Source organism: Marmota monax, unplaced genomic scaffold, assembly GCF_021218885.2.
Source record: "Marmota monax isolate L192 unplaced genomic scaffold, Marmota_monax_Labrador192_F-V1.1 WCK01_AAM20220418_F8-fsc00014, whole genome shotgun sequence".
Lineage (NCBI taxonomy): Eukaryota > Metazoa > Chordata > Mammalia > Rodentia > Sciuridae > Marmota > Marmota monax.
Window position 1 is genome coordinate 12379424 of NW_026695222.1, and position 142930 is coordinate 12522353.

Below are 142930 nucleotides of genomic sequence, written 5' to 3' on the forward strand. Positions count from 1 at the left end.
CTCGGCGCAGTGGCCCCTGCGTGGACGAGGGAAGGCCCCTGCCCAGTGCAGGGTCCTGCCACCTGCTGAAGCTGTGGAGGCTGGGGCCTGGGACACAGAGCCCCAGCCCACTCCAGCCCACCCCGGCCTCTCCCTTGGGACTGGGGACTCTTCCTCCCTGTGCAGCTGTTCCTTCCGCCCGCGGCCTCTTCCCTTCCTCCCCATCTTGGCCCTGCTAGTCTCCCCAGGCCTTTATCTCTGCCCTCAGCTGCTCCAGGGAGGAGCGGGTGTTCCGTTCCCCTCTCCTCCCTGCCTTCCTGGCCTGGGCCCTGCGCCTCCCTCGGGCTCAGCACCCATCCCACCTCTCCCCGGACCCCTCAGCCACTTCCTGGAGGGCTGGGAGGAACAGAGGTCACGCAGGAGTGGCCAGGGGAGCCCAGGGTCCCTCTTCCCAGCCTCCAACTTGCTTTATGTCCATGGCTTCACTCAGAGGCCAGCCTGGGAAGAGGCCGTTTGAGCTCCAGACCCAGCTCTGGCCCCCGCTGGCTGTGAAGTCTTTAGCAAGTCCCAAGACCTCTCTGAACCTCAGTTTCCTCATCTGAGAAACGAAGGTCATGGCAGCACCTACGTGGAGGGATCCTGAAGGAGTGAAAGAAAGCAGAGAACCTGTCTTAGCACGGGACGCAAGGCCACGAGGTGGGAGGGCTTGGAAACTGCCAAGTCCTGGGCCACCCTTGGCAGTGTCTCTGGGCCACGTTCCTGGCACAGCGAGCCTGGAATCTGAGGGATTCCTAGGCTGACTCGGACATTGCCTGCCGTCACCATCCTTAACATGACACGATCGTTAACAAACTCAGGGTCCAGAAAGGCCAGTGGAGGTCAGCTCCTGGAAGCACTCTGGAATGGCACCCCTCCAGCTGGGCCCACTGCCCCCAGGGGCCGCAGGATAATCCAGACACAGAGTTGTCCTCGTTCCGTTTCCCACATCTGGAAGCTGGAGCCCAAAGAGCTTCAGGTGGCCTGACTCTAAAGCTGAAGCTCTGTCCCTGTCCCTGGCCGGCAGACTGCAGTCCCTCTCCTGCCTTCCACACCTGCTCCCACCGGGGCACACGTGGGAACTCTTTGCCCCCCCTCCTGCTGAGCAACCCCCTCCCCGGGTTTCCCGGGCACTTTCTCCTCCTCCCAGGACGCCTTGTCCAGGCTGGGGACAAACAGATCGGTGGCTCTTTCCCTCCTGACTGCAGAACAGAAGAGGCAGGGGAGAGGCTCTGGTCCCTCTTCATGGGCATCACCAGCAGCTACTGAGCGGGAGGGGCTCTTACCCCCACTTAAGCTCTGCCTAGGGCCTCCGAGCTAGGGTCTCCCCTGAGCTAGAGGGGAGACCAAGGTCTGCCCAACTCCAAAATTTGTGACTTCGACCTTGGAATAGGTGGGTGACACTGGGCAGATATTTCTCAGCTCCATCGCCTCTTCTCTAAAATGGAGATAGTAATAGTTCATGGAAATTGTGGGGATTAAATTGAACAAGTTTAAAAAGTGCACAGAGCCAGGCTCCCTGCAGCACTCCCAGGAGGCTGGGTCAGGAGGATTGCAAGTTTGAGGCCAGCGTAGAATACCCTGAGTTCTGACCCCAGTACTGAAAAACAAAACAAAACAAAACAAAAAAACTATGTGTATAGATATATATGTGTGTGTGTGCATAAAGATTATATATATATTCCCAAGAGCTCCAGGTGTGGTGGCTCACACCTGTAATCCCAGCAGCTCGGGAGGCTGAGGCAGGGGAATCCCAATTTCAAAGCCAGCCTCAGCAACTTAGCAAGGCGCTAAGCAACTCGGCAAGAACCTGTCTCAAAATAAGACATGAAAAGGGCTGGGGGTGTGGCTCAGTGGTTAAGTGCCCTGGGATCAATCCCTGATACCAAAATTAGTCCACAGAGCTGCCTTGGGCACATGGGCGTGATACCACTGAGGCATGGGGGGCTCTGGGGTCAGGCAGATCTGGGTCAAGTGCCAGCTGTACCCTTTGGCAATTGGAGACAATGATTATCCTTCTCTGAGCTTCATTAGACCCGTTGAAAAACAGGAATAATTATCCAACCTCACTAAGATGGCCCTAGAGCCAACAATTTTTTTGTGGGGTGGGGGATTTACTGGGGATTGAACCCAGGGACCCAGGGGTACTTAACCACTGAGACACATCCTCAGTCATTCATATATATATATATATATATATATATATATATATATATATTTTTTTTTTTTTTTTTTTTTTTTTTTTTAATTCTAGAGACAGGGTCTCGCTGAGTTGTTCAGGGCCTCTGAGTTGCTGAGGCTGACCTTGAACTCGTGACTCTCCAGCCTCAGTCTCCCGAGCTGCTGGGATTACAGGAATGTGCCAATGCACCTGGCTCCAATGCATCATTTTTTAAAATTAAAAAATATGATCCTCCCGCAAATAAAAAGTGAACATGGGCTGAGATCACAGGCAGGGCATCGGCAGGGAGGTGAAGCTGCTTCAAGAAGCAGAGAAGGCAGCGGGGCCCAGGGGTAGAGCGCTGGCCTGGCCCACGAGGCCCTGGATTCGATCCTCAGCACCGCATGTAAATAAATAAATAAAAGATCCACTGACAACTAATATATATATATATCAAAGAGAGAATCTGAAATGTTAATAGACAGTGAAAGAAAGAATGCTAAAATAAGATCATGAGACCAGGTGATGTCCCACAGAACAAAAAAACGGTCATCTTTGTGGTGACCTTTCCACTGGACAAAGATCATTGGTAACTTAAATAGACAAGTGGACTTCTTCAAGAGTGGGCCCTGATAAAGACGAAAATGGTAAGTCAACAAAAGATCTCTTCAGTGCTAGTCAATCCCCAGGGAGCTCAGTAGCCCTAGGGTGGCCCTGGGACAACGCTCCGGCTGACACCAGCCCTTCTTTTGCACTATTTTCAAGTTTGGGACTTGTTTTTCTCTTTTATTTTTATTTTAATATATTTTTTAGTTGTAGTTGGACACAGTACCTTTATTTCATTTATTTTTATGTGGCGCTGAGGATCGAACCCAGTGCCTCACCCATGCTAGGGGAGCACTGGACCACTGAGCCACACCCCTCAGCCCTATTCTATATTTTATTTCAAGACAGGGTCTCACTGAGTTGCTTAGCACCTCACTGTTGCTGAGGCTGGCTTTGAACTCGCGATCCCCCTGCCTCAGCCTCCCTAGGCGCTGGGATCACAGACATGGGCCACTGCGCCCAGCCGGGACTAGTTTTTTCTTTACCTGAGAATGCAGTAGTGGAGGGCGAAGGGATTTATAAATTTTAAAGTACCAAATCGTCTTTGCTTAGTTGTTTATACGGGGTTTTTGTCCACTAACTCCAGGACTCTGAGGGAGTCCCACTGTCCAAATGAGGTGGCAGTCACCTAGGAAGCCTTACTGGATATAAAGGGTTTGCAGACATGGTCTCATCTGGATTTCCTCTGGACCCCTCTGGGCCCCTGGGCAGGGCATGGGCGAAGGGATGCTGAGCGTCACGTGGTCTGTGGGCACCTTGTCCGTGGAGTCCTTTCTCACTCTCCGGCTCTCTGGGAGAACCTGGGAAAGTATTTTTCATATGCAACCAGTATTTCCTGGGATCCTGCTTGATGCCAGGCACTGTCCTGGCACTTAGGGTGAAGCAGAAAATAAGACGGACTGGGTCCCTGCCCTCAAAGATTAAGAATCCAGACAGTAGACAGGCAACTAACCAAGATAGGAAATAAATAATTACAGACTGCCATAAGCCACTATAAGGAAAGAGACAGTGATTAACAGGAGGGAGAGCTTCCCAGAGGGTTGCCAGGGAAGCCTCTTTGATGAGGAGACACTGAAGTTGGGATTTGAGGAGCAAGAGGAGAGGGCCAATGGAAAAGTTGGGGGAAAGCCATCCCAGGCAGGACACATCATGTGCAAAGGTCCTGGGACAGAAAAGGCTTCAAGGAACAGAGAAAGTCCATAGTCATTGTTTAGACAGTGGAAGAAGATAAGGTGGGAGAAGATGTCAGGGCCTGTATTGTGGTGGGTGCGGACAGACCACCTGGTAAGAGACCTGGGTTTCATTTTGAATGTAACTGGCAGGATAACGGTATAATGTTTGTGTCAGACACCTCCAATATGGTGACATGGGGAGGTCTCCTGGTTTCTACCTCAGGGTTCCAAGCAGAGATTCTCAAAGTGGGGGTGCCTGAACCAGAAGCACGGCCTTGCCTGGTACTTGTTAGAAATGCAAATTGTTGGACCACCCCAGAGCTACCCATCAGATGCTCTAGACCTGGGGTCCAGTCTTAAGGAGACCTGCAGGAATCAATCCACGAGTTAGAAACATGACCCAGAGTCTCCACCTGGTGGTAATTCATGGGCACTACCGCATAGTCAGTGCGTTCCCTGCTAACCCCGGGGAAATAGGACACTTGCTGATCAAACTATTGCAGACCCCAATCATGCACAGCAGGGCAGCTTTGGAATATGCCCAGCCCCTTCACTCACTCGCAAAAGCACTCAGCATAGCAGGGCTTCCACTCTGAATGACGCCCAAATGCCTTACACAGTCTGGCCTTTCCTAATCCCTCTGTCCTCACTTCCTCCTCTTTCTCTCTTCCTACTAGCCACATTGGCCTCCACACTACTTCCCCTTTGAAAAAAATTTTTGAGGGCTGGGGCTGTAGCACAGTGGCAGAGCGCTTGCCTCGCATGCATGACGCCCTGGGTTCAATCGTCAGCATGACATGAAAATAAGCAAATAAAATAAAGGCAATCTGTCCATCGACAACTACAAAAGGTATTAAAATTTTTTTTTTTTTTTGATACTGGGGATTGAACCCAGGGGTGCTTTACCACTAAGCCACATCCCCAGCCCTTTAAGTTTTTTTTTTTTTTTTTTTTTTTTTGAGACAAGGTCTAGCTAAATTGCTTAGGGCCTCACTAATTTGCTGAGGCTGGCTTTGAGGTTGGGATCCTTCTGCCTCAGCCTCCCGAGTTGCTGGGATGATAGGCATGAGCCCCCCGCTCCTGGTCTGACATTAACTTACGCAGTTGATTTTTGTCTTCCTCATGAAACCAGGAGCTCAAATGAGGCAGAGCTGTTAGTCTGTCCCCCTCACCCCGCACTGTTGTATCCCCAGTACAAACACAGGTGCTCAATAAATGTTAGAGTCTGTAAACAAGTCAGGATGGCGCCTGGAAAATGTTAGAGTCTGTAAACAAGTCTGGATGGCGCCTGGCAAAATGCCAGAGGGAGTGGTTTGTGAAGTAACACCAGCGAGCCATGAAGTGTGGAGATTCCTGATTGGTTGACTGATGTATCTAGTTTATGCTAATTAGATAAGCTGTGTGGAATGTATAAATACCGCTCCTGTCCTGCAATAAAGGGCTCCCACTCCTGCTGTATCAATGTACACAAGTTGTACGTCACCCCCCCGGGTTATTTTGCTGCAGCCGGACTGCGGCAAATAAATATTTATTAAATGAATAAATAGACTCCATGAGGCAGGCGTTAACACCCTTCCTCCACCAACAGGGAGAATGACGCTTGGCAAAGTGACGTGACTCACTCAGAGTCACCCAGTGCATAGATGGCCGGGATCTAGATTGGAGGTGGGATTTCTGGAAACAAGTGTGAACTGTGTCCATGGTGCACCTTGAGATTCCTGAGGCTGGGGGCACTTTTCAATCAGGACATTGTGTCTCCAACACTAAAGATCAGCAGTGGCTGAGGGTTCTTAAGAATGTTCCTCATGCTTAGAGGGACAGAGGGCGAAGACAGACATCCTCCTGGGTAGCACCCCTGGGCATGCGGGGTGGTCCCCAGAGACGGGGGTACCCTGGGCATTCAGCAGGAGTCCTGCCCCCACCATGTTCAAGTCTCCCCTTGGTTCACGCAGGTGACAACCCGGTTTTTAAGGATTGGAGCCTCAGACCAATGGTTATTTTCCATGTAAACACAATGTGCAGGAATTTGGTTTCATTTTTGAGGGTTTGGGGGTGTTTCGTTTTGCCTTGTTGGAGACAGAGTCTCGCTATGTTGCCCAGGGTGACTCCCCTGGACCTTCCAATCCTCCTGCCTCAGGATCCCAAGAAGCCAGGATTGCAGGTGTGCATCACCCCATGTTTGGGTTTTTTTTTTCCCCCACTTTTAGTTACAATGCTTTTATTTTATTTTTTTATGTGGTGCTGAGAATCCAGCCCAGGGCCTCACACATGCTAGGCAAGTGCTTCACGACTGAGCCACCACCCCAGCCCAACAATAGGTTTTGTTTCCAATCTTTAATTGACTTTTATCTTTTAAAGAAGTTTTAGATATACAGAAAAATGGCACAGACACTAGCAGAGCGTTCCCTTAAATCTTCTCTCCCCAATACGCGATTTCTCTTACTGTTGACATCTTGCCTGAGTGTGGCCACTTGATCCACTTGAGGAGCCAGCACCTCTGTGCCATTAACTCACGCCCACAGTTTACATCGGGGTTGACTCTTCGGATTGTAAGGTCCTGTGGGTTTTGATGAACTAATATTCCGTATCGACCATTTCAGAATCAGAAGGAAGAAGGTCACTGCCCTAAAAGAGCCCAGTGCTCCCCCTCGTCCTCCCCTCCCTCCCCTCTGCCTGAGCTCTGGCAACCACTGATCTTTTCATTATCTGAAGCACTGCCCTCTCCAGCACGATGTGTCTTGGCTCGGTTTTAGTACACAGTGACTCTGCCAGGACAGCGACCTGTGCACAAATTGGTGTCTTCGTCCATTCGGGTTGTTGTAAGAAACTACCTCAGGCTGGGCGCAGTGGCACACGCCTGTCATCCCAGTGGCTCGGGAGGCTGACACAGGAGGATTGCAAGATCAAAGCCAGCCTCAGCAATTTAGTGAGACCCTAAGCAACTCAGTGAGACCCTGTCTCTAAACAAAATAGAAAATAGGGCTGGGATGTGGCTCAGTGGTTGAGTGCCCCTGAGTTCAATCCCTGGTACCCGCCCCCCAAATAAGGAAATAAATTACCCAGACAAGGTGGCCTACAAAGTGCAGACACTTATTTCTTGCAGATCTGGAGGCTGGGAGGTCCAAGTATCGGCTTCCAGATTCACAGGTGGCTTCTCTGTGTCCTCACATGGTGGAAGGGGCTGGGAAGCTCTCTGGGGCCTCTTTCATATGAGTATAAATCCCATTCATAAGGTCCCCACCCTTGTCACCAGTCACCTCCCACAGGTGCCCCTCTTAATACCAGCCCCTGGGGGATGCATTTTGACACTTGGATTTGGGAGAGACAGGAAAATTCGGTCAATAGCAGTTGGGAACAAACAAGGCTTGCATGTGGCTCAGACTTTACCTAGAACCGTTCCCGTCTTGGACCACTGCAGGCCCACGGTCACAGTGCTCGGTTTGCCACGGTGGCACTCCAGAGCCACACCCTCTGCACTATTTAGTGCTGTTTTTTACATATGCGCCAGAACACTCGTACATTAATTTATTCTAAACTACTTCCATTTCCTTTTCTCCTGAATCACAATCAAGGCGCTGTTTATGTGGAGGCCATGTGTGTCAGCAGGTCATGTTGCTCACGAATTTCATTTTAGAAAAGCAAAGAAGCATTGCAGCCACCGTTACAGGAAGCACTGGGTCTGTGGGGTTTCAGCCCGCAGTCAGACCGCGTGACCACACAACGGCTGCAGGTGCTCACGGGATCAGTAAGTGACTTGCACGCAGGAGTCAGTGCCACGTGGGGCCAGAACCAAAGACAGCCCCAAGGGGAGGAAGTAACTGGGGGGAAAGTGGAAGGCAGAGGAGATCCCTGATGGGATCCATTCACCAGCCAACGTGAGGCCACCTGCGCCAGTCACCAAGCTACATGCTGGGGACAGCCAGTGGACGTCAGGCTGGCCAGAGGACAAGCTTTGAGCCACTCTGCCCCGACTCAGAGCCCAACTCTATACCCTAGCTGTGCAAGCTTCTATAAGCCACTAAACCTCTCTGAATGTCTCTTCCTCCCCACTTCCAGCCTTGAGAATTAAAGCCATTTTTTTCCTGGACACACTGGGGACTCCTTCTCCTCTCTGGCTGAAACTCAACGGTTGATGCCTGCGCTCTGTGCTTGTCCCCCCCCCCTCGGCAGTGGCACGTGGCTGGAGGAAAACACCACCATGTGGCCGGGTCTCACTTCATGTACAGGAAGGCTGGCCTCGAGGGTTCCTTTGGTCCCTCTGTTTTCCCCAAGCAATTCCTTCCCATCTTCTCACACCTCCTTCACCTTCTCTGCCGTCCTGCACCCAGATGAAAAGCTGCCTGTTCCTCGGCGGAGCTGCCGCAACCCGAGAGCCTGTCTCCCAGCTCCGCCACACAGCACCCACCCAGCACGATCCTCTGCCCTCCCTTCTGTGACCGCGATGAACCACCTGCACTCCAAGGTTGACTTCCCACAACACGAGTACTCTAGGGTCCCTCCTCTCCCCTGGGGACGTCTTTCTAGCCACTCTCTCTCTCTCTCTTTTGCGCCATCAATTTCCTAATCTGCTGAATCATTCTCATCAGCACAAAAAGGCACTAATATTTCTAAATTTAAAAAATGACTCTGGGTTTGTGGCTCAGCGGTAGAGCGCTCTCCTAGCGCATGTGAGACCCTGGGCTGGATCCTCAGCACCACATTAAAAAATAAATTAAAAAATTAAAGGTATTGACAACTACAACTGAAAAAATAAAAAATAAATATTAGAAAATATTAGGAAAAAACTACTCTTGGGCCAGTTGCAGTGGTGCACACCTATAATCCCGGCAGCTCAGGAGGCTGAGGCTGGAGGATCGAAAGTTCAAAGCCAGCCTCAGCAACTCAGCAAGACCCTGTCTCTAAATAAAAAATCAAAAGGGCCAGGGACGTGGCTCCGTGGTTAAGCACCCCTGGGTTCAATCCTCAGTATGAAAACGAGAAGCAGAAAACTTCTCCTGGCCGCACTTTGCTCTCCATGTGCCAGGCCACCCTCCGTCCTGCCACAAAATCCCTTAAAATCTTCTCTGAACTCACTGCCACATTGTCTCAACTCCCAGCCCTTCCATTCTTTGTAGACTTGACTTTGACAAAAGGTCATCCACAGAAAATTTTTGAAATGGTACAAAGAATACTCAAATACCCAAGATTTATTGTTTCCCCCTGAACTTGAACTTTCTACAGTAAGGGGCAAATATAATGTCCTATTATCTGTAAAAACCAATGGTTATTTCCTAAAATCAAGGTCATTCCCTTATAGTAACCAAAACCAGGAAGTTTTATATTGATGCAAAACTATTATCTATCTAACCAGTAGACCCTATTCGGATTTCACCAGTTGTCTCATTAACATCTTTTATAACAAGTGGGAGTGATATTTTTTACTGGTGTACAGCCTTACATTAGTTGTTTCCCTTTAGCCCCCTTAAAAGAACTGTCCCTTAGTCTTTGTATTTCATGAGTTCAGTATATCTGTGTGTGTGTGTGTGTGTGTGTGTGTGTGTGTTAGTACAGGGATTGAACCCAGGAGTGCTTAACCATTGAGCTACATCCCCAGCCATTTTTTTTTTAATTTTTAATTTTGAGACAGGGTCTCACTAAGTTACTGAAGCTGGCCTCAAACTCATGATCCTCCCGCCTCAGCCTCTGAGTCACTAGGATTATAGGTGTGCACCACGGTGCCCAGTGAGCTCAATATGTTTAATAAGCACAGGCCAGTGATTTTGCAGAAACATCCGCCACTTACGGTTGGTCTAATGCTTCCTCATGAGTCACTTAGACATTTTCCACAGAAACACTGACATGATGGCAAGTCCCACTCAGCGAGCGCCTCATCCCAGGGGACATGCCAAGTGGATTTGCCCCACTCTGGGTCGTGTCCACTATGGCCACTTGGGTGCTGTGTGTGCTGGGCTTCTCCGCTGTCAAGTTTCTATTTTAACCCTTGTGACGAGTAAGTGTCTTGGGGAGAGATGCTCTAAGACTCTGCAGATGTCCTGTCCTGTTTCTCATCAAACTTTAATCCCCTCTGCAGCATCCATTAGTGAATCTCTTCTGAAACAATTAGTACCGTGGTGGTTGCCAAGCGGTAATTGTGTAACTCCTACTCTTCTGCATTTTGTATTTCACTTTCTATTCTTTAAAAAAGAGTCTATCCTGCCTTTCTCTCCTTTCTTCCATGCTTTTTAATTTTGTCTGCCCTCACTCTTTGTGTGTGTGTGTGTGTGTGTGCAGTACTGGGGATTGAAGTCAGGTTGCTCTACCACGGAGCCACATCCTCAGCCCTTTTTATGTTTTTATTTTGAGACAGGATCTCGATAAGGTGCTGTAGCTTATCGAAATGTAGCAGCAATCCTCCTGCCTCAGCCTCCTGAGTCACTGAAATTACAGATGTGTGTACTGCCCCCACCTCCATTTCTTACTCTCTTATGCTGAGAGCCATAGCCAAGTAGGAATGATGCATGGCATTTTGGGTTGACCCCTGCTCAGGGATTAGGGTGGCTCTGGGTTTAGGGTGGATCCAGCTGGGAATAGGGCGGCTGGAGGCAGTGTATTCGCAGGTAGTGTGAGTAGAGTGTCGGTGAGAGTTCGGGAATAAAGAGTTCCTGTTTGAATCTACAAGGCCTTTGTGGTGGTTCGGTTATTTTGTGCCCAGCCAGACTGTGGCACTCTTAATTCAATCGCAATCAGATTTTACTCCCGCCAGTCCACACACACCCTTTCCTGTCGAGGTAGCAGTGCATGTACTTTGCTACATCAATTCTCGGTTCTCATCTTCCTCCACCTTTCAGCAGCATCTGACACAGGGGACCTGTCCCTGCTCCTGGAGATGCTTTCTCTACTGGTTTCAGGACACGTGCTGGCTGCTCCTTCTCAGGCGCATTTGCTGCTGCCTTGTCTCCTAATGGTGCTGCCCCAGGGCTGGCCCCTCATCTCTGCCTGGACTCGCGCCCTTGCTGGCCTCCCGCAATCTCCTGGCTTTAAAAGCCATCTCTACGTTGATGACCCTTAATTAGCTGCTCTGACTGCTGTAGCAACATGCCATAGACCGAGGGGCTTAGACATCAGAAATTTATTTTCTCACAGGTCTGGAGAGTTCAAGATCAAGGTGCAGGGCAGGCTCCTAGAGACGCCTCTCTTCTCAGCCTCTGAATAGCTCCCTGCCCCCAAGCTGTCTTCACCAGCCTTTCCCTGGCTTGCACGAGGGCAGACAGTGAGTCCCAGTGGATTAGCACCCCACACCATAACTTCATTGAACTTTCTACCTCCTGTCTCCAAATACAGTCACATTGGGGGCTAAAACCGCAACATACGAATGGGCGGTGGGCATGATCCAGTATGTGACAATGTCCAAAGTCGGGTCTCTGGCCTGGGCCTCTCTCCTGGGCTGTCATACACCTAACTTCTGTCCAGGGCCAGCACCTGGCAGCCTGATGGTCACCTCAAATTTAACAAGTCCCAGGTAGAAGTGCTAAGTCTTCTCCCCGACTCCTGACCTGAAACTCCTGACCTGAAACGTTCCCTTCCTATAGTTCCCATCACTTATCGGCAAATTCCTTCTGCCAGGTCCTCAGGCCAAAAACTTTGGAACAATTCTAAATTCTTTTCTTCTCTCAAATACCTTATGCCCGACCTCTAGCAAATCCTCCTGGCTTTACTTCTGATATAACCCTAGAGTCTAACTTAGGTTAAAACCTTCACCATCCTTTGTCCAGATTACGGCAGTAGCCTCTTTCCTGGTCTCCCTGCTTTTGTCCTGTCCCCATCCATGTATTCTATCTTCAGTCCCTGGATAGATCCTATAAAAATGCAAACAAACAAACAAACAAACGGGCCCTGCCCTGCCTCTGGTCAAAACCCTCCCAGCCGCCCAGATCTTTCCATCTCACTCAGGACAGAAGCCAGAAACTCTACAATGGCTACAGGCTGTGCACGAGCCAGCCCCTATGTGTCTTGGGGACATTGCCTTCTTCTTGCTCACTTAGCCACCTCCTCTTCAGTCCTTCCTTAAACCCCTCAGGCGTGTCCCACTTCCTGAAGACCCTGTCTTTGCCCATCCTCTGTCCCCCGGCCTGGGACAATCTTCTCCCACAGACCCCCAGGGCTCCCTGCCTCCCCCTCCCAGGCCTTTGTTCACGCTCCTCCCGCCCAGTGAGGCTTCACTACTGACCCCTGGAAGCTGCCGGGAGCACACACCTCCGCCCCATTTCCCCCATGGTGCTCATCAGCGCCTGAGATCTAGGAGGATAGGGGTTTTGTGTTTCCGCAGTTGTGCCCCCACTAATAACAACTCTCACGGAGCGTACTTTTGCTGTGTGCCGGAATATCTTAAAGAGATTTACTGTGTTCATTCATCAATCCTGACGAAAGCACTAAGAGGTGAGAGTAGCATTTAGTTATTGCTATAACCACGTTGCATATCTGCACCCCTCCCCGCCCCCCCCAAAAAAAAACAGCTCTGTGCAGAGGCAAATGTTGATCTCTCCCTGTCCCACCTCTGTCCTTTGGGTTTGGCTCTGCCGGGGTTGGCTCCAACTCAGGTCTCTTCCCTGTGTCTTCTATTCTTCTTGGACAAGCCTATCTAATGCTGGGGGGTAGATAGAAGTCACTGCTTCCTGAAACTGAGACGGAGCATTCTCTCCCTACCTGTTTAGTTTCCTGCCATTTAAAAGAGATGAAATTCAAGAAAAACTACAGCTTATATTTTAATACAGACCACACACTAAAATACAAAACTACAAGACTCTTATCTCAGACCTGCCCACAGCACCTTCGATTGGTACTCTATTTCAAAAGATATGGTGCCCCAAGGATGGACTCCTTCACGGCAAAGGAGGAGATTCCGTGGACAGCAACTGGAAACACGAGAGGCCTCGTTAGGCTAGGCTAGGACTTAAACATGGCCACTTCCACCTACATTCTGCTGGCCAGAGGGACTCACACGGCCAAGCCTAATATCAATGGGCAGGGAAGTAGCAACCACCCGTGCTTAGGGGCCTCAGTAGGCACCACTAAGGCATCTGATTTGCCTCCACATGTGTAATGCTATTTCTTCCTTCCTTCCTTCCTTTACTTTTCCCCCTCTCCCTCCCTCCCCGTCCCCCCACTCTGTTTTTCTCTCTTTTCATGGTGGGGATTGAACTTAAGCCTCAAGAATGTAAGGCAGTGCTCCTTCACTAAGCCACATCCCCAACCCCGCTTTCAAATTTCTTTTTAACAGATGAGGAAACTGAGGCTCAGAGAGGTCAAATAACTTCTGCAAGTTTGTACTGCTCCTAAGTAACGGCTGGAATCCAACCAAGCTGGAGTCTCCCTATAAACGCCCCGTTCACCAGGCCAAAGGGTTTGGGCCTTCTCTGCAGGCAACACAATGCCAAGAAGGGCACAGGGTAGGAAGTCAACTTTCTTCCAGTGGCCGCCAGCCTGTGGGATGCACTGGGGAGAGGGGAGGAGCTCACTGGGGAGAGGAGAGGAACTCACTGGGGAGAGGGGAGGAGCCCCGAGGTAGTCGCGAAAGTTCCCGGCCAGAAATTGATAAGGAGTGGAGCTGGGTGGTGCCAAAAGAAAAGAAACAAATAAATAAAAGTAAAAAACAAATAGAAAATGACAGAGACAAGGGACAAGGTGAAGGACATTTTAAAAACACTTTTATCTTCATGGAGTGTTAAAATAAAAAGTCATGTTTGCTATAAAAAATTCAAGCAATGCAAATGGATGCGTTGAAAGAAAAAGTTCCCTCCTCTTCCCCCTCTTCAAAGATAAGCTCCATCAACAGTTTGTGGTAAATTCTTCCTGAATCTTATCTAAAACTCTAGAACACAGATACATCGACTCATTTCTTTTCTTCTTTTTTTAATATTTATTTTTTAGTTGGACACATCTTTATGTTTTATTCATTTTTATGTGGTGCTGAGGATCAATCCCAGGGCCTTGCATATGCTAGGCAAGAGCTCTACCGCTGAGCCCCAGCCCCAGCCCTCTACTCATTTCTTAATGTGTTTCAACCAACCAAACTACTGTCTTGTTTCTTGCTTTTGGTTATGCCACAGTGTGTCCGAGACATCATTCCATGGCAGGACCTACTGCTGTCCTCATCTCTATTTTTTATTTTTGGTACTGGGGATTGAACTCAGGGGCACTTAACCACTGAGCCACTTCCTCAGCCCTTTTTTGTATTTTATTTAGAGACAGGTCTTGCTGAGTTGCTGAAGGCCTTGCTAAGTCGCTGAGCCTGGCTTTGAACTTGAAATCCTCCTGCCTCAGTCTCCTGAGTCCCTGGGATTACAGTCATGGATCAGGGCACCTGGTTTCTTACTCTTTTTAAAGGCTTTGTCACTTGCTAACTGTATGACTTTGAGAAAGTCATTTAAACTCTCTTAAGACTTGGTATGCTTAATCTTTAAAATGGGGATAAAATGTACTTACTTCAACAGGGCTGTTGTGAGGATTAAATATGTTAATACATTGAAGGTATCTTATACAGTGGCTGACACACATTAACTGCTCAAAAACATTAGCCTGCTGGGGACAGTAATGCATACCTGTAATCCCAGCGGCTCGGGAGGCTGAGGCAGGAGGATCACTAGTTCAAAGCCAGCCTAAGCAAAAAGCAAGGCACTAAGCAACTTAATAAGACCCTGTCTCTAAATAAAATACAAAAGGGGCTGGGGATGTGGTTCAGTGGTTGAGTGCCCCTGAGTTCGATCCTCGATACCAAAAATATATATACATATTTTTTTGTATATATGAGCTCTCCTTGCTGGGAATAGCTCCATGTTTAGCTGTACCATGATTTACATAACCAGTTCCATAACTATGATTACTTAATGTGAGATAATGTTTACAAATATGGCCACAAAAATTCCATCCTTTCTGGTACATGTGACTCTGTGAGATGACTTTGATGTTTTCTTCATCAAGAGATATTATCTATTTCTAGTCTTCTTGAATCTGAGCTGGCCAGTCTCCTGTGACTGGCTTTGATCAATAAAATGCAGTAAAGGTGATGCTGGAGCACTTGTAAGCCTGTGTCTTGAGAGGCCTTGCTGCTTTTCTCCTTTTCCTTTTGGAGTCCATCGTGTAAGGAAGCTCAAGCTGGTTGACTGAAGAAGCCACCTGGAGGAGAGCCAAGGCGCTCCAGCCGCCAGCCCCAGCTGTACTTGTCAACAAGGCCACACAGGACAGGTCAGGTTACTGACCTGCCACCTAACTGCGAATGCAGGAACAACCTCCTCCAGATGTGTAGAACAGAAAAGAGCCTTCCTGGCCAACGTGTCCAAGCTGCAAATGCACACAAACACAATAAATGGTTGTCACTGGAAGCCACTTTGTGGAGTGACCTGTTAAACAGCAACAGAACGCTGATACACTTAGGTTGTTAGTGCAGTGATTGAGACTCTAATGGCCCAGGTTGGAATGCAGGCTCCATCTCTGCTATGTGACCATGGGCATGGCCTGTAGCGTTGCTAAACCTGTTTACTCACTGGTACCATAGGGTGCTTTGGGTTCCAATCTCATCAAATTGCTGTGAGGATTCAGTGAGATAAAGACTGGGTGTGTGTGTGGTACAGGGCCAGTCCTCCCAACGTCTTCACAACTGCTGCTGCAGTTATTGTTGTTTAAGGAAGACTAACCTGGAGGGTCAGGGAGAGTGAGTGTTAAGGGTAAGTATTCAATCCATGAGGTGGACACTGGGGACTGAGAGCCTCTTGGGACCAGAAACCCATGCTAGAGTAGTCTAGGAAGTGGCAGCAGTTGGGCAGCAACTGTGTTCTGCGTGAGTATGAAGGGATGTACACATATGTACAGGTGAGTTCTCTGAATGAGGTCATGGGTTAAGGTCAGAACGAGGAAGAAGAATGGACGCTGTAAGGGAACTTGAGACTACTGGAAAGGCATGAGGGTTAAGCTGAGGGAAGACTTCACTCAGATGAAAGCCCAGCTTCCTGACCATGACCTGAATGCCCTGGCCACCTCTCCTTCATATTCCCTATCCTTCTCCTTACTTACAGTGCTTCAGTCACCATGGCCCCCTTCAAACTTAGCAAGCTGTCTCCTACCTTGGGACTTTTATACTTATTATTCGCTTCCCCAAGAGAGCCCCTGAGCCACTCAAGCAAGAGTACTCTATTTCAGATGACTTCTCTGTTTCCTTCACCCTGCGTACAGCTATCTGAAGCTTTTAGTCTATTTCACAGCTACTTACTTTCTTCCTTCCTTGCATTTATTGCTACCTGAAATTATTGTGTTGATTCATCTGTTTACCTGTGCACTATTTCTCACTTTAGCAGGTGAGGAACTGGTATCTGTCTTGCTCATACCACATCTCTAGCACCTAGCTCCTAGCACAGTGTCTGGCAAGCAATCAACGACTGTGAGTTAAACAAACATGAATAAAAGTGGGGAAAAGGAAGCCATACTCCAAGAGGTAAGAGGATGGGCAGTCATTTCCTGGAAGAGGGTTTCACAGAAAACGTGGAATCACCTTGTATAACGTCTTCATTCCACAGGAAGGGAAACTGAGGCTCAGGGAAGAGGGATGGCTGGCTTTCAGGCCCCTAGAGAACAAATTTCTACAGAAACTGAGACATTTGGGATTAAATGTCACAGACCTGAGTGGTGGATGACGTCCAGAAAAGGTCAAGGCCACCCCTCTGAGGTCATCACTGTAGGTCTGTAAGCCACCACCATTCTCATTCTGTCTCCTTGAGATCAGAGGTGCCAGTCAGCTGAAAATCTGAAAGGCGAGCTGGGGAGGGTAGAGAGGCCCATTCCCGGAACAGGCATTTTATATTCTGAGGTAGCTGGGGATAATGGCTCTTACAGAAATAACCCAGCCTCTTCGCCCTCCTTCCAGCTCTCACACCTCTGCCCTCCCAAAGGTGAGGCTAACACTTGAATTCCTCTCAGCAACACTTACAGCTTTCACAGGGCCTGCAGGGAACAGGGTGATCATCAGAACCATCCCTGTCCACTGGGGGCTCACAATCTGTTGGAGGGAGCAGAGTAGGAACTTCAAGCTGCCAAGTGATGGTGCTTGGGTTTGGGGGAGCTCACGAGAGAGATCCCCAGAGGAAAAGCGCCCTGAAATAGATGAACATACAAAAATTACCCAGTCCATGAGGTAAGAGTAACAGAAGTAACTGCCAGTGGAAAGGGTGGGAAGCAACATAGCCAAGTTCGAGGAACTGTTTGCAGTTTCAGTGAGTGGAAGCATGAGGGATTTGAGAGGGGGGCCGCTGAAGAGGAGAAAAGAAAGGAGTTTGAGCAAATGTGGAGGGTCTTGAATGTCAAGCAAGAGTTCGGTGTAGGTGTACAGAGAGAGCCACCAGAAATTTTTGACCAATGGACCAAGATCAGGTTTGCATAGTAGAAAGTGCCCTGTTTTAGAAAGGTGGCCAGGGCCTGAGAATACGGGTAGGGTGCGGTTGGGGGGCAGATGGAAAGGTAGGACACCCTATGGGATTCTGGATGGGCAGCTCGAGGTAGGATCCCTATTGGAGGAATGAATTGAGCCTGGGTCTCTACAGGGCTACTATACTCTACCGGCCTCCTGCGCCATGCCCATCCTGACACCCAACTTTCGCCCTTCGTTTCAAACTCCAAGTCGGAGCAGAAAAAAAAAGCTCTGCTGGAACCCTAATCCTAGACGTGAGGTCCGAGCAGGAGACTTCAGCTCCCAGGATGCTTCGTTCTCCAGCTCTGCAGATCGCGCAGGCTTCTTTTCCAGAAAGGAGGGGCGACTCGTAGGCTGGTGGGACTCGCCGGCTGGGCAAAGTGCACGAAACCTGGGGACCGCCATCTTCACTGGGAACAGACCAATCGCACACGGAGTGGGAAGTTCGTGCTCCTCTCTCTCGTCATTTAGTATGGATACTGAAATAAAATGCGTCTAGTCATTGGAAGCCTCGTTATTATGAGTTACACCGAGAATTCATCCCATTTTGCGCCTCAGTCTGGAACGGCACCCCCAGGAACACAATAGGACAGCCCAGCATGGCCGCACTCAGCCGGATTCCATTGAGGGCGGAGTCGGAAGCGGTCCCGCCCCGCCTCCCAGCAGGAGGGGGCTTCCGCTTCCGGCAGCGGAGGCTGCAGCCTCGCTCTGGTCCCTGCGGCTGGCGGCCGAGCCGTGTGTCTCCTCCTCCGCCGCCGCCATATTGTCTGTGTGAGGAGAGGGGAGAGCGGCCGCTCCCGCTGCCGCTTCCACCACAGGTACCGCGGGAGCCACCAGGCGAGGTCGCTGGGGGTTGGGGGTGGGCCCAGGATGGGGCAGCGGGGCGCGGCCGCCTCCCACGCTTCCAGCTGACTCCCGAGTAGCCCCGTCGCCTTCCCCTGCCCCCCCTCCACACACACACCAGCCGAGGCCCCTGCAGTCTATAGGGGAGGCCCGGGGCCACCCCCAGGGCTGGAAAGCGAGGCTTGGGCTCAGAGGCGGATGTGAGGGTGGGAAATCGTTGTCGGACTCCAGTTTTTTGCAAGAGAGGGGTGCTGGACTGGGCGGAGGCTAGGGGGCAACTTGGAGGTGGGGTCGCGGGGGTGGGGAAGGGAGCTTGAGGGGTGGGGCCACGGGGGGATGGTGGGGGAGGGTGTCGAGGGAGTGGTGCCTGCTGGGTAGGGTGGCGTAAAGCCTCCGGGGAGAGGGGCAGCTGGAGTTAGGGCCTTCCTAGGGTCCCTCTGGGTGGAGCTGAGCTTCCCACCTGCAAACTGGGTGCGAGGTGGAGGGGTCCCTGGGCGGGCCTCCTGGGGAGAAAGGGAGATGGAGCCGTGAAGTGGAGCAGAACGGGTGGAGTTGGGGTTAAGGGCTACTTGCCAGCCTGGGGGGAAATGAGAGTTATGTAGAACGAAGGGTTGGCTAAGAGTTACCTGTGTTGGTGACCTTTTGAGTCAGTAGGACTTTTAAATTTTGTTTCTTGTTTATTGCAGTGTTGGACCATATCTAGGCTAGGCAGGTGATGGGTGGAGCTTCTGTAGTTTGTTTTGGGGAAGCAAAGTCAAGAGTCAGGGGAATTGCTTTGTGGCTTTTGCTTTTGTGGCAAGGGAAAAGGTTCTGAAAAGGAGGTGACAAGTTATTTGGGAAGACCTGATTACCTTTTAAGTGCTAAATTGTATGAGAAGGGAACTTGGGGGGAGGAAATGAAAATAAAATTAGGAAGGGAAGATTTTTTTTCTTTTCCCCCAAGAGCTGAAGGCCTCATTCCATTTAAGGAGTGCAGTATAGGCCAGTGCTTAAGAACTAGACTTCTAGTTTCCAAATATCAGGGCCTCTGTAAGCCTCAGTTTTCCTGTCTGTGAAATGTGGATGATACATCCTAGCTTAAATTTATGGCAAGGAAATAAATTAGATAATTTGTATCAAGTGCTTACCACAGTGCCTGGAAGGCAATAAGAACTCAACAGTTCTTACAGGACACTGTTATTAAAGGGCGTACCTGGTATATTTGGGGTGTCTCCTGTCTAGATAAAGTTTATTCAGAAATCTGACTTCAGAAATTATCTTTGTAGTTACTGTGAATCAGTTGACCTAACTGGCTTCATAGACTTGGGGCTGAAGTTCCCGGACCAATACTGGTTCTTTTCCATATCCTTTGGAAAAGTTCACCTGCTTAAGTCTTACCAGAGCAGGTTTGTCCTTCTATGACTTAGAGATATTTGACTTTCATTTGTTATTGGAGGAGGGTATGTGATTTGAAGAAAGAAGATTGGATGTTTATTTAGATTGGTTTTATCATTTGGTTACAGAGTTCAGTTACCTCATGACAACTTTTCTTTAAAAACTAGAACAACAGGGCTGGGGATATGGCTCAAGTGGTAGCACGCTCGCCTGGCATGCATGAGACACTGGGTTCATTCCTCAGCGCCACATAAAAATAAAATAAAGATATTGTGTCCACCTAAAGCTAAAAATAAATATTTGGAAAAAAAAACTAGAACAACAAAGCACATATGCCTAATTAATTAATTATTTTTTTAATGGAGAACAAGAAAAGCAGAGTACATATTTAAGGGGGAACATGGGTCAGTTTCTGAATTATTGTGGGATTGCCATGTTGTTCGAGGATGAAACAGGTGCAACTTCTTTTCCACAAGGTGCTTTTAGTTTTCCTGTTGCTTACACGCACGCACACACACACACAAACACACTCTTCCAGGATGAGACTTCGCTTTTATTTAAATATCTTTAAATGTATACCTTTACATCACATATGCTTAAAAGGGTATTTTGTTTTGTGGTGCTGGGGTTCAAATCCTGGGCTTCAATCATGCTAGACAAATGCACTGCCACTGAACCATATCCCCAGCCCTGAGATTTTCTTTAGAAAGTGAGTTTAAAGACTTACATCGGGTTTCGGTTTATAGTTGGCAGAAATGACACCCTCACCCTGCACGATGTCCATACTTTAGTCCCCAGAATCTGTAAATAAGTTATGTTACAAGGCAGAAAGGACTTTGAAAATGTAACTAAAGAATCTTAATAGGACCTCACAGTGGTGGCACACACCTGTAGTACCAACTACTGTGCAGCCTGAGTCAAGTGGATTGCAAGTTCAAGATCAGCCTGGGCAACTTTGTGAGGCCCTGTATGAAAATTTTTAAAAAGTGGGATTGGGCCTGAGATTGTAACTCAGTGGTAGAGCACTTGTCTGGCATGTGTGAAGAGGTTCACTCCCCAGTACTGCAAAAATAAACAAATAAGAATCTTAAAATAGGGATATTATTCTGGATTTTCTGGGTAGGCCCTGTCTAATCACATGAATCCTTTAAGGCTCAAAGAACTTTCTCCAGCTGGATCAGACAAACATAAGGGAAATCTAGAAATTTAAAGCATGAGAGGAACTGTATTTGCTATTGTTAGATAGAGTCACATGGAAAGCATAAGAAGGAATGTGGGCAGCCTCTAGTATCAGCCAGTGAGGAAATGGAAACCTCAGTCCTACAACCCTGGGAACTGAATTCGGCCAACAACCTAATGAAGTGAGAAGTGTATTCTTCCCCAGAGTTTCCAGCAAGGAACAGCTTTGCACACACCTTGATTTTGGCCTCAGAACTCTAAGCAAAAGATCTAGAAAAACCTACCCAATTTACAACCTGCAAAATATGTGAATTAATAAAATTGTGAGATTTTAAATCACTACCTTTGGGATAATTTGTTATAAAAATAATAGCACACTAGTATAGATTTTTGTTATTGGGAATGGGGTACTATTACCTAAAAGTGAAGTTGATTGTGGGTGAAGTCTGGAAGAATTTTGAGGATCATGGTAGAAAAGACTTAGAACAGACTGTTGGTAGTAATTTGAATGTTAATGACTGCTGGTGAGGGCTCAGATAGAAGTGAGGTACCTGTTGTTGGAAACTGGCAGAAAGGCGGTCCTTTGTATTTACAGAGTGGCAAATAAGCTTAGTAAAATTGTATCCTGTGGTTATACGGAAGATATAATTTGTTAGAAATAAACCAGATATATAGCTGAGAAGATTGTCAAGCAGAATATTGAAGGTGCAGGTTTATTTGTGGATGTCTAAGAGAGTAAACCTTGTGAAATTCATGTAAAGCCCCCTAGATTCTTGATAATTTTATGCCAGCAGAAACAATGCTGTCTTCAATCAAAAGAGATGGAAATTAAATAGGATTGGTAGACCCCTCCCAAATTCTGACAGGAAGAAAGTGGAGAAAACTATTCACATACTTGCAAGTGAATGCTGCTTTTTCATAAAAAAAGAAGGGTGACTCAGAGGTGGAACCAGGAGCCCAGAGGGGCGGAGCTAAAAGGCTCAGAGGATTTTTCCCAGGATATAAAATAGAATTAATTTTAAAATGACTTTGCCAGTTTTTTTAAATGCTTTATTGTAGATGGACACAATACCTGTATTTTTATTTATTTTTATGTGGTGCTGAGGATTGAACCCAGTGCCTTACATGTGCAAGGCAAGTGCTCCACCATTGAGCTACAACCCAGCTCTGAAAATGACTTTGAATGTGTGGCTCTCTTTCCCCTTAAATTTTCTTCAGTTGAACTAGAATGCCTGTGAGGTTATTCTATACCTGTCTCATTATAGTATGTTGGAAATAGATAACCTTTAAAAAAATAATGGCCCAGGTATTGTGCTTAATTTTATTATATGCAGAATGTCCTATACCTGAATTAAAGGATGAGAATTGGGACTGTCTGAATTGATAAGCTTTAGATGAGATTTTGGGACTTTGAGTTGATGCTGTAGTGATATGAGACCTTTGGGAAGCTTGGGATGGGATGAATGTATTGCATTTGGGAGAGATTTGAATCTTTGGATGTCAGAGGGTAGATGGTGGTAGGCATTATGCCTCCACACCAACTCCCATCCCTTTGTTTTAATCTCTGGAATCTGAGCATGTTATGTAGCAGAAGGAACTTTACGGGACCTTTAAGCTTAAGGATCATAAAATTGGAAGATTATCTTGGATTTTCTTAGTGGGTCTAGTCTAATCACGTGAGCTCTTAAAAGCAGATAACTTTTTCTAGCTGGAGTCAGAGAAATAGACAGAAGTTAGAAATTTGAAGCGTGAGGAAGACTCAACCTGCCCTTGTTGGAGGGGGCTACATGAAAAGTATACAAAATGCAGCAGTCTCTAGTAGCAAAGGTCAGTCCCATTTGACAGCCGCAGAGAAATGGGGACCTCAGTCCTTCAACCACAAGGAAGTAAATTCAGCCAACAACCTGAATGAGCAGGACAGAGTGTCCAATGATGACTGTAACTGGTGAAAACCCTGGTTTGGGGGCTTTCAGAACCCTAAACAGAGGACCCACCTAAGCCCACCTAACTCTGGCTCTAGAAACTGAGATAATAAGTTTGCGATGTTTTGTTTGTGGTAATTAGTTACAGCAACAATAGAAAACTAATACAGGGCCAGGCATGGTGTGCATACCTGTAATCCCAGTGATTCTGAAAGCTGAAGACAACAAATTGAAGGTAGCTTCAGCAATTTAGCAATATCCTGTCTCAAAAAGATCTAGGGATGTAACTCAGTGATAGACTGTCCTAGGGTTCAGTCTAGGGTTCAGTCTCTGCTACCACCAAAAAGGGTAAAAAGAGCTAATGCAGGGTTTTGTGGGTTTTATTTTAGAATTTTAGAATCCAGAGCACTTTGGTCTGAAAGTCATCACAGAGTATAATGCCAGCAGTGCATGAGGCTGAGGCAGGAGTATCCCGAGTTAAACACCAGCCTCAGCAACTTAGCATGGCCCTGTCTCAAAAAAAAATTGTAGGGGGGGAACTGGGGATGTGGCTTAGTGGTTAAATGCCTCTGAATTCACTCCCCAGAACCACAAAAAAAAAAAAAAAAAAGACTTCACAGAAAAATGGTGTTGAATAAGGCCTCTTCCTTAATGTTTAAATATTCCATTACTAGATTCAGTTTGAAGGAGATAGATGACTAGATTGGTAAATATAGATTCTAGAACTCTGGCCCATTTTGGTAGGATTTTTATAAATTGGTGATTTTTCCATGTCTGTAATAAACTTATTGTCTAAACAGCATAATTACTTCCTTAAATTTTGTTACTTGGTTAAATAGTAGGTTTATATGACCTAATGATGCATTTTTAGAGGACATGGAAATGGGTAATATGTTTTTAAGAATTAATAGCCAGTTATACATTGATCTATATGTTGTATTTTCCACCCTACCCCAGCTTGATGTTGTAAGACCTTTTCTCCCTATCACTGTCATTTGGGGTTAAAAGTCAGATTTAGGAAGCATAACTACATAATGGAGCTTCTAGATTTTTTTGTCCTATTTAATTTTTAGCACTGGGGATTGAATGTGGGGATGCTTTACCACTGAGCTACATCCCCAGGCCATTTTATTTTGAATCAGGTTCTAAGTTGCTGAGGGTCTTGCTAAATTGCGTAGGCTGTCCTAGAACTTGCTGTCCTCCCATAGACTGCTCAGTTGCTGGGATTATAGGCACATACCACCATGCCTGGCTGAGTTTCTTTTAAGAAAAATCTTTTGTTTTTGTTCTTTAATAGTATCCTGTTAATTAAATTCATAAAATGTGGTCTAACTAGACCTTAGAGCGAGGAGGAAATGAGATTATAGGCGTGCACTACCATGCCTGGTTCACTTTTCAGAAGCATTACTTAAGACTAGTTACTTTCTCTGTCTTTTTCTTAATAGGGTCATCGTAAGGATTAATGGAGATTATATATATATATAAACACATTTAATATGTTACCTAACACATAAGTGTCTCCAAAATATTAACTGTGTATAACATTTATGATAGCTGTTTTGACAACTGTACAGCAATTTTTTCATAAATATTACAATTTGTATGAGTTCAGAAACTGATGTGATTTACCATTGAATGAAGTAAGGGCTTTGCATTTTCAGGTAATAATAAATAATGCTTATAATACTTGATTTAATGAGAAACTGGATTTGATCCTTGGTCTGTCACAGTTTACTGGGTGACCTGGGCCAAGTTTGTTTCATAGGAGTATTATTGTGTTCTTACATCTAAATTTCTTTGGGCTCCTAAGATGAATAATTTCAAAAGTAGCATATAATTTAGTTATTTTTTAATAGAAATCTAGGCCAGCCAGCTTTTCAAATGAAGAAATTCCCCTAGGATTATTAAGGAAAAGTGGCTGCTGTCATTGTAACAAAGGATATATTTGCCTTGGGTTAAAGACAATGGGTAGTTTTCTTGTGTGTGCTTTTTGTGTGCTTCGGAGTAGAATTCAGCAGACTTAGTATACACACAGTCACATGTAGTATACCTTTTTTTTTTTTTTTTTAAATGGGAATCAAGGATTGAGCCTTTTAAAAGTTTAGGGTAAAATAATTCACAGTATTACAAGATAAAGCTTAGGAGTGGCATTTTCTGGGTCCTACAAATTCTGTATCTTCAGCCTTAGACATAAAAAAACCTACTTAGCAACAGTTGCTATCATGGGAAAGCTTTTTTTTTTTTTTTTAACATTAGTGATGATAATATTGTCTTGCATAGAAAATGTTATCTAAAATGAGGGTTTTGTGTTTAAATAACCAGGTTTAGGTTAATCTTTATAATTTTGTATGTTTATCATCTTAAATGCCCTTTATATTGGCTGTTCTTTTTACACTTTCTGCTCTTGTGGGTTTTTCTGACAAGATTTTTATTAGCTTAAACATTTTAGTTTGCTTGGAATAGCGAACACTTGGAATTTTTCTGAAGTTATGACTAATGTTCTAATGGGCATTTCTCAATTTAGCTATCTCTCTAATGTTCTAAATTTTAAGAAAACCACCCTGTTATAAATGAATGGGTAAATTATTTTCTAAAACAAATTGCGTCGTTGTCAGAAAGTACAAAATAGCCATTGTTGGCTATTGGATTTATAACCAGTCAAAAGATGTTCATTCAGCAGGTCCTAAATGCCTGCTGCATTTCTTGCAGGTACTGTGCAAAAGATCTCCAGATTGTCCCTGCCCTCAAACTCACAGTTGACATTTTGTCAGATATATTTTGCCACCACCTAGTGACATTTGAAGGTGTTGTCTCAATGAAAACTCCTATTTACTTTGTCTTGGCTATACTTTCTAAAACAGCTACAGAAATGAAGGGGTGAGGATGGGAATGGGATCAGGAATTAGTTGAGATGGCCAGTGGGTAGTAGAAGGCAGTGGGATAGTGGGAAAGATTCGGGAGTTGGGGGAAGCTCACTCAACCTCTCAAGCGTGGTTTCTCATCTCTGCCTCAGTAACTTATATTCAGTTTCTTCATCTATAAAATGGGGTTTAGTGTTTCGTACCTCAGGATTCTTAATGAAGATTAATAATAAAAGCACCATCTAATATTATCATCTCAGGATTACTGTGAGGATTAAAGGAGATAATTTATAAAATGCCTGACCCAATTAGTATTTGTTCTTTCCCTTCCCTGTCAATGAAGACACTGTTTATTGCTGAGGCTGCTCTTTATTTTCATTTTCTGCTACCAAGCATTCTTAGTTTTAATGAGACTTTTGACTTGTACTTCCTGTTTCTGGTGTGGCCTGCTAGGTGGGTGAGGTACTTAATTGCTGATTAGGGGTGGATCTGTATGTAATTCAAGACCAGTGTAGATTGCTTTAGTTACTCAGGTACTGTGTATATTGCCAGAGGGTATATTGATTTGATGAGTCTAGGATCCTCTTGATTCTAAATAGACAAGTTTTTGTCTCAAATTCAGGATTAAGTTCTAGGTTTGCTCTATAGATGTGGGGTCAGAAATTATTTTCTGTAGTACTTTAGTCTGATTTGGGAATTGTTTGAATATCATGTGATAGGAATATGTTTGCAGGAGGACTTCTTCCTGCATTAACATCTTCTCTTAAGTCCTGCTCACTCAGATAATCCACTTAGTTTAGTTTGCTCTGGTTGCTGTCAGTTTTTTTCTGTGTGTGTGTGTGTGTGTGTGTGTGTTGGTAGTGGTGATTAAACCCAGGGACTCTGCTAAGCATGTGCCACAATCCTAGCCTTGCTCTGTATTTTTAAGTTATAAATTCCTTGGAGTAGGAATTTACCTTTATTAGTACTTATAAAGTGTGTATTTATGATCATATTGAATAACTATAAATGACCATTTGTACTGGAGTTGTTCTCCCATCCTTTTTTAAAAAAATAAAACAGACTTTATTGTCTGGCATTTAAAATAGTAAGTATTCAAAAGTGCATTTTTCTATATAATTTATTGTGAGATTATCATTGTCAAATAAAATGCTTTCATCATTTGCTTGTATTTATCTGTGCCTGACCAGTTCATTTTTCCTTCCAAAATGTTGCATGCCACACTTAAGGCCATGAAGAATTTTCAGAAACTGCAACTAAGGACTTCACCATATACCTGTAGCTACTTATATGCTCTTGCTACATGTAGTGTTTTTTTTTTTTTTTTTTCACAACCTATCTCTTGACAGTTTTTGGGAAACTTTTACCAGGATGACTTTCATACATCTTAAAAACTCATAGGATTTGTTGCACCTTAAAGAAGTCAACACCAAGGCCCATAGATCCTGCCAGCTAGCTAGTATGGGGAGGGCATATCTTGTGCCCCTTCCTCTTTCCCTGTTCCCCTTGGCAGTCTCACAGAAAAGCTTTTCTATCTTTTATTTTATACAACTGTGGCCTGGTGACCAGCTTATAGTGTTGGATTTAGTAGAAAGAACCTGTTTGGGTCTTGAGTTCAGAATCGACCTAGGTTCAAATCTCACATCATCGGTTAGTGATCCTGTGGTTTGGGGCAGGTTTTTCAGCCTTTGAACTTGTTGACTTCTAAAATGTAAGTATGTGCTGTGTGCAGTGGCACTCATCTGTAATCCCAGCACATCAAGAGGCTGAGGAGGAGGATCTCAAGTACAAAGCAAAAGTGAGGAGCTAAACAACTCAGTGAGACCCTGTCTATATAAAGTACCAAATAAGACTAGGGATGTGCCTCAGTGGTCGAGTGTCCCTAAGTTGAATCCCCGGTATCTCCAAAAAATAAAAAATAGAATGGAAGTATGCCTCTCATCTGGTTGTAAGAGTCATTCATATGGTAGCAGTGATTATTAAAGATAAATCCTGGATTACGCTTTTGATTACTCTAGGTCTGAAAGTTCTTTTGGTTCCATTGGTTTGGGCCATTGGAATAGTTTCACATTATGACTTTTTTTGCTTGTGTTGCCTGATCAAAAGGTACAGTATGCAGATGATGATTTCTGTCATTTATTATATTTTGTATTATAGAAGACAACGCTAACTTCAAATTTTAGGATAGAACTGTGTTAACCAAATCAAACTGCTTGGTAATGCCTCACTTCATTGGAAAACCTTCCATTGTTGCTGTGTCATCTATGTAACATCGATACTTTGATCCTTTGATCCTTCTGACTTAAAAGTAGAGAAATGAAATTTTCACACAGAGAGCCCAGACACTTAACGTTTTTTGTTTTGCCTTACCTCTTGGTTTATATTAGAAATATTGTATGTATTGGCTTTTAAAATAAGACTTTTGTATACTTCATAGGTAGGAATAAAAATAGAAGCCCCAGTGATATGAAGGATCATAATGTCTTAAAAGTTAAGTATCCTGCAGGTTCACATAAGCAGAAATGTCATAAATTCAGGATTTATTATGGATATTTATATTCCAAATTTCAAAGAGCTTAATAGAACCATGGGGGAAAAAAACCTTATTATCTTGACTTTGAACAGGTTGTTTTCTTAATTCAGTGTGCGCCTGTAGTCTTGGAATTTGAAGGCTAAAAGAGTCAGGAAATTGTCAGGGAGCTAGTTATTAACCTCTGGAGATATATTTTTATTCTCAATTTATAAATCAAAGCAAAACTTTTCTCTTTACATGGCATTAGTTTGATATGTGAGGGAAAATGCTATTGGCCATGATTACCAATAGCATTAAACATCTCAGCTTAAATTAAGACAGGAAAAGAGAATCAGTATTAATTGGAGGAGCATATCTGGCAAGGTGGCCTGCAACTCTGGAGTCTGGGTCAGGAAGATTGCAAATTCAAGCCAGCCTGGGCAACTTAGTGGAACCCTATCTTGAAATAGAATTTGAAAATAAGGATCGTGGCCAGGTGCCGTGGCACACACCTTGTAATTCCAGCAATTTGGGAGGCTGAGACAGCAGGATCACAAGTTTGAGACCAGCCGCAGCAATTTAGTGAGGTCTTAAGCAATGTAGGGAGACCCTGTCTCAAAAAATAAAAAGGGCTAGGGATGTGGCTCAGTGGTAAGGCACCTTTGGACTAAATCCCCTGTACCCGCCAATAAAATAAAGTAAGGGTTGGGGATGCAGCTCAATGATAAGAGTGCTTGGCTGGTGTGCATGAGGCACTGGGTTTGATGCACGGTACCATAAAAAAAAATTAAGTGGGAGGGGGAAAACTTCATTTACTCATGTATATTTTTAATTGTAAGGTTTGTTTGTTTATTTATTTTGTAGTGCTGGGGTTTGAACCCAGGGCTTTGTGCATGCAAGGCAAGCACTCTACCAACTGAGCTATATCCCCAGCCCCACGTTTTATCCTATTTACTTTTATCCTATTTACATTATCTTATTTACTTTTTACTTACAAGCTATGGTTTGGAGGTCTACTTTGTGATTGATGTTTTGTTTTTGTGCTGGTGACCTTCCAGACCTTCTGGACTATACTTGGAAGTGTAGAAGGTGATTGCATGTGTGTTGAAATAAAGGTGATTATGAAATAGTGTTCTTAACCTCTTCTGCATGGGTTTTGACTATTCAGGTTAGGATCTCCACAAGTTATATAAATCAGAATTTCTTAACCAGTATACTTTAAATGAGTTTGAAATGAAATGAGATGCTGGTCCTTTAAGACCTGGTCATTTGTGTGAGGTACAGTGTAGCCACATGATCTAGATCCAGAATATTCTTGATCATTTACTCCAGTGTCCATACAAACAGTAATTTTTTTTTCTCTATATCATGACCTTTTTAAAAGGCTGAAAGCACTGATTTAGAAGGTTCAGTAATTGGGTGTCTTAACAGTTTTTAAGATTCAAGGGATCACTAATCTGAATCTTGGCTTCAGGTTTAGAAAAGACCATTTTCAGGTATCTCTCTAACTCTGAAATAATTCTTTTTTTCACAAATGATTCAAGGAATTTTTTTTTTTTAAGATTAAATGATTTAATGTTGGTCACTTGTGAAGAAATTCAAGTGTTTGTTGTTGTTTTGTTGTATGAGGGATTGAACCCAGGGGTGCTCTACGACTGAGTTGCGCCCCACTCCTTTTTATTGTTTAATTTTGAGACAGGATCTCACTAAATTGGCCATGCTGGCCTCAAAACTTGTGATCCGGTCTGGGGATATAGCTCAGTTGGTAGAGTGCTTGCCTTACATGCACAAGGCCCTGGATTCAATCCCCAGCACCACCAAGAAAAAAAAAAAAAGAGAAAAAACCTGTGATCCTTCTGCCTCAGCACTCCAGATCCCTGTAAAGGCGTGTATCACTATGGCCAGCTCAAGTTCGTATTTTCTTAAGCAGTACTGTGAGGCAAAATAAAGTTAGCTTCTGTAAAACTTGTCCTCACCTGACTCTAAATGCCACTGTATCTTTCCTGAAGCTGACATTTTGTTAATCATTCATCAAGCTTGGGTCTGGCACTGGAATATAACTTGAAGCCTACGCTACTTTGTCTTTTCTTCCCTTGGGAAAGGATGAGATGTACTTACTTTGAGCGACTTAATTTTAAAAAATATTTTATGTATATCATCAAGTTAACCTTTTAAAATGGATCTTTTACAATGTTAAAAATGTGCATTTCCTGCCTGGGGGTGTAGCTTAGCACATGATTAGCATGTGCAAGGCCCTGGGTTTAATTCCTAGCAACACACACACACACAAAAGCTGATTAAAATGTGCATTTCCTGTTTGTCTAAGTGGGTAATTCTTTTTCTTTTTTTAATGGTTTACAGATTCCTCTAAGCCTGTAATAAATTTTTCCTCAAAATATACGTGCACATGCACTTTGTATACATTTTCAGGGAGTTTATGGCCTCTGATCTTATTGATGAACTTCATTTTCAGTGCCATATCTTGTAGTCCAGACAATTATTTCACCTTTTCATTACTTTTTAAATTTATTTATAAATTTATATATATATAGTATAGAGCAAAGATTGAAGCTCAAGTGTCTTCAAGAATCAGTCCAGTAAGATAAATGAATAGAGTTGTCCAGGTTTACTAACAGCATCTCCAGTGGGTGGGTTTTAAAAGAGCCTGTTGTTAGGGGCTGGAGTTGTGGCTGTATGATAGAGCGCTTGCTAGCACGTGTGAGGCACTAGGTTTAGTCTTCAAAATATGTTTTTTTGGTTGGGGATGTGGCTCAAGCGGTAACGCGCTCGCCTGGCATGCGTGCGGCCCGGGTTCGATCCTCAGCACCACATACAAACAAAAGATGTTGTGTCCGCTGAAAACTAAAAAAATAAATATTAAAAAAAAAATTCTCTCTCTCTGTCTCTCACTCTCTCTTTAAAAAAAAATATGTTTTTTAAAAAAATGCCTATTGTTGAATAGGCAAATCTCAGCAGATATGATTTTTGTCAGTGCAGGAGGGAAGAATTCATTATTGCTAGACAGGTAGACCTCCCCACCTTTCACCTTCTTTCCTTCTTTTGACAAACTAAAAAATAAACTAAACTGTTACTTTTTTAATACTTATGAAAAAAAAATAATATATAATTCAACTGAACAGGTTATTCATTTTTAAAAAACATGAAAAACTCTTACACAAATATTTAATAGCAATATTATTCATAGTTATTATAAACAAACATAGTTAATATAAACATTATTCATAAGCAAAATGTGATTTACCCATATAGGATTCAGCCATAAAAAGGAATGGACCACTGATAAAATGAAAGAGGTCAGACGCATAGATTTGGGGCTTGCTGGTTTAAAGGTGGTAAGTCTAAAGAGGGACTGACATAGGGATTCATATGGTATATTTAGCTTTAAAAGCTAGCTCACTGTTTGCTGCCCCAGTACCACCCTATTTTCTATCTTTGGCAAGTTAATACAACCCACTCTGTTAGCCCACGTATTGATCACCTGCAGGGAGAATGGCTGTCTTCTGTGTAACCTACCTCCTGGACAGTAAAGGAATGAGATGGTGTTAATTCTGCCGCAGTCTGGCTGGGCACAAAATAACCGAGCTGCCACACAGCCTTGTAGGTTCAAAACAGGAACTCCACACTCCAACCGGAAATCCTTCCTCCCGCACTTCCCCAACCAATGGGAATCCCCTCAAGAACTCCAAAGTAGCAGGTGGAGGCGGACAGCAGGGGTCTAATATACAATTGAATACACAGCTTAACATAACCATCATCATCTCAATGGCTTGCTGGGGTCACCTCTCAACCACTCTAGCAAAAATGCCATGCGACATTCTAGCTGGGCTGTGGCTCTCAGCAAATTCCTTTGTTCCCAGTTTTCTCACTAATTATATAGGTTAAATGACATACTTAAGGTAATATCCAGGGACAATTCAAGCTTTTCATTTGCTTGTCAGTTTTTTCTTCTGTGTCCCATTGAGTGTCAGAGAGTTGTTCATAATATCCTTTCACTAGCTACCAGACCTACAGTGATGTATCCTTTACTGTTCTCTTTAAAAATTTTTTATTTTTATTTTTTATTCTTTTCCTTCTTGATATTGAATGTTTTTGCTAATTTGTTGTCAGTCACACTAGCAGTTTTTTTTTTTTTTTTTTTTTTTAATTTTTTATTGTGGGTTGTTCAAAACATTACAAATTTCTTGACATATCATATTCCACACTTTGATTCTAGTGGGTTATGAACTCCCACCTTCACCCCATACATAGATTGCAGATTCACATCAGTTACACATCCATTGATTTACAGATTGCCATACTAGTGTCTGTTGTGCTCCGCTGCCTTTCCCATCATCCACCCTCCCCCCTCCCCACCTCTCCCCTCCCCTCCCCTCCTCTCTCTCTACCCCCTCCACTGTATAACCCTGAGGGTCCCCTTCCATTACCGTGCAATTTACCTTCTCTCTCCCTTTCCCTCCCACCTCTCATCCCTGTTAAATGTTAATCTTCTTCTCCTGTTCTTCGTCCCTACTCTGTTCTTAGTTACTTTCCTTATATCAAAGAAGACATTTGGCATTTGTTTTTTAGGGATTGGCTAGCTTCACTTAGCATAATCTGCTCTAATGCCATCCATTTCCCTGTAAATTCTATGATTTTGTCATTTTTTAATGCAGAGTAATACTCCATTGTGTATAAATGCCACATTTTTTTTATCCATTCGTCTATTGAAGGGCATCTAGGTTGGTTCCACAGTCTTGCTATTGTGAACTGTGCTGCTATGAACATCGATGTAGCAGTGTCCCTGTAGCATGCTCTTTTTAGGTCTTTAGGGAATAGACCAAGAAGGGGAATAGCTGGGTCAAATGGTGGCTCCATTCCCAGCTTTCCAAGAAATCTCCATACTGCTTTCCAAATTGGCTGCACCAATCTGCAGTCCCACCAGCAATGTACAAGTGTACCCTTTTCCCCACATCCTCGCCAGCACTTGTTGTTGTTTGACTTCCTAATGGCTGCCAATCTTACTGGAGTGAGATGGTATCTTAGGGTGGTTTTGATTTGCATTTCTCTGACAGCTAGAGATGTTGAGCATTTTTTCATGTACTTGTTGATTGACTGTATGTCCTCCTCTGTGAAGTGTCTGTTCAGGTCCTTGGCCCATTTGTTGATTGGGTTGTTTGTTCTCTTATTGTCTAATTTTTTGAGTTCTTTGTATACTCTGGATATTAGGGCTCTATCTGAAGTGTGAGGAGTAAAGATTTGTTCCCAGGATGTAGGCTCCCTATTTACCTCTCTTATTGTTTCTTTTGCTGAGAAAAAACTTCTTAGTTTGAGTAAGTCCCATTTGTTGATTCTAGTTATTAACTTTTGTGCTATGGGTGTCCTATTGAGGAATTTGGAGCCCGACCCCACTGACTGTAGATCGTAGCCAACTTTTTCTTCTATCAGACGGCGCGTCTCTGATTTGATATCAAGTTCCTTGATCCATTTTGAATTCACTTTTGTGCATGGCGAGAGAAAGGGATTCAGTTTCATTTTGTTGCATATGGATTTCCAGTTTTCCCAGCACCATTTGTTGAAGATGCTATCCTTCCTCCATTGCATGCTTTTAGCCCCTTTATCAAATATAAGATAGTTGTAGTTTTGTGTATTGGTTTCTGTGTCCTCTATTCTGTACCATTGGTCCCCACGCCTGTTTTGGTACCAGTACCATGCTGTTTTTGTTACTATTGCTCTGTAGTATAGTTTGAAGTCTGGTATCGCTATACCGCCTGATTCACACTTCTTGCTTAGCATTGTTTTTGCTATTCTGGGTCTTTTATTTTTCCATATGAATTTCATGATTGCTTTCTCTATTTCTACAAGAAATGCCATTGGGATTTTGATTGGCATTGCATTAAACCTATAGAGAACTTTTGGTAATATCGCCATTTTGATGATGTTAGTTCTGCCTATCCATGAACAGGGTATATTTTTCCATCTTCTAAGATCTTCTTCTATTTCTCTCTTTAGGGTTCTGTAGTTTTCATTGTATAAGTCTTTCACCTCTTTTGTTAGGTTGATTCCCAAGTATTTTATTTTTTTTGAAGATATTTTGAATGGAGTGGTTGTCCTCATTTCCATTTCAGAGGATTTGTCGCTGATATACAGGAATGCCTTTGATTTATGCGTGTTGATTTTAAATCCTGCCACTTTGCTGAATTCATTTATTAGCTCTAATAGTTTCTTTGTAGAGCCTTTTGGGTCTGCTAGATATAGAATCATATCATCTGCAAATAGTGATAATTTAATTTCTTCTTTTCCTATTTTTCTGCCTTTAATTTCTTTCGTCTGTCTAATTGCTCTGGCCAGTGTTTCGAGAACTATGTTGAAGAGAAGTGGAGAGAGAGGGCATCCCTGTCTTGTTCCAGATTTTAGAGGGAATGCCTTCAGTTTTTCTCCATTCAGAATAATGCTAGCCTGAGGCTTAGCATAGATTGCTTTTACAATATTGAGGTATGTTCCTGTTATCCCTAGTTTTTCTAGAGTTTTGAACATAAAGGGATGCTGTACTTTGTCAAATGCTTTTTCCGCATCTATCGAGATGATCATATGGTTCTTATTTTTAAGTCTATTGATGTGGTGAATAACATTTATTGATTTCCGTATATTGAACCAGCCTTGCATCCCAGGGATGAATCCTACTTGATCATGGTGTACAATTTTTTTTATATGTTTTTGTATCCGATTCGCCAGAATTTTATTGAGGATTTTTGCATCTAGGTTCATTAGAGATATTGGTCTGTAGTTTTCTTTCTTTGAAGTGTCTTTGTCTGGTTTAGGTATCAGGGTGATGTTGGCCTCATAGAATGAATTTGGAAGTTCTCCCTCCTTTTCTATTTCCTGAAGTAGCTTGAAAAGTATTGGTATTAGTTCTTCTTTAAAGGTTTTGTAAAATTCTGCTGTATACCCATCGGGACCTGGGCTTTTCTTAGTTGGTAGTCTTTTGATGGTTTCTTCTATCTCCTCAATTGATATTGGTCTGTTTAGGTTGTCTATATCCTCCTGACTCAATCTGGGCAGATCATATGACTTAAGAAATTTATCTATGCCTTCACTATCTTCTAATTTATTGGAGTATAAGGATTCAAAATAGTTTTTGATTATCTTCTGTATTTCTGAAGTGTCTGTTGTGATATTGCCTTTTTCATCCCGTATGCTAGTAATTTGAGTTCTCTCTCTTCTTCTCTTCACTAGCATCGCTAAGGGTCTGTCGATTTTGTTTATTTTTTCAAAGAACCAACTTTTAGTTTTGTCAATTTTTTCAATTGTTTCTTTTGTTTCGATTTCATTAATTTCAGCTCTGATTTTAATTATTTCTTGCCTTCTACTTCTTTTGCTGTTGTTTTGCTCTTCTTTTTCAAGGATTTTGAGATGAAGTATGAGATCATTTATTTGTTGGTTTTTTCTTTTTTTAAGGAATGAACTCCAAGCAATGAATTTTCCTCTTAGAACTGCTTTTAATGTGTCCCATAGATTCCGATATGTTGTGTCTGTGTTTTCATTTATCTCTAAGAATTTTTTAATTTCCTCCTTGATGTCTTCTATAACCCATTGATCATTCAGTAACCTATTGTTCATTCTCCAATTGATGTATGCTTTTTCCTTCCTTCTTTTATCGTTGATTTTCAGTTTCATTCCATTATGATCAGATAAGATGCATGGTAATATCTCTACTCCTTTATATTGTCTAAGAGTTGCCCTGTGACATAATATATGATCTATTTTTGAGAAGGATCCATGTGCTGCTGAGAAAAAAGTGTAACTGCTTGATGTTGGGTGGTATACTCTATATATGTCAATTAGGTCTAGGTTATTAATAGTGTTATTGAGTTCTATAGTTTCCTTATTCAACTTTTGTTTGGAAGATCTGTCCAGTGGCGAGAGAGGTGTGTTGAAGTCTCCCATGATTATGGTGTGGTGGTCTATTAGACTCTTGAACTTGAGAAGAGTTTGTTTGACGAACATAGCTGCACCATTGTTTGGGGCATAAATATTTATGATTGTTATGTCTTGTTGGTGTATGGTTCCCTTAAGCAGTATGTAGTGTCCCTCTTTATCTCTTTTGATTAACTTTGGCTTGAAATCTATTTTATTTGATATGAGTATGGACACGCCTGCTTGTTTCCGAAGTCCATATGAGTGATATGATTTTTCCCAACCTTTCACCTTCAGCCTATGTATGTCTTTTCCTATCAAATGCGTCTCCTGTAGGCAGCATATTGTTGGGTCTTGTTTTGTGATCCATTCTACTAGCCTGTGTCTCTTAATTGGTGAGTTTAAGCCATTAACATTTAGGGTTATTATTGAGATATGGGTTGTTCTTCCAGCCATATTTGTTTATTTCTGTTACTAAACATTGTTTGTTTTCCTCTTTGATTGTTTCCCCCCCCCCTTTACTGTCCTACCTCCCACTGTTGGTTTTCATTGTTATTTTCCATTTCCTCTTCCTGTAATACTTTGGCTAGGATGTTTTGAAGAGATGGTTTTCTAGCTGCGAATTCTTTAAACTTTTGTTTATCGTGGAAGGTTTTAATTTCATTCTCCATCCTGAAGCTTAATTTCGCTGGATACACAATTCTTGGTTGGAACCCATTATCTTTCAGTGTTTGAAATATGTTATTCCAGGATCTTCTAGCTTTCAGAGTCTGTGTTGAAAGATCAGCTGTTATCCTGATTGGCTTGCCCCTAAATGTAATCTGCTTCCTTTCTCTTGTAGCTTTTAAAATTCTCTCCTTATTCTGTATGTTGGGCATCTTCATTATAATGTGTCTAGGTGTGGATCTCTTATGATTTTGCACATTCGGCGTCCTGTAGGCTTCTAGGATTTGGGATTCTGTCTCATTCTTCAAGTCTGGGAAGTTTTCTTGTATTATTTCATGGAATAGACTGCTCATTCCTTTGGTTTGGAGCTCTGTACCTTCCTGTATCCCAATGACTCTTAAGTTTGGTCTCTTAATGTTATCCCATATTTCTTGGATGTTCTGCTCATGGTTTCTTAACAGTCTTGCTGAGCTGTCTATGTTCTTTTCCAGTTGAAATACTTTGTCTTCATTGTCTGATGTTCTATCTTCTAAGTGTTCTACTCTGTTGGTAGTATTCTCCATTGAGTTTTTAAGTTGGTTTATTGCTTCCTGCATTTCTAGGATTTCTGATTGCTTGTTTTTTATAACCTCTATCTCCCTGTATAGTTGATCCTTTGCTTCCTGGATTTGTTTGCGTAATTCGTTGTCGAAGTGATCTTTCATTGTCTGATTTTGCTGTTTAATGTCTTCCTTGATACTCCAGATCATCTGAAGCATGTATATCCTGAATTCTTTATCTGACATTCCATCTGCTGCAGCTGTTACCTCTTCTAAAGTTGCGTTGACCTGCATTGCTTGTGGTCCTTTCTTTCCTTGTCTTTTCATACTGCTTGCGTATCTTTCCTGCAGGTGCGGGCGGCGGCTCTGCTCTCTCCTTATTCCAATTGGGGTGTCGTGGCTACCACGCCGGCAGGTCACTGGGCCTGTTCTGGGAGCTGGTGGCGGCTCTGTTCTGCCCCTACTCCAATTGGGGTGACGTGTCTGTCGTACCAGCAGGCCACTGGGCCTGTCCTGCTGGTCGGTCGCAGATCTGCCCACCTTTCGGGCACGAGTGGAGGCTCTGCTTTGCCCCTACTCCAATTGGGGTGTCGTGACTACCCCACCTGCAGGATGCTGGGTCTGTTCCTGGCAAGGGAGGCGACTCTGCTCTGTCACTACTCCAATTAGGGTGGTATTTGTACCCCGCCGGCAGGCTCCTGGGCCTGATCCGCAGGTCTGTTGTAGGTCTGCCTACCTTGAAGGCGCGGGCGGCGGATCTGCCCTGCCCCTCCTACCACGCCTGCGGACCCCTGGGCCTGATCTGCAGGTTGATCACTGGTCTGCTCACCCTGCGGGCACGGGTGGCGGTTCCGCTCCACCCCCACTCCAATTGGGGTCACGTGACCACCACACTGGCAGGGCCTGATCCGGGCGTGGGATAAGGATCTGCTCTGCCCCTACTCGAGTTGGGGTGACGTGTGTACCACACTGGCAGGCCACTGGGCCTGACCCGCCAGGCTGTCACAGGTCTGTTTACCTTGCAAGCGCGAAGGGCGGCTCTGCCCTGCCCCTCCTACCACGCCCATGTACTACTGGGTCGTGGGTCTGCCCACCTGGCGGGTTTGGGTGGCGGCTCCGCTCCGCCCCCTCTCCAATTGGGGTCACGCGGTCACCACGCTGGCGAGCCGCTGGGCCTGCTCCGGGGGCTGGCGGCGGCCCGGCTCCTTCCCTCCGGCTCGAGGACAAATTGAGGAGACTCGGGTGACTGAGCCTCACCCCCCTTACCAGGAGACCAACTGCTTATGTCACCGCTGGTATTGATGAAGATCTCTCCTCCACCGCTTTCTGCTGACATCAGATCTCTGCCATGTTGGTATCCTATGCGAATGGCAGCATTTCGTTCCCCTTGCCAGGCAACCCAAGCAATGGGTGAGTCCTGACCTGCCCTCAGCAGGACCCGGACCGAGACACAGTTTCCGCGGGCTCCCAGCCCCGGTCCAGGGAAGTTCCGGGAGCCGGAACTCGGCCGCTCCGTGCTCGGTGTAAGCTCCTATAAGTGTAGGCTCCAAGAAGCAGCCCCCGCGGGCTCAGTTCCGGGAGCCGGAATTCGGCCGCCTAGTGTTTGGTGTATGCTCTGATAGTAGCAGGGTCCAAGAAGCAGCCTCCGCAGGCTCCGCAGCCCGGAGCCAGGGCGGTTCCGGGACGGCTCCGGGAGCCGGGACTCGGCCGCCCCGCGCTCCGTGTTCACTCCGATAAGATCAGATTTTAAGAAGCCCCCAGGCGCTGAACCCTAGCAATCTGTCTGCAAGCCGCAGGCGAATTGCAGCCTGAAATTACCTGTTCTATGGCTGAATGAGCTGCGGTCAGTCAAAAACAGGTGTGGTGACGTCAGTTTACCAACATGGTGGCTGCTGGCCTCCTCTGTGGTCTGACCGGTGTGGAGAACCGAGATGGACCGCTTCCTTCCCCGTCTCGAACCCAGAATTCAGCCCTGAGTGCGGTGCTTGCGCGTCTGGCAGAAACTGCAGCGCTGTAACCCTGCGTCTCTATCCCAGCGCGCCTTGCAGACTCCAGCCACGGGGCGATTCGCTGAATAAGCAGTTTTACCCTCCGTGCGACAAACCTCTCGCGTTTGAGTCCCCGTAGCCGATCCTCATGCGATGGAAATCCTTCCTCCAGGTTCCGGCGCACCCCACTATTGCTGGAAATTCCCAACAAGATATCCTTCAGCCGTCCTGACTTGTCACACTCCCACACAGTGAAGCAGCACACGGGGGTAATGCACTCCCCTCGCCGCCATCTTCCCTCCTCCACACTAGCAGTTTTTAAAATCAAGTTTTTTGTGTCTTTTCAAAAAAATATTTATCTTTGTTGATCCTCTTTGTTTTCTTATTTCTGCTTTTAGTTTTTCTTCCAAGTTTCTTTGGGTTTATTTTATTTGTTTTTAAGTTTGAGATGTGTTAACTTCTTAATTTCTAGTATGTTATTTTTTTCAATGTATTTTTCTTGTTTGTTTTGAGATGGGTTCTCACCATATTGCCCAGGTTAATTTCAAACTCAGTGAGCTCAAATGATCCTCCCACCTCACAGACTCATGAGGCATGTACCACGGTTCCTGCTTTGACATGAGTCTTTTAGAAAGCTTATGGTTGAATTTTTTTCTTTTTGAAAATTTGTTTTTCATATTAATGTACAGTAAAATATACTCCTTGTGTGTATCATTATGAATTTTAACACACATAGATTTAGATAACTGCCTTCACAACCAGGACACAGAACAATTATGTCTTATCACCTTCTGCATGTTAACTTTGGTAGTCAGTCACACCTATTCTTTCACCACTAGTAATCTCTGGTAACTAGTTTTCTGTTATGGTTTTATCTTCTCAAGAATGTCACACAGTGGTATTCCTTGGTTCAGTATCTTGCCTTTGAGATTCATTATATTAACGTTTCTGTCAGTGGTTGGTTCCCCCCCCCCTTTTTTTGCCGAGTATTATTCCATTATATGGATGGATCAGTTTAGCCATCCATCTTTTCTTTTTAATTTTTTTTTTAAGTAATAGATGGACACAATACCTTTATTTTGTTTGCTTATTCTTATGTGGTGCTGAGGATTGAACCCAGTACGAGGTAAGCGCTCTACCTCTGAGCCACAACCCCAGCCCTAGCCATCCATATCTTGGAAGTATATTTTGGTTTTCACTCTTTGTTGATGATGTATAGAATTGCTATAAACATGTATATGGGCTTTTGTAAATATAAATTTTTATTTCTTTGTGGTAAAATTAATTATGGGTGGGATTGCTGGGTCATGTGAAAAGTATGAGTTTAACTTTTTAAGAAACTGCCAAACTGTTTTCTAGAATGGTGTAATAGAGTTATCTAGAGACACAAAACCAATAGGAAATGTATACATATGTATGTATGATAAAAGGGCCTTTCTTAGAGCGGCTTAAATGATGAGACAGATGCTGGATAGTTCCATAATGACTGTCTGCATGTGGAGAGCCGGAGGACCAACTTTGCTCAGCCCAAGAAATTGGAGCCTCAGAAAAAGAGGCACCAATGACATAGCCCCAGTCTGAGACTGGAGGCCTGAAAATTCTTTGGAGAATAGCTGGTGAATGTTCGTGGGACTAGTGAAGAAGCTGCAGTCTGCTGTCCATGGGCATTGGCAGAAGCACTAGATGTACCTGCTCAAGAAGAATCCAGCTTTCACCTGCTTTTTGTTCCATCTGGCCCCCAGCCTACTGGACAATGCCACCCACATTTAGGGTGGGTCTGCCCCCTTCATTTACTGTCCCACATGCCCCTCTGGAAACGTCTTCATAGACACCCAGAAGTCTCTCAACCCTAGGGGTGTCTCAGTCCTATCAAATTGATAGGCCAGATTTAACTATCACAAATAGCTATACTATTTTGTATTCCTACCAGCAATGTATGAGTTTCAGTTGCTCTAATCTTTTCTAGCACCTCATATTATCAGTATTTAACTTGTACTGTTGAAATAATTTTAGATTTAAGAATAGTTGCAGAGATAAAATTTTTATATACCCTTTGTCTAATTTCCCTATTGTTAACTTCTTACATAGTCATGGTACGTGGTTAAAACTAAGAAATTAACATTGGTGCAATGCTAATGACTAAATTGTAGAATTTAATTGGGTTTTAACCAGTTATGTCATTTTTCTGTTTAAGTGTTTCATTCAGTATACCACATTGCAATAAGTTGTCATGTCTCTAAAAATGTCATATCGTCCATTCTGTGATTTTTATGACTTTTAAACTTTTGAAGACAATTGGTAAGATTTTGTGACTATCCTTTAATTTACGTTTGACTGGTGCCTTCTCAAACAGATTGTATTTATGAATTTTTGAGAATACTACAACAGAGGTGAAATGCCCTTCTCATCACATATCAGGTATATTATGTTAGTGTGACTTTTGGTATTTCAGTAATGTCTCCACCATGAGTTATTTCTTCCTTTTCACACTTACTCATTAGAAGGTGGTTACTAAGTTCAGCCCACCTTTGAAAGGGAGGAAAATTAAACTCCATCTCCTCAAGGGAGGCATATCAAATAATTTGTGGGCATACATTAAGACCATCATAGTAATTAATAACTATCCTGGAGAATATGCTTTGAGTATCTGCATATAATCCTGTTTTTCGAAAAAGCTTTACTCACTAATTTTGTATCTGTCAGTGGATCTTACCTACAGCAATTACTGATCTCATATTTCTTTGTTTCTACATGTTATTTGGAATTCTTACAAAAGGAAGGTTTTTAAAAATTTAGTCATTTATATAGTATGGATATTTGCTTTGTTGTTTGGGGTTACAATCCATTACTGTCATTTGTTTTTGTTCACGTTGTTCCCTCCTTGGACGTTGGCATGCTTTCAGATTGACTCTCGTATCCTTTGACAACAAGATTTGCCAGGCTATCTTGTATTTTTCCTGCCTCGATCTTAGAATCAGCCATTTCTTCAAAGAGTCCTTTTCCCTTTTATTGGAGTATTATATTTATAAGCCGAACTCTGGGCACAAGTATTCTTTTTGCTACTCAGTGTCACTACTTTTATGTCCTCCCAGCAGACAGGGCTAGGAATTTGGGTCCAGTAATGTCCATTTTGTGGCGTGCAATACTATGAATTTTTACAAAATCACCTCTAGAGTATAGTACTAAATAGAACTTGCCATGATTAAACACTCATTGTTTTCTATCTCTGTTTTTGTTTTTGTTTTTTCTGGACTCATAAATGAAAGTATACAATATGTAAAAACAAAATACATGTAAAATTTATCCACATTGCCTGGCAGTGGCACACGCCTATAATCCCAGCAGCTCAGGAGGCTGAGGCAGGAAGATCACAAGTTTGAGGCCAGCCTCACCAATTTAGTGAGGCCCTAAGCAGCTTAGCTATATCCAGTCTCAGAATTAAAAAAGCGGGGTGGGCTGGGGATGTGGCTCAGTAGTTAAGTGCCTCTGGGTTCAATACCCAGTACATATATCTTTTTGTGAAGTGTCTGTCTGTGTCTTTTGCCCATTTTTTAATTTGGTTATTGGTGGTGGGTTTTTTGTTTGTGTTTGTATTGGGGATTAAACCTTGAGGTGCTTAACCACTGAGTACCTCCCCAGCTGTTTTTGTGTATTAGATAAAGGGTCTTGCCCAGTTGCTTAGGGGTTTGGGGGCCTCTCTAAATTGCTGAAGCTGGCTTTGAACTTATGATCCTTCTGCCTCAGCCTCCTGAGCCATGGGGATTACAGGTGTGTGCCATGTACCTAACTTTCTTGAGTTTTTTATTTGTCAAATATGATTTGCAAATATTTTCTCCTTGTCTCTCTGTCAAAAATCAGTAGCTCTATTTGTGTGAATATGTTTCTATTTTTCATTCTGTTTCATTGATCTTTTGTATCCCTTTGCCAGTCCCACAATGTACTGATAGCTGTAAATTAGTAGTAAGTCTTACAATAAGACAGTGTGATGCTTGTAGACTTATTATCCTTTTTCAAAGTTGATTTGATAAGTCTAGTTCATTTGGTTTGTGTTTTTTCTTTTTCTTCTTTTTTGAAATGAGACCTCATAGTATTGTCCAGGACTGCCTTTGAACTTCTGGGCTTTGTTGATTTCTTCCTCGTCACCCTCCCAAGTAACTAGAACTATAGTGTGTGCCCCCACCCCTGGCTGGATTTTTAATCTAGACTGATAGTCTTTGTCTTTTACCTGGGTGATTTATTTCATTTATATTTTATTAGTCATAATTCAGTTTAAACCCCCCAACCTCAGATTCTTGTCTTCTGGATTTATTTATTTATTTTTATTTTTTGGTACCAGGGATGAACTCAGAGGCACTTAAACACTAAGCCACATCCATAGCCCTTTTTATTCTTTATTTTGAGACAGGGTCTTGCTACATTACTGAGGCTGGCTTTGAACTTTGGATATTCCTGCCTCAGCCTCCTCAGCTGCTGGAATTATAGGTATGTGCCACTGTGCCTGACTATTCTGAAGTTTTTTTGAAAAAAAAGTACCTTGCCATTCTTTTGTATTTTTTTTTTCTTTCTAGTTTGGAAATGTATGCTATTTGTGTTCTGTAATTATTGTAGATATTAAAACTTTGTAGCCATGACTTATTAGCATGCATTATTACTTGATAACTTTATCCTCTTTATTTTTCTTTTTGGTACTGGGAATTGAACCCAGGGGTGCTTAACCACTGAGGCACATCTCCATCCCTTTTTATATTTTATTTAGATACAGGGTCTTGCTGAGTTGCTTAGAGCTTTACTAAGTTGCTGAGGCTGGCTTTGAACTTCTGATCCTCCTGCCTCAGCCTCCTGAGCTGCTAGGATTACAGGTGTGTGCCACTGTGCCTGACTTTAGCCTCTTTTTATTTTATTTATTTTAAAATTTATTTTATTTTTTAAACATTTGTTTATGTATCTTTAGTTTTAGGTGGACACATTATTTTGTGTTTAGGCGGTGCTGAGGATCGAACACAGTGCCTCATGCATGCTAGGCGAGCGCTCTACCACTGAGCCACAACCCCAGCCCCTAGCCTCTTTTTTAGATAATAAAAATACCTAGAACTTAATGTGCCATTTTATCAGTATATATGCTTTTGTTGTTGGGTATTTTTATTATTTATTTTGTGATACTAGGGATTGAATCCAGTGAGATCCTCGTGCCTTAGCTTCCCAGATAGTTTGGGTTATAGTTGTGTGCCACTGTGCTCACTTTAAATCTGTTTTCTGTTTTTTATTTTAACTTTTTTAACAGTACTGGGGATTGAACCCAGGGCCTTGCACATGCTAGACAAGCATTCTACCACTAAGCTACATCCCCAAATCTTTTTTTTTTTAAGTTCTACAAATATTGTTATTCTTTTATGTATAGTCTTCCATAAACCTTCCACTTTTTTGCTCTTTGTTTTCTCTTTCAGCTCAAATCTTCCAAATGGGATTCTTTATCCTTAGATATTGCTTGATGATAAAATGTTATTTTTATAGTAGTAGAATTTTAATTTTGGATTTTTCTTCTTCAGCACACTGCAAATGTATAACTATCTTGAATTCATTGGCAATTTTGGAATATAAGCTGTTCTCACGTTATTCAGATGAAATCATCCCTGCTTGTTTTCAGATTTCTCTTTTGACTTTGTTTTTTCTATATCAAACCCTTTTACCAAATTATTTCTCACTTTTCCATAGTTTTGACTTTTGCTAATTTTTATCCTGTTTTTCTTTGATCACTTTTCTTTTCAGCTTTATTGATTTTATTATTGCAATATATTTCATTTGTTAATGTCAGTCATCTCTGGGGGGGTGGTTCCTATTGTCTCTTCTGCCAGTTCTTTTGGGATATTCAATTCCTAGTTATGTTTTATTATAAATTGGACAGCACTTTTTTTTTTTTGGTCAGGCATCCAGAGAACACTTTACAAGCGTAAGATATTCTCTCCAATAGAACTTTAATTCCTCTGTGGATCTTCCACTCAGCACTACACTAAGGGTGTAGCTAGCTCTCTGAAGTCCCTGGTACCTTTGGGAAAGGTCTCCTATTAGACTTCTCACATTGTGAAGACTCTTGACTGTGACTTAAATCAGAACAAAATTCTGCTTCTTGGGGATCAACAAAGGTCCTTTGGACTTCCTTGATTTGCTTCTCTAGGTTCTCATTTTCTTACCTTTGGCTATAATTGCTCCTCTTTCTTATTTACGAATGAAAGAGCATGCCTGTGCACATTATCTTTAGTTGTTCTCAGTGGAATGGTGGATCCAAATAACCTAGTTCACCATTAATGAGAAAAAGAAAATTGCCTGGAAAAAAATCTTGGTTTCTTACTTTGGAAACCAAGAAGCTCTAACCAAATTTTTAGAGATCATCTTTACACCTTTAGCTACTTGCCTTTCTAGGCATTTTGTTTTGTGACCTGTGCAGTAAAACTGATTTGTGTGGGGAATGAATGGATAAAGGAAGAAAAAGAATTGCAATGACTGTGAATTAATGATTTTGTTTGTTTTAAACACAAATGGTCTTGGTTGAATGTGGTAGACTAATAGTCTCCAAATCAGATACAAAGTTTTTGCTTATCTGATGAGCTTCTTATAGGGAATAACACAATACGCTAGCCTTTGGTCATTTTAGGAGACAAACTGTAGCTCTTTAAAATTCTTAATTTGCTTAAAAGTTTTTTTTTGTTTGTTTGTTTGTTTGTTTTTTAACAATTTTTAGTGTTTTTCATCTGAGTGCTTCCTATGCATCCTTTAAAACTTAAGCTTAGATGTTATTTTTTCCCTAATAACTTTTCTTCAAAACATTTTAGGTACTTTGTAAATATTCATTGAATGAATATTAAGTAGAGCACCAAGAGTTAATTCTTTAAAAAAAATTTTTTTAGTTGTTTATCTATCTATTTATTTTGTGGTGCTGAGAATGGAACATACGAGGCAAGCGCTCTACCACTGAGGTACAACCCAGCTCCGAGTTAATTGATTCAAGCACTAATTACTTTAGATTATAATGACTAGTTTTGTTTGTTTGAGGACTGAGATACTTTCTCTCTGCTCTCCAGGGTCCAGTCAGGCACTCATTTTCTGAACATAGTAAATGTTCAATAAATGCTTATTACTAAATGGCATTCTGCTATTAAATTTGAAAGGAAAAGAAAATCAGAAATTAAAGGCAACTATGAATATTTACAACATGTAATTCAATATTAGTTACTTATGCTTTTGTGTGTTTAGTTAGCCTTCTATTCATTGCCACTTTTGTAAAGGAGAAAAGGCAAGTTTGTTCCCCAGATTTTGTTCACCTCTTACCAGTTCATGCTATCTGCTTGTTAGAAGAACAGTTCATTCTCTGCAGCAGGGCTTAAAAGGTGTTTTCCTCATTGGGCTACCTTTTGTCTAAACAAGTAGTCCTAAATCATGTCATCTGTGTAGTCTGAGCACATTCCTCATTGTTTACTACAGAAATCATTATCCTGTCTGGGTGATTATGAGATTTGTTCATTCAGTGTGGATGATCTAAGGATAGGAACAGTTATTTAGTTTTGCTTTTGATGTAGGCTATATAAACACTAGGGTTTGAAAGAATTAATGAAGGTGGGTGTTATGTTGCATGCTTGTAATCCCACCTAATTCAGGAGGCTGAAGTAGGATAGCAAGTTCGAGTCAAGCTGGGCAATTTAGCAAGACCCTATCTCAAAATAAATAATGAAAAAGACTGAGGATGTAGGTCAGTGAAAGAGGTCCCCTGGGATCGATCTTCCGTCCACCCAAATACACGGAAATTCGTCAGTAAAAACAAAGTAGCAGAAGTGGCCAGATGCTGTGTGTGGCACATGCCTGCAATCCCAGCAATTTGGAAGGCTCAAGCAGGAGAATCACAAGTTCAAAGCCAGCCTCAGCAACTTAGCAAGCCCCTGTCTCAAAAAATAAAAGGGGCTGGGGAATGGCAACCCTGGTTCAATCCTGGTTACCCCCCCCCACCACCAAAAACAAAACAAAACACCAATAATGACTAATTGGACTTGTGTAATAATTGTCTGTCACTGGACAATTAATAAGTCTCTGGTTTTCTTTTTAGTTGCCAAATTGGGGGAAACCAGAGCCACAAAGACTGGTTAAGGACAAGAAGAGTTTACATTGAAATTGAGTCTACAGTTGATGATGTCAGTAAATTTAGGATTTTGGCAATGCATAATTTAGCTTTGTGGTTTAATGGAGTTTTAGTTATATTTTACTAAATAATAGTTTTGCAGATCCATGTCATTGGCTTTGGTATTGTGTGACTTTAGTAAGGGAAAATTTGTTGACAAAATACTCTACATTGAGCAAACAAGACTTAGCCATGTCTTCAAAGTCCACCTGTTTTAGTCAGCTTTTTTGCTGTGACTAAAGGACCAAACCAGAACAATTATAGGAGAAGAAAAGTTTATATGAGGGCCGTCAGTTTCAAAGATCTTAGTCCATAAGAAGGCTGGCTCCAGAGGGAAGCAGCTAACATAATGGAGATCAGGAAGCAGAGAGACTCTACTCTCCCGATCCACAATATGCCCCAAAGCCACGCCCCCAATTCCCACCTCCTCCAGCTATACCCTACCATTTCATTTACCACTCAATTAATCCCTATCAGGGCAATTAATTGCCTATTAATCCCTATCAGGGGATTAATTTACTGATTGGGTTAAGGCTCTCACAACCCAATCATTTCTCCTCTGAACCTTATTGCATTGTCTCACACATGAGCTTTTGGGGGATACCTCACATCCAAACCATAACACAACCTGAGGGCTTTGAGATATATAGTGGTCTTAAATTGTCAGCTACTAGAAATATACTTCCTTTTATGTAGCAGTGGGGAGTCAAGTAAGGTAATTTAAAATGAGAATAATAGGAAAGAATACTTTTTCTGTAGTTTGGATTTTTAAGGTACATTTGTATTATGAACAAGGGATTGGAGAATTGACCTTCCTGTTATCCTGTACTCAGTTACCTTTTCCTAATTTCCAAATAAACTACTGTCAAAGTTACTAAAATAAAATTTCTCCAATAGTTTCTTAATTTGAATTATTTTGGGGAGAGAAAAACAAATCTTAATTGTTTATAGAAGAAGTTATAGTATAGAGAGAGACTTATAGAAGAAGTTATAGTATAGAGAGAAAGAAAGCAGAAGGATCAATTAACTTAAGAACTTATGGCTCCATGGTAGAGTACTTGCATAACATGTGTGAGGCACTGGGTTCGATTCTCAGCACCACGTTAAAAAAATGAATAAAAAATAAAGGTTCATTCACAACCAAAAAAATTTATTGAAAAAGAAGAAGAACTTATGGCTCAATTTTTTTTCCAGTTTTCCTGATTTTGCACCAGATAACCTGAAGTGTTTAGGGACGCCTTATACTTTGATTGATGGCTGCTTCATTTTGTTTTATTTAAAAAATATAAGACCAGGACCTAGATGCCCTTCAATAGATGAATGCATTTAAAAAAAAATGTGGCATATATATACACAATGGAATATTACTCAGCAATAAAAGAGAATAAAATCATGACATTTGCAGGTAAATGGATGAAGTTAGAGAAGATAATGCTAAGTGAAGTTTGCCAATCCCCAAAAACCAAATGCCGAATGTTTTCTCTGATATAAGTAGACTGATTCATAGTGGGGTAGGGAGAGGGAGCATGGAAGGAATAGAGGAACTCTATATGGGGCAGAGGGGTGGGAGGGTAAGGGAGGAGGCATGGGGTTATAAATGATGGTGCAATGTGATGATCATCATTATCCAAAGTACATGTATGAAGACATGAATTGATGTGAATATATTTTGTATACAACCAGAGGTATGAACAATTGTGCTCTATATGTGTAATTGTAATGCATTCTGCTGTCATATATAAATTTTTAAAAATAATTAAAAAAGGAAAGAAAAAATATACATATAAGACCAGGCTGGGGATATGGCTTAACAGTAGTGAACGTTCCTAGTATGCAGAAGGCCATGGATTCCACCGTGGTACAACCAAAAAACAAAAAGATAGATTGATCGGTCTTCCCATTAGCCAGGTGGTTTTGGTGCAGTCCTGTAATCCCGGCTACTTGGGAGGCTGAGTTAGGGGGAACATAATACAAAATGCAAAACCATGGGCTAGGTGCTATGAATTTTAAAGGTGATATTGGACGATGGAGTCTTGATTTTGGAAAGTTAAGATCCAATAATGAAATTAAGATTTGAAGACTCTTATGTGGTAAAAAGCATCTAACTTGGCTTGAATATCAACTCCATCTGTACTGGGTATTCTTGATCAAGCTGCTGAATTTTCTTGGGTTGTTTTCTTATTTGTACATTAGGGAAAGTAATGCTGCTTCATAGAATCATTGAGAGGATTAGGTGTTTAAAGCTAAGAAACTCTTAGCTCCAGATTTATAATATCTAACTATGTTCAGAATATCTTTTGAACATCACAAAGCCATTTTTACATTAAGACCAAAACTGTCTTGTGAGTTACTTTCCAGAATTTTTTGTCTCCACGAATGGCACCAATAATCTGTTAAGCCAGAAATCTGAGTGGCTTTCCACCTTTCAAACACATTTTCCAATCTACTCAGGGTGATTGAGTTTACACTACAAATTCTGTTTTACTGATTCTTCACTTGTCTCCATTGCTGCCATCTTAGGTAAAGCTGCCATCATTCTCTCACATAGGCCACTGTAATAGCCTTCTGTCTTCCTAAGTCCTGCACCATACCCAGCCCGAGGAAAGTTTTTTTTTGTTTGTTTGTTTTTTTTTTTGGTTGTTGTTTTTTCAATACCTATAGGTCACTTTTCTGCTTAAATTTTTTTCAGTGAATTTCCATTTTTCTGAGTCCACAGATAAATCTTAAGTAAGTCTAAATTTTCTCACACCTGATTTGCCTTGCTCATTCATTATTACAGTTAGCCCTCTGTATCTATGGATTTTGCATCTGTAGATTCAACAAGTCAAGGATTTAAAAATACAGTATTCAGGGCTGGGATTCTGGCTCAGTGGTAGAGCACTTTCGTAGCATGGGCGGGACCCGGGTTCGATTCTCAGCACCACATAAAAATAAAAGGCATTGTGTTGTGTCCATCTACACCTAAAAAATAAATATTTAAAAAGATACAATATTCGGAAAGATAAGTTGCATCTTACTGAATATGTGCAGACTTTTTTCTTTTTCCCTAAACAAGAAGGTGTAACAACTATTTATGTAGCATTTACATTGCATTAGGTATCATACATATTATACATTGCAGCATAAATAAGGTAGACCTAATTAAAAGCATTCAGGAGGCTGTGCATAGATTATATGCAAATGCAGTGTCATTTTAGATAAGAAATTTGAGCATTTGTGGATTTTGGTGTCTGCAGGGCATTCTGGAACCAATCCCTTGAAGAAACTCAAGGACAGCTGTATTCCTAAATCCTAGCATAGTGCTTTTCATAGTAGATGTTTATGTATTTATGGGATGGACAAAGGCTCTTTTGAATGTTTGAAAGAACCAAACTAGTAATTTAAGAAATTTAGGCTGTTCTTGTTTTCCTTTCTGTTCGGCTGCATATGAAATATACAAACACTTTACATAGGAGCAAATGAAATACTATATCTGAATAAAATAATGTTTGTTTTTGATGACATAACCTGTTTTTTGCCATCCCTTTCTTTTTCTTTTTTTTTTTTTTTAAGTTGTAGACACAATATTTTTGTTTGTTTTTATTTTTATGTGATGCCGGGGTTGAACCCGGTGCCTCATGCATGCTAGGAAGTGCTCTACCACTGAGCCACAACCCTGCCCCCCCAACACTATCCTTTTCTTAGCCTTGTATTTCCACTTACCTGAAATTGCAGAGCCACGTTTCAGGAATCCTGTTTTATCCCCCCCCCCCCCCGCCCATATAATTAATGAAGGCCAACCATTTGAAATTCATGTGAGTATCTTTTACTGAAAGCACATTATTTAGTTTTCATAAAACTAAAGAGAAGCATCTCTTTGGGATACTACAAATCAGTAGCTAGTCAGCCTCCCAATGGAGAATCAAATCCACCAGTTCATAAATTAGGTCCCAGTTAATGAAACCCAGAGCTGCACAGGTCATTCAGAATAGTACTTGAGAATCTCAAGAGGTTCATTAGTAATTAGTCATACTGTGCTCTTCACAGAGAATGTCAAGGCCTAAAGAGTGCTGTGGAAGACTGGGTGGTAAGATTGCAATAGAAGCATGGACTAGTGAATAGATATTGAGGAATAGTTCCACTTATTTTTGTGAAGTCATGTTTGGCCACAATTTACCCTTCACAAGGGTAAATTTTGTACTTTTTTGTATTTTAAAGAAAACAAAAGGGACTGGGATTGTGGCGCAGTGGTAGAGCGCTCACCTAGCATGGGTGGGACGCGGATTCTCAGCACCACATAAAAATAAAGGCATTGTGTTGTGTCCATCTACACCTAAAAATAAATATTTAAAAAAAAAAATGAAGATAAGTTCTTTATTAGTTTTCACTAAAGAGCTATGTCATGGTAATCATTTAATGTTAGTATTGTTTCTAAGCCCTTTCTGGAAGATTATCTCACTTGCTCTTCCCTTTACTCCATAAGCGCAGTTAGGTGAAAACTAGAACTCCAGTGCAGGTTCTTACCACTTAGGGAACACTACTTGTTCTAATCGTTCTAATGCATGTAGTCGCAGTTACTAAATTGATGGTGTTTTATAATTTCTTTCTTTTCGTTTTGGTACCAGGGAGTGAACCCCAGGGGTGCTAAATCACTGAAATATATCCCTAGCCTTTTTTGTTTTTTGGAGACAAGATCTCACTAAGTTGCTGAGGCTGACTTTGAACTGATGATCCTCTTGCATCAGCCTCCAAAGCCATTAGGATTACAGATGTGCGCGCGCCACTGTGCCCATTGGCTTTACAACTTCTTAAGCGCTTAGAAAAGGGGTTTTGAGAGCCACAAATGAAGGGTGTCTTATTGGTTTAAAAAATAACAAGCATCTGGCATGCAGGCCTGTAAATCAGCTACTCCCAGAGGCTGAGGTAGGAAGATCTCAAATTCAAGGCTCCCCTGGGCAACTTAGTCTCTGCCTCAAAACAAAAAAAGATTGGGGTTATAGCTTAGTGGTTGAGCACGTAGCCTAGCTTATGTGAAGCCCAGGATTCAGTCACCAGTACCATAAAACAAAAACAAAAGTGCAGGAGAGTAGAGTGTCTTATAAAGATATTTAGATATCTGTTCATTTAATGCTGCTTTATTATTTTGGCTGTTTTACTAAGCACACACACATATCTTACCTGTTTTCCTGATGTCTTCTGCCTGCTGTCAATGTAGGCATAGTAGTTATCCTATAATTCAGATGATATGTCTTTGGGACATATAAGAAAATATAAGATAAGCAGATACAATAAGAAAAGTATCTGCTTTCGGTATTTTGTTTGTTTGGTGTGTGCCTGTTTCAATTTGCACTATTATTGGTAAAATCAAAGAAATATTTGAAAATTTTTATAGACTTTTAAGTATGACATATACCTGTAATCCCAGCAACTCAGACTTAGACAAAAGGATAGAAAGTTCAAGACTAGCATCAGCAACTTGGTGCGATCCTGTCTAAAAAATTAAAAATACGAAGAGCTGGGGATATAGCTCAGTGGTAGAGTGCTCACCTTGCTTGTTCAAGGCCCTGAATCCAGTCCCCAGTACTGCCTGAAGGAATGTTTGATGAGAAGGGGATGTAGCACAGTGGTAGAGTGCCCTTGTGCTCAATCCCCAATACTGGGTGGGAGAAGTTTTGGTACTTTGAATGACTTTGTTGTTGTTTTCTGGCCATTGAGAACATACATTTATGTAACACCAGAGGTTGGGGGTTTTTGTTTTATCTATCTATCTGTCTATCTATTTGGTTTTGGTAAACTAAAAGTTTTTGGTATCGCGAATTGAACTCAGGGGCACTCAACCACTGAGCCACGTCCCCAACCCTATTTTGTATTTTATTTTGAGTTGCTTAGCACCTTGCTTTTCCTGGGATTCTAGGGGTGTGCCATCATGCCTGGCACCAGAAGGTTTCTGTTGGACAGAAACAAATTACACGAGTTTCTTGGATAGGAGAATTCATAAGTAAATACATGATTTTAATTTCATGTATTTGGGGTGGGGAGCCCTGGTATCATTGATTGTGTTTTTCACACATATGGAGCATAGCATTGCCCACCTTCTGGTCTCATGCTATTCCTCTGAAAGCTTTAAGCCTCTGAAACCATCAGAATAAGAGGCATCTTTTCTGGCTTATCTTCCTTTGGTAGCTAAACTCTAGCTTAAAACCTCACAGATCTCACAGCTTTCTTTTTTGGTGGGTGGGGAAGTATTAGGAATTGAACCCAGGGCGCTTAACACTCAGCCACATCCCTAGCCCATTTTTGGTATTTTATTAAAGACAGGGTCTCACCTAGCTGCTTAGGACCTTGCTAAATTGCTAAGCACTGAGTTTGACCCAGCTCAAGATCCTCCTACCCTCCTGAGTGGCTGCAATTACAGGCATGGGCCACTGCGCCAGGCTCACAGCTTTCAAATAAGCATAATCACATTAATTCCGGTCCTTCCCTACAAACCTATATGGTAAATACAATTAACTCTTTGAAAGTCTGAAAACAGGCCAACCGGGTATGAAATACAGCCCCTTGTTTTTTTAATCAGGTCCCTTAACCTTTCTTTACCTCAGTTTCCTCTATAAAAATGAGGATAATGGCAACTTCCTAACTACTTCCTTATGGTAAGGATTAAATGAAATAAATCCTTATAAAGCAATATATGGCACATAGTAAATGCTTATAGTTATATTGTTATCTAACTAGTTTATGATTACTTGGCAAGAGAGATCACAGTCACAAGACAGACAGAAATTTGATTTTTGATCCTTGCTACTGCTATCAAGTGGCTGTGTGTTTATGGATAAATTTCCCTTTATGGCCATGAGGTTTTTTTATACTGTTTCAAACTTTCATTGGAAATAACTTCAAATTTACATAGGAGAAAAAAGTTAAAAGTAGAATACCTGTGATACCAGAAACAGACAACAAAATGCATAAATGCTTTGAATAGACATTTCTTCAGAGAAGATATACAAATGGCTAATATGCACATGAAAAGATCTTCAACATCCCTAATCATTAGGAAAATACAAATCACAATCAATAATATACCACTTCATACCAATTAGGAGAAATTGGAAACTTTGTGTACTGTGTGGGAACCTTTGTGTACTTTGGTGAGACTGTAAAGTGATATAACTGTTTGTGGAAAGCAAAATGGTAATTCCTCAAAAAATTAAGCATTAAACTACCATTTGAGTGAGCATTCCTACTTCTGGGTATGTACCCAAAAGAATTGAAAGCTGAGTCTCAAACAGATATTTGTACATCCATGTTCATCACAGCATTATTTACAGTAGTAGAATGTGAAATCAACCCAAATGCCTGTCAGCAAATGAATGGATAAGCAAAATGCAGTAAATACAGCTGGGTGTGGTGGCACATTACCTGAAATCACAGCTGCTCAGAGACTGAAATAGGTAAAGGAAAGCACCTCCGGGCTAAATCCCTAGTACTACCCCCCAAAATAGTGGTGTATAAATTCCAGTTATCGTTCAGTCTTAAAAAGAAATGAAATTCTTAAACATGCTACAGTGTGGATGGGCCTTCAAGACATTGTACTAAATTAAATAAACCAGGTATCGTCTTGTTCTGCATGTACAGGGTACTTGAAGTAGTCATCTCATAGAGCAGAAGACAGAATTGTAGATGCAAGAATCCAGAGGTGAGGTGCTAGTGTTTAATGGGTGCAGTTTCAGTTCAGAATGGGGAAAATTTCTAAAAACAGATGGTGTAGGGCTGGGGATGTGGCTCAAGCGGTAGCGCGCTCGCCTGGCATGCGTGCGGCCCGGGTTCGATCCTCAGCACCACATACAAACAAAGATGTTGTGTCCGCCAAAAACTAAAAAATAAATATTTAAAAAAAAAAAAAAACAGATGGTGTAGTGATAGTTGCACAAGGATGTGAATGTGTTCATTGCTACTAAACTGTATACTTTAGCATGGTTTAAATTTTATATTTTACATATTTTAACACAATTTTTTAAAATGTTTGCACAAAAACATATAATAGTACAAAGGATGTATGTATCCCCTTAAGCCAGATTTATTATTGTAATATTTTACCCTGTGATTGTGCTTTCATGTGTACTTTATATATACACACATGTGGGCACATTTATTTCTGAACCATTTAAGGGTATATTATATACATCATGAGCTTTTACCTTAAGGACTTCAGGAAAAGTTTTTCTTCTTTGCACTGGGGATTGAACCCAGGGGCACTCAACCACTGAGCCACATCCTCAGCCCTATTTTGTATTTAGAGACAGGGTCTCATCAAGCTGCTTAGTGCCTCGTTTTTGCTGAGTTTAGCTTTGAACTTGCAATCTTCTGCCTTAGCCTCCTGACCTGAGCTGTTGGGATTATAGCACTGTGCCTGGCGTCAGGAAAATTTTGTAAGAATAGATGATATTCTCTTAACTATCATAAATAAGTCTGTGCCAGCTTCATAATTTTTATTAGCACACTAATCTCTCATCCATGCTCCATTGTTATTGTTGTTTTCATATCATCCCAACCCTGCAGTACAGTGTACAGTCTAGAATAATGTATTACATTTACTCATATGTCGTTAGCCTTCCTTTGTCTTTTCTTTTTTTGGTACCAGTTGAACCCAGGGGTGCTTAACCATTGAGCCACATCCCCAGCCCTTTTTTGTACTTTATTTAGAGACAGGGTCTCACCAAGTTGCTTAGGGCCTTGCTAAATTGCTGAGGCTGGCTTTTAACTTGGAATCCTCCTGCCTCAGCCTCCTGATCCACTGGGATTACAGGAGTGTGCCACATCATCCAGCCCTTTTTCTTTTATGATAATAATATTACTTAGAATCTCCCTTTCTTTTAAAGATGCTTTCTCATTTTCTGTTTGTCCAGTGTTTCCTAATAATTTGAGACTGATCAGTCTCAACCAGAAAACTACATAGAAGATGTGTTAATTATCATATATAAAGACTCAGTACAATTTTAATTAAAATGCATAGTAAAGGGAATCAATGAATGCTGTAGGATTTTCAGAGAATGAAGACAAAAGGTTGGAATAGTCAGGGGATGCATTTGACTTGATAGACTGATTTGTTAGAATCATTTTGCAGTAGCTTAGCTGATATACCTAATACTGTGTTTATTAAGTTTCTATATTAAACAAAGCAAGAGGAAATTACTGATTTCTGTTTTTAGATTTAATGAAATCAAACGTCTTTCCAATGTTCAAATGTCTGCTAATTATTATATAAGATTCTTTGAATGATTTGGATCAGTATAAGATAACATTTAAGATATATGACATTATTTTCTTTCTGTTTTTCATCAGATATTAAAGTCAAACTGACAATTTGTATTCTCAACTTTGCCACCATTCTAGAACCTTTTGGCACTCCTTCTTAAGTTGTAGAAAGCTGCTGAAAGGAAAGTACTGTTCCTGCCAGTACTTTGTGTAATGTGTGAACAGTGGTAAATGCTGATTTATCTATTCTCAATGCCATTTTTGCCTTTTCTAGACTATTTTACAAAGAACATTCATTTCATACAGAAGTTATAGACTGCTTTGCAAAATATGATTCGGACCAACATCAAGTTTTAGTATCTATCTTAGGATTTTTCCCCCCTCCATATTAATAAGAACATTGTGGGGCTATGGTTGTGGCTCAGTGGTAGAGCACTCGCCTAGCATGTGCAAGGCCCTGGGTTCCATCCTCAGCACCACATAAAAATAAAAGATATTGTGTTCAACTAAACTAAAAGAAATTAAAAAAAAAGAAGAACAACATTGTGGTTAACATAGTTGGGATTTATTCATGGATTAATAGGTAGGAGAGCCTAAGGTATAATTAAGGCCGTTATTATTTGTAAAACTTTTTTCTTCCTCTGTACTTAAAAATAATAATAATTTATTGGACTTTTGCATTTTGTCTCTGCAGTTTGAAGAAAACAGGTCTGAAACAAGGTCTTACCCCCAGCCATCTCTGCACACAGTGACTGCCAGATCTTCAAGCCTCAAGTTCAGCTTTGTCCGCCAACCTGTCTGACATGTCGGGACCCGTGCCAAGCAGGGCCAGAGTTTACACAGATGTCAATACACACAGACCCCGAGAGTACTGGGATTATGAGTCACATGTGGTGGAATGGGGGTAATTATTCCTATTTTCTTCACTGTCCTCACTCAGAATACTGAGTCTTGTGGATTCATTGAGTCAGTAAATCTTCCCAACTCTGCTTCTCCAGACCTCAAGGTTGAAGTTCAGCTTGTGATTTCTTTCTTTTTTTTTTTTTTGAGCTGCAAATTTGGTTCTGTAGTAAAGAAGCAGAGGATTGTTTTGGTAAGGTAACAATTTTGAAGGACTGACTTTAAAAATCATTTTCTATGTTTCCTTTTCTCTCATTTATATATTTTGTACATGAAGGTGGTAGCTATGAGCTTGTGTCTCAAGCTAAGGTTATTGCAAACAGGTGAGAATTAGTGCCTGAGAGACTTTGAAAACACAAAACTCTTACATAAAGTATTTTTGAGGTCAGCGAATGTTGTCCCATGCTGATACTAAAGGATGGAACAGTTCTCCAGAAAGGTGTCCTCTTTTTGATGAGAAGCAAAATTAAATCCTTAAACATTTGCCCTTATCATGAGACTAGGCATTTTTAACATGGAATTCAGCCCAGATTCCATCTTGAACAGTTGTAGTCTGCCTGAACAGCTGTGTTTGCCCTTCTGATTCTCTGTGCAGACTCATTTAAATGTTTGCATTTCCTGTCCCAGTGTGGCATTACATTTAATTGATCTGATCATAGTTTTGTGATAAAACTGTTTTGACATTCAAGTGCAAAAGAAAGCCCGAAAGCTCATAAAGATACAGCTCTGATTACATAGCCTATATAAGTGGTTCACAACTGTCTCTCTGAATTTTCTGAGGTTGTATTCTTTATAGTGGTTATGCAATGATTCTTAGCAGTAAATACTTTTGTCTCTGCATAAAGAGGCACACTGTGTGCTTCAAAGATATCATCAAGAACCAGAGGCACAATACCAGTAAATGTGTGCCAGACTTCAGACTCTAGGTAATATGAACCACTATTTGCAGATTGAGTGCTTTACATTTAGTTCTGCTTGAAGTGGCACTAAACAGTCCTTTGTCATTTTTTGGCATGGTGCCATTGCTTGCTTGGGTTTGTTTTATATGCCCTCACATAGGAGGAGAGCTTTAATGAGAACTAAGAAAGGTTCCTTCCCCTAGACCTCCAGGATTGTTACATTGTCTGTTGCTCTTAGTACCTTTGCCTTCTCTTTTCATTCACTTGTTTGAGCTTTCTGAGGGAAATGAATGACTGCCATGGAAAATAATACATTCTGAGAGTAAATGAAATTTTGACCTGTTGGTGAAGCCATGTTTTTCATTCTTTACAGCATAGCCTCTAAGTTGGAAGCAAGGGCAGGAAAAGTGACATTTCCCCCTTTTTTTTTTAACCTCTGTTTTTGACAATTGACATTGCTTCTTAATGATGGAGTATGAGTCAACGTAGAGAATGGGACCCCTAACCATGGTTTATGGTCTGCAGTGTGGTTTGTGAACTTTGTAACATGGATTATTCTCCATGTTTGCCTTGGAGAGCAAGTGGGAAATCAAGCTTATGTATTTAAAGCCACTTAACCTGCAAAGAGGCCCATCTCTAAGAGAAATACTTGTTGAAAACATACATAACAAATTCTAATAAGAACTAAACATTTGTGGAATGTCAGGGTATAAGCAGTTGGGATTTGAAGAAATCATTGAAAGGCTTCATTTTTCAATTTCTGGGATTTTGGTGCCCCCATCCCCACTACTGGGCTCTATACCACTGAGCTATATCCCCAGCCTTTTTTTGACACAGGGGTTCTCACTAAATTGCTAAGGCTGGCCTTCGCCTTGTGATCCTCCTTCTTCAGCCTCTTGAGGCACTGGAATTACAAGAATGTACCCTGGTGCCAGGCTTTTGCACTCTGTTTTTAAAAATTAGGCCAATTAAAAATATGTGGAGCCTGTTGTCATTGTGCATGCCTGTAATCTCTGGCAACTTAACAAGACCCTGCTTCAAAATAAAAAGGAGTTGGTGCAGTGGTATTGCCTGTTATCCTAGTGGCTCAGAGGGTTGAGGCAGATCACAAGTTCAAAGCCAGACTCAGCAACTTATTGAGATCCTAAGCAACTTAGTGACACCCTGTCTCTAAATAAAATATTTTAAAAAGGACTGGGGATGTGTGGCTCAGTGGTTAAGTGCCCTGGGTTCAATCCCAGTAGCCTAAATAAGTAAATAGCACTGAAGATGAAGCTCAGTGTAGAGTGCTCAAGAGTTCAATCATCAGTATGAAACCAAAATGCAGTACAACATTTGAAAAACCTTTTCTAACTCCTACTATAATAGAATTTTATAAGTTGGCTTGCTGCTTGATAATTTGAACTTTTTAAATCATTGTGACTTTGACTTTTTTTGTCTACAGAAATCAAGATGACTATCAGCTGGTTAGAAAGTTAGGCCGGGGTAAATACAGTGAAGTATTCGAAGCCATCAACATCACAAATAATGAAAAAGTTGTTGTTAAAATTCTCAAGGTGAGTATAAGAGAGAGGATTTTAGAGGTATTTAGAATGTAGGTTTTTAAAAATAATAGTGATGCCTTTTTATAACCTCATTTGAGAGGTTTTTGGAGTGCTTTCACTCCTTTATTTTATTATATTCTCTGAAGTTGATAGAACAGGTAATCCTTGTTTGACAGATAATGACCTGAAGCAAAGAAGTGATTTGATTCAAGTCGTATAGTTATGCTGTGGCAGAGAATGAAAGTAAACACATTGTCTCCTAGGTTTTGCCTAATATTCATTTCCTAAATTTTTAATTACTGTCTATGGTTTTGTTTTCAATAAATAAATCATTACCTCTACTTTAAAAGGATGAGAGGGCACAAAGGCAGACCTTAAAGAGACAAGCAGAGACATCAGTGCATCTTGTCTGCTGTAATTTCCTGTATTGAGGTGATGTGATAGGGACTGATGCAAATCGGGAAGCACATATCCCTTCAGAAGGAGGTCGCTGCTTCTCAGTCTTTGTTTTCTTTTTGCAGTACAACTCCATTGTTGCTTAATTTCTGTTTTACAAAAAGAAGCCAGAAACTGTTGTTAATGTATGAATACCTGATTATTTAAATGACTCAAGATTAAAAAAAAAAAATCTGCACAGTCCATATTTGGCCAATGGGCTACTAATATGCAACTTTTAATTTAGTTATTACTATAGTGTGCACTATTGTTGGGAATTTATTCCATAGTTCCTTACTACAGGTAACCAACTCGGTTACAAGCCAAGCTGTTTCTAATTTACAGCAGATACATTTTTACATTGTCTTAATGGTGTTTTGTTGTTGTTTCTTTCTTTATGGTAATCCTAAGCCAAAAGAAATACCTAATGGTTCTGTATGTTAATAGGAACTTTGTTCAAATAAATAAGTGATAGTTATTTCTTTAAATTTTTATGTGTTCTTTTTAGTTAATAAATGACAGTAGTCTATTTTGAACTATTTATACAAGCATGGAGTACATCTTATTCTAATTAGGATAATAAAGTGATTATATTTAATAAGTTGGTGGCCATCAAGAGATTGATACACATTCATTTAAAGAAATAATTATTCTTATGTAACCATAATTGATTGCTATTGAGATGTGTATACTTCACTGCTTCTCAAATATTGGGATCTGTGTGGACACCACCATGCTCATTTCCTGGTCTACACTGACTTTTTGCATAGTACTTGCATTTATCACAGCAACAACCTGAAAACCCAGCTTCATAAAAATAGGTCCTCAAAAAGACATACAATGCAAACAAATGTTGAAACTACGAACTACCTCAGGCTGGTAATGTACTTACTGTCTTGCTAATATCAAGTGTGATTGATGAATTTCCCTCAAAATTTAAAGTATTCTACTGTGACCCTGGGAATTTGCTAGGGTTCTTCATTACCATTTCAGAACCATTATTTAAATATTTATATCTGACATCACATGAAGAAAGAGAAGTAGGCTGGAAATCAGAACACTTGCACTTTAATCCAAACTCTAATAGCAGTCAACCATGGTAGTTCATTGTGAAAGTGAGAGAATTTTGTTTTACCTACCTTTCTTAGGCTTTTTATAGGGATCTGATATGAAAATGTGTATGGTGACTTACTTGGTGCCTGAAATTCTGTTATTGTAAGATGGTGTTCATACTGGAAACTATATGATAGAATGAGAAAATGTTATTTATGTCATTTTTTTTATTTGCTAAGAGTTGCTTTGTGGCCTAAAATATGGTCTATTTTGCAGAAGGTACCATGAGCTGCTCAGAAGAAAGTGTTTTCAGCAATCTTTGGATGAAATATATATAAAATATGTCTTATTTTTAAATTTCTTTTTGTAGTTGTAGGTAGATAGCATACCTTTATTTTATTTATTTTTATGCGGTGCTAAGGATTGAACCCCAGTGCCTTACACATGCTAGACAAGTACTCTGCCACTGAGCTACAGCTGCAGGCCCTATATATGTATTTTTTAAAATATTTTTTTTAGTTGTAAATTTACACAATACCCTTATTTATTTTTATGTGGTGCTAAGGATCGAACCGAGTGCCTCACAGTGCAAGGTAGGCACTCTACCACTGAGCTACCACTGAGCCCCAGCCCCCCCTTTATATGTCTTTTAAGGAGATGATAATACTTATTATATATATTTGACAGAGAGAGAAAGTATACTATACCGTATATAGTTAGGAAAACTGGGCTGAAAATAAATTTCTAAATCACTGTTCAGTCATGACCACCAATGGCTCTCACCTTCCTAGAAAAGATAATTTCTGAATTTCCTCACAGTCTTAAAAGGTAGATGTATAACTGTCCTTCACAAACTATATTTAAAATTTTTAGGACTGGGATGTAGCTCAAATGTAGAGTGCTTATCTAACATGCATAAGGCCATATTTTGATCTCAACTCAGAATTTTTTTTTTTCTTAAGAAAAATTTTAGTCTATCTCTGCCTGTTTTATCCAGTAAAAGTTACAGTAATCACATTGAACTGGGGTGTAAGTCACCTACCTGGTCCATATTAAACCAACTTTAGAAGTTAAGATTAAATAAAAGATTTGTAGACCAATAGTTGTTGGTTGTTTTGTTGTTGTTGTTGTCGTCTTGCCATAAATCAGCTATTGGGAAATAGTAATGTAGTAGAAAACAGGCGGTGGATTGATGGGTTTGTCTCTGGAGGGGAGAAAATCTCCTAGATAGGCCCACAGATCAAAAAGATCTGATCTGGTGAAGCAAAATGGGAATACTGATGACCTTGCTTCACAGCCAGCCAGCTAATGTACTGAGTTCTCATAGGAGCAAGGTAAAGCTTTGAGTTGAATTGAATGTGGACTATATAAAAGTGACTATAAAAAATACTTACTTCTATTAAGTGTCATCTTTGCAATGGGACATACATATCACAACAACTCTGAGGGAACTATAGTCCTTTTCTACCAGTAATAAAAATAAAGTTGAGAAACCTTTAGATGTTTTTCCCAAAGCCATATAGCTACGAAGCTAGGCTTTTAGGACTGTTTCTAAAACCTGCTTGCTTCCTGCTGTACCAGAACTAGAACTTAAGGTTAAAAGAGTTTTATAGTACTGTAGTTCCTGGACCAAGATCATCAACCTGGGAACTATCTAAAAATACATTCCCAGTTTCATCCTCAACATTCTGATTTAGGCTGTGTGTGGTGGCGTATGCCTGTAATCCTAGCAATTTAGGAAATTGAGACAGGATGATCCCCGGGTCTAGGCCCGCCTCAGTAATTTAGCAGCACCCTAAGCAACTAGACCTGTCTCAGAATTTAAAAAGCAAGGGGCAATAAGATTTTGAATATAAGTTGAATAAAACATACTTTTAAATTAATGTCTATTTTTACTTATTTGATGTGACTATTGAACCTTTAAGATTACACATGTGGATTGCATCATATTTTTCTTGAGCCAGCATTGTTTTACACTCTTCAGATAAGGCTAAACATGTATTTTCTGTGTTATGCCCAACCATGTTCTGAGGTCTTTTCAGATAACCTCATTTGATTCTTGCTGGGTCCTCTTTTTACATGTAATGAAAGTCTTAAAGAAGTTAAGAAATTTGCCCAAGGGTACACAGCCAGCAGGAATGGAGATGGGGCTGGCACGGATAGCAGTCATGACTATGAAGCCCACACCTGACTCACAGGTTATGCTGCACAGAAACAGTTTGGCTGTCCTTGCTGTTGCTCCTGTTTTCTTCACATAGGGTCACACACTTAGAGGAAGGAATGAAGAGAATCAGTGTTTCATCCTAGAGGACAAGAAGTGTTTTTACAGTATACCTTAGGATTACCAGTCATTTAAACTGCTAGTTTGTAAGGTTTTAAAACAATGTATTAAGACTGTCAATTGAAATTAAATGCTAATTCTGTGGAACTATAGCCTTTGGAGTGGAAATCTTTTCCCCTTTAATTCAACTTTTGTAAGTACCTGCAGAGTGCCTGGCACAGTGGTAGGAGAAGGGGATTCAGAGACGAGTCTGACACATTTCCTTCCTTCAAGGAGCTCATAAGTAAGCCATTTATGTATTATCCTACCTGTTAAAATACTCTGAAATAATTGTTTTTGCTGATATACGTTTACCCTTTCAGCCAGTAAAAAAGAAGAAAATTAAGCGAGAAATAAAGATTTTGGAGAATTTGAGAGGCGGTCCCAACATCATCACACTGGCAGACATTGTAAAAGACCCTGTGGTGAGTATAGTAGGTGTTAGCAAGGCCCCCCGGGGCCTAGGTGGTCTTGGAATTGGAGCACAACTTGCCTCTTTCTATTCTCCCTTTCACCATTCAGTCTGGCATTATAAGTGCTTAATCAGATATACCATTTAACTAGCTTAGGTCTTTCTTTCAAAGAGACCTCCACCCACAGACTATTTCTTATTCTTCTAGGCTAAGAGACTGATAGCACTGGAAACTGAAATGTGTTAATCCATTTTGCAAACTCAGGTCCGATGCCGATGGGCGATGGGCGCAATGTCGGGCTGCCTAGAGCCTGGTGAGACTTCAGCTCCATGTCTTCTGTTTGAAATCCATCCCAAAAAATGACCTAAGTGTGGTGACGATCAGAGTGGGGGGGCTTGTAGCAATAAAGGGTTCCTTACTTCTGAGGCAAGGACTGCCAAATTCACCACACAGCATCCACAAACTTTGTGCCCACAAAAGCTGCCAAGGCTATTACTAATGTGTGTTTTCTTTTTCTCTCCCCTAGTCTCGAACCCCTGCCTTGGTTTTTGAACACGTAAACAACACAGACTTCAAGGTATAATATATAGCCAACCATTTTAAGCTGTTGGGTTTTTAGACCACATGGAAAACCTTTCTGGGGGTGATGGTTAAAAGAGCTTGCTTCTTAGTGGTTTTAAATCAGTTTTTCATCCTTATGATGCAAAATGTTTAAGACTTAAGAAAAAAAAAATCCTTATACGATTAATACCCACTTTCCATATTTTGCCCTTTTATAATGACCCCTGTGTTTTGATCATCACTGGGATTCCTCAGAAACTTTGGGATCTCCTTTCCCCAGGTGGTACTGGTGATTAAGCCCAGAGCCTCACATCCCTAGATAAGTGCCCTATCTATCACTGAGCTACACCCCCATCTCCTTGGGCCATAAATCTTAAGAGGTGAGGAATAAAGAAGGGTGTAGTCAAATTCTACCTCTACAACAATGTCTGAATCCTAGCTCATCCAGAGACTTACTTGTTTCACAGTTCTTAATTCCAGTACAACGGAAAATGTAGGTACTCTATTACAGTACAAGTTGTAAGGTATTTGACCTGTCCTTGTACCAGTCATATGAAGACTGTTAGTTATTAATAAATGTGTGCATTTTATTGAGGAGAAAAAAGAAGAGGAACTATTTTCGAATCAGAACAATAACTTCAATGTAAACTTTGTCAGATAATACCACTAACCATTTAAAGATGTACATGTAAAAATTCTGCAACCTTTTGGAGACTGAAAAAATTATATACAGCTGTTTTTATTTATTTTCAGCTTGAGACTGGAATAGTTCTTTTAAATTGGCTTAACTGGTTTGGCATTGTGCCATCTGTATACCCACTAGTGATTTGTAGTGCTGACTGTGTAAGTCAAAGATGGGTTAGTTCCCTACTAAAGAAGTTCTGTCTTTGCCAAAATGCCTTTTATAAAGGAGGTCTGAAGGTAAAGGAAAAAACAAATTAAATTGTTAACATGTATTAGTATAGTAGATTTAGCTTCAGCAATATATTTAAGTAAGTAATTCTTCACTTTTACATGTAGAGATGAAGACCCAAATTCTAAGTGAATGTTATGTTGGAGATATAGAAAGCAGTGAACAGACAGATCTAAGTGTGGCAAAGGAACCAGGTCTTAATTTGAATTACAATGAGTGAGAATGAGAAATTGCTTTCTTCTTAGCATTATTTTGTGGCTCAAATATTGCATTTGTCTTTGACAGCAATTGTACCAGACGTTAACAGACTATGATATTCGATTTTACATGTATGAGATTCTGAAGGTAAGGATCCTTGGATGTCAAATATCTTTTTAATTTTAATTGATCTTACCTTTGTAAAATAGTCCCACTGATGGTAGAAAAGCCAGTGAATAAACTTTGTAAAGTGTTTTGGAAAACATATAAGTGGGTTTGTTCGTTTGTATTTTTTCAGTACTGGGGATTAAATTTGGGGCCTTGTAAGCGCTCTACTGCTGACCTACATCCCTAGCCCTTTTTATTTTGTGACAGGATCTCACCAAGTTGCCCAGGCTGGCCTTGAATTTTACTTTCCTTGCTCAGTCTCTTAAGCAACTGGGATTATAGGTGTGCATCACTGGACCCTACACATTCAAGTTTTCAACAGCTAATGGTATTAAAATCTTTAGACTTTTGTAAGGGTTGTGGGGATAGGGTCTAGTAGGAATATAACTTAGAATCCTTTGAAAGAGATGTTAAGAGCTGAGAGTGAAACAGTTGATGTGATAGCTTTTGCTTTACTTTTATTTCACTTATGATTCAACAAGTAAAACAGCAAACGTTAACTGAGCCTCAGAGGGTCATTGTCCTCAGGATTATATAAATCTCTGTTTAGGGATTGGTGATTGAGAGTGAACTTTGATTTCTCAAGTGGGATCATCAAATATCTTGCTCTATCAATTTTATAGAGGAGAGAGTTGCTAAGACTTGGCTAAGGTTTCTTATTAAACAGGGTTAACATCAAGCATTCGGAGATATTTGATCTGTCCATTGGCCCATGGAGTCCTATGGCAAGCAAGGCTTCAGAAAGTTATGAATATGCTTGCCTAGTCCTGAGAATTGTGGGAATCCAAGTTGCCCTTAAGTTAGGACAAGAACTTTGATGAGGATCACAAGTTCAAAGCCAGCCATAACTAAACAAGGCCCTCAGCTCAAAAAGGGCCAGGGATGTAACTCAGTGGTAAAGCGCCCCTGGGTTTAATCCCTAGTACCACCACCACCACCCCCCCAAAAAAAAGAAAGAAAAGAACTTGGGTAATGATATCAGTTGACTAAAAGACCAGAATTAATGAACCCCAAAGATTATTCAGTTCATCTTAATTTGGGGTAGGAAACTTTTCAGATGGGATTGGATGACCTAGATCATGGGTTTGCAAAATTCATTAAAAGGCTGAATGGTAAATATTTAGGATTTATGAGCCAATGGGGTCTTTGTCATACCATTTGGCTCTGTTCTTACAAACGTAAAAGCAGTCATGGGGCTGAGGTTATGGCTCAGTGGTAGAGTGCTCACCTAGCATGCATGAGGCCCTGGGTTCAATCCTTAGCACCACATAAATGTAAATTAAAAATATTGTGTCCACCTAAAACTTAAGAATAAATATTTAAATTTAAAAAAGAAAAGAAATAGTCATGCAAATAAATAGATGTGACTTTGTGCCATAACATATTATTCACAAAAATGGACAACAACCTCCAGATTTGGTCCATAGGCCTTGGTTTTCCAATCTCTGTTATAAACTCTTAGCTGCTAAACACGTATTCTTCTTCAGATATAAGGTTTACATATAGGCTGGTTTTCTTTTATGAGGCCTATGTTTATGGAAATAATCTAGATTTTGGATAAGAGGCAAAATTGGAAGTGGTGCAACTGGTATATACTTTTGGGTCTTTCTGAATAGAAAGGTAGTTGAAACAACTCTGTAAAGAACAGAACTTGAGGGCTGCGGTTGTGGCTCAGCTGTAGAGTGCTTGCCTAGCACGTGCAAGGTCCTGGGTTCAATCCTCAGCACCACATAAAAATAAATAAAGGTAATAAAAAAAAAAAAAGAACAGAACTTGAAGTTCAGAGACCTGAGTTTGCTTGTCTATGGAATCCTGGGAAAAGTCTCTGAAAAATAGCTGTAGAAGTGATTGTCCTAATCCTGATTCCTAGGGTTGTCTCCAGAAGATAGGAGGAAAATTTAGTTGGAGAAAAAAAGAATTAAAGAACTGTATTAAGAAACCTGACTTTTATCTGCTCTCCCACAGGCCCTAGATTATTGTCACAGCATGGGAATTATGCATAGAGATGTGAAGCCCCATAATGTCATGATTGATCATGAGCACAGAAAGGTAAAGAGATAAACAGATTTTATTTATCTGCATGATGGAATCTTCAACACTTTATCCCTAGTATCTGTTATGGTTACAGGTGCTTTTTTTGATAAATATTTGGTAACTGACTAGATTAATTAAATCACCATTTTTAAACCATTGTTTATATGCCTAGGAATACTGTCAAGGAAACAGATGAGTATAGTGGACAAAACATTTGTCTAGACCAGGAAACTTTGTTTCTAGTCTTTCTTATTGAATAATTGGTTTCTGAGAAACCCTTTTCTCATTTGTCTTCTTTTTCTTACCTGTGAAATGAGTGTAATGGGGCTAGAGATGTGGCTCAAGCGGTAACGTGCTCGCCTGGCATTTGCAGGGCCCTGGATTCGATCCTCAGCACCACATAAAAGATGTTGTGTCCACGGAAAACTGAAAAATAAATATTAAAAAGAAAAATAAATGAGTGTAATGATTGCCTTGTACACCATTAAGTTAAATGTGAGAATTAAAAGTATATAGCTGTGAAGTGGCTGAAATATTTAGAAAATGCTAGTTTGGTTAATAAGCATCCGAGGCCTCACCTCTACTATTGCTTTACATGGGAAGTGTGACTGCCACATTTTTTGAGGTGACCAAAAATTAAGGAGTACTGAATGGCCAAGGGTGTTGCTGTTTCAAAAAAGGGTTGAGAGAAGCTTTCGTTGGGAAGGTGACATCTTAGTAAACACTGGAAGAATCCCTGCCATGCTGTCTCAGGGGAAATATGTTTCAGGTAAAGGAAATAGCAAACAGGCAAGAATGTGCCTGTCTGAACATTAAGAGGAAGAACCTACTTAAACTGTTTTCCCCCAAACAGAGATCACTTCTGTAACCCCCAAAAGCATGGGGATTTGTTCCCACCAGTAAGCCAGTAATTAATTCTACTGCAGACAACATCTCTAATTTGATTCATTTCTGACCTGAAGATAACATTAGATTCCAAGATTGCCCTCTTACCTTTTTTAGCTACTAATCCCAAGCCCCAGGTTGTTTAACATTTTGCTTCTGACTAACTGGCTTTAACTTGGACTTCCCACAACCCCTTTCTCAGAACTAGGGGAAACACATTTCCTGGTTTATTATAAAGGATATTACAGAAATAATAGGTGCACAGGGCAAGGCATGTGTGAAGGGGTGCAGCTTCCTTGCCATCTCCAGGCACATCACCCTCTCGGAACCTCCCCATGTTCAGCTGTTGAGAGGTTCTCTGAACCCTGACCTTTTGGACTTTCATGGAGACTTTATTGCATAAGTGTGATTGTAACATGGACAACTGTGTAGCAAAGTGATTGCACAGAAAGAGTATGATCTAATGCTAATAGACTAAGAGGAGAAACTCATCAAATCCTGTCTGTTTAGATTCTTCTTGGCCTTTCTGTACAGTATTCCTCCCCGAAATGGCACAGGACCTCTTCTGAAATAGTGGTCTTAGGGTTAGGGTTATGGTTAGTGTTTAACTGGAGTTCCCACAACTCTTTCTCAGAACTCTTACAATGTGGCCAGCTCAAACAGGTTTTCAGTTCTGTGATTCACCTTAAGAGAAATTCAGTTCTGTGGTCTTCATTGAGGAGAAAAAGGTATAGGAAGAAGGAAGGCAGCAAGAAATCTTGTTTTCTAAGTCCTAAAGTACCACAGCATTAATTGTCTTACCTGTATTGCTCTGAAACTGCTTCAGGAACCAAGGACAAAAGGCCAAATACTTCAGCAAAAGAGATACTCCACATTCTAGTTATTTAAGGAATAGGTATTATGGAAATCATCAGCAAGGAACTATGGATGAAAACAAGCTTGTGTGTGTGTGTGTGTGTGTGTGTACATACACATATGTATGCACATGTATGTATGATAATGTCACAGCCTCGCATGTTAGAACAGCAATAAGGATGGAACTGGGATAAAATGGAGAAAAGAGGGAAATGAGATCAGAGGTAAGGAGAATCAAGTTATGCACATCTTAAGAGGTAATTGTCAGTCCTTGTCTCTGAAAATGGAGAGCTTTTTCAAGGTCTGAGCAGAACATTGATATATTCTCACTTGCGTTTTAATGTTCATTGTATATGTATTAGAACAGCTAAAATTTTAAAAAGCTGGCAAGGTTGTGAAGAAACTTGATACCTTGCTGTTGGAAATACAAAATTTGGCATCTTGGAAAATATTAAACTGTTGTTTTCCAGTTTGTAGTTTGTCACTTTATTAAGCTAAATATCTGTATACCATATAATCCAACTGTGTCATTTATCTCAAAGAAAAAAACTTGGGTCCACACAAAAACCAATATACATAAATGTAGCTTTATTTGTGATAGCTCAGAATTCAGGAAAAAAAAACATGCTTCCATGGGTGAATGGTTAAAAAATACTGGTATTATATATCTTTACCATATCGTATTATGGTATAATATTAGCCATAAAAGGAAGCAACTCTGATTACATGCAGTAACTTGGATAGGTTTTATACTGAGAGAAAAAACACATCTCAAAAAGTTAATTCTAAAAATGCTAATTCTAAAAATGAAAGAACCAAGGAGATTGAGAACACAGGTTACTAGAAATTGACAGCACGTGAAACATCTCTGTGGTGATGGAACACTTCTGTATCTTTTGGTGAAAGTGATGTGATTAAAATTGTATAGAACTGCACACATGCACCTCCATGCGTGCATTTAAGACTTATGAATTATTCCAGTATCAATTTCCTGCTTTTGCTATTGTACTTTAGGTGTGTGTGATGTTGCTATTGAGAGAAACCCATTGAAGGGAACACAGATTTGCTACTATTTTTGCAACCTCCTGTGGACCTCTAATTGTTCTAAAATAAACAGGTTTACAAGAAATGTTCTGGTTGCTGTGTAGATGATAGAAGGCAAGAGTAAATGCAGGGATATTACTTAGGAAAGGGGGCAAATGCAGTAAATCAGACAAGATGGTGGTAGAATGGATTGAGGAGGTGATGGTAATGGTCAAAATATGGCACAGCAGTAGGACTTGATGACAGATTAAATAGGAGGTGTGAGGGAAACAGAAGGTGAATCTTAAAATTGGCCTGAATGGCAGGTTGCTTGAGGTCATCTTTTACTGAGAAGGAAACTGAATGGAGTTGATTTTCAGGGAATAATCAGGTTTAGATTTGAGATGTATACAGTGACTTACTCCAGAGCAGTCAGTCATTTTCCCTCAAGGTGTGCTGCTCACACCAGAGTATGGTCATGCTTTGCCTATGGTCAAATAGGGTTATCTCTTGTCTCTACTTGTCCTTTTTCTACTTTCAGGACACATTTTGGTAAAAGTTTTATTTATATATGTGACTTTTCTAAAACTTCATTCACTCAGCAAGTATTTTTTTTTTCCTCCTGTGTACCAGGTATTGTGTTAAATTCTAAAAATTACAAAGGTAACTAAAACAGTTTTTAACTAACTCAAGGAGTTGACAGTCCATATTTAAAATGAAAGGTGGAAAACAGACAATAAAGAGTTAAAGAAATATACCTAAAGTTCAGGGAACTAAAGGCAATGATTTCTTCTACTTGGGTGATTAGAAAAGACTTCATTGAGGAGCTAACTTAAGTATCCCAAAAGAAAATGTTCACTAGTAAGTTGAATAGCATTAATTTAGTCCAATGAGATGGGCTGGGGATAAAGTTTAGGGATAGAGTACTATCCATGTGCCAGGCCCTGAGTTTAATCCCCACCCAGTAACACAAAAAAGAAAGAAATTCGGAGAGACATAAAATTAGAGTGTCTTCATAAACTATTTCATGGGAAAAGCTGAATGTCAAGCTAAGTTTAATTATTATAAAAGCTAATAAAGGAGTTTCAATAAAGAGTGACGTAGGTGATATTTTTTAATAGAATACTCTAGTGGCCCAATGGAAATAGCTTAGAGGAAGATAAAGTTGCTCATGGTTTATTCTCTCTCTTTCCTTTCAGCTACGGCTAATAGACTGGGGTTTAGCTGAGTTTTACCATCCTGGCCAAGAATATAATGTCAGAGTTGCTTCCCGATACTTCAAAGGTCCCGAGCTACTTGTAGACTATCAGGTAAGAAGAGAAGGGCAAGTACAATTTTGGTCCTATGTTGTTTTGCACATAATTTACAAATTACATCACTTTGAGCCTTTGAATAAGCCATTTGTGTACATCCATAGCAGTCCTTTTTATGTGAAATGTAACATGAATCACTTTATTTCCCATAATTTGTGTTGCTTTTGTTCTCATAATGTTGGTAGAATATCAATAGGTCTGTATTTGATCCTTAATTAAGGGAAAGTATACCCGAAATATTTTTTCTAGTCAGAAATTTCAAAATTTTTGAAAATTATAAGCGAGGTTTAACCAATCTTAAGAGTAAACTTAAAAATGTTCCCTTTGCTTCTCTAACTTGCACCCTGTATATAAAAATACACACACACACACACACACAAAGGTAGTGGGGGGATACCTAAATTTACCACATTCTAAAAATCTGAAAATTCTTTGAGGTACTTTTCATGGTCATTCTTCCTAGGTTATTATCAGATGCATTGAAGAGTTTCAGACTCTGGGAGTGGGGATGTAGCCCAGTACTAGAGTGTTTGTCTTACATACACAAGATCCTGAGTTCAATCCCCAGTGCTGTTTAAAGTGGGGGTAGAGGATTTCATAGACCAGGGATTTTCTTATGTAAGTTTTTTTTAAAAAGCAATTTAAAGTAGTATGTGCACATTGTTATAATATTGCATGAATGCATAAAAAGAAAAGATAATATGCCTCTGGTTTTTCTCAGAGGAATGGTTTCTTTTTTGTTTGTCTGTTTTGTTTTGTTTGTTTGTTTGTTTTTTTAATAATAGACAATTTTCTGCTTTAAAGTCAAAAGCCTGGGCATTCACATATGATAACAATTACTTTGTTTGAATGCAGATGTACGATTATAGTTTGGATATGTGGAGCTTGGGTTGTATGCTGGCAAGTATGATCTTCCGGAAGGAGCCATTTTTCCATGGACATGATAATTATGATCAGGTGATATACATTGTTCCCATTAAGATGATCAGGTGATATACATTGTTCCCATTAGTGATGACCAGACCTGCATCCTCTTTAGAAACCTCAGTGGACTTGTCTAAAATACAAATGCTTAGCCCTCTATCTATTCTATCTCTGAGGATAGAGAAAAGTTTTCAATTTACTGCTTGTTCAGTCAACATGACATTCATCTTCAGGTTGATACTTGGTAGCCACCAACTTAGCTTTTTGAAATCAGACAGTCTTTTTTCTCTTCCATCTTTTTAGTTTGCAGTACTTGTTTTATTGTGAAATATTCATATGAATATTAAGCATGTGTATATTTCAAATAATTATATTAAAATAATCATGCAACTGTTATTCAGATTAAAAAGTGTACATTACCATAGAATCTCCTGCTGTAAACTTTCATTAGAGTTGGAAATATTCTCTCCTATATGTTGGTTTATATGTAATATTTCTGAGATCCATTTCTTTATATGGATTGTTACATATCAGTAGAAATAGAGATGGTGTTTTTTAGACTTAACTCCACTTTCCCCTTGGGCCATTTCATTCATGAGGAGCTAGCATGATTCTAGCACCTTGTGGAAGGTACTGTTGCCTTGTTCCCATTGAGCATTCATTTCTAATGAATGATAGAATACAACCTGACAAAGGCAGTAACTGTCAGGTGCCACGCAGGACTCAGTCTTTATCAAGTAGTTCATAGAGCATCTGTAAGAGAATTAAACAGATAAGGAAATTAATTAGAGCTGTAACTGTCAGAGTACCAAGGTACAAAGACAGTGGTGGAGAGTAGTCTTCATGTGCAAGGGCAGCTTCCCAAAAGAAGTGATATCTTCAGTTGGGTTGGCAGGGTGAGGGGCACAGTTCCAGTAGGGGAACATTTCAAGCGGAAAGTTAAAAAGCAGTTTTTTCTAACATTTTCACATTGAGTTGATTTGAGAATTTTATGTCAATTCATTCCTGCTGCACACAAATTTGAATCACAAACTATTAGGAGGTAACATTCATACCTATAGGCATAATGGCGCCTTTCTGTTAATTTGGTTGTGGTTGTTGATTTAATCATGTAATGTACTTGTGGTTTGGGTTTTTGTCTTTCTTTAATACTAGTTGGTGAGGATAGCCAAGGTTCTGGGGACAGAAGATTTATATGACTATATTGACAAATACAACATTGAATTAGATCCACGTTTCAATGATATCTTGGGCAGGTAAGTCCATAAAATCTGTGCATCTCTAACATAATTGCTTAGGTTTGAGTTGACGCTTTGGATTCTTGAAATAGTTCTGTTGTTTTTGCCAGCAGTGCTAGAGTGCCCATGTTCTGGTGCTGCAGGATGCTGCATTGAACAGGCCTGTAAAGCATTGGGTTGAATGACTATTTCTCACATTCACTTAGAGGATTTTAAGTATGAGAATTGTAATAAGAGAATTCCTATGAAATTAATGAAACGGGTTTTAGAGTAAGGGTTACAGTTGAGGCACAAATCACAATCTCTCTTGATTTAGGTTTTAACAGAAATTTGTGGACTTTCCTAATGCAAGAGCTTCTGCTCGCCAAATGGCAAAGTTGTCAGGGATGTGTGTGGGAACAGGAAAGAGGTCTAGTTAGCTCAGCCTCCTGCCCTCATTGCTGCAAGGAACATTCACAACATCCTATAAAATAACCTGAATTCATGGATCTTAAAATTGGAGGACTCGGATTTCTCTTTTTTGTAACGCTCCTACTTTCAGCCTCCAATTAGCTTTGTCATCTTCTCACCCCACCCCACCCCCACTGTGGTAGAGTGGTACAAGACTGCTATCTTGAATTTTGCCTTTCTTTTCTGTTGGCTGAGGAAGATGTAGCAATGAAGTATTGGGCTTCTTTATCCCTGTGAGCCATTTCTCATTCCCCCTTTTGTCCTTGTAGACACTCTCGTAAGCGATGGGAACGCTTTGTACATAGTGAAAACCAGCACCTTGTCAGCCCTGAGGCCTTGGATTTTTTGGACAAGCTGCTGCGGTATGACCACCAGTCACGGCTCACTGCAAGAGAGGCCATGGAACATCCCTATTTCTGTGAGTCTTAACTGCACACAGCCTGTGGAGGCTTTCCCATCACTTCCCGGCAGAATGTGAGAAGTGAGGCAGAATGTATGCTGTGAAGAAAGCTCTGCTCCCTTGGTCCCGTTGGAGAGAGCTGCAGTCTAACTCCTGTTAGCTCCCTGCAAGTTACTTGGCCCACATTGAGCCTCGGTATCTTCAAGTGGACATTGATGGCAACCATTGTGCAAATTTAGGGGGAGGTTTCAAATCTATAAATTTACTGTTTAGAGGGTGGTCTGGAATAGTTGAATTAGAAATGAACAGTACTTCATCTGTCCTTTCTCTGGTAATCATTTGTTGGGGAGACCCAGTAAGGCTTATAATATTATAGGTAGACTTTGATTTACATTTATGAGTATAGCTAATTGTGCTGTCCTGGATTAAATGCTGCTACAGTGACACATCAGTGTTGGACTGTTCCCTGAGGAGTGTTGTCTTGATCAAGTTAGACTGTATTTGTTTCCATTAAGCCCCAACTTCATCACTACCAACTTAACATCTTAAGTTAGCGCTATTATGGTAATTACCTTATCTTCCTACCATTTGGTTTCAGAGTTTACCTTTGTCACCGTTGGACAGAAAAGGTATTTCTGCTTTAAGCTACTTGTCTAATTTATGGTGAAGGCAATTGCTACCTTAAGTTCCAGGAATAATATGGAGTAAGATAAAATGCAAAGTTTGAAGGTGGCTGCTATAAGGCCCCCAAAGGCTGGTTAGTTTAGCCTTCAAACAAAACAGAGCCTAATCTTTTGTCTCTTTTCTAGACACTGTCGTAAAGGACCAGGCTCGAATGGGTTCATCTAACATGCCAGGGGGCAGTACACCTGTCAGCAGCGCCAATATGATGTCAGGTCAGTTTGTTAGTATATTCCCATTTAAAATGTAGAAGTCCATTACTGTTAGTTTCATGCCTTCTTTGTGGCCTGATTTCTTATATATCTTCTCTGTGTTCTGTCCTTGATGACAGACCAGCCCATGTGGCTTTTCCCATCAGGTCTCAAGGTGCATTTTATATTTAAATTTACTTTAGTGACACTCTCTTGACTATGAAGTATAATTCATACAAAATTGTTTTCCATTATTATTAAACTGTGGTTTTGTGATTTTTAATAAAATGTACAATTATTCAAAAGTATCAGGCTGGGGATGTGGGTCAAGCGGTAGCGCGCTTGCCTGGCATGCGTGCGGCCCGGGTTCGATCCTCAGCACCACATACAAACAAAGATATTGTGTTTGCCGAAAACTAAAATAAATAAATAAATAAATTCTCTCTCTCTCTCTCTCTTAAAAAAAAAAAAAAAAGTATCTATAGGCCCATACCCTAAGAATTATGCATTCAGGTAACATCCAAGTGGGTACACTGGTGATTATAAGGCATTTACTCATATACCCTCACATGCATGTGAGGTAAGCATTGTATCACTGAGCTACATCCCCCAGCCATTTCATTTCTTTTTTTTTTTTTCTTCCTGGTGCTGGGAATTCAACCCAGGAGCACTTTACCACCAAGCAACATCCTCGGCCCTTTTTTTATCCTGAGAGTCTCAGTAAGTTGCTAAGGCTGGTCTCACATTGCAAACTTCTGATCTTAGTTTTCTAAGTACCTGGGATTATAGATGGGTGCCACTGTGCCTGTCTCGATTCTTTTTTTTTTTTTTTTAAAGAACTAGCTGCCATTTATTTTTTATCCTCTTAAAGTATTTTACCTGTGTGCACAATAATGTATAGCCGAGATTACTTATTTGTGTTAGCAGTACATTGAAAACAGTTATCAGTAGAGAGCTGGTTAAATCAGTTATGGGGCATCTGTTCAGTGGGATATCATGTGGCTATAGAAAAGAATGAGTAAGTGTTTCATGTTCTGTTAGAGATCTGATTCCAAGATAATGGGTAAAAAATTGATCAGGAGGGAGCCTTCATTAAAGAAAAGAATCCTAGGAAAAACTAGTGACTGCTGTTGCTGTGCTTGGTATCTCTGACTCACTGTTAGCTGTTTTCTTTCAGGGATTTCTTCAGTGCCAACCCCATCGCCCCTTGGACCTCTGGCAGGCTCACCAGTGATTGCTGCTGCCAACCCCCTGGGGATGCCTGTTCCAGCTGCCGCTGGTGCTCAGCAGTAATGGCCCCATCTGTCTCCTGATGCCTGAGCAGAGGTGGGGAAGTCCACCTTCTCCTTGATGCAGCTTGCGCCTGGCGGGGAGGGGTGAACACTTCAGAAGCACCGTGTCAGAACCGTTGCTTGTGGATTTATAGTAGTTCAGTCATAAAAAAAAATTATAATAGGCTGATTTTCTTTTTCTTTTTTCTTTTACTTTTTTTTCTTTTTTGTTTTTAACTCGAACTTTTCATAACTCAGGGGATTCCCTGAAAAATTACCTGCAGGTGGAATATTTCACGGACAGATTTTTTTTCTCCCCTTCCAAATTCAGTTCCTCATGACTAAAGAACAAAGATAAACCAGCCTCAATCCCAGCTGCTGCATTTGGGCGGAGATTTCTTCCCATTCCCACTGTTGCTTCCCCCATCTTCCTACACTTTGGGGGGTTGTATCTCACGCTCTTCTCCAGAGATTACAAAAACGTAACTTCTCAGGAGGCAGGAAGGAAGAGAGGCAGGTCGGACCCAATCTAAGAGCAGTGTACTGCTGGTCACTTACATGACTTTACTCCAGAAGTGCTTCAGTGGGGTTATCCTGGCGACTCTAGTGGAAGCGTGTCTTACTTATGTTGAGATGTTGAAAATCTACACAAAGTGCAGACAGATCCTAAAAACTTCTGTTTAGTATGAATCATGTCTTACTGACCTAACCCTAAATCCAGCTCACTTATAATTTTAGTTTTAGTTTAGTTTAAAATTGTGATACCTTCCCTCCCAGGCTCCTTCCTACCTTGATCTTTTCCCCTTTCACCTCCCAACATGCTGTGCTCAATAGCTGGTAGGAGGGAGAAGGCAAAAATCTTTTCATTTTCTTTGACTTGGCCATGTTGAAGTCACTTGGTAACTGGGCATAGCTTACTGCTTTTCTCAAAAGAACATTTTCTATGTAGGTTTCATGATAGCAGCTCTGAGAACTAATGGGCAGTGAGGCCACGCTGAGTTTCATTTTAAGCTTTCTACCTTCTTTTCCTCCTACCCTCCCTTCCTTTACATGCCATCCAATGAGAAGACCTGTTCCTCGGTCTTATAAATGTATCTAAAAGGCAGGAGCAGAGCCACTATCTCCAGTGAAACAGAAATGGTAGACCTGTAATCGTGGGCCACTATCAACTGTTGTTACAGCCCTGCCACCCCTTGCTGTGTGTATATATATAATACTTTGTCCTTCATATGTGAAAGATCCAGTGTTGGAATTCTTTGGTGTAAATAAACGTTTGGTTTTATTTATCAAGGTTAGATTTAAGTTCCCTGTGTAAAGGTCTCGCTGGGTGGGTGTCTCACATTCACATCGGAGGGGCCTGCAGCCCTGTACCATGGAGGCTTCCCAAAGCCCTGGTTTTTATACACCCCTTGTTTGACCCATGGTACTGGGCAGGGCAGAGAGGCCTTAAAAAAGCACCACAAGCCAAAGCGTCTCTGGGGATTAAGGATCCTTTGCCATAAAACTCATTTTGTGTCAGCAGTGCAGGGATTGGGGATGGGAAAAGTCGCCAGTTTTTGTGTTTGTGTGTGTGTATGAAGTGGACTTTCCACTGTACTCCAACCACCTAAGTTTATCAGGTGCTTCACTAAGGAAGCCTAGTTTTTTAAGCACAATAGCAAAACCATCAGCTCTGTATTTTCTCCTGTTATTTCATTACAGTAGCTGCTTACGGGGACTAGGAAAAAATTCTTCCAACGTATTTTAAGGCCTAAAATCTTAGTTCCCCATTCTCCTACCTTATAGATTCACTAGCCTTTCTCACCTGGGCATCATAAATAAGCAGTTGTTTAGGGAGTTGACTTTAATGAACTTATCTAACTTTGTAATCCATCTTGGTTTTAGTAACTTTATCAAGGTGGTGGCTTTGGGGAATATAATGGTAAACTCTAGAGGAAGCCGACGCCTCCTTTTATAATGCTTCTCAACTGTAGGGAGAACTGAAGGGAAAACATTCTGACTGTGACAGGGTGATTTTCTTCCTTGTAGCTACTTACAGTGATTATTTATTGTACTTGACCCTTTGATGCCCTAGAATGCTGTGAGGGTTACCATGTTGAACTTGTGCAGAAGCTAAAAAGCACCAGATGTGCCAGAGATGCAATTTGTGATTACGTTTGCACTGGATTGTGCTTGAACAGGACGCTTATGATTAATGAATTTTTTTCTTTTGAGGTGGGGGAGGAGGGTTGGAAATCAAGGCTTCACACCCCAGTCTTGTAGCTCAGAAATCTAGTTGTAGCTGAGATTGATGTGGAGAGCTACAGACAGTGGACCTCCTCATACCTCTCAGACCTTGTGAGAACTGAAGGTGACTGCAGAGGACTCTGAAGTGCCACCAAGAGCCTTTTAAAATACATAAATGTTTTTTAAAAATGCTACTTAAGGAGTCATAGCAGAAGCATGAAGAGTTTTTTTTTTTTAAAGACCCATTTGGGTGGGTGGGTGGGGCAAGGGTTACAGAGTAACAACTTCTGTGTTGTTGTAAATTACCTCATCTGCATACCTTGTATTGGGACACTATTTCTCAGCACTACCTGTGTCTGCATTGCTTAGATGGCAGGAAACGGAATGCCAATATAGAATGGCTATGTTGGCAGTTATTCTGAAAGGATTTTAACATTTTTTAACGTTCTTTGAAGTGGTCTCTTCACCCCCACCTTTTTAAGTTTAAAGTCAGAAGTCCTCCCTCACTTTGATTTATTGGTTGTAATTGTATTGTAATTGGTATAACTAAATCATAACTGTGCTGGGAAGAAGTTGTGCCATGAAGGTCTTTAATTTTTTTTTAAAATAAAAACATTTAAATAAATGAAATGTCCCTGCAGCCTGAGCAATATGCTTCTCCACCCGACACCGTGTGTGCTTAGATAGCTTTCACGTGGTTTGAATTTAGTATTGGGTTGATGGAGATGACAAGTGGGATTGAGATTGGTTGAGAAGCTCGGCAGTCTGGGAGTTTTTGACCTCAGAGTACCATGAATGGAAAATGATGTTGTTGCCAAACAAGACTGTTCAGTCCTCCCCTTCTCACATACTTGGTTACTAGGCAAACCACTTCACTTCTGAGTTAGTTTCATCTATTAAATGGAGCCTCTGATGCCTTGGAATTTAGTGACAGTATATATCAAGTGTCTGGCGCCTGTTAGGCCCTCATAAACCTTATTCCTCTGGCCCTTTGCTATGGAATATTAGTCCTTGGTCTTGCCTTGAACTGTAATTCCCAGTACAATCTCTGGCAAAGGCCCTTCCTTAGTACCTCTGTGTGTATTTAAGCTCAGGGAGACTGAGGTGTCTTCTGAGATCTTTTTCAGCTCTGACACTAGTTTTACGTAGTTTAGCGCTTAAATACAAAGGCTTGTTTTAGCAGAAAAGACCAGTAAGTGGCATAAGTCCTATGAAGGGTCATCTTTGCAGATAGTCCAGCCCTGGAGGTCACTTGTTAAGTCTTGGGCACCTGGATTGAGTGTGTGCTGGCGGGCTTGTGGGAACATACTTGATGACTTGAACATAAACCATCAAAAGGCTGGGGAAGAGGTAAAACATGTCACTGGCTTATCAATACCAACTTAGTAAAACCCACAAAAGTAGACTTGAATTGCTTTTATTTCTCATTTAAACACAGTTTAAAATTTTGAAATCAGAGAAAATATTAGTATCCCAAATATCTAGTTTCCTATAAGTGTTCCCTGTATACTATTATTTTATGGCCCCGATACATTGAGGTTGAGATTATTGGGAATTGAGAAAGGTTTAGATATAAGGAACTCTTGTGTAATATCTTGTATTTGAAATTATCCCTCAGGATCCAACTTTTTGAATGTGTACGTGAGACAAGACATTACAGTGTGACTGTCAGATACAGTATATTTGATGAAATAGCTCTTCGGATTAGGGCTAAATTACTATAGTCATAAAATAGTAGAGAAAATCGGAGATTGACACAATTGGGGGTTTTCATTTTCTCTTGCTCTTGAAATTTCATTTTCACCTATTAAGTACAGTTATAATTAGAACTGACCATTGAGTACATCCTGAAAAATCTACTTTTGTCACCACCACCTACAGATTCCCACCAGCAGATTCTCTCCCAAGATTAGAATTGGGTGTAAGGAGTTGTTTATTAATCACCAGCCCTTGCCTCCCTTGTGCTTCAGCTTTAGAGACTGTATGGTCCTAGGCTGGCCAGGGCCTATTCCTGGTGAAGGAAAAAGTTCACCGAAAGGCTCTGAAGTGGCCTTCAGTCCTGCCTCAGAGAACGTGTCTAAAAACCTTGATCCTAACTCATCTAAAGTGATCTTCCCTGCTTTTCCCACTGCCGTTTCTACCCATGTTCTTTTTCTTCATAGCATGTGGAGGCAAGCACTCTACCAACTGAGTTATATCCCCAGCCCCATACCTAAACTTTTATAGGATTATTGTTTCTTCTGGCCATAAACTTTTCATTTAATACCTGGCCTATAAACTTTTCATTTAATACCTTTTCATTTAATTATCTTCCCACATACAGGTATACTTGATGACCTTGCATGTCTTATCTATGCATGCTTATAAAAAGCTGCTTCTTTTTATAAAAAAAAAAAAAAAGATGGCCCATTATCCCTTAAGATTTAAGAGGACTGGATAGAAGAGCATAATTCTTAAAAATAGGTAGTTCCTCCTACACTCCTACTGTCACGGTCATGGATTCCCCCCACACACAAAATAAGTAAATGGACGTATTGTTGCATAAAGAGCATCTCAACATTATAAAGTGATATCCTTGCCCTGAGGTTTGTATTTGTAATTATAGCCATGGAACAAGCTAACATGACAAGAAAATATTTCATTAAATGATCTCTAGTGAAATCATAGATGGCTAAAGGCTTAGCAAAGATCGTAGTCAAATTAATAGACTAAAATGCTACAGTCTCCCTACTTTCTACCACTTGTATATAGTAAGACAGATGTACAGAAGGTGTAAGGATATTTTGAGTCGGAATTCATCTTGTTTTATTTTGGTGCTGGGGATTGAACCCAGGGGTGCTTTACCACTGAGCTACAGTCCTCCTTATTTTGAGACAGGGTCTTGCTCAGTTGCTGAGGATGGCCTCAAACTTGTGATCCTCCCTAGTTGCTGATATTAAAAGCATGGGCCACTGCACCCAACTTGGAATTCATTTTACATAGATAAGCACTTTATAGACTGTGGTGAACTTAACCACTTAAGAGAAGCAACTTAGTAGAACCACAGATTCCCTGCTTCTAATCAACTCTGGCTGGATGATTTGGGTTCAGTTACTTAACCTCTCTGAATATTTACACAAGTGACTTATTATAAAACATTTTTACACGTGTATCAGATTTTAAGGAAAGCTGTAACACACCCATAAACCTGCTATCCAAGTTAAATCCTTATTACCAATACAGATGGGTCCTCATCTTCCCTTTCCTGATCAGACCCTTTCTCTTCCTTCTTGCCCCAGAGGTCCTAATATTTTCTTCAGCATTAAAATAGGGCAAAGATTGCTGTTTTATACTTTGGTAGTTCACATTTAGATGATAAATATGGAAAGTGTCCAGCACAGTGTTAATCATACAATAGAATTGGACCAGATTTTCCTTTCTACTTTGATTTGTCTAGTTGTGTAGAGTATGTGTTGAAAAGAATGCCTTAATTGTAGAGATCTAATGATTTGTATGTTTGGGATTTTCTTACTATTTTCCAGGAGATGGCAGTATTTGCCAGAAAAAAAAAATAATAATTTGCATTAAACCTGACTGGTTTTGAACAGATGTAAATTGAGTTTCTGATTTGTACGAAGGCCACCATTGTCTCCTCTTGAAGTTCTATCATTCTGAATTTTAAACTTCTCTGCTGAAAGTCAAGTATTTTTTCGCCATAGCTAGCTACAAACAATTTGTCTCCCTGTGGCCACAATCACCCGGGATTCTTACTGACCGCAATGTAAGAAACTCTTCCCCAGGTACCTCCAGATTGCCAATCTGTTTCTTTGAGAAATTCCTAAGGGATTTGAATATTTCTGAGTCAGCAACAGACTTGCATCACCTGCTTTGACAGAGTTGTCTTGGCTCCTCTAATGAGAGAAAGGAAAAATGCAGCAGCTGGTAAGTGGCATTCTGATCCGGTGTCCTGTGAGTCGCTCTCAGCAGCCATAGAACAGCATTTGTATTCAGACCTTGCTTCTGTGTATTGAGCAGTTGGGAGCTTCACAGTGAAATTTTTACAAAGAAGCCTAATTCCCTTCATTTCTTCACAGCCTATTTTGTTCCCCATTTACCAGGGTTCAGCCAGGCTCTTAACCCTGCCCCCCCCCCTTGACTGGTCTTTCCAGAGTTCATTTCTGTATGAGATGTCCTTCAGCAAACATTTGCTGGTATCCATAAGCTTGGCCCTGTGCTGAATACTAGGGTGTGAGGGATGAGGTACAAGCCTGTGGGGAAATGTTCTATTTTTAAATAGAAAAGTGATAGATGATTATGTAGATGAGATGGTCCAGCTTGTTTAATTCCTTAGGAAGGGCTGGGGATGTAGCTCAGTAGTAGAGCACTTGTGACCTGGGTGAGGCCATGGGTTGACCAATCCCCAGCACCACAATCAATATATAAATAGATTCCCTAGGAAAATTGCAGATTTCCAGTCAGTGTGGTAAATTGAGTGAACTTGCATAGGTACCCACTTCTATCATAAGCACATTGCTGGTACTAGTCAAAATAAAAATACTTTCAAATAAATAGCGCATTTTAAAGAAAGAAATCAAAATTCTCAGGTGGCAGAGAGGAAGAGAATTAATTTTGAAGGTGTTACTAGTGGACTCCAAACAAGATACCAGGCCTACATACAGATGAGACTCAGGCCAGATGATAAAGTTTGAATGCCCCCAGGAGGTGGGAGGCAGCCTCAAAGATGTTCAGGGCAGAAACTGAAACAATCCCCTGATACCTAAAAAAACTTGTCTCCAGGGGAACAAAACTGGAAGAAAACAAAGCATTAACTATAGTTGCCTCTGGGAGATGAAGTTAAGATAGGTATTGTGGGAAAACTCACTAGGAAAGAGCCCTGAACTCTTAGAGATGGGAGAAAGGTCACAAAAGCATTTTCAGGATCCTTGTCCAGCTAGCTTGCTTGCTTCCTTTCCTTTCTTTTATTTTGTTGTGGTTATTATTTGTTTGTTTTGGGTGCTAGTAATTGAATCCAGGAGTGCATAACTACTTTGTCTCGTCCCTCAGCCCTTTTTTATTTTTTTGAGACAGGTTTTCACTAAGTTGCTGAGGCTGGCCTCAAACTTGGCAATTCTCCTGCTTCAACCTCCCAAGCCACTGGGATTACAGGCATGTACTGTAACAACCAACCCTTGTCCAGCTTTCTAACCATTCACAAGAGAAACGTTTTCTTTCTCTTGATTTTGTTCACTCTCAAGTCTTGTCTTCACATAACTCTCTAGGTCAACAATAGTTCAGCTGATCAAGACTGGGTCCAGTCAAGCAACTCTGCCTCAAACTGATGATTATTTAGTTTGGGTAACTCCATGAGAATTGAACTCATATGCACTCCATGTGGTTCCTCTGGGTCCCATGCTGAAGCTGATGCTGCCCAGGACCTGCTCTATTCAGGATAGACTGCTGAAGCACAGAAGCCAAATGAAATCACATAGGCACATGTCAAGGATTTGCTGTGTCACATGCACTGTTATCCCATTGGTCAGAGCAAGTCACATGGCCAAGCCCAACAGCAGTAGAACAGGGAGGTACACATTCCACATTGGGTAAACTAGAAGTTACAGGACAAACAGTATGTATATATAGTATTGTTATAGGGCAGTGAAGAATTGAAACCAGTAATGCAATTGGCCACAAATAACATTTGTATGTGTGGTATACATGAAAAGGATTATGCCAGTTCTTAGCTTGTTAGCATTGAGGAATAGGAATTGTGGGTAATTTCTATTTAATTGTATTACCTAAGTTATACATAAGTTACATATATAGTCATCCCTTGGATCCATGGAGGACTGGTTCTGAGACATGTACACACCCATACTAAAATTCACAGATACTCAAGTCCCTTATATAAAATGTTATAGTATATAACCTTCTCATTACCTAATACAATTTAAATGTTATATAAATAAATATTATGCTATGTTTGGGAATAATGACAAAATAGACCATACATGAGTCCAGACATATTTTGTTTTTCTGGATTTTGTTTTGTTTTGTTTTGACTGGGGATTGAACCCAGGGGCACTTTACCACTGAGCTACATCCTCAGTCCTTTAAAAATTTTTTTTAAGTTTTGAGACAGGGTCTCACTAAAGCTGATCTGGAACTTGGAATCCTCCTGCCTCCCAAGTTGCTGGGTGCCACCACCCCCAACTCTCCAAATATTTTTTGTTCTGGGTTAGTTGCATCCATGATGGAGAACCCATAGTTATATGGGACCAACTATGTATGTATATATCAGGGACAATTATTGTTTTCAAACAACAGAGATCAAATCAGGCTTTGATGCTTTCCTGAAACAACACAAATTCTCACTGCACAAAGAAATCTTCTGGGGGCATGTAGCGTTCTACTTATTGGGGTGGTGGTTACATGTGGTTTTTCTCTGTAATTACTTGTTAAACTATACATTCATGGGCTGGGGATGTAGCAGTGGTAGAGCACTTGCCTCGCATGTGTCAGACCCTGGACTCGATCTCCAGTAACACACATACACACACAAATCCACTATACATTTATGTTTGGTAAATTTGTTAAAATTCAACTGTTAAAAAGGTTTTTAAAACAGACAACTAAGCAAACTAAAACCAAAAAAGTGATTATTAATTTTACGTACCCTTAGTGGAAACACTAAATATTGATCTAATCAACATAATAATATTCCTTAGAGTATCTGGAAAGTGTGGGTAGCTGTGATAATGCTGGTAACAGGATAAGCAGTTTAAAAAGGAATAAGTCGTCTTTTATAAGGAGGAGTAAATAATGACTAAAATTGAAAAATCAACAAGTAGTGCTATACGCATGATATTATGGGGTTTTTTATTGTTAACATTGCAGCACTATTTTAAAAACTGGTTAAAAATAAACTAAACTATTTTTATTTACATGTATTTTTGCAATACTGGGGATCAAACCTAGGTCCTTTTGCATGCTAGACAAGTGCTCTACTACTAAGCTATATCCCCAGTTCAGCAAACTAAATTTTAATAAAAAATATGAATTTATTTTGAATGTGTCCACTTCTCACCATTCAACTTACCAAATCCCACATCCAGTCTACCATTCTCTCTTGCCTGGATTATCACAGCTGATAACTGGTCTTGCCTCCTTCTCTCTCTCTTGCTTCCAGATTCATCCTAAACTGTGCAGAGAAATCTTTCAGAAACAAATCTTCTCATCTTTTTAGATGACTCCTCAGTTGCATGTTTCCTAAGTCATTTTATACGCGGGCACCCACACAGACCCTAGGCATATCGTGTTCAAAATGCCAAGACAGGAAAAATCTTAAAATCAGCCAGCAAATAAAAAAACATTATGTACAGAGGGTGCTAAGAATTAGAGACTTGTCAAAAACCACATAAGCTAAGAACAATGAAGTGATTTTAGTACTGAAAAGAAAAATTTGTCAATGCAGAATCTCAGAATCCTATACTCAATGGAAATGTTTTTGAAAATGAAGGAAAAGTAAAATAACTTTTCTCACACTGAGAAATAACTGAAGGAATTCATTACCAAGAGACTGTTCTGTAAGAAATATTGAAGGAAGTTCTTCAGGGGAAGGAGTATGGTATCAGAGAAACCTGGATCTGCACAACCAAAGTAAGAGCACTGGAAATGGAATGAAAGTAAATTTTTTAATTAGTTTAAAAATAACTAAAGTCTATTGGGTTTTTTGTTGTTGTTTTTCTAATTTGGGTTCTGGGGATTGAACCCAGACCTTGTTCATGTTAAGCCCACATTATACCACTTAGGTATACCTCCAACCTCCAAAATAGAACAAAGACCATAGTAAAGTTTTTGCAAACATTTCTGTAAAAGAATATACAGTAAATACTTAAGGTTTTGTAGATCTTATGCTCTCCTTATTGCCACCACTGACCTCTACCCTTAGAGCACAAAAGCAGTCATAAACTACAAGTAAGTGAATGAACATGACTATTTTTAGTTTAAAAAAACAAAAACAAAACACTATGAACATAGATTTGAACTTAATGTATATGTGTGTGCCAGAGTTTGTACCCAGGGGCACTGATCCATATCCCTAGCCCTTTCTAAATTTATTTGAGATAGGACCTCACTAAGTTTCTGAGACCGGCCTCAAACTTGTAATCAATCCTCCTGCTTCAGCCTCCCAAGTTGCTGGAATTACAGGCCTGTGCCTGGTGAACTTCTTATAATTTTATATGCCAGAATGTATTCTACTTTTGATTTTTTTCCCCCCACCATTTAAAAACATAAAAGCCTGCCAGATACTGTGGTACATGCCTTTAATCCCAGTGACTCCAGAGGCTAAGGCAGAATTGTAGACAAGTCTATAATTCTTAGTATCCTCTGTACTTACTAAGTTTGAGGCCAGCCTCAGCAACGTAGCAATGACCCTGTCTCAAACTAAAAATTTTAAAAGGGCTGAAAAAAAGCTCAGTGATAAAGTTCTCCTTGTTTAAATCCCTAGCCCTCCTCACCCCACCCGACAAAATAATGTAAAAGTCTAAATTCATGAGCAATGCAAAATCAGGTAGACTGGTTTTCGCTTTCAGTTGGATCAGGCAGGTATTCTTTTCCACACCTTTTTAATGGCCAAGTAGTATCTTTTTCCCCCCAGAGGGATTCAGAAGCATGCTGAGTCGTATTTTATTATGTAGACATACTGCAATTTATCATTATTTAAAATTTTTACGTATGTTATAAGATACACAATCCATCCAGGCATGGTGATGTTTAAAGCTAAACCATCAGCAATGAAATGTGTGTGGGTTTTGTTGTTTTTCATTTGCAGTATTGGAGGCCAAACTACATCCCTAACCCTCTACCCCAATATTATTTTTAATTTTTATTTATTTGTTTGTTTTATTTATTTATTTTGAGACTGTCTCACTGTCACCCAGGCTGGTCTCCACCTTCTGGGCTCAGATGATCCTCTTGCTTCAGTCTTCTAAGGAGCTGAGACTGCAAGTGTACATCACCATGCCCAGAGTAATTGTGTGTTTTATATGAAAGATTTTAAGTATTGATAAATTGCCGCAGTCTGGCTGGGCACAATCAGGAGCCACTTGTCAAAAGAAACTAACTTTATTTTTAGAACCACACACACCAAACAAAACAGCCTCTCAGGAAAAACCCTCAGAGCCTCAACTGCCACCACCGGCTTTCCACAAGCCTCTCTCTCCCACACAAGCTTCTCTCCACCTCCCCCAATCCTCCTGCTCTTGAGGCCGATTGGCTGGGTCACGTGGGCGGAGCCAAAAAAGTCCCCCAATGAGCAGCTCCGTGGTCTGAAAGGGCAGGGAAACAGCCCAATGAGCATCACCACAGAGGAGCCAATCAGCTAGATGTTGCTGGGGCCGCTGTGAGCCAATCATCAGCTGGCAGCTGGAAGTTTGCTGGCAGCTGGAAGTTTGCTGGGGCCCCTTCAGCTGTGGCTCGCAACATCTACCCCTCTCTGTTTAAACAACAAGCATGTGGCTTAGGGACCTTGCCTGCCTTAGGTTGTCCAATAGTACATATGGTCCTTAGGTTGGTACCATTGCAATTGGATCTTACCCGTCACAGACTACCAGTCCAGTATACAGCCACACCTGTGGAGAGGTCTTTGTACCAGTGGGGGGGGGGTGAGGTTCTTTGCCTCACCTCTGTTGGCCCCCAAATTTTAGCTGGACGATCATGACAAGCAGAAGGGAGGAAGATACACCAAGCCAATTGACATGCTCCTCCCAAAGTGCTCCTGGGCTATGAGGGGATGGGAGGGGATGTGGAGGAGGAGAGGACATGGAGAGAGCAGCCAGAGCCAGGCCCCCAGCCGAGATGGCCTCCTCTCCCCGGGGAGCACCAGTGTTCCCAAGGACCCTGGGCGCTGCCCCGCTGGACCTCTGGGAGCCAGAGGGTGAGAAAAGGAGCCAGGCACAGGGGGCAGGGACAATGGCCAGTGCCGCAGTCTGGCTGAGCACAATTCACAAGCCACTTGTCAAACAGAAACAAACTTTATTTTTAGAACACACACGCCACACCACACGAGCTCTTCATGAATTCCCTCAGAGCCCAACTGCCACCACCGGCTTCCCACAAGCCTCTCAACCCCCCACTCCTTCTGCTCTTGAGGCCAATTGGCTGGGTCATGTGGGCGGAGCCAAAAGAGTCCCCCAATGAGCAGCTCTGTGGTCTGAAAGGGCAGGGAAACAGCCCAATGAGCATCACTGCAGAGGAACCAATCAGCTAGAAGTTTGCTGGTGCCACGGTGAGCCAATCAGCTGGAAGTTTGCTGGGGCTGCTGTGAGCCAATCAGCTGGAAGTTTGCTGGGGCCGCTTCGGCTGTGGCTCTCAACATCTCCCCCTCTCTGTTTAATTAAACAACAAGAATGTGGCTTAGGGACCGTGCCTGTCTTAGGTTGTCCAATACTACATATGGTCCTTACCCATCATCAGATGAGCTGACCTCAAGGTGTCAGCCTCCTGTCTTAGGTTGGTACCATTGCAATTGGATCTTACCCGTCATTGACTACTGGTCCAGCATACAGCCACACCTGTGGATAGGCCTTTGTACCAGTGGGGGGGTGAGGTTCTTTGCGTCACCTCTGTTGGCCCCCCAATTTTAGCTGAATGACCATCACAAGCAGAAGGGAGGAGGATACACCAAGCCAACTGACGGCTCCTTTTGGAAAAATTGTACCACCGATGAGATGACACCATCAGCAAAAATACCCCGGCACTACCACAAGTCACTGCACCAACAGATAGTTCACAATGCATACAAGTGAGTTCACAATGCATACAAGTGATACATAGTCCAGGCAAGTTCTGCAAGCAGTTCAGTGATAGCTATTGCAGAAGCTGTAGATTGGTTTTATCTTTGTCTTCACTGGCACTGGGATGAAGATAGAAATTCTGGCAATAATGGCTAAAGAGAAAATTATGTAACATTCCAGCAGGCACTAAAAGAAAACAATTTTCTGAACAATTTACATTATCCTGAACAGAATTATTAAATATAATGAAAAATAAAGGTGAAAGTAAACAAACAGATCTGTTAACCTCCTTTTTTTTCACATATTAAAACAATCCTCAACAGCTGTTTACCCAATTTAAATTAAACCATTTAAATCACGTGAATAAAAAAAAAATTTGGATCCATTTTTTCATGAGCGCTCATCATATATGATATATGGACATATGTACATACAAACATACAACACAAAACACAAGTGTGCACACACAATATAATACATATAACACATAACATAACAGTAAAGTCCTTGTAACTTTTTATAGGTGAAATCTCCATTGCAATGTTTAAAAACTCCATAGTAAAAAAATAGAACTGATCAGCAAAACATTAACCTAGGTCTGTATGAGCTCAAAAAAACAAAATAGAACTTCATGATGTGGGAAAGGGCAATAAGAAAATAGATATTGAAAAAAGCATCCTGGTTTCATTAGCCTCCAGGTATGGGAGAACCACTGTCACAGATGTAAGGATAGCCAAACTGGAGTTCTGGATATCAGCTGTTATGGATTTGAGCCAAATCATCTTCTTTTTGGTCTGTAGAAATCGCTTTAGTTAATCTCTCTGGAATCCAAATCAGCTGCTATTGTCCCTGTGGAAACACACAAACAGACCCCCGACTCCAGACAATCACTGGGTCAGGACCTTTCCATTGTCCTGTTAGAATATCCTTCCAAAGTACCTTGGGCTTATGTACATTTTGTGGACACATATGCCTTTCTGCAGCACTAAGCCCTGATGAATCCAAATTTAAAAAGTTTAGAGTAAAAAGGGTTATTTTAAGTTTATCTTTGGGGAATATATACCCCTTCCCAATTCCCTTTTTTTGCTTTAATAAGTACATTTTAATAGTTTGATGAGCTCCTTCAACTATGCCTTGTCCCTGTGGATTGTATGGGATTCCTGTTATATGAATAATGCCAAATGATGAGCAAAATTGTTTAAAAGAGGTAGAGGTATAACCAGGGGCATTATCTGTTTTTAACTGTTTTGGAACGCCCACAGTGGCAAAATTTTGTAAGCAATGAGCTATAATATCTTTAGTTTTTTCTCCAGCATGAAGGGAGCCCATCAAAAATCTGGAAGAAGTATCTACTGTAACATGCAAATATTTTAATTTTCCAAATTCTGGCAAGTGTGTGACGTCCATCTGCCAAATATGGTTAGGTATCAATCCTCTAGGATTGACTCCAAGATTAACTTGTGGTAAAAAGGTCACACAATTTTGACATTGTTTTATTATTTGTCTAGCTTGTTCCTTAGTTATTTTAAAACGCTTTTGTAAAGTATTAGCATTGACATGGAACTTTTTATGAAAATTTATAGCTTCTTCTAGTGTAGAGAAAATATGTATGTCATGTGTAGTTTTATGCTAAATCATTGCCCAAACTAAGGGCTCCAGGCAATCCCGTATGTGCCCTGATATGTCCTATAAAGAATGGATCTTTTCTGTCCCAGATTAGACTTTGTATAGTGGAAAGCAAAGAGAAAACAGTAGAAGAAGGGGAAATCCTACCAGCATCTTCAAGAGATACTATAGCATTAACTACATACTGACTATCAGAAAATAAATTAAATACAGAATCTTTAAACATCACAAAAGCTTGTAAAACTGCACTAAGCTCTACCTTTTGAGCTGATTGTTTGGGTACTAAAAATGTAAAAGTTTGATCAGGGGTAACTACTGCTGCTGTACCATTATTTGACCCATCAGTGAATATATTTGGAGCATTCATGATAGGTGTTTTTCTTGTCATTTTTTGGAAAAATTACAGGATGCAATGACCAAAAAGACAATAAAGGATTAGATGGTAAGTGGTTATCAAATGAAACATTAGATTTGCACATGATTATTGCCCAAGTATTTAACTCATTAGCTAACTCATCAATTTGATTCATAGTATATGGAGTAATAATTTTATTGGGAGAAATTCCAAACACTCCCTTTGCTGCTTTTATTCCTTTGAGTATTAATTGTCCTACAGCCTCAGGATACCTAGTAAGAATAGTGTTAGGAGAATAAGATAAATGTATCCATAATAATGGACCTTCTTGCCAAAATACTCCTGTAGGAATATTTTTTGTTGGTATTACAATAAATAATAAAGGCAAACTTATATCAATTCTATCCAAATGCATATTTTCCATATATGTTTCAATGATTTTTAATGCCTTTCTTGCTTCAGGCGTTAACATTCGGGGTGAATTTGGATCTGATGGACCTTTTAGGATATCAAATAAAGGTCCCAACTCTCCTGTTGGTATACCTAAATAAGGCCTTATCCAATTTATGTCTCCTAATAACTTTTGAAAGTCATTAAGTGATTTGAGTTGATCTACTCGTATTTGAATTTTTGGTGGACGGACCATGGTTGAGGATAATAGAACTCCTAAATAATTAATTGGAAAATTTAATTGTACTTTATCTATTGCTATCTCTAGATTATAATTTTTTAATAAGTTTGTAAGTGTGGCATAACATTCTAGCAATGTGTTTTTATCTTTGTGTGCTAATAATACATCATCCATATAGTGAAATATTTGTAGTTCAGGATTTTGATTTCTAAGTGGCTGGATTACTTTGTTAACATAAATTTGACACATAGTTGGGCTGTTAGCCATCCCTTGAGGGAGTACTTTCCATTCATATCTCTGATCAGGACCTTCATGATTCAGTGCAGGGATAGTAAATGCAAAACGTGGACTATCCTCAGGATGAATTGGAATTGAAAAAAAACAATCTTTAATATCTATAACTAATACATACCAGGTTTTTGGCAAAGCAGACAACTGAGGAATCCCTGATTGAGCAGGTCCCATAATAACCATCTCATTATTAATGGCTCTTAAATCTTGCAATAATCTCCATTTACCAGATTTCTTTTTGATGACAAAAATGGGAGTATTATGGGGAGATACAGAAGGTTGTATATGTCCTTCTGCTAATTGTTGTTTGACCAGGTCATGGGCTGCTTGTATCTTTTCTTTAGTCAGGGGCCACTGAGGAACCCATACTGGTCTTTCTGATTTCCAAGTAATTTTTATTGTCTCAGTTGCCCTTTCTGAAAATCCAACCCATGTCTTTCTGTTCCTTGATCTATTTGTATTGGTGCTGCTGTACCTTGTTCTTGTTTTTCTAATCTTTTTCCTTTCCTAAAACCTTGTCTAGTCATAATAGTGGGTGCATTTTCGTTGATGTTATTTGTTAATGTCAAACCTAATTGATCTAGGACATCTCGTCCCCATAAATTTACGGGAAGATGATCCAATACATATGGCTGTATAGTTCCTTCACATCCTTCAGGATCCTTCCAATCTAATACCATTGCACTTCTATGGGGATTAGTCGCCACTCCTAGGCCTCGAAGCGTTTGAGTGGCTTGTTGTAATGGCCAATGTTTTGGCCATTCTTGACGAGAGATGATGCTAAGGTCTGCACCTGTATCCAGTAGCCCATTAAATTCATGTCCTTGAATATTTAGTTTTAGCATGGGGCGAGAATCTAAATTTAAAGAAAGCATAGCCCAATCTACACCTGTGGAGCCTAATCCCTTGGAACCTCTTTCTACAGTACGACTGGAAAATTTATCATGTAGGCTGGGTATTATTAGTAACTGTGCTATTCTATCTCCTGGTGAAATTACTGATATACCCTTTGGAGAACTGGCTATAATTTTTATTTCACCTTCATAATCGGGATCAATTACCCCAGGACTTATCATAAGTCCTTTTAGAGTAGAAGAGCTGCGTCCCAATAATAAGCCTACTGTTCCTTTGGGAAGAGGTCCTTTCACCCCTGTGGGAATGATTTGAACTCCCATCTCTGGAGTTAGTACTGCTCTGGCGGAGGCGCAGATGTCCAACCCTGCGCTCCCTCTGGTTTGTCTGATGAGGGATCTGATGGACAATGTGTCCTGGGCACTACCCTGATGGGGTTGCTGGGTTCCTCCAGTGCTCCGTAAATTTGTGGTTTGGGGCCCCGGAGCATTGGGCCCCCCTGTCCATTTTTTGGCAATGGAGCCCGATGCCTTTCTCCACGATATCGTGGATAAACACCTGGTCCTTGTTCATTTTTTGATAATGGAGTACCCTCTATGGTGGTTTGAGAACGGCATTCATTAGCCCAATGTCTCCCTCTACGGCATCATGGGCAAATACCTGGTATTCTACTCCTTTGATACCTAGTTTTATTAAACCCTCCTCCAATGGGGCAATTCCTTTTAAAATGTCCTGTTTGTTCACAATTGTAGCATGTTCTTGGCCTGGCATCTAAAGCCTGTTTTACTGCAGCTGCCATGACTTGCTCTTGTTCATTAATGTCTCTACATAATTTAATATATGTGTTTAAATCTTCATGTTTCCATGGTCTAATGATATCTCTGCACCAACGATTCGCTTGCTCGTAAGCCAGGTGTTTTAGTAATGGCATTGCTTGTTCTGTATTCCCAAAAACTCTGGTAGCTGTTTGAATAAGCCTATCTACAAATTCAGCATAAGGTTCATTAGCTCCTTGTATTACCTTAGATAATTGACCTTGTAAACTCCATGTCCTTGTAAAGTCTTCCATGCCTTAATTGCATCTGCAGCAATTTGTGCGTATACCCCAGGATCATATGCAATTTGTTGCTGCTGATCCTCATAAGGTCCCTTTCCTAACAACATATCTAGATTTCTCTGAGGATAACCAGCTGCTGCATTTCGCCTAGCCGTCTCCTTGCAAAATTCCTCATTGGCAACCTTCCATAACAGGTATTGTCCTCCATTTAGCACAGCTTTACACATATTAGCCCAATCTGCTGGCGTCATGTTCAAGTTGTTAATGGATTCGACCATGCTTACAGTGAAGGGTGCTTGAGGACCATAGGTTGTTACAGCCTCTTTTAGCTGCTTCACTGTTTTGAAATTTAAAACTTGGTAAAATCGCTGCCCTCCTGCCTCAAATACAGGGCATGTTAATATTTGAGATCTTGTCTCAGGATCCCAACTATCAACTGCGGGGGTTGGGGACCTCCCAGCATATGGAGGTGGCCTTGTTAGTTGGACACTTACGTCCTCTGGTGATAGAAAGGTGTTAGTAGCAGTCTCCTGTTGTAACTTTCCCCCTGATGGCTTTTTCTGTTTTACACTTTCTTTCTCTGTCTGACTAGCTTGAGAGGCCTTCTCTTTTACTTGAATCTTTTCCTCTGTCTGACTAACTTGAGAGACCTTCTCTTTTACTTGAATCTTTTCCTCTGTCTGACTAACTTGAGAGACCTTCTCTTTTACTTGAATCAATATGTCTTCTCCTTCCTCTACCATTGTCTGAACTGAAGGCTTTGGACTAAGCAAACAAGATATGAACGTCCACAATGGCAATGTGCCAACTGGCAGAGTCCCTGGGCTTTTCTTTTCTATTCTTTTTAAATCTTCACCATGATGGTTCCATTGTGATATATTTAACAACTCCTCCTTAAAAAGCCATGGGCTACATTTTTGTATTGTATCAGCGTATGCCCTGATTGTTCTTGATTTTACTGAGATGCCTCCTTCCTCTAACAATTTACTTAACACTCTTTCAGTTTGTTTTTTACTAATTTCTGATCCCGTATTTCTACTATAATACAACCCAACAAGATAACGCCTAACAAAACTGAAACAGAGTGAAACAAAATTGGAACAACACAAAATCATTATAATAGCCTCCTGAAATGTCCATCCGTCCTTTCTCCCTATCTGTTCCTCAGATGTGAGCGGTTTTTCTTCCATCTTACACATCTCCAGGGACAGGCAACTTAAAACAAAAGTGAAACAAAATAACAAAAGAGGAATCTTAAAATGGCTACCCATCCTCTTGCCCTGCCCTCAGGGGCGAGCAGTTCACTTGCCCTCAGTCGCTCCCATGCGAGCCACCAAATGCCGCAGTCTGGCTGGGCACAATCAGGAGCCACTTGTCAAAAGAAACTAACTTTATTTTTAGAACCACACACGCCAAACAAAACAGCCTCTCAGGAAAAACCCTCAGAGCCTCAACTGCCACCACCGGCTTTCCACAAGCCTCTCTCTCCCACACAAGCTTCTCTCCACCTCCCCCAATCCTCCTGCTCTTGAGGCCCATTGGCTGGGTCACGTGGGCGGAGCCAAAAAAGTCCCCCAATGAGCAGCTCCGTGGTCTGAAAGGGCAGGGAAACAGCCCAATGAGCATCACCGCAGAGGAGCCAATCAGCTAGAAGTTGCTGGGGCCGAGGAGCCAATCAGCTAGATGTTGCTGGGGCCACTGTGAGCCAATCATCAGCCGGCAGCTGGAAGTTTGCTGGCAGCTGGAAGTTTGCTGGGGGCCCTTCGGCTGTGGCTCTCAACAATAAATGAATTGCAGTATGTTCACATAATAATAAAATACTACTCAACCATAAAAAGGAATAAACGATTCATGCAGCAACATAGGTTGCTTCAGAAATAATTATGCCAAGCAAAAGGAGTCATGAAAAAAACAAGGTACATAAAATGCTGAAAAAATGCAGACCCATCTATAGTGACAGAATGCAGATTAGTGATTGTCTACAGGGGCTCCGAGGGAGAATGGTAGAGGAGGAAAGGATTTTAAAAAATGAGGGGAGAAGATTGAGGTCTTTATACCACACATAAAGCCAGGGTAGTATCGGAAGGTAAAGTGTGTGGTATTGGAGCTGCCAGCCATGTAGTGACCCCAAGGTCTGTTGGAGAATATAATCAACATGAAGAATTAGTGAGTCGAGAGATAGAGAGGCTGAATTAAATGAGCAAATAAATGCCCTTTTTGTGGATGCCTGTTTTGGATGGAATATTTACTCACTGTATTAAGTATAAATGTAACATCTCCAAGTGATACACATTTATTATTCACTTTATGTGGATCAGGAATCGAAGTGCAGACTATCTGGGTCCTTTGTTCCAGGTCTCATCAGAGTGAAGTCAAGGTGTCAGCCAGGGTCATGCTCTTAGCTGAGGCTCAGGCCCTCTTCCAAGCTCGTTCACTATTAGCTGAACTCTATTCCTCTGGTTTGGGATTCCCCTATGAGCTTTCTGCCATTCTCTGCCATGCAGGAAGGCCTGGACCCCCTTCTAGAGGATTCAATTTGATTAACTACCTTTGTTATATTGCAAAAGCCCCTCATCTTGGTCATATAGCATGACTTCCTCACCAGGGAAATCTTACATTCCCAGGTACTGCCTATAATATACAGGCAGTCATATACACTGAGTGGGAATCATGGGACTCTTAGAAATCCACTTACCACAGAGACCTGACCCATTTCCCTGTGATCTGCACTCAATCTTAGATTTTTTCCTTTTTACCATGTGATGTTTTAGATTGAACCCAAGGCCTTACACATGTTAAGTGCATGTACATTAGGTACAGCATTTCCCTGCACTTAACTCTTTTTTGCAGTACCAATGATCAAACTCAGGATCTTGCACGTGCTAGACAAGTGAGCTCTACTCCAGCCCCCTGCACTTAAGAATCTAGGTTTCTGGGATTCTCCATGTTCTCCCAGTCTTTTAGTTTGTCCCCTCCTTAACATCTCTTCACTTGGCTTTATGGCTGCCTGGTTACTTGTCTCTCCTATTAAAAAAACAATTCATCATCTGTCATTCCAAGTCCCACCTCAGCCTGGCACGGTTTGATGTTCCCATAAGCAATTGTATGGATAAGTGGAAGTGACTTTTTTAAAAAAAAAAAAAGATATTTATTCACAATACCTTTATTTCTCTCATTTTTTATGTGGTCCTGAGGATCGAATCCAGGGTCCTGCGCGTGCGAGACGAGCGCTCTGCCGCTGAGCCACAACCCCAGCCCCATGATTTTTTTTTAAGCCATGATCTTTATTTTTAAAATTTTTTTAGCTGTAGATGGACACAACACCTTTATTTTATTTATTTATTTTGAGGTGGTGCTGAGGATCAAACCCAGTGTTTCACATGTGCTAAGCAAGCGCTCTACCACTGACCTACAACCCCAGCCCAGAAGTGGTTCTTACATGGAAGTGAGGATTAATTCTAGATGACCTTGAATGCCTCATCCAGTGCTGAATCACTGCTGTCTAGCTGGTTCCATCCAGTCCTGACTTGAGTATGGTTCAGGAGGACCTGCCTGGCATCCCCCTGCACGCCTACTTGCCCTACTCTAGAGCCAGAGTCCACTTTCATACTGTACTGCAGGCCATTAGACACTTTTGGTTTCTAGACTCTTAATTCTATACATGGGCTATCTTCTCAGTCTAGAATGTTCTTAACTACATTGTTGATTTAATCACCTTCCCAGGAAACTTCATTACCCTCCCCTGCCCCAGTATGAGCTTTGTTGTCCTTTTGGCTTCTACGACTCTCTAGGTGTCTTCCCCCTTTCCTAGAACTTGTCACCCTTTGTAAGTAAATAAACTCTCTCTCCTAGCAGCCAGGGCTGTCCTGGAGTCCAGAACACAATGAAATTTCAATATTAGGTCCCAGCATAGGCTTGGTCTTGGGTAAGGATAGTGATTATTTATTGCATAAACCATGTTTGTTATTCAAGATTTTGTAAATGTTCATGTCCTGGGCCCTGTGGCAGACCAGCCTAACAGACTCTGGCTCACCTGCAAGCCTCCAAGCCTAGGCCACAAATTCTTACCTGATACCCACTCTACTTTCAAAAAGACACAGCATGGGAATAGTGAGCAAAGAAACTAGTATTCTTGGTCATGACATTCAGAGCTGCATAGTGATGAAGTACAATTAGGCAATGGGCTTCCCAAAATGTGGGGTGCCAACCTGGGACAGGAATTATCTATGAGATACCTTGTTCTTCACCTTGCTGAGCACTTGACAGGAGCTTGATGGTCTCTCCCTTTTTCCTGAGAGCTAGCACTTCTTGTAGTACAGAGAGTAAGAGCTGACTAAGCCTCATGATGACCATACAACTGATGAGTTCCTAGACTTGCAGAGGTGAGGAAGAGAGGGGCCACCGTCCAGTCACTAGCAAGAATCCAGGTGGCTCACTCTTACTAACTAGCTCAGTAAATTGTAAAGGGAATAAACACTGTAACCCAAATTGCTTGAACAGGTTATTCCTAAATTGGGATGACAATTCTTCAGGGAGCACTAAACATTTTTTAATCTCAACAATAGTTTGTAATAAAGATGAGACAAGTCAGACTTCCAGCATTAATAGTTTTTTGCATTAAGGAATCTGTAAATGTGATACTTTAAATCCTTATAGTTTCTTTAAATCCTAACAGCAGTGGATGGGGATGTAGGTAAGTGGTTGAGGGCTGGCCTAGCATGTATTAGGCCTGTGTTTGACCCAGAAGGAAAAAAAAGATAAATTCTTATAATGCTTAAGATAATTCAAGAATTTTAACATTCTTGGGGTAGTAATTACAAATGTGTATTTAGATAATAGATTTACACTTGTGATTTAAATTGAAATTTTAAGTTTGTATTGACACATTTTTGCATGCCTATAATCCCAGCAACCCCCAGAGGCTGAGTCAGGAGGATCTCAAATTCCAGGCCAACCTAAGCAACTTTTTGAGCCCCAGTCTCAAAATAAAAAGGCCTCCGGTAGGTATGTAGCTCAGTGGGAAGGACTCCTGGGTTAAATCCCCTGTATCGCGCCCCCCTCCACCCACCCCCGCCAAAAAAAGTTAAAAAGCCCAGCACGGTGGTCCCCACCTGAAATAATTTCGCCACTCAATCAGGAGGCTAGCAAGTTCCAAGCCAGCCTCCAAAAACTTAAAAAGACACTGACTCAAAATTTAAAAAGGGCTGGGGATACAGCTCAGTGATAAAGTGCCCCTGGGTTCAATCCCCAGTTCCAAAAAGAAGAAAAGGAAAAATTAGGTTTGGGAATTTCTGATTTTAATGAATATTAACTTTAAAAGTCAAAGTAAACTTCAGAGTAATCTTTTCCGCTCATGAGGACCTTTTAAAAAAGGACTTAACCATGTACTAGTGAAGCCAGATTTAAAGATAGGTACTTAGTGTAGTTAGGTAAATGGGGTCTAATATGAGTAAAATCGAGAATGAAGGCCACATTGAGAATAGAGTCCAGGAAAAGGGGAATTGAAAATGTCGGCAAGGCCCAGAGCCCATCCCAAGGAAATGTTAATGAAGCAGCTGTCCCTGCCCAGCTTACTCCTTCAGCTCACCTGTCCCCCACCCTTCCCACCTATATTCCATCACTGCAAAATAACAGAACCAAGGACAGGAATTCGGGAAAGCTGAGAGAACACCTTAGGTATAAAAGAGGGAAGACCTCCCCTTTCCACGGCTTCCACTCTTGGGTCCCCTTCTTCCTCCGTGGAGAAGTCTTTTCTGCTGTCCTTTAATAAAGCTTTTACTTTCCACTCTAAACTTGCCTCCGCGTGTTTCTCTGGTGTTATACTTCAGCATGGGGAAGCAAGGACTCCTCACGGGGTAAAACAGTGGTAACACTAGTGAACCCTGAAACCGGAACAGGATGGGACAGACATGAAATCAGGAGGAGCCAGTAATAAGTCTCACCATTTTTTGGTGGAGGTTGGACTATGAGAGTTTTCAAGCAACTTGAATCATGAGAACTACATACTCTGCCTTGGAGATTTGTGAAGTGAGGTATTTCTGGCCATTACAATATCAGAGGTGTCATTGGGTGTGTAGCATTGCAGAAGAAGGAGTGCAAGTGGAGATGAGAAGGAAATCAAAGACCAGAGGAGCCAGTGTTATTTTGGGCAACTCAAGGCGGGAGCACTGTTCCAATAGCTGTATTCATGGCGACCCCTTGTACTGTGCATTGCGCGGCTTGAGGAGCCGTCAGCAATGGTCTTGCTAAACCCTGAAGTACACAAATGCATAGAACAGGAGTTTGCGCGGGAAAGCGACACTAGAGGTAAAGTCCTTGTTAAGCAAAATAGCCCGTAATTATTCAGTACAGTATTTACCACGTGGGTAATGGTCTAAGCACAAGCACAATAATATTCTCACCATTACCATTCTAGAGATTATAAAAGCCAAAGAAATGACAAAATCCGATCCTGAACACACGACGTCAAAAGCGCCACGCACCACAATTGGAATTCAAACAATTCCTCAGCAAGATCCCTGCTCTTTCCCCCGACCCACGCCAGCAGCCCAAGGCGCAGGCGCGCATGCTCGGCGACCGTCGCCCGCCCCTGCGTGTTGTAGGGTCACGTGCCTGTGTGGGGCGGGGCCACTTGCGTGCCTGCGCGCCGCGGGCTGACGAAACCAAGCCTATCCCACGTAGTGGGTGCAGCGTCCTGCGGCCAGAGTCGCGTCTCCTTACGGCTCCGACACCAGCCGGGGCTCGGGCCGGGGCCCGGGCCCCCGGGACATGGCCCTCCGGCTTGCGCAGGGCGACGGCCCCACCTCCAGCCGCTGGGTCGGCGGCGCCGACAGGGCAGGTACGGAAGCCCGCCGGGGCGCGGGGAGCGGCCTCCGAGGACGGCCTGAGGGGCCAGAACCGGGTCAGAGCCGCGGGCCGAGGGCGGGGTCGCGGCGCTGGGAGAGGAAAGGGGCGAAGGACCTGGCTCACGTCAGAGGGGGAGAGGGCCTGGAACTGGCGAGTCCTGAGCCGTCGGAGGAAGAGCCTTGGTGGGGAAGGTCCGGGGGCCGTACGCTGCGGCCTCCGGTACCCCGGGAGTGGAGAATTGGGACTCCCGAGGGCTGAGGCCAGGCCTCTCCCCGGCCCGCGGCTGCCGGGCCACGTCCGCAGACTCTGGGGCCGCCTTCCTGGTTGTTGGGCAGGTTTCCCAAACTTCACTCGGACCGACCGGACTGAGGCGTTCCTCCCGTATCTTTAAAGTACCATAAATTCCCTCTTCTAAAGCGTCGAGTTCAGTGGTTCTTGGTTCTCTCGCAGAGCTGCAGGCACCGCCACTGTCCAGTTCTGGACCTCTGGTTCCGAAAGAAACCCTTGTCCGTCAGCAGTCACTCCCCTTCCCCCGTCGACGCACTCCCAGCAACAGCTCCTCTCCTTGGCGCTCCTAATCCTCCCTTAACGTTATTTAATTGTGTAGAAAGCGATTGTGCTTTTTATACTGTTTCAGTCTAGTCAGTGCTTTGGGTGAAATCATGGTCTTGTAGCACCTATTCCCAAGACACCTTCCATACCAGAAATAGGTGGTAGTTAAAATTATGAATGTTTACCCTGCATCAAATGAAATCTTTTTCCCCTCTTGGGAAGGCTGAAGTAGCTATCCTCCTTTCCCCTCTTCTGATGAGTGGTGCCCGTGATAGAACAGTGGTATTTTGATGAAGTTCCTGGTATCCACATCATGTTTCTAGGGCTCAATTTTCTGTTATCCCTCTTTTCTTTTGATACTGGTTGGAAATGGAGCTCACTACACATGTTAGTTTTCTGGGGTTTTTGTCGTTGCAACATTTTGCAGGTGTTTGTGTGACATCTATCCTCATGGCATAATAGTCAATGTCCCAAGCAGCATGGGTTGGTTATGTGACCTGTTGCAGTGCAACTGAATAAAAGACTTACCTCCTTCTGTATCCTTGACTTTGCTTCTTCGGATGAAAAGGAGGAACTTAGAGATGAGGGGCTTGGGGGAAGGGTGTTTGTTTTGGATTTTTTTTTTTAATTCATATTGGAGAATTGTTGACAAAAGTTACTAATGCTAGAAGCTGCCTTTGTAAAGGATGGTTACATTAGTTTACTAGACTATCATTCTCCGTTGTTGGAGTAAAGCACCTTTTCCTTCCTCCCTTCCTCCCTCCCTCCCTCCCTCCCTTCCTTCCTTGTGTTCTTAACCACTGAGCCACATCCCCAGCCCTTTTTTTGTATTTTATTATTTAGAGACAGGGTCTCACCAAGTTGCTTGCTTTTGTATTGTGCATTTACCACACTATGCAAACTGTGTGTCTAAAAACTAGCAATTTTATTATATATAAATGGTACTGTAACAGTTGTTAAATGTACTGTTTGGTTGGGGTTGGGGGCTTTTGTTTGCTTTGTGCTCCTGGAGGTTGAACCCAGGTATTATCTGCCTCTGAGGACATCCCCAGCCCTTTTTATTTTTTATTTTGAGACAAATGTCTTGCTAAGTTGCTGAGCCTGGCTCTGAACTTTCCATCCTCATACCTGAGCCTCCCAAGTCCCTGGGTTTACAGGCACGGGCCCCCATGTCTAACAGCATCTTTTCTTGATGCCTTTGTTATGGTTCAGATAGTTAATGAATCTCTTCTTGTTTGGGTACTGTTTTCTAGAAACTAATTAGGACTGCCAAAGACAGAAGCTACTATATTTTATTTTATTTTTAATGGGAATCTCACCCAGAATAAGATATTATTTTCCCCTTCCATTGTCTATCTCAGGTACAGACATGAAGTCTGAGCATAAATTTTCAAATTAATTTCTCATGTCCATATTGGGAGTTCAGGGTAAGTATAGGGAATGTCTCTGAATAGGAAAATCTCTCTCCCTCACCCTCTCTCCCTCTCCTTTACTCTTCCATTGTGATTGAAGCTATCATTTTTGAGTTTAGCTTCAGTTTAAAGACTAAAATTTTCTGGATATGCAGGCATATACTAAATAATCAGTATGGAATTTTGTGCTCTTGCATAAGCTTCTGTTTTACAAGTATGTACATAGATCACTTACCAGATTCAAGTCACTAATTATTTTAGGGCTATGATTAAAAACTCTTAAGAGGATTCATAAGTGTGGTCATCTTTAGTCATGGCCCTTTCCCTCTATATTAAATTCCTGAAGCCAGGGATTTTTGGAGATACCTGTTACTCTGAGGAGGCAGAAATCTATACCTGGGTTCTGTAGCCAGTGTTGGGAGACACTTCAGACAGTAATGGGCTCAGCCATCTTTATCTGAACTGTTAAGAAATACTGCTTCAGTGGCCCTTATTTTAATAGAAAACAGGCCAAAGTAGTGCCTGTATCATTTTTCCTTGTTGAATGAATTGCTTTTCAGGCACTAGGAATTTATTTATACCAGCCTTACGTTTTATAGCCAGCTGTAGGCAGTCATTTCACTCCATCATGGTTATAGCCAAATCCTCTACTACAGAGGAATTTGAAACATATCAGCTTTGGAATATATACAATACACCTTTCTTATAAGTGAGGCAATAAGTTGGAGAGCAGAGGATTCAGGGAGATTAGAATGACATCAGTGATACCTTCAGATGAAATGTGGGCTTTAATATCAAGCCAAAATACAGCATGATCAAGTCCAAAAATATGTGTCCTACCCTAAAATCTATACATAAAATTTACCTTTAAATAAAATAGATAGTAGGCATTCATTTCAGTCTTTTTCTTTAACATCCAAGAATAGCTCTGTGAATTTTTTGCTTTCTTAGATAAAAACAATGTGTGTGAAGTATTTGTTCAGTGAAGACCCTGCTAAAACTTTTTGTAATGCAGTAATTGACCTTCTCACCTTGGAGTTTATGTATCTCTAGCTCATTGAACTTTCTGTTTTATCTTTCCATATTACAGTGAGAGAGTATACATTTGATGTAATAAAATATCCATGGGGGTGGTACATGTAGGAGTGCCTTCCTCATCTGCCACTGACATTTAACCACTGGAATGTGGGGGTAAGGAAGGCAGTCTTGGGGCTTGAAATAGCAGCCACAGTCCACATTTGAGCAGCATACTAGGAGCTTTATTTTATTTTTATTGCTTCTTTTTTGGAGGGGCACCAAGGATTGTACTCAGGGGTCCTTAACTACTGAGCCACATCCCCAGTATGCATGCATGCATGTCTGTTTGTCTTTCTTTCTTTCTTCCTTTCTTGTTATGCTAGGAATTGAACCCAGGGTCTTGTGCATGTGAGGCAAGCACTCTACCAACTGAGCTATATTCCCAGCCCTAGTTATTATTTATTTTGAGATAATGTCACACTAAGTTTCTTAGGGTCTTACAGAGTTGTGATGCTGGCTTTGAACTTACAGTCCTCCGGCCTCAGCCTCTGAAATTGTTGAGATTGCAGTTATGCACCATCACACTGGGCCTTGGGAGCTTTAGAAACAAACCAGAGTGCTGGATGTGGTGGTACATGCCTGTAATCCCAGTGGTTTGGGAGGTCTGAGGTCAGAGGAGTGTGAGTTCAAAGCCAACCTCAGCAACTTAGTGAAGCCCTAAAAAATTCAGCAAGACCCTGTCTGTAAATAAAATATAAAAAGGGCTGGGGTTATATAGCTCAGTGGTTAAGCATCTCCTTTAATCCTGAGTACCAAAGAAAAATAAATAGACCAGAATCTACAATTTATATTTAGAATTCTACAGTGAGCATACTAACAGTAGTATGGAAAAAGTATCATATACTTTAGGCCAATTTTTTCCAGAGGAACAGTAACTAAGTAACTTATTCAATGTCCACACATTTATGGAGTTCCTACAGAGTGGCAAAAACAGGAAGATACTAAATTTTGAAATGCTGGATTAAAAATAGAATCAGTGCCAGGCCTGTAATCCCAGTAGCTCTGGAGGTTGAGACAGGAGTATCTCAAGTTCAGAGCCAGCCTCAGCAACAGCAAAGTGCTAAGCAACCCAGTGAGACCCTGTCTCTAAATAAAATACACAATAGGGCTGGGGATGTGGATCAGTGGTCAAGTGCCCCTGAGCTCAATTCCTGATACCAAAACAAACAAACAAACAATCAAAACAGTATTAAGAGAAACAAGTGGTCAGGCACAGCCGTGCATACTTGCTATGCCAGCAATTTAAGAGACTGAGGCAGGAGGATTGCAAGTTTGAGGCCGGCCTGGGCAACTTAGACCCTGTCTCAAAATAAAAAGGGCTGGAGATATAGTTTAGGAGCAAAGCACCCTGAGTTAAAAGTAAAAAATAAAAAAGAGTGAAAATAAGTATTAGAGCCAGGATTTTGGTTCAGAATTAGTTAACACTCTGACAGATTTTTTGCCAAAACCTCACAGAAATCCAGCTGATTACAAACAGTGTTCTCCCCGAAATACAAGCAGCAGTTTTCCTTTTCCCCAATTGCTGAATAGCCTACTTGGAAAGAGGAGTGGGGGTGGTGTCTAAACAAACTGAGGAAAATTACCCTATGCTTAACAAAGGGGGCAATGCAGTTTCTAAATGTCATCCTCCCTCAAGTAATACTCAGTATTACCATGTAAGTGCTCTTAACTTGTGATGTATGGAAAGTGCAAGAATACACAAGTAAAAAAAAAGTTAGATTTTTTTTCCTTGTGGAAATTAATTAAATTTCTGCACTTATTTTGTCTCAGCCTGTGTTGTCATATAAAAAGTCTTCTTGGCGTCTGAGGATGTGGCTCAGTGGTAAAGCCCTTGCCTACCAACCTCAAGGCCTTGGGTTCAATCCCCGGTACTGCCAAAAAAAAAAAAAAAAAAAAGTTTCCAAAAAGTCTTCTTGGGCTGGCATGTAGCTCAGTGGTAGCATGCATGAAGCCCTGGGTTCCATCCCTAGCCAGGGGAGAAAGGCGGAGAGTCTTCTGTTTCCTGTATGCCTGTGACCCCTCTGAAAACATTCAGCCTCTTCTTCCAAAGGAGGAAGTCCCTGCAGGGTGTTAACCAGACTTCCTGCAGGCTGAGTACAGCCTGACCTTGATTAGCCTCACTTCCTTCAGTGCCCCTGCTTCTGCACTCTTCCTGTACCCAACTCTGCCACATGTCAGAACTCCTCTGTTTCCCAGACATGCTGTTGGTGTTTAGTTCATGTGACAAGGTCTTTGCACATACTCTTTCCTCTGCCAGGAATACTTTCCCTTCAACACACTCTTCTGTGTGGCCAAGTTTTCAAGAAGATACCAGACTATTCTTGGTGAAGCCTTTCCTCATTGTCTCAGAAGTAGTCATTCATTCTTCTAGGTTTTCATAATCCTTCATGATTCTGTAATATCCTATGTAATAATTGTGTTCCTCTCTAAAATGATATACTAAAGGTCTGGGTGGGAGACATATTAATCTCTTTATTCAGTACAGTGCTTGTACAGATAGTCACTCATTAAATGATGGACTGATGGGTGGGTGAATGGATGGAAGGAAGGAGGAAATGAACCCAAGGATAGACACACTAGACACACCAGAGCTAAGAGCTTGACATACCTCATAAACATTTAATTTGCTGACAGAGGGAATTGGGGACTTGATTTTTCATAATTTCTGGGTAAAGCAGCCATTTAATTTAGTATCCAAACTGGGCCAGTTTTGCAGGTTGCAAGAGGAGTTAGCTGTGAACAGTTACAGCAAGACTCCAGTTGTAAATCAGGAAGATCTCAGACAAATGATCACCCTCCTAGGCTATCATTGTTGTTAGGAGAATAACAATAGTTTGGCCAAGATAACAGGGTACCTGGCAAAAAGTCACTTGTGTTATTTTACTGTCTGCAACTTCAGTGGCATGTGACCCCAGTCCTCTGTTTGTGTGGTTTATATGGCACAGCTCTCACAGGGTCCTAGTACCAGTTCCCATTTCTGTTAATAATGTGCAACTTTCTCATGGAGACAGTTTGAGGCAGACTTTTGTCTCAGAATAGAACATTGCTGAGGAAACCTGCTTAATGACCTTTCTGATGTCTAACCTTTCTTCCAATGTTACCTTCCTTCTTACATTAACTCTAGAGCCTTATATTAAAATTTATTCCGTAATATTTTTTAATGAATCTGTTTGCTATCCAAGAAGAAGCCCTGTATGTATGTTCAAACCTTCTATTCTCTACTAAATCCTCTTTTTAAGTTATGCTTCTTGGCCTGACTTGTTAAAATCACTTTTGGGTTCTTGGCCTTCACTGTCTGTGTACACCTTTTTTTTTTTTTTTTTAAATTATAGGACAGTGCCTTGTAACATTTGATGTTGTCTTATTTCACTTTTCTTGTGTTTTGTTTCATTTTCTCAGTGGTACAGGCAAAAGAAAAGAATCTAAATATACCCATCATTCATTTAACTTCAGCTAGCTATTCTAAAAGTAGCTATTCATTTGGATACAGTGGTGCATGCCTGTAATCCCAGCAACCCAGGAGGCTGTGACAGGAGGATTGCAAGTTCCAGCAAGACCCTAAGTAATTTAGCAAGAGTCTTTCTCGAAATAAAAAAGAGGCTGGGATGTAGTTCAGTGTTAAAGTACTCTTGGATTAAATCTCCAATACCAAAAAATAAATAAAATAAGCCATCTGCTTGAAAATTCTAAGATCCTATGACCCCATTATTTTAAATAGAAGACTAATAGTGACAGATATCAACCACAAATCCCCAATCTATATCCTAAAAAGTAATGTAAACACAGTAAAATGCCTGTAAATAACAGACTATCACATAAGAATGTAAGATGCTTGAAACATTACTTTCTGATCACCAGTAATTTATATGGTTGTTGAGAAATGATTGCTTTGTGTGCAATCAATATCTCTAACCTCCAGCCACACTAGAAATCCTAGTACCCTTTGACAACTCTTGCTTCTGAAACTGTCTCCGCGTGATTCTTATGTTCACCAGTTATATTAACTGGTATATGTAAAAACTGATATGTGTAACTTGAGACTTCTCTGTGATTTTGTTAAAAATGTAGTATTGAGCATCACACAGTAAAACACACCTATAATCTTAGTGATTCAGGAGGTTGAGGCAGGAAGATGGCAAGTTCAAGGCCAGCCTTGGTAACTTAGCAAGACCCTGTCTCAAAAAATAAAAAGAACTGTTGGTGCATGCCTGTAATCCCAGCAACTCAGGAGGCTGAGGCAGGAGGATTGCGAATTCAAAGCCAGCCTCAGCAACCTAGCAAGGCACTAAGCAACTCAGTGAGACCCTGTCTCTAAATAAAATACAATATAGGGCTGGGGATGTGGCTCAGTGATTGAGTGCCCCTGAGTTCAATCCCTGGTACCAAAAAATGAAATAAAATAAAAAGGACTGGGAATGTAGCCCTATGGTGGCATAGTGCTCCTGGGTTCAATCCTCAGTACTGCAAAACAAAACAAAATGTGTATTGAGGCATTACAGAGCCACACCCTGAGATACACCCCCAGCCCTAATACTTAGAGGGTTTTATTTTTTGTTTTTGTTTGTTTTTTTTTTGTTGTTGTTATTGTTGTTTGTTTGTTTTTAGAGGAGGGAAAGTTTATTTGGTGCTCACAGTTCCAAATGTCTCAGTCCATAGATAGCTAACTCCATTGCTCTGGGCCTGAAGTGAGGCAGAGCATCATGGTGGAAGGTTATGGAGGAGAAAAACAACTTGGGACATGGCAGTCAGAAAGCAGAGAGCTAGGATTGAGTTTTGAATTACCTTTTTCCTACATAAATGATAGGAAATTTTTCCTAAATTGAGATATGAGTGTTCTTTGAAGTTTGAGTACTAAGAAAGAACAGGAAAACATTGCCACTGACTGATAAGCCTGAATTTACTGAACATTTATTATAATTCTGATTCCTTGCTTGTTACTTATATATCTCAGTAGAATCTTACACATCATGTGCTACATAATTATTCCTGGGTTGATTTTTTAAAATCTTTGCTGTTTTAGAATGAGGAAGGTAACTAATATTTAGTAAATAATTGTGACTGTCCTGACAGATTGGTGTTAACCCTGAGGACCAGAGAGGTGGAATAATCTGCTCAAAGTTATTTGAAGGGATAAGTGGCAGACCCAGATGTGAACCATGATCTGTCTAATGTTAACACATTCTTTTTTTCTGTCTGATGTTAACGCGTTTTTTTTTTCCTTTAAAGAAAGATGCTCTGTACCTATGATCATTGGTTCCAACCTATAGAATAAATCACCTTCTAAAAAGTAGTGCACACCTGTAATCTCAGCTACTGAGGAGGCTGAAGCAAGAAGATTTCAAGTCTGGGGTCAGCCTTAGCAATTTAGCAACACTCTATCTCCAGAAAGGGAGAGGTAAGGTAGGTACCTCCTGTTAGACAGGAGGGAATGCAGCTCAGTGGAGAACGCTTGCCTAGCATGCATGAAGCCCTGGGTTTAATCCTCATTATCAAAAACGAAATAAGTAATTTTTAATTGTTTTATAATGAGGGCCCCCCCCACAGGATTAAAAGCACTTGGCATGAAATTTTGAGTGTCTCTGTCCATGAGATTTAAATGCCAGCTTCTAACAGGAGGTACCTACCTTACCTCAAACCAAATAAGGAGAGGGAGCCCCAAGCAGAAAACTACACGTGCTGAATGTAAGCCTCATATTCCCCACATACACCTTTTTTTTGTTGTTGTTATTTCAGGTTTTAGTGCCAAAAGGAAAAAGAAAGTGGCAGAGATATATCAGGCTCTGAACAGTGATCCCACTGACGTGGCTGCCCTCAGACGCATGGCTATCAGTGAAGGAGGTCTCCTGACTGATGAGATCAGACGAAAAGTGTGGCCCAAGCTCCTCAATGTCAATACGAGTGACTCACCTCCTATATCAGGTAATGGGGTAAGGGCCCAGGAGGGGAGCTTGTCCGGGAGGTGGGGAGAAAATAATACTGGGATCCTTGATTTTTATGATCAACCAAGAGTAGATGAGTAAATCAAAAACATTTTAGGAAATCCTTGAGCCCACTCTGAAAATAAGTTCAGACTGATGAGTAGAGTCTTATTCAAAACTGGAATCAAGCCAGTCAAGGTCACACATATCTATAATCCCAGCTATTGGGGGGGTTAAGGCAGAAGGATCACAAATTATAGGCCAGCCTGGGCATCTTATCGAGGCTCTGTCTCAAAACAGAAAGGGATGGGGATGTAACTCAGTGGTAAAGCGACTCTGAGTTAAATTCCTAGTACCAAAAAAAAAAAAAAAAGGCATTGCTATATTCATACTCTCAGTTCTGGGATGGAATTCTTCTGTCAGATTCCAGACTTCCCATGTCTCCTGATAAGATGGAATCAGTGTGTGGAAATTTACACAGCTTCCTCTCATACTTTTGATTTAGGTTGCAAAGGAAATCTGTGCTTATTATAGCACTTGTTGTGGCTTGAGGGAAATGGTACCCTTGTGTATATAATAGCAAGAAAATACTGCTGTATTCTTGAACTAGTTGGACTTACCAACCAACTGACCACAAGTTCTGTCTCCTGTTTGCAGTATCCTAGTTTTAGAATTTCAGGGCTGAGGGGTGTCAGGTTCATCTTTGTCTGAGTTTACTCCTTTCTGAACAGCTCAGGATGCCTTAGATCTTATAGATGTTGAAATTTTTTTCATTGGTTTATGACTTCCACATTCATAATTTTATTCAGTACTTTTAGTAATCTGAAAGGTGCAAATCAAAGGGAATATCATCATTTTGCACACATGGGCTATTCTCTAGTGATGCTCAGTGGCAGCCTGCACAGACCCAGGCCTCCTGACTTTTCTGGTGCTGTCGCCACCCCACTGTGGACAGTCTGTTCATGACTTGCATTAAACAGCATGTGTTTGTCCATACATTGATGATATATGTCTATAATCCCAGCCAGCGACTCAGGAAGCTGAGGCAGGAGGATCACAAGTTCAAGGCCAGTCTCAGAATTTAAGGCCCTAAACCACTTATTGAGATCCTGACTCAAAACTCAAAATAAAAATGACTGGGAATGTAGCTTAGCAGTAAAGCAGTCCTAGGTTAATCCCCAGTACCAAAAAACAAAAACAAAAAAAGAAACACTCCAGCATGCATTTAATACTGAGTAGGGATTCCCTTCCACATGTATCTGGAGTTGTATACTTTTCAGGAAAAAGCTGCATTGTATCCACCAGGGCTTTGACGTTATTCCAGAACGTTTTGCTCCTTATATGACTTCCCAGACATTCCTGCAGTAACACGTTCTTTTTCCAATAGGAAAGGACCTACGTCAGATAAGCAAGGACTACCAACAAGTGCTGCTGGACGTCAGGCGGTCTTTACGGCGGTTCCCTCCTGGTGAGACGCTCTTCCTTCCTTTGGAAGTCTTTCTGCTCTGTTGCACTTCCCTCTTGTGTTGGTGCTTGCCAGTCTTGAGGACTTTCCATCCCAGCCCACAAAGGCCCAACATGTAGGACCCTGCTTCTCAAGCATTTGGGGTGCTTTCAGTCTGCTGAGTCATTCTTTTGATGACTAGGCCACCATCAGGCCTTCTTTTTGAAAGCCTAAACCTGACATATTTCTTGGCCTGGAGGTGGTAATGAGAGAAGAAGAATTTTTTTTGGTCTTTTTTTTTTCTTCATGCCACAGAGAGGACTTTAGAGATTGGTAGAGCCATCAGTCTGGCTTTAGAGAGCAAATTGTCTTAAATTGGATACTAATAAGAACTGTTAATATCATCATCTAACTAGATTTTTAAACATACTTGTATTAGGTCCCTTGGACTAGAGGGGAGGCCATTCCCTTCATGTTCATAGAATCTATTCTTAAAATTGCCTCCCTTGGCTGGGGCTATAGCTCAGTTGGTAGAGTGCTTGCTTTGCATGCATAAGGCCATAGTTTCGATTTCCAGTACCACCAAAAAAAAAAATGCCTCCCGCTTCTCAGGAAGAAAGAGAGGGTTCCTTGTCATTTCCATTTTCACAAGGAAGGAAACTGGACGACAAACCTTATATATATGACCTATTTCTCTTCCTCTAATTACTCCACTTGGAAGTCCCTGGAGAGAGGAGAGCTGCTAAAGGGAACTAGAGCCTCTAACCCTGTTTTTCACTCATTTGAAACCAAGCTCTAGCTTGGATTTATCTGTTAGGGTCTTCTTTCCTGCTCGTATCCATGTTCCCTAGAGAGGCCCTTGTGACTCCCTTGTAGCCAGTAGCCTGCCAACTTTGGTTTTCTTGTTGTTGTTATTGTTTTCCTGTACTGGAGTTTAAACCCCAGAGTACTCTACCACCAAGCTGCATCCCCAGCCCTTTATTTATTTATTTATTTTTTTAATTTTGAGACCGGGTCTTGCCATGTTGCCAAGGCTGACCTCAAACTTGTGATCCTCCTGCCTTAACCTTCCAAGTAGCTGGGATTACAGGTGTGTGCCACGGTGCCCAGCTCTAACTTGGTTTTGTTTTGTTTTATAATTGTAGATTGACACCATGCTTTTATTTTGTTTATTTTTGTATGCAGTGCTAAGGACGGACCCAGTGCTTCACACATGCTAGGCAAGTGCTCTGCCATGGAGCTACAGCATCAGCCCTTGGACTTGGTTTTGATAAGATTTGTACCCATGATCCAGTCCCTTTTTCCTACCTCCTAGTCCAAATGAGACCTCTCCGAGCGGAAGGCTCCCCTTGCCTCCCCTAGTAAACTGCTTTCCCTCCGAGCCCTCTGTTCCTCTTCCATTGTGTCACTTCAGTCTGTGCTTCTCTGGCAGGCTGAACTTTTGTCGTGGCTTTGTGGTATTTTCCATTCGTTTTCCACTGGGCTTGGCTGAACACTCTTCACTATGGATATTCAAATAGGGTTTAGTTTTGACTCTTAACTGCTTTCATTATTTTACCTATCCATAGTTCTTGGTTTATTTCTTTTTTGTTGTTGTTGTTTTATTGTTTGAAATATGACTTTTTTTTGAGACGTGGTGGAGGAAATGTGGGCATGAGGTAAGCTTTGCTGTCACCTTGCACCTTTTGTTCAGTGGGATCTGAGCCCTTAAGTGAGCTGTTTTCTCCCATATCGGTTTTTAACAGTGAAAGTTAAGCTACTACTATATTTATAACTCAAACTTCGGGAATTCAAAATTAGCATCCTTGCCTGTGAGCTTATGTTTTAGTTTTAGATGGACATAATATCTTTATTTTTATGTGGTGCTAAGGATCGAACCAAGTGCCTCACGCATGCTAGATGAGCACCCTACCACTTGAGCCACAGCCCCAGCCCCAGCCTGTGAGCATCTTACACCTGAGTTGTGCTCTTGTGTTCCACATTGTTCTGTCAGGCTTTGTCAGAGTGAACCTTTATGAGCAGCAGACTGCTGTCCAGCTTCAGACAGAGTCTCTTACCCATGTCAATGGTCACAGCCTGTACGGCTGTCCGCATGCAGCTCTCAGGACATTTTTGCTTGTTTTTCCTATGGCTTTTTCAAGTTGGCTTAGGTGCAGTTGTCCTCTGATCATGCTTCCTGCTGAGCTTTATCTTAAGTTCACAGACTAGCCAGGGTTGGATTTTCTGGAAAGTTTTCAGCAGAACTAGATCAAAGATTGTGATAGCTTTCTGACTATGGCCCACTTTAGTCTCCTTGGCTTTGGTGGCATTCAGCTCCCTTAGCTGAGCCTTGAGGTCTACCTGGATTCATCTCTTGCTCCTGAACTGCCCGAGAGATGCAGGACGCAAACCTACTGGGCTTCTCACCTTTGGGCTGTAGTCTTGCCATTCCCGCTGAGCACAGCCCTCCCCTTGCTGCTGGCTTAGGGGGACAGTTCAGCACTCTTAACATTAAACACCCAGATGAGTGAGGAGCTTGCTGACCACTGCGGACTGGGTTCATCCTCTGAAAGAGCTCTGGAGACAGGCGCCCCCGTTTCTAAATGTATTTTCGGGTGGAGGAGATCAGTCTTCCCTGGAATATTGATTTAGTTTAGAGGGGAACATGCAGCTTTTTCAATTTTTAATTTATAATTTCATTCCAAAAAGTTGCAAAAGTAGGACAAAGAATTCTCCAGATACCTTTTACCCAGATTTCCTTATGTGTGAGTACAGTGGGATCCTAATTAGAAAAAGTTATACTCCATGTATAATATGTCGGAATACACTTTATTGTCATGTTCTCTAAAAGAACAAATAAAAAATAAATAAATTTTTTAAAATTAATATTAAAAAAAAGAAGCTGGCCAGGCACAATGTAGCAAGCCTATAATCCCAGCAACTCAGTGAGACTCTGTCTCTAAATAAAATATTAAAAAGGCCTGGGGATAGAGTTCAGTGGTCAAGTGCCCCTGTGTTCAATCCCGGGTACAAAAAAAAAAAAAAAAAGCCAGGCACCATGGTGCATGCCTGTAATCCCAGCAGCTGGGGAAACTGAGGCAGGAAGATCATGAGTTCAAAGCTAGAGTCAGCAAAAATGAGGCACTAGGCAACTCAGTGAGACCCTGTCTCTAAATAAAATACAAAATAGGGCTGCGGATGCAGCTCAGTGGTCGAGTGCCCCTTGAGTTCAGTCCCCCGTATCAAAAAAAAAAAAAAATTCATCGTAAACATGGTTCCTCTTTAACCAAACTATTTCAGGATGTAGTTCTAAAATTAAGGTTCTCACCAAATCAGTGGCAACATTGAAAAATACTGTTATCTAATCCAATCTAATTTTTGAGATTTCACCATCTCACCACTTATCCTTTATAGGAAGAGGAAATACAAATTCACCCATTTCCCATTCAGCCATCATCTCTTTAGCCTTTTTTTTCAGGGAGGAAGTACAGGGATTGAACTCAGGGGCACCCGACCACTGAGCCACATCCCCAGCCCCTTTTGGTATTTTATTTAAAGACAGGGTCTCACCAAGTTGCTTAGCACTTTTCTTTTACTGAGGCTGCCTTTGAACTTGCTGTCCTCCTATCTTAGCCTCCTGAGCTGCTGGTGTTAGAGGCATGTGCTACCGCACCTGGCTTCTTCAGCCTCTCTTAATCTATAGCAGTTCCTTTGTATTTTATGACAGCCTAGTTATCCTGCTCAGTTTTCCTTACTTTGGCTTTGCCTGGTGTTTCCTCGTTGTGAGATCAGGCTTATGCACCTGATAGGAGTTCCACCCGTGTGCCACAGAGCTCCTGTCAGCACATCATATCTAGAGGTGTATGCCATCCCTTGTGGAGGATAGTAACTCCAATTTGGTTAAGTTGGTGTCTTCAGGTTCCCCCTGTATGTTGAAAGTGTGGCTCTTTTCTGTGTGTCAACTTGATAGATGTTACCAACTTGTTTTATTTTTTTTAAGAGAGAGGGAGAGAGAGAGAGAGAGAGAATTTTAATATTTATTTTTTAGTTTTCGGCGGACACAACATCTTTGTATGTGGTGCTGAGTATCGAACCCGGGCCGCACGCATGCCAGGCAAGCTCGCTACCGCTTGAGCCACATCCCCAGCCCCCCAACTTGTTTTAAATCCATTTTCTTTTATTGGACACTTTCTCTGAAAAATCCATTGCTGGCCTTCTTCCTAATCTCCCTGTTACTGGGCTGCTTGCTGTTTTCAAATGTACCTCCTCTCCACAGGCATGCCAGATGAACAGAGAGAGGGGCTCCAGGAAGAGCTCATTGACATCATCCTCCTCATCTTGGAGCGCAATCCTCAGCTGCACTACTACCAGGGCTACCATGACATAGTGATTACGTTTCTGCTGGTGGTAGGCGAGAGGCTGGCAACATCCCTGGTAGAAAAATTGTCTACCCACCACCTCAGGTACCCCTGCAGAGGGATATAACAGGAGGGTGTCACTCCTTAGTCCTTTTTTTCTTCCTTTGGGCACTGGGGATTGAACCCAGGGGTGCTTTGCCACTGAGCCACATCCCCAACTCCCTTTGTCATTTTCTTTTCAGTTTTTTCAGCGGTCACAGCCTCCAGCCATGATATCTAAGTGCTTGATCCGACTAAGCTCATTGAATTGTCTCACTCTAGGGACTTCATGGATCCCACAATGGACAACACCAGGCACATTTTAAACTACCTGATGCCCATCATAGACCAGGTGAACCCAGAGCTCCATGACTTCATGCAGAGGTACGCGATGCCGCCTTCATGTGTGTACCACCCGTCTTGCCTTTGCTCTCCTGGCTCTTGTTTCTTCTTCACAGATATTTTTCCATTTCCTCATATATTAGGTTGATTCATGTTGGTTGTCCCTTCCAGTCACCAGCAATCTGGATGATTCGGTTCTTTACATAGTCTTAGAGCCCTTTTTCGGGTACTGGAATGCAAGGGGGAGACGACCCATGGCTTGAGGAATTCACATCTGGTAGGGAGGAGGGGTGGCATCAGTTTACCAACTTAGACTTGCTCCAAGATGAAGTACGAGTTCTTAGAGATTGAGATAAAAGGACAAGGCCATCCATGAGTGATTTTATTTCCCAAGTTCCAAGGAGAAGAAAATTTTCTGTGCAGATATCAAAATTGTCTCAGAAAGAAAATCACAATATAGTTCTCTGAAAACACCTCCTTATTCCAATAGTTGACATCTGTTGAGCATTAGAAGAGCGCTTGGTGAGATACGGCAGGCAGCATGCTGTTGTGGTATGAGTGTCATGCTGCAATTTTTTGAGGAGAAAATGCTAAGTTCTCAGGTAGCTGGATTTAAAAAAAAAAAAAAGTGTATTTCCCAAATGCTTGGCCCTGAGAGAGGGAAGGGGTGACATAACAGAGAACCTAACATTTGGATTTCCTTTGCTCCTAGTGCTGAGGTGGGGACCATCTTTGCCCTCAGCTGGCTCATCACCTGGTTTGGGCACGTCCTGTCTGACTTCAGGCACGTTGTGCGGTTATATGATTTCTTCCTGGCCTGCCATCCGCTGATGCCCATTTACTTTGCAGCTGTGGTAGGTACCCACCATAAGCAGCAGCCAGGCTCTCCGCCACCCACCCTAGGTTGACCATCTTCCCTGCAGGGGTCTGGTGATCATGAAAACATGCAAGAGATGGCATTTCCTAGGCAGGTGTCCCTCTTCTGTGCAGTGTAAATGGGGGTGTTATGAAAAACAGAAAATTACAGAGATTTCTATCCTGTAAGACTCTCTGAACCTTTGAAGTGCCAGTGTGCAGTGTGAATTGTCATTGTTCTGCTGATGCCTTCTGGAACTATGTTCACCTGATGAACCTCATAGGGAAGCAGTCTGCACAGCAGCTGCCAAAGGAGAGAGCTGGCCTCGGGCTATAGAAGCGAGGTGGCTGGTGATAGTGGTGAGGGCTGCACTTACTAGAAGGTGACGCACACCTGTAACCCCGATAAGTCAGGGGCTGACGCAGCAGGATCACAAGTTTGAGGCTAGTGGGAACAACTTAGCAAGATTCTGTCTCAAAATAAAGTTAAAAATGTTTTTTTAAAAAGGGATAGGGGGGCTGGGGCAGAGTACTTGCCTAGCATGCGTGAGGCACTGGGTTCTATCTTCAGCACCACATAAAAATAAAAAACAAATAAAATAAAGGCATTATGTCTGTCTACAACTACAAAATTTAAAAAAAAAAAAGATAGGGATGTAACTCAGTGGTAGAGCACCCCTGAGTTCAATCCCTTGTATGGGGGGTGGGGGAAGCACAGGCCTGAATAATTTGTAGAGGTGGGGACCCAGGAAGTTCTTCACAGATCCCTTCAACAGCAGTGGATTTGTGGGCCAGCGGTAAGAAGGAAGATGTTTAAAGGGAACGAGATGATTCCTTCTACGATTTTGAACCATTTCTTTGCTGAAGCTCCAAGAATCTTCCCATGATCCCTCTCCTTTTCTTCTTAAAAGAATCGCCTTCATTTCTTTCAAGACTCTGAGAGACACTTGAGCAGACAAATGTGCCTGGAAGGACTTACTTTAATTTGTCAGTCTTTCACGTCATGAGTGGCAGTGCGCTCCTAGCAGGAAGGCCCAGCCCAGCTGTGGAATAGCACTGAAAGAATGTGCCTCATTCCTTCCTGGATGGATACAAGAGCTTGCTGAGCAGCTGGGCTGGGCTCTGTCTGTTTCCGGTTTGAACTCATCTCTATAGAGACTGAGAGGCAGCTGGCCATGGCCCTGTGTGTCTGGTCCATGATGCAAAGTCTTTCTTCCCACAGATTGTGTTGTATCGTGAGCAGGAAGTTCTGGACTGTGACTGTGACATGGCCTCGGTCCACCATTTGTTGTCCCAGATCCCTCAGGACCTGCCCTATGAGACGCTGATCAGCAGAGCAGGGGACCTCTTTGTTCAGTTTCCCCCTTCAGAACTCGCACGGGAGGCTGCTGCCCAGCAGCAGGCTGAGAGGTGAGCAGAGCGAGGCACTAGTAGAGTTGGGGCAGCTGTAAAAGGCAGAGGCAGGGGAGACTGTGGGGTGAGGACAGGGCAGGACAGTGGCCAGAGCCATTCCAGCCGAATCCCCTTAGACTTCTCGGGTCTTTATCCAGAAGAACTTTCTGGCTCTACCGCTCCTCTTCTTCTTTCTTCATACCAGTCCTTATTTCTGCCTCCTTCCTCTACAGAACTGCAGCCTCTACCTTCAAAGACTTTGAGCTGGCATCAGCCCAACAGAGGCCGGATATGGTGCTGCGGCAGCGGTTTCGAGGACTTCTGCGACCTGAGACTCGAACAAAAGATGTTCTGACCAAACCAAGGACCAACCGCTTTGTGAAACTGGCAGTGATGGGGCTGACGGTGGCCCTGGGAGCAGCTGCTCTAGCGGTGGTGAAAAGTGCCCTGGAATGGGCCCCCAAGTTCCAGCTGCAGCTCTTCCCCTGAAGCCCGAGCCACTTCCTCTCACAGTGCTCCCGGTCTCGCCCTTTCCCAGAAGGACTGAGAAGATGGAATTTCCTTGATTAAAAGGGTTTCTGTCGAGGGTGTTCTATTCCTGCCACCCTCGCCTGCCACGTTTGCCATGGCTTTGGAGGCCAGTCACAGAGCAAGCCTGACCTGCAGTGTCTTCCACGGACCTGAGAGTGTCTCTGCCACCTCCCCTCATGTTGGTGGAAGTGGGTTCTTTTGTTCCCAGCCATCCTGAGAACCTCAGGGCCTGGGCTTCCCTGGCTACTGGGGGACGTCCTGGCTACCCAATAGAAAGTAAGCCAGACCCCAGAATGCCCTCCTTGCAGCTCCTGGGGTTCTGTCCACTTCAGATAGATGAGGAAAGAGGCCTGCTGCTGAAGGAGTCGGGTCTTGGATGAAAGTGAGGGGCAGAGGACTCTCGAGTGGGAGCCCTTTTAAAAGCAGCTCCATTAGCTGGTCAGAAATCAGACACGAATTAGGTGACTGGTGAAATCCTACCTATTTTCAGCCTAGAAATCACGTGGGTACTTCCAGTCCAGCAGGAGAGAATATTACCTAGACTGGTTTGCCTGCCTTTTTATTTCTTCCTGTTCTCTTCTACAAGCCACATGACATTACTTATAAAAGACACTTTTATTACTATTTTTAGAATTATACACTCCTAACATGTAAAGTACTTTCACTTTAAAAAGAATCGTTCCTTCATGGAAAAAAATAGTTCTCATCAGAAGGATGAGCTTGTACAACCCTGAAGTTTACTTTCTACTCAACTGCGTAACATTTCACTTCAGCCAGAGCTGCCATTTGTGGAGAGCCCCCCACTTCCAACCCACTTTGCTTCCTTCCTGTTCCCCACAGACCAGCCTTCCACTCCCAGGGAGGCGCCCACTCGCATCGTCTGGGCTTGATATAGCAGAGCCCCTGGTCTCTGCCTAGTGGGAAATGGTGGAAACTTGATGGTACCAGAAAGGGACAAACTGTAGCATGAAGAGCATGGCAGGGCCCAGAGCAGCCAGTCCTGCCCCAGGCTTCTCGGAGGCCCCCCAGGCCTTGGGAAGAAGGGGGATCCCACAGTGGTCCTGGGCAGCTTTCTGTGAGTGAAGCCAGGTTTGTACATTAACTCGAGCTTGGGGGGGGGGGGAGTGCCTTTTGCTGCTTTAAAAATTGGAGTGCATTGTGTGGAGCAGCTGTGTACTTTTATTTTCCTGGGCTCTCCCAGCTGGTGATTTCATTAAGTGAACGGGTCAGAAGCACTCCGCCCTCCTGCATGCCCACAATGTGCAGGGTGGGTGGTCAGCAGGCTTCCTGCCAGCATGCTGGAGAGTTCTGAGTTACACTGAGCACTTTAACCAAAACATCTTAAAGCATGGTGAGTCGTGCACAGCAGGAGGCACGTAGGGTGAATGTGCAGCAGATGGATTAATCCAGAAAGTGGTGGGATCATTAGGACAAATGAAAATTCTTCCAGGATCCAGAGGTGACAAGAGATGGCAAATATTCCATCTTCTCCTGTGCCAAGTTTGTCCTCTTGCCATCTTTTCAAATGGCAACAGCTCTGTGCCTCTAGCCGCAGCACGCAAACCTGTTTGTAAACCCAGCGATGGCAAGAGGTGGAGGAGCTGCTGAGGACCCAAGGCCACAACTCTGGATCCCAGGAAGCAAGCGATGTTTGCCTGTGCTGTGGCCTAAGGAGAAAGTGTGCACTGCAGCTTTGCTCACACCAGGATTCTCCCTAGCCACTGAGGAGAAAGCATTATCTATTTACCTTCAGGTGACTTATTTATTCTGTAAAGAATATGTGTAAATATTTTGTACAGAGAGCCCTGTATGAAATAAACAGCCATATGTGGTTACTAATTATGTCTGTCATTTGTCCACACCCTCCTAGGCTATCCTTGAGCTACACCCCAGCCCTTTTTACTTTTGGGAACAAGACCTCAAAACTGTAGTCCTCCTGCCTCAGCCTCCATGCCTGACTCTTCAGCAGAATTTTGAAAACTGGAGAGTTGAAGAAAGGGTGTGTGTGGTGTAAGTTATTTGGTCTTTGTGCAGGTTCCTGACCCAGGGTTCCTGCAACCCTTGGAATTGCCAAGGAGTGGATGATTCAGGAATGTCTGTCATTTTTAATAAACTCACCTTAGTTCATGCTAACCAGGTGACTTAAGTGAGACTCCTAAATGGCCTCATGCAGGGCTGGTCACTGGAAACACCAAGTGATTACACTGACCTAGGGGTTGGAGGGGGGAGATCTATGAAAAATCAAATGAGGTTCTGTGAGTTGCCCGGTTGGTGAGTACATGGATATGCAGGGGTCGTGACTGCACATGACTGCAGGGACATGGAGGCTCACCCCGCATCTTGTTCTGGTCACCTCCTCTAGCTGCAGGTCACTGAGTCCAGTGTTCCCTGTGAACATTAGTGAGCCCAAGGGGGAGAAGTCATGGAATTCCCAAATTCGTATCTGGCCAGGCAGAAGTGGGGGTCACTGGGCACCCCATCTGTGCTGGCATCTGAAGAGCAGGCAGTCTCTGGGCTGAGCCCTCTGTGAGACCTGATGCGAACTCCAGAGAGCAGGAGAACTGGTTACTGGACACCTAATTGGCTTCAGAAAACCCCACCCAATGTGCAAGGCCAAGGAGGGAGTAGCCAGGGCACAACAAAGCTGACCATGAAGGGTGGGGGTTGTGGGGAGGGGGAAGCCCAGGCCCGGGGCTGGGTCTGTGGAGAGAGGTCGTGGCAGTCTGAAAGGCACCTGCAGGCTGGGCTGGAGCCAGCTCTGCCTGATCCTCCCCCAGGGCTGGGGAGGCTGCCAGCCACCGCCAGCCAGAGTCAGTGACCTGCACCCACACCGGCAAGCCAAGGGCACTTACCCACCCATGTTCTCTGGTGTCTGCTCACTGCCTGGGGTCACCTTTTGCTCTGGGCATCCAGACAGGGGGCAGTGCCTATTCAAGGGCTGGAACAAACCCTTCCCCCAACATCCTCAGGCCTAGCATCTAAGCCTGGAGTCAGGCCCGGAGCAGCAGAGGCACCCGCTGCCTGCCCTCGTGATCACATTTGTGGCAGAGACTCTGCTTTGGGCATTAATAACCAGCTCTCAATAGGGGATGGGTCACAGCTTGGAGGAGGAATGCACAAAATGGACGTCTCCGGACCTTGCTCTATTAATATGACCAGCAGAGTGGGTACTAATGAATATCACTAGGTCAATACTTTGCCATCTTGCCTGAGACATTAAAATTAGGATGGACAAGCTGAGACAGTGGCACACGCCCATCACCCCAGCCACTCAAGAAATTGAGGCAGGAGGATCACAAGTTCAAGGTCAGCCTCAGCAGCTAGAGATGAAGTTCAATGGCAAACTGCCCCTGGGCTAGAATCCTCAGTACCAAAAAATAAATTTAGGATGGACAACCTCACCCCTCAAGCACAGCAGCCTTATCTGTTCTGAAATCTCTGCTCCCCACCGCTGGCTCCCCACTGAGAGGTCAAGGGGGACCAGCAAGACTCCCCAGCCAGCCTCAGCCTCCCTCCCCTACCCAAAGGTCCCCCATGGCCCACTGTGTCCTTGGGCACAGAGATGCCAGCTCTGGTACAGGGTCCCAGCACTGAGTCACAGCCTCTTCTTACCACTGAAAAGGGCTGACAGATTACCTTCTTGATGTCATTCCCAGAGGCCTCAGGGACACTGGCCCGTGACACTCCCTCTCAAGGACAAGACACACACCCTTCCTGGAAAAGCATTTTAATCTGCTCATGCAGGCAACAGAGGGAGATGGTGGCGGTCAGACCCAAGGGCGTGCTCTCAGCTGGCCCGGTCTCAGCAGCTCTGAGCCTCCAACAGCAAAGGCGGAGCAAATTCACCCCAGAAAGCCAACGTGGAGGGGCGAGCTGTGGCTAGCTGTGACCTGCAGGCGAGGAGTGGGGGTGCTGGTGGCTCACAGAGCCCCTTCCAGAAGGTCTGGGCCGCAAGCCCGCAGGAAGAGGATAAAGGCACTGGGCACAGGTGACCCAACAGCAGGCTCAGGTGGGGCCTCTACACCACCTGTGGCAAACAGGCCATCCCCACAGGGCTTCTGCCTTGGCCAAAGCACAAAACGGTCTTGCAGCCCAGAAATCAGAGCCAAGTTCCGAGCCCAGCCCTGCCCACAACTGCCTCCGGATGTAGGGCTGGGTCCACCATCTTGGGTTCAGTGGCAGTTCTGACAGCTTGGGTGGCAAGGAATGCCATTCACACGGCAGCGGCAGCCCCCACTGGTGTCTCCGGGGCCCTAGAGGACAGAGGGAAGCGTCCGTGAAGCAGGGAGGAAGGACAGCCTGCCTGTGCTGCTCCCTCAGACCCACCTGAGCACACCTGCCACTCGGGCCCTCGTCCCCGCAGGTCCTCCTGAGCGGCCCTCCTGGCTAGGCCACCTGGTAGAGGCGGTCATGCAGGCCTTTTCTGGGCCCCGCAGCTCCCCTATTACAAGAGTCGTGTCCGTCTGCCGCAGACCCAGGGTGGGAGAGGCTTGGACAGTACTGGCACATCCGGGTGGGCAGCGCTGGTGCGAGAGCGAGCAGACCCCTCCATTTCGTCTGTGTCTCCTGTGTGCCACACGAGGAGCCCCAACTCCAGTAACACCCCCAGTGAGGACAGCTGACTTCAGCAGAGAGCTCCCAGGGGACCTCTACCTAGCAAATGCCTTTGTCATTTGATTCTGACAAGCCTGAGGCTCCAAGGTTGTCCCAGGGGAGGAAGCTGAGCCTCAGGGAAGTGCTCAGTGTGGGGGGCCAGGGAGGAGGCTGCCGGACTCCTGACTGCACTTTCCCACTGTCCTCTGCAACAGGGAGGGAGAAGGTTCCTGTAAAGGCCTGATGTTGGGCACTGGCAGCCATATACTTAGCCCCTGGGGCACCAAAGCAGCCAGAGACCGGAGGCCAGGACAAGAGTGTGGCTGGCCTCGGACAGAACTGTACTGAGGACACTGAAATCTGGATTTCACCTAATTTTCTGTTTTCTGCAGAGTGATCAGAGCTGAACCCAAGGCCTCACATATACTAGGCAAGCACCTACCACTGAGGTACTCCCCCAGCCTAGATTTCATATCTTTTTCACCTGTCATGAAATACTGTGCGCTTTCAATACTGTTTACACCATTTAAAGATGTAGCTGGGCTCAGTGGCACATGCTTATAACTCTAGTGACTCAGGAGGCTGAGGCAGGAGGATCCCAAGTTCAAGGCCAGACTCAGAAATTTAATGAGAGGCTTTAGAATTTAGTGAGACCCTGTCTCACAATAAAAAATAAAAAGGGCTGAAGATGTAGCTCAGTGGTTAAGCACCCCTGGGTTTAATCCCCAGTACCAATAAATAAATACTTTTAAAATAAAAATAAATGGGCTGGGGTGGTAGCTCAGTGGTAGAGTGCTTGCCTCCCAAGCGTGAGGCCCTGGGTTCGGTCCCCAGCACCATGTAAAAATAAACAAATAAAAAAAGAATAATAAAGATATTGTGTCCATTTTCAACTAAAAAAAATTAAAAATAAATAAAAATGATTAAAAAATAAAAATGTAAAAAGCTACTGTCATGTGTAACTAATTAGAACAAATTAAAAAAAAAATTAAAGTGTAAAAAGCAAGGTGCAGTCGCACATACCTGTAATCCCAGCAATGCAGGAGGCTGAGGCAGGAGAATCATAAGTTCGAGGTCAGCCTCAGCAACTTAGTGAGACCCTCTCTAAACAAATAATAAGGGCTAGAGATGTAGCTTCGTGGTAAAGAGCCCCAAGGTTCAAAACCGGGTACCAAAAAAATAAAAATGGGCTGGGTATGTGCTCAATGGTAGCGCACACCTGCCTGTGTTCAGTTAAAAAAAAAAAACAAAAAACAGATGTTAAAAAACCCTCTCCTGGGCCGGGCTGGGGCTCGGTGGCAGAGCACTTGTCTAGCATGTGGGGCTTGGAACAGTCCCCAGGCTATAGTTTTCCAAGCCCCTCTCCCAGGCAAGCCCCACTCTCCCCACCCCACCCCCAAGCCTTCTGCTCCTTGGACAACTCACCCCAGGGCCCCACCGCGGGCCCTTGGTGACCCAGCAGATCTCGGTGTGGCAGACGGTGCAGCGGATCCAGTCGCACCCATCCTTCTTCTGCACCACAATATGGCACTGCGGGCAGTGCATGGCCTCGCCCTGCTGCAGCAGCACCTGGAGCAGAGGGTGAGTGGGCGGGGACTGCCGCCTGCCGCGCCCACCCCTGGAGGCTTCCAGCTCCCTCCCAGAACTTCTCTGGCCTCCTTTGTCACAGCGGTCCCCTGCCTCCACCCAGACCCTGCTCCTGCTGCTCACCACCTGACTCCGGGCCTAAGGCCCATCCCGGGATGGGAGTTGACAGAAGGGAGCTCTGCGCCTCCAGGGATCTGTGAACTCAGCTCGAGAAGCCCTCAGAGCAGAAATCAGCCCGACCCTGGCTCACCCTCAGCATCTCCGTGGTCTGCCGGGCTGCCACGTCATTCTGAGCGCGCAAGGCCAGGTCGTCCTGATACTCCCTGCAGTTCATGCGCTCGTGGATGGCCTGCGGGGGGAGGGGGGGGGTCCAGGAGAGAGTTCCCGGGGCTTCAGACTGGAAGCACTACTTCAGGCACAACCAGAGAAGGTCCCTGGGCCTCTGTGGTTCTGACCCCACCAGAGGTCCATTGCTTGGAGACCCAGTTTGCCAAGCCTGAGTCTGAGCCTGGGCTCTGCCTGCTCATCACTTTAATGGGCAACTTTTGAAGGCATTGGGATGTGCCTGGGGAAGGATGGGGCAGGGTTGGGTGGGTCTCGGTGTCTGGCTTAGCATGGGACCAGTTAAGTGTGCGATGTAGAGTCTGAGCTGAGTTTGGGGCCAAGTTTGGGGCTCGCAAGGGTCAGGGCTCCATACGGGACCAGGATTCAGTCTGTGACTAGGGCCAAAGCTGAACTCAGCCCAGGACCAGGACGTGGTCCAGGATCAGGATCAGTACTAGGCTGTGCTGGGGCCAGTGCTGGGATTGGCCTCCCGGGTCAGGGCAGCGACATGCAGCTCCTCATCACAACTCCCAGACCAACATCGCCGCTCCCTCCCCATGGGAACAGGCGCTGATCTCTGATGCAGTCAGCCTCCACAGAACCAGGGGAGGAGGCAGCGTGGGACCACGCACCTTGCAGAGCAGGCAGTTGACGTGGAAACACACGGGGCAGGTGAACTCGTTTACATCATCCTCAAAGAAGCACCAGCCCTTGCAGTCTGGGGTCTTGCAGTGGTAGCTGAAGGCGCTGCGGTTCTCGGCAATGGAGACACTCAGGTCCAGAAACCGCTGGTAATCCTCGGGGCTCAGGAGCTGCCAACACACCATGTCCTTGTGCTTGGGGTTCAGAATACCCAACAGATGGCCCTCTGTGCCACCAAATATCCTCCAGGAAGCCCCAGCCCATACAGTCAACCCAGTCCGAGTACTTTTCTCCTATAACCCTTCTAGTGTTTAAAGGCTCCATGCAAGCCGGGTGCCAAGGTGCAGGCCTGTGATCTCAGCCACTCAGCAGGCTGACGCAGGATAGCAAGTTTGAGGCCAGCCTCAGCAACTCAGCAAGATAATATCTCTAAATAAATAAATAAAAAGTAAAAAGAATATCCTGCCTCAAAATAAAAAATACAGGTTGGGGATGTGGCTCAGTGGTTAAGAATCCCTGGTTTCAATCTCTGGCATCAAAGTAAATAAATAAACAATAAACCAAAAATGAAAATAAATTAAAAGGGCTAGGGATGTAATTAGATGGTGGAGTACATGTCTAGCATGCAGGAGGTCCTGGGTTCAATACCTAGTACCATGGGAAAAAAAAATAAGAAGAAGAAGCAATGATAAGGGCAATATAGTTAAATTAGTATCCTGGTACATCATACTCAAAAAATCAATTTGGGCCAGGCATGGTGGTGCACACCTGTAATCCCAGCAACTTGGGAGGCTGAGGTAGGAGGATCACAAGTCTGAGGTCAGTCTCAGCAATTCAGTGAGGCCCTAAGCAACTTAGTAGACTCCTGTCTGAAATTAAAAAATACAAAGGGCTGGAGATGTAGCTCAGTGGTTAAGCCCTCCTGGGTTCAATTCCTGATAGTCTCCCGCAAAAAAAAAAAAAAAATCCCAGTTTGGGCTGGGGATACAACTCAAGGCAGAGCACCTGCTAAGCATGTATGAGGCTCTAAGTTCAGTCCCCCACATACAAATCAATGTCATACAGACAGAGGAAATGATTATTATATTATATAACATTTTTGTATTATATGTAAGATTCTTCAGCAAAATAATAAGTTGGTGCGTCTTTGCCAGTTACAATGAGGTAAGAATCAGGCCTCTGCTCTGTATCTTGACTGGGTGGTGGTTAGGGCTCTGGGTTAGGGTAGAAAGCTTGCCTAGCCTGGGAAGGGCCCTGGGTTTGATAACCAGCACTGAAAAAGAAGAGAAGAAAAGAAAAGAAAAAGAACTCATCCAGCTGCACAGTGACAATGGGTACATTTTATTGTGTACTAAGTATAATTTAATAAAGTTGATTGGTTTTTTTAAAAAAAAAATATGTCTGCCAGAAATACTGGAGGAAACGGGACAAAATGCAGTCGGAGGATGTCCTGGGATGGGAAGAAACGGGGGTCCTATGTGCATGTCTGGGAAGCATCTCCCATCTGGCCCTTGGCACCTCTGGCCCTGCCTCCATGTTTTGGCCTGCGAACCCCAGACGCTTGATTCTGGGAAGGCCATTTTCTTGCAATTTGAAGTTGGTGAATCAAGCCCAACAGTTTACACTGTGATGGGGAAATGGAGGTCCAGAGGAGGGAAGGATTTGCTCAAGTCATCAGTACCTAGAGGGGAAACTGACCCCTTAATAACCTGAACCACAAGAGCAGCAGCACGCACACAGGAGCCTCCACAGCACTGTGCTAGGCTGTTGCTCATGTCCCCTCCCACAGGGACAGCAGGTAGAAGACAGCAGAGACTCGCAAGCACTCCCACACCCAGGCTCCCCACAGCTGCTCCTGGAACCCTGGAACCACCACCAAGTGAGCCCTGCCAGCCTGCAGGTGGAGAGGGGCCACATGAACCAGTCCACCATAGTGGCCCACCTGTCAAGCCCAGAAAAGAGCAGCCTGGCCCAGTGCAGACAAGAAGCACCCCCTGCTCAGCCTAACTGGAATCACTAACTTGCAACTGATCACTTAAATTGTTGGGAGCCATTAAATCTGGGGTGACTTGTTACACAGCAAAAACCAGCTGATACAAGGGCTTGCCATGTGCCAAGTCTACTCTAACTTGTTCATGCACACCCTCCACCACAATCTCCACAATTCTTGAAAGGAACTCAGGGGCTGGGGATGTGGCTCAAGCGGTAGCGCGCTCGCCTGGCATGCGTGCGGCCTGGGTTCGATCCTCAGCACCACATACAAACAAAGATGTTGTGTCTGCCCAAAACTAAAAAATAAATATTAAAAAATTTTCTCTCTCTCTCTCTCTCTTAAAAAAAGAAAGAAAGAAAGGAACTCAGGTCATACACCCAGCCCCGGGGCCCAGAGCTCCCCACCCCAACAGCTCTATCTCTTCCCTTCATGAAGGAAAAGTTACAACTGTCAGTAAGTTTCAGCTACTTCCCCCAAATCCTGTCCTGGTTGGACCCCAGTGCCCAACATGGGGGAGGCTCTTGAAAAATGTCTACTGAGATGTCAGGCCAGCTTAGGCCAGCTCCAAGGACTCTGGGGCCTTCCTGCCCCCAGCCTTACCGCCCGGATCTCCCTCTCCAGCAGCTTGCCCGGGCAGGAGTAGGTGTTGTCGATGAAGGGGCAGGAGACCTCGGCCTCCTGGCAGTTGCGGATGGTGCCCTGCAGGCACTCCCTGGGGGGGAGGACAGGGTTAGGTCCTACAAATGCCCACAGGGACTCCACCCTCCCATGGCACAGCCTGACCCCAGGGCCCTAGCTGGGCTTCTCCTCAACACCCGACTTCCTTCCATCCAGCAGCCCCGCTATTCCCTGCTGCTCTGACCCAGGCCCCCATCACTCCACCTGGTGACACAGCCTCCTCCCTGCCCCCACCTGGCCCCTAAGTCCACTCTCAGTACCGCAGCAGTGTCAGTGCCCAGGAGCTCCCCACCCCTTGCACCCCAGCACCCACGCAAACCCCCATGTGCTCGCTGAGCCCCGGAAAGCCCAACCCCTCTGTCCCTCTCCTCTGGACCCACAGGTCTCCTGAGACAAGTGAGGTCCTGAGACAAGTGAGGTCGAGGTCCAAGCCTGGGCCCAATCTTCTGTTCCAGGGACGCTCCTTAGAGGCGTCCTGACGGTCCCCAAGCAGGGCTCATGACCCACTGCTCAGCCAGCAATTATCCATTAACATAGGCCTCCTCCCCAATGTCACCTCCAGGAGGAAGAGGGGACCTGGCGCTCAGTACAGCTCTAGCAATGACCACCGTGGCAAACGAACACGTTTTCCCAGTCCAGGGGTGGAAGAGCCACGATTGGGGTGGGGTGGGGTGGGGGATAGCGCCAGCCAGTAGAGGCCAAAGTTGATACAAGCTGGGAGGGAAAGCGGCCCATTCCCCTCACCTGGGCCTGGGTAGTTGGGGTTAAAATAAGGGCAGAAAGTCTGCAGTCAGAATGCCTGAGTTCATGTCTGGGCTTCTTACATGGGCTGTGTGGCCTTGGGGAAGTCGCTTGGCCTCTCTGTACCTCCCACTGCTCCTCTGCCCTTGGGGAGACAGGGCCTACCTGGAAGGTTCTGCGGGTGTCCAAGGAAATGAAAGCACACAGGCCCACCCACTGGCGGCCCTGCGAGGGACCGCGCGCCGCTGGGTGGGGGCGGGGCGCACCTGCAGAAGGTGTGCAGGCACTCGCGCAGCACCACCGCCTCGCCGGGCGCCAGCGCCGAGTAGCACACGGGGCACTCGGCGGGCTCGGTGTTCAGCACCAGGCTCCGCTGCTCCAGCTGCACGTGCTGCAGGTAGTTCCCCTCCTGCTGCTGCTGCTTCCGCTGGGCACACGAGCGGGGCCACGGGGCGGGTCAGGGTCTTGGGGGTGGTGAGACCAGGGTGGGGGCAGGGTGAGGGAGAGGGGCGGGGCGGGCGAGCGTGGCCAGGCTGGGAAGCGGGTGGAACAGCGGTGGAAAGGACGTGGCCGGGGTCTGAGGTCCTGCCAGGCACCGGGGCGGGGCGGGGCGGGGCGGAGACGCAGAGGGCACAGGTGGGGTCTGGTCAGTTAGGAAGGGGCGGCAAAGCCGGGAGACAAGCAAGGCTACAGATGGGACCGGAGTGGGGTGATGGCCAGGGTGGGGCAGGGGCTGTGCTGGTAGGGAGAGGGGTGTCACCACAGGGGCTCCTGGAGGGCAGTCATTCCCCCAGGGAGAGTGAGAGGCCAGGGTAGGCGGGGCCAGAGGCGAGGGGAGTAGGGGCAGGAGAGGACAAGGTTGGGAGGAGTGAGGGTACAGGTGGATAGGGGTGAGGTCCCTGCTCAGGCCTCCTCAAGGTCACAGCACGGATGTTGAGGTCACAGCAGGGACACTTGCGTACATGGGGGGTTGTTAAAGTGCAGACGGAGACACAGCCCACACAGGACGGAGCACATGAAGAAACTGGATGTGCTCCACAGCAGGAAGCAGAGTCTCGGCCCAGGGTGACCTCAGAGACAGGTAGCGCGCAGTCAAGTGAAGGGCCACAGCTAGCGGTAAGGTCAGGAGGGCAGGGCAGTAACGAGGGAGGAGCGGCAGGGGGCTCCCTTCCTGGCCTAGGCCTCCCGCGTCCAGTGGGCAGGAGTCTGTCCCGGGACTGGAGCGCCCACCTGCTGGTACTGGCGCAGCGCCTCTTCCTCGCTGGCCAGGCGCGCTCGCTCCTCCGCGTCCGGCTGGTAAGAGGTGGGAACCTGGTAGGTCTCTGGCCGCGCCTGGCAGCACATCTCGCAGCCAGGTCGCGTGGGCTTGTTGATGAAGGTGCAGCCAGGGCACTGCCAGCCCACCTGGGAGCAGAGAGCCATGAGCAGAGTGGCAGACCCGGTGGGGCAGGCAGGGCACACAGGACTGCCGCTTACCGGTGGGGGCTCGGGCACTGCATCTGGCTGCTGGCCAGGCTCCTGGGGGGCCCCGGACTTGGAAGGATCTGGCTCCAGGGGACCCCTTGGCTGCAGCGTGAGATCCTTGAATCCCAGATCTGCAGAGGAGGAAGGCCGGCAGGATCCATGCTATCCACTGTCCACACCCTGAGCGAGCCAGCCAGGCACCCCACCTTCAGCCTCTCTCCTCCCTGGACCTGACTCCAGCCTTGTCCTGCCAGGTGGGCATTCTGGCTCCCTCAGGGATCAGATCCCTACCCCACCCATGATGCTCCAGACTCGGGCCTCCTGATGCACCCAAAGAGCCGCAGGGTCCCCTCTGAGGAGGCCTGTCAGAACACCCAGGGATCCATTTGTGAAGAAACCAGAGAAAAAGAAGGAATGGCGCCAGACTTCCAGTCAGCTCAGGGGAGTCAGGAACCAGGGAGAGCCCCGGGAGGAGGGTTGGGATGGGACTGCTTCTTTTGTCATGAAGGATATCTGTGGGGCTACTGGTGAAACCTGAGAGGGGCTGACTGTACTACATTGATGCTGATTTCTGAATTGGAGAGCTGCACATGGTAACACAAGAAAATGACCTTTTTATTTACAGAAATGACACTGAAGTATTTGGGGAAGGAGACATCATGTCTGACCCTTATTCTCAAATGGTTCAGAAATTAAAACCATTTTATATTTAGAAGAGAATGATAAAGCAAAGCAAATATGGTAAAGTGTTCATATTTGGGAAAGCAAGTGCGGTGGTGCACGCCTGTAATCCCAGCGACCCGGGTGGCTGAGACAGGAGGATTGCAAGTTCAAGACCAGCCTTAGCAACTTAGGAAGACCCTGTCTCAAAAAGGGCTGGAGATGTGGCTCAGTGGTAAAGTGCTCCTGGTTCAATCCCTGGTACCAAAAAAAAAAAAAGTACTTCGGAACTTATGTAATTTTTTTGTGCAATTCTGTAACTTTTCTGTAGTTATGAAATACTGCAAAAGTAAGAAATTTAGAATAAATACTTGTTATAATTATCACCATACCCCGTTTACAGATTATAAAAACTGAAGATTCAGAGACAGGAACGAACCTGCCTGAGGTCACACAGTTCTGGTAAATGCCAGGGCCAAGGCGGAACTCCACCTCGCCCCACACCAGATGTTCTAAAGAGGGTTCCCTGTAGCGCTCTCTGCCCACGTCTCTGTCCCTGACCCCCCGTCCAGGCAGGCACTGTGCCCTGCTCGCTACGGCCTCAGGTGAGCCTGGCCCTGTGTGCGCCCCACTGCCTGGGCCAGGGCCTCACCTTCCAGCATCCGCAGCTGCCGCTCCCGCTGCAGCTCCCGAGGGTTAAGCGAGGTGTTGCAGGCTGACAGCAGGTAGAGGTAGGCACTGTCCCCATTCCGCCGCACGCCATGGGAGTGTAGAGTCTCCTGGTCCCGTGCCAACCGCTGCCCAATTACCCACTGCTGCAGTGTGGGTGGGAAGCCATAGTCCAGGAATACCTGGCAGGGGCCAAGAGAGGGGAGGGAGGGAGGAGGGCGGAGGTGAGGAGAGGCGCCGAAACAGGCCCCATAGGGACTCCCACCAGCCCCTCACTCACCATGTCCTTGAGGGAGGCCACGGTCATATCAGGGCGCACGGTGAGCCAGATGGTGACGGTGTGCATCTGGGCATCCTCCACGCTGACACACAGCCTGGAGGGGAGAGGGGGGCCACAGGTCCGCCATGGCCACCAGCTAGGACGTGTACACATTTGCTCGCATGTCCACTCACAAGACTCCCGTCTTGAGGAGACTCCCCTGGATTCCCGGGTCCCTCTGCTTCCTCCTCTATTAGGGCCACAGCCGAAGTCCCTCCACCAGCCCCAGGCAGCACTTAGCCTGAGCCACAACTGGCAGCACGGGGGCTGCCCTCCCCACTTCTCCAGCCTCTTCCATCCCTTCTCCAGGCCTTTCAGCCAAACCTCCAAAAGTGGTCATTTACCACGTGCAGAGGCCCAGTGCATACTGACTCTTAATCCTCTCAAGGAGCTCACAGGCGGTACTGTGGTCTCTTTTCCACAGATAAACATGTTACATGTTTATGCCAAAGTACAAGGAATGACTGCCAGAGGCAGGATTTAAGGCCAAACACCATTATTTCAGTGCTTTTTTTTCCCCCTGTTGTTGGACATAATACCTTTATTTACTTATTTTTATGTGGTGCTGAGGATGGACCCAGCATCTCAGATGTGCTGGGCGAGCACTCTACTGCTGAGCCAAACCCCAGCCCCTATTCCAGTGGTTTTGTTGTTGTCTGCAGTAGTGGGGACAGAACCCAGGGCCTCCCACATGCTGGGCAAGCACTCTTTCACTGAACCTCAGCCTGATATTATAAATTTTTCTCAAGGATCCTCAAACACTTTTGGAAGACTAAAAATATGAAAAGGAAGAGCTAATAGGAAAAACCAGAACTGACTCCAAAGGAAACAGAGATGATGTAAAGTGCAGAACAATCTAATGAGCACTCTCAGACTTGGGAACACATTACATCTCCAAAGCAAGGATAGCAAGAACGAATCTGAAGCCAGGTGTGGTGGCACACACCTGTAATCCCAGCCACTTGGAAGGCTGAGGCAGAAGGATCACAAGTTTGAGGCCAATCTGGGCACTTTAGTGAGGCCCTAAGCAACCTAACGAGACCCTGCCTCAAAATGAAAAATAAATACATAAAAAGCACTGGGGTGTAGCTCAGTAGAAAAGTGCCCCTGGGTTCAATCCCCAGTACCAAAACAAAACAATAAAACAACAACAAAAAGCTGGCAAAAGACATATATAGGCAGTTATCCAAAGAAAAGATGCAAATGACCAACAATCACATGACAAGATGCTCCACATCATTAGTTAACAAATGATTTGGGAACTACAAGTCAAAGCACATTGGGATACTACTTCAGACTCACGAGGATGCTATAATCAAAACCACACGCTGCTGGCCAGAATGTGAAATGGTGCAGCCACTTGGAGAACCAGCCTTGCAGTTCCTCGTTAGGGTTAATGTAGAGTTACCCTGTGACCCAGCAATGCCACTGGGCGGTAACCCCAAGAGAAATGAAAACAAGTCCACCTGCTCACACACGTTCACAGAAGCATTATTCATAACAGCCAGGAAGTACGAACAACCCGAATGGCCATCAACTGACTGAAGGCTAAAGACAAAGTGATTTGTCCACACAGTGGATTGTTGTTCAGCAATAAAAAGAAAAAAGTTCAGATACATATGGTAAACATGGATGAATCCAGAAAACATGTTAAGTGAAAGATGCCAGACCAAAAAACCACCTGTGGTAAGATTCCACATAAATAAAATTTCCAGAATAGACAAATCCCTAGAGATAGATGGCCCTGGAAAGAAGATGGAGAGGGACTTACTGCTAATGAGTATATTATTTTCTTTTTCTTTTTTGTTACTGGGGAATTGGACCCAGAAATACTTCACCACTGAGCCACATCCCCAGCCCTTTTTATTTTTTATTTTGACACAGGGTCTCACTAAGTTGCTTAGAGCTTCACTAAATTGCTGAGGCTGGCCTCACGGGTCACTGGGATTACAGGTATGCGACACCATGCCCAGCTGAGTATGGGTTTTCTTTATGGGATAATAAAATGTTCTAAAATTGACTGTGGGGATGACTGCACAACTCTGACACACTATTACCTTAATAGGCAGCAATAAAAAAGCAGTAAAAAAAGAATCAGAGACATCAACATTTATTGAGTGATTACACTTTGGTGTTTCAGTAGAGATTAAAACCTCTGGGGCAAAGACTGACAGCATCCATTCTCCCTTGCTTCCCTTGCTAAGAGAACCCTGCAGTCTAGCTGGATACCCGGCTGTATTTCACAGCTTCCCTGCAGACTGAGTGTGGCTGTGAGAACAAGATTAGGAATGAAGCAGAAGTATGTGCAACTTCTAGTCTACGTTCTTAAGAGAAGTCTTCCCTTCTTCCTGATGAAATGGCTGGAGCTGGAACAGTCATTTTGAACCATGAGATGAACTTCATGAATAATGAGACAGAAGAAAGATGTGCCTCTGAGGACCATGAGCTCAGAACCTCCAAATTTGAACTGACATTTTTTATGCCACTGTTATTTTTCTTCTATTATATGAAGACTGATATCCTAACAACCCTATGACTACTGTTATTGTTTCATTTTAAAAAATGAGAAAGCAAACTCTGAGAGGTAAAATAACCTGCCCCACATCTCAGTGACAAACTGGTGTTTGAATCCAGGGACACTCGGCCACTAAGCCACGTCCCCAGCCCTTTTTATATTTTATTTAGAGACAGGGTCTCGCTGAGTTGCTCAGGGGCTCGCTAAGTTGCTGAGGTTGGCTCTGAACTCACAATCCTCCTGCCTACGCCTCCTGAGCCACTGGGATTACAGGTGAGCGCCACTGTGCCCAGCCAAGAATCATTCTCGAGGGTGCAGTGGCACATGCCTGCAATCCCGAGGCTGAGGCAAATTAAAGCCATTCAGTGAGACCTTAACTCAAAATAAAAAACAAAAGGGCTGGGGATGTTGCTCAGTGGTTAAGCACCCCAGGTTCAATACCTGGTGCAAAAAAGAAAAGAAAAGAACATTTGATAGGCTGCGCATGAAGGTTCAGGAAGCCCAAGTCCCTGGCCAACCACGCAGGCCTCACCTGATGTCCTGTGTCAGGGAGACCTCGGGCTTCAGTTTCACACTCACGGGCACCCGTTGCTCTGCCAGCCAGATGGCACACTTCATAGCCGCCTGTTCATCCCCACCAGCCACTGCCCGGGCGAGACTTAGGGCCATCTCCTCTGCTATTGTCAGCAAAATAGAAGCAGGTTAGCACAGGTTACATTTGGGGAGGTGGGGGGTGAAGGGGATGAGGGACATGGTGACCCCGTGTGCACACACGCAGCTCCCTATCTTCCTGATAAACCACTACATATCCTTCTCTACCCAGCTTTAAAGTCCCTTTCTCTGGAAGAAAGTCCCTTCTCTGACACTCTCTACTCCTGCCAACTTAGGCTCATTTGGTTCCATTTTTCCTTCCTACTCAAGACTTCCCATACTTCCATTCATTTATCTGATGAGCATTCACTGAGCTCCTACAGTGTGTGACCCACAGTCCCAGGAAATGGTTAAAATAAACAGGGCCCCTCCCCTCAAAGACCTGCCAGTCCAGAGGAGAGGGAGAAATAAACAAATTTAACAGGACAAAAAAAGAAATCAGATTGTGGTCCATTTTGGCAAGAAATAAACAGGGTAAGGAGATCAGGGACGGTGCTGAGATCTGAGGAGGAGCAGCAGGGGGGACGTGGAGGGTGAAGGGGGTGGTGTTCATGTGGAGAGGAGTAAGGGAAGGCGCAGCAGGATCAGAACAGAAGCCAGTGGGGCTCCACTACAGTCAGCAAGGGGGTAAGTGCAGGGAGAGGGGGTGGGGGGTCACCCAGGGCTCAGGACTTGGTGCTAAGAACACAGGGGCAAGGAAGGGTTTGCAGCTGGGCAGTGAAACCGCCCAGGTTCTACAATGTTGGGTGGCCTGGGCAAAAGAAGAGGCAAGGAATTCTGATAGGCCCGCTGAGGTCCGTCTCCCCACCCGCCCAGGTCTCAAGTCAGTGTCCTCTGGTGGTGCCCGCCCACCTCCTATCGCAGCACAGAGCCGGCCCAGAATGCAAGAGAAGAAACTGAAGGGCAGGTGGGCTGAGAGAGGGCAGGCAAGGCTGGGACCCCTCCTCTCCCTCCCTCTGTGCCCACCTTTCTTGATCTTCTCGTCCATCTGGCTTGGCTGCGCCCATCCCCCAGAGGGGGGCTGTGGCTTCGTGGAAATGCTTCCTCCAGGCCACCTGGGAGAGAGCATGCGACCAGGAGCGACTCAGCCTCGGCCAGTGGCCTTGGGCGCCGGCCCAAGCCCCTTCCATGCTTTGGTGTCCCGGGCGGCAGCCGGGTAGCGTCACACCACCCGGGGCCCGGGCCTGGCACAGGAAACTGGCCAGAACCCCACCCGGGACGGTGAAAGCGCAGGGGGCACCCAGGCAACGGGCGAAAGAGGAAACGGGGCTGGGGCGGAAAGGAGGGAGAGGACGCCGGCGCCGCACGGCGGGGGCGCTCCAGGTCCCCGAGGGGCGCCCCGCTTCCCCTGGGAGCGCCCCTGCGGTCTGGGGCTGCGGCCCTACCCCAGCGCTCCCGGAGGCGCCTGTCATTCGGAAGCAGGGGACCAGCTCCGGCGGAAGAGAAAGTGAAAGTGGTGGCCCCGGAAGTGGGGCGGGGGGGCCGGAAAATTGTCTCCTCTCCCGGGACCCCCCTCCCGGCCCCAGCGGCAGGAGGCGCCGAGGCTGTCCCCGCGCCCCCGCCCCCGCGGGCCCGGCCGTCCCCAGCGCCCAGCCTCCCCGATCCAGGCGGCCCCCTCGTACTGACCACAAAACCCCCGACCCGGGCTCACCCGAAGCGCCGTGCCGCCGCCGGAGGCGGGGCCTGGGGATTGTGGGAGGGACCTGGACCGGAGGACGGGGGTCTGAGCTGAGCCCGAGCCTGTCGGGAGGGCGGGGCCGGGGCCTTCTGGAGGGCGGGGCCGGGGCCTTCTGGAGGGAGGGGCCGGAGCCTGTCTGGAGGGAGGGGCGGGGCCTGAAGGGGTGAAGGCGGGGCCTGGGCCCGGAGGGGCGGGGCTTGAGAGACCCGGTCGTTTGACACCACTGCTGACAGCTTTGGAGAGCTCTAAGCGGGCTCCAGATTGTATCTGACCTTGTCAAGGTCAGAGAGGAATCTGAATCCAAACCTGGCAGGTTCAGGAACCCACCCTCAACCAGACCGGAGGCTGCCTCTAGGCTTTCACCCTCTACTTTTGCATTCGTTCATTGACGAAGTTTGCATCCGCCTTACAAAAAAAGTCAGGGAGCCCGATGTACTCCAGGCTTCTGCCTCTTTAAAATTTTCTCCCACTTTTCATTCCACGGATCAGCAGATCCTGTGAGCTTCATCTGCAGAGTAGATTCAGAAACTCACCCCTCGCCTCCTCCATGCCCCATCCCGTGGCGCCTGCCTCAGTCCTCTGTCCTTTCCCAGTCGGATTAGCGTCCTCTCCTGGCTCCTTGTTTCTTTTTCTGCCAGCCCCTCCCCTACCTGCAGGCACCTTCTGCCCAGGTACCAGAACATCATGCTAACATGTGTATCAGATCCAAGTCAGCCCACTCAGATACTCCCATATCACTAAAAGGAAGAGCCAAAGTCCTCCCCAGCCCTGCCAGCTGCCACCCACAACCTCTGCCTTTGTCTCTGACACCCTCACTTGGGTTCGCTGCACTCAAGCCTCACTGGCTTCAGGGTTCTGGGATAACTCAGCCTTTTGGAATCTGCTGCTTTAGAATTTTTCCATAGGAAGAGGTTTCTGGTGACGAATGTTCATACTTTTCTTTGAAAAAAAAAAAAAAAACTTTATTTAGGGCTGGGGTTGTGGCTCAGTGGTAGAGTGCTCACCTAGCATGCTTGAGGCACTGAGTTCGATCCTCAGCACCACGTAAATATAAAATAAAGATATTGTGCCCACTTAAAACTAAAATAAATTTTAAAAACTTTATTTAGACTTTTATTTTTCTTTTGCTACTGGGAAGTGAACCCAGGGGTGCTTAATCACTGAGTCACATCCCCAGCCCTTTTTATTTTTTTGTTGTTGTTTTGAGACAGGGCCTGGTTGAGTTATTTTAGGGGGCTCCCTAAGTTGCTGAGGCTGGCCTGAACTTGTGATCTTCCTGCAGCAGCCTTCTAAGTTGCTGAGATTACAGGCAAATTGCTGAGATTACAGGCTTGCGTGCACCACCATGCCTGACTCCTAAACCTCCTTCTTGAATGAATTTTTAGCTGGGTGTGGCTGTTTTTTCAGACTCTTGAAAAGGTACATTCCATTGTCTTTCCTGACTTCCACAAGGGCTGTTGACATTATCTGTTGGTCTGATTAATAGGGAACAGACAGGTGAGGGTGGTGGGAACACAAAGTTAAGAGCCCTGCTGTGCTGACCCCCACATGCTTTCTTTTCCAAGAAGCATTTCCCTGCAGCCCTGCCTGGCTTAGGTGGACAAGCTCTGTCACATTCCTCAGCAAAGTACCTATTGTCTGCAGGAGAAATGCAGGCCCAAAATAATGTTGAATAAAGGAACCAAATTACCCTGAGGGGGAGACTTTTGGAACCCTTTTCACAGACCGGATCCTGAAACTCAGGGAGATAAGCATAATTCCTCCTGATCATAAAACCTGTAAGAATGTATGGCTAAGAATCCAATTAGAACCTGTTGGTATGGACTAAAGTGACCTAGAGTTGCCATGGCAGCGGGGACTTGAAAGTGTGATGTCATGCTGCTATCAGTCAAAAGCCAAGAGGTGGATCTGGGCAGACTCTCTGGAAACTTCTCTGGAATCCCAAAAAAACTGGAGTGCAGGAGAGGCTCGTTGTCCCTCTCCGTGTCCCCTTTCCCTTTTCCTATCCCTTCAATAAGCTCAGGCCTGTTCCTCTGAGCAACATGTCTGAAGGCTTCCTGACTTGATTGCAGAATCAGGATTTGAAGGGGGACTTCGTGCTTCTTTAGTTTCCTGGAAGGCCCCAGTCCCGTAACATAACTGTTCTTCCTTTCACGTCTTTATTGGGATACGGTTTATGCACCATAACATTGGCCCACTTATGTGTACACTTTAATGGGCTTTAGTACATTTATAGAGTTGTTCACCCATTTCCACAATCTAATTTTAGAATACACTTATCACCCCCAAAGAAACCCTGAATTCATCAGCATACATGTCCACTTCCCCATCCTCCGCCCCTCCATGTGCTTATATAATTTTGTCTCTATAGAAGTTACCTATTGTAGACTTTTTTTTTCCAGTACCAGAGTTTGAACCCCAGAGCGCTCTACCACTAGTTACATTTATTTTGAAGAAGGATCCTGCTAAATTGTCCATTTTACGCCTCGACTAGGGTCAAACTGTTCCAAAGAGGGGCTGAAATGAGCTTTCAGTCCCCAAAGAGTCAGGATTTCTCTAAATTCAGGGGTTCTCCAACTTGGATGCTCAGTAGCATCACCCTGTGTATTGGTTAAGATGCAGAACCCACAGATGTTCTGATTTGGGAGGTCTGGGGAAGGTACAGGAATTTGTACTTAAACAAACACCCTGGGGTTGGATGCTCCAACCGATGACATTTAAGAAATTCTGTTCTGGGCCACAGGAGGTGCCACACATCTGAAATCCCAGATACTTGTGAAGCAAACCAGAGACCCCCACCCAGAGGACCCTTACCATAACGAAGCAGAAACCCCCACCATATTTGTAACATATATGTTCCTCTTCTTGTCAGAATATCAGCAAAAATTTTGATAAAAAATTCAGTGTTGGGGCTGGATTTGTGGCTCAGTTGTAGAGCACTTGCCTAGTAGGTGTGAGGCACTGGGTTCCATCCTCAGCACCACATAAAAATAAATAAATAAAGTAAAACTATGTTGTCAATCTACAACTAAAAAATATATTTAAAAAAAAAAAAAGGCTGGGGATGTGGCTCAAGCGGTAGCGCGCTCGCCTGGCATGCGTGCCGCCCGGGTTCGATCCTCAGCACCACATACAAACAAGGATGTTGTGTCTGCCGAAAACTAAAAAATAAATATTAAAATTCTTTCTTTCCTCTCTCTCTCTTAAAAAAAAAAAAAAAAAGGCCAGGCACAGTGGCGCATGCCTGTAATCCCTGTGGCTCAGGAGGCTGAGACAAGAGAATCGAGTTCAAAGCCAGCCTCAGCAAGGGCAAGGTGCTAAGCAACTCAGTGAGATACTATCTCTAAATAAAACACAAAATAGGGCTGGGGTTGTGGCTCAGTGGTTGAGTGCCCCTGAGTTCAATCCGTGGTACAAAAAAAAAAAAAAAAAAAAAAAATTCAGGGGTTGGGTCTGTGGCTCAGTGGTAGAGCACTTGCCAGCATGTGTGAGGCACTGGGTTCGAGTCTCAGCACCACATATAAATAAATGAAAAAATAAAGGTCCATCAACAACTAAAAATATATATCTAAAAAAAAAAAAAAACTCAATGTGGGTTAGGACTTTCTAAAACCAAGTTTGGCAGCAGACTTGATGATGTCACTTCTGCTTTTGTTGTAAAACCTTACTAAGCTAAAAAATGGGACGAAAAGCAGTTTCTGTGAATTCAAGAAAAAAGATACTTTAGTGTAGATTCAAACAAAAATGTAAACCTCCCACCACCCCTCCACTTTATACTTGGGTAGAAAGTTCCAAAATTTTCAGAATCAAGGTTCTGAGGATGTTTTAGGTGATAACCCCTCTGGACCCTACAGCCAATAAATCTGTTTCCTGAAAAAAAAAAAATTCTGGAAGCTTCTGAGGCACAGGAAAGAGGAGGCCACTAAGGTGAGAAGAGGCTCCAGGTCCTGCCTCAAGTGGCAGGCAAGGCTTAGCCACATAGAGAGAAGGGGACAAGTTCATGGCCCTTGTTTCCTCAGGAACACAGGCCCTACATATTTCACATTATGGATATTAGTGTATGCAAACACACACACACACACACACACACACACTTTTTACTTATAGGTGGACACAATACCTTTATTTCATTCATTTATATGTGGTGCTGAGGATGGAACCCAGGACCCCACCCATGCTAGGCTAGCGCTCTACTGCTGAGCCCCAGCCCCAGCTCTCCCATATATATATTTTAAAAGGCCACACATTTTCAGTTCCTCCCATTCAGAGAGAATCTGAATGACAGGGGTTGGCCGATGGACATGTGCCACAGTGACAGAAGCAAACCTGCTCACTGGTGCCTGTCCTCTTGCTGCTAGTGAGGCAGGATTTAACCCTGGGCAGCCTGACTTCAGGGTAGAGTCCGCAAGTGCTGCAAGGCCACCCCCCTTCTTCCTCTAATGTGGCACATGACTGCCACAGTCACTGTGCCAGCTCTTTTGGGTGACAACTGAGCGAAGGACAGAAGGAGCTGGGGAGCGGCATCCTTGCCAACAGCTCTGAGAACCCACTCAATCAAGCGGACCTCACTCGCTGGCTTCTTGCTTTGGGTGAAATATGTTTCTTTCTTT

General features: G+C 43.2%; 3 protein-coding genes and 1 long non-coding RNA gene across 14 annotated transcripts in view; 2 read left to right on the top strand and 2 right to left on the bottom strand.

The window, feature by feature from the left end:
- The window catches only part of LOC124085796 (uncharacterized), a 4483-nt gene extending 4321 nt beyond the window's left edge, over nt 1-162 (bottom strand). For both annotated transcript variants that reach the window (XR_009225806.1, XR_006849572.2), the window contains exon 1: nt 1-162. This exon is cut by the window's left edge and continues 38 nt beyond it. This is a non-coding gene — a long non-coding RNA (uncharacterized LOC124085796).
- Nucleotides 163-18064: 17902 nt separating this feature from the next.
- On the top strand, nt 18065-78538 carry Csnk2a1 (casein kinase 2 alpha 1). Of its 4 annotated transcripts, XM_046433117.2 has the most exons (13): nt 18065-18204; nt 57274-57483; nt 59823-59934; nt 64054-64155; nt 64670-64720; nt 65903-65962; nt 67949-68032; nt 71980-72090; nt 72949-73050; nt 74173-74273; nt 74975-75123; nt 75915-76001; nt 77155-78538. In XM_046433117.2, the coding sequence occupies exons 2-13, from the start codon at nt 57383-57385 to the stop codon at nt 77268-77270; spliced, it is 1176 nt and encodes a 391-aa protein (XP_046289073.1). In that variant the 5' UTR covers nt 18065-18204; nt 57274-57382; the 3' UTR covers nt 77271-78538. The 4 variants fall into 4 exon arrangements, with proteins under 4 accessions (XP_046289073.1, XP_058431652.1, XP_058431653.1 ...); XM_058575669.1 differs by lacking the exon at nt 65903-65962; XM_058575670.1 differs by lacking the exons at nt 18065-18204; nt 57274-57483; nt 59823-59934 and adding an exon at nt 59960-63974.
- A 23182-nt stretch (nt 78539-101720) lies between these two features.
- Tbc1d20 (TBC1 domain family member 20) lies at nt 101721-121645 on the top strand. 2 transcript variants are annotated; one of them, XM_046432903.2, is made up of 8 exons: nt 101721-101899; nt 110682-110867; nt 112254-112334; nt 116566-116752; nt 116969-117070; nt 117741-117882; nt 119106-119293; nt 119509-121645. In XM_046432903.2, exons 1-8 carry the CDS (start codon nt 101830-101832, stop codon nt 119762-119764), a joined length of 1212 nt encoding a protein of 403 aa, XP_046288859.1. In that variant the 5' UTR covers nt 101721-101829; the 3' UTR covers nt 119765-121645. The 2 variants fall into 2 exon arrangements, with proteins under 2 accessions (XP_046288859.1, XP_046288860.1); XM_046432904.2 differs by lacking the exon at nt 101721-101899 and adding an exon at nt 110212-110348.
- Nucleotides 121646-123517: 1872 nt separating this feature from the next.
- On the bottom strand, nt 123518-138400 carry Rbck1 (RANBP2-type and C3HC4-type zinc finger containing 1). Of its 6 annotated transcripts, none has more exons than XM_046432905.2 (14): nt 138294-138400; nt 137609-137697; nt 136524-136668; nt 133438-133573; nt 133141-133339; nt 131841-131959; nt 131595-131768; nt 130631-130791; nt 129546-129657; nt 126943-127122; nt 126237-126335; nt 125825-125968; nt 124143-124329; nt 123518-124059 (listed from the first exon to the last, which is right to left on the bottom strand). In XM_046432905.2, exons 2-14 carry the CDS (start codon nt 137628-137630, stop codon nt 123812-123814), a joined length of 1926 nt encoding a protein of 641 aa, XP_046288861.1. In that variant the 5' UTR covers nt 137631-137697; nt 138294-138400; the 3' UTR covers nt 123518-123811. The 6 variants fall into 6 exon arrangements, with proteins under 6 accessions (XP_046288861.1, XP_046288863.1, XP_058431699.1 ...); XM_046432907.2 differs by having other exon boundaries at nt 138269-138396; XM_058575716.1 differs by lacking the exon at nt 138294-138400 and adding an exon at nt 138028-138181 and having other exon boundaries at nt 133438-133531.
- Nucleotides 138401-142930: the final 4530 nt, after the last annotated feature.

Excerpts from the sequence above, each read along its gene's own strand:
- Csnk2a1 (XM_046433117.2), top strand. The coding sequence starts at position 57,383 with ATGTCGGGACCCGTGCCAAGCAGGGCCAGAGTTTACACAGATGTCAAT. Across the intron at positions 64,721-65,902 it reads TAAACAACACAGACTTCAAG|CAATTGTACCAGACGTTAAC; the intron begins GTATAATATATA and ends TGTCTTTGACAG. Across the intron at positions 73,051-74,172 it reads GACATGATAATTATGATCAG|TTGGTGAGGATAGCCAAGGT; the intron begins GTGATATACATT and ends CTTTAATACTAG.
- Tbc1d20 (XM_046432903.2), top strand. The coding sequence starts at position 101,830 with ATGGCCCTCCGGCTTGCGCAGGGCGACGGCCCCACCTCCAGCCGCTGG. Across the intron at positions 116,753-116,968 it reads TTGTCTACCCACCACCTCAG|GGACTTCATGGATCCCACAA; the intron begins GTACCCCTGCAG and ends GTCTCACTCTAG. Across the intron at positions 117,071-117,740 it reads CTCCATGACTTCATGCAGAG|TGCTGAGGTGGGGACCATCT; the intron begins GTACGCGATGCC and ends CTTTGCTCCTAG.
- Rbck1 (XM_046432905.2), bottom strand. The coding sequence starts at position 137,630 with ATGGACGAGAAGATCAAGAAAG. Across the intron at positions 133,340-133,437 it reads TGGCCTCCCTCAAGGACATG|GTATTCCTGGACTATGGCTT; the intron begins GTGAGTGAGGGG and ends GGCCCCTGCCAG. Across the intron at positions 125,969-126,236 it reads AGACCACGGAGATGCTGAGG|GTGCTGCTGCAGCAGGGCGA; the intron begins GTGAGCCAGGGT and ends CCTCTGCTCCAG.